The sequence below is a fragment of the Thunnus albacares genome, chromosome 22 (genome assembly GCF_914725855.1).
Source record: "Thunnus albacares chromosome 22, fThuAlb1.1, whole genome shotgun sequence".
Lineage (NCBI taxonomy): Eukaryota > Metazoa > Chordata > Actinopteri > Scombriformes > Scombridae > Thunnus > Thunnus albacares.
The window spans coordinates 17,194,924-17,314,956 of NC_058127.1; the positions used below are offsets into that span (position 1 = coordinate 17,194,924).

General features: G+C 41.0%; 1 protein-coding gene and 1 long non-coding RNA gene across 15 annotated transcripts in view; both read right to left on the reverse strand.

Moving 5' to 3' along the window:
• Positions 1-571: 571 nt before the first annotated feature.
• LOC122974504 lies at positions 572-72,297 on the reverse strand. Of its 4 annotated transcripts, none has more exons than XR_006400387.1 (4): positions 72,206-72,297; positions 71,290-71,507; positions 69,534-69,637; positions 572-794 (listed from the first exon to the last, which is right to left on the reverse strand). It is a non-coding gene; the product is annotated as an uncharacterized LOC122974504 (long non-coding RNA). The 4 variants fall into 4 exon arrangements; XR_006400390.1 differs by having other exon boundaries at positions 71,290-71,553; positions 72,206-72,295; XR_006400388.1 differs by lacking the exon at positions 572-794 and adding an exon at positions 49,359-49,574.
• Positions 72,298-80,219: 7,922 nt separating this feature from the next.
• The window catches only part of ppargc1a (peroxisome proliferator-activated receptor gamma, coactivator 1 alpha), a 277,988-nt gene continuing 238,174 nt past the window's right edge, over positions 80,220-120,033 (reverse strand). For 5 of the 11 annotated variants that reach the window (XM_044340586.1, XM_044340587.1, XM_044340590.1 and 2 more), the window contains exons 3-13: positions 103,066-103,260; positions 101,895-102,020; positions 98,389-99,751; positions 97,429-97,474; positions 97,150-97,223; positions 92,389-93,625; positions 89,599-89,691; positions 88,461-88,581; positions 86,452-86,573; positions 85,923-86,074; positions 80,220-83,324 (exon numbers count right to left, since the gene is read on the reverse strand). In XM_044340586.1, the coding sequence (XP_044196521.1) occupies positions 83,221-83,324; positions 85,923-86,074; positions 86,452-86,573; positions 88,461-88,581; positions 89,599-89,691; positions 92,389-93,625; positions 97,150-97,223; positions 97,429-97,474; positions 98,389-99,751; positions 101,895-102,020; positions 103,066-103,260 (3,633 nt within the window). In that variant the 3' untranslated portion in view covers positions 80,220-83,220. The remainder of the gene's footprint in view (positions 83,325-85,922; positions 86,075-86,451; positions 86,574-88,460; positions 88,582-89,598; positions 89,692-92,388; positions 93,626-97,149; positions 97,224-97,428; positions 97,475-98,388; positions 99,752-101,894; positions 102,021-103,065; positions 103,261-120,033) is intronic. The other 6 variants (XM_044340588.1, XM_044340584.1, XM_044340594.1 and 3 more) reach the window with 3 other exon arrangements.

Consider the following 120,033-nt stretch of genomic DNA (forward strand, 5'->3'; position numbering starts at 1 on the left):
GTCAGTGGAATCACAAAAGCACATACACCTTCTGTTTCTCCTATCCTCTTACTGCCCCTTTGTCTCTGTCACTCTCTCTCCAACACATACACACATCCACATACAAACACACACACACACATAGTATACACATATAGTTTCTGACGGCCATAACTCAAAGGTCATGAGTGCCCTGGAGCGTTTAGTATCTTACCACACCTCAGTGGTCCAACACAGCTCCCAGGTGAAAAGAGATGCTGTGGGCTCAGCATGCTGATGCAAGCATGTCTCCTAAAAGAACAGAGCGGAGCAAAGTAATTTGTTTGTGTGTCATTGTCTTTGATTGTTCGGCAACTCACCGTGTGCATTTGCATGTGTGTTCTGGAAAACTGCAGGCTTCCTATCTACTCTTCCTACTCCATGTACCTTTTCAAGGGGAAGGTGTCATGACGGACAAAAACACAAAGCGCTGCAGTCACTCTAACTGATCACGCTTTCTCCGAATCGCCTGAGTCGCATGACTTCTGTGTTTTGAAAGGTTTCACCTTCGCCCACACAAATGTCGGGTGAGAGACGAGGACTGACGCTGGTGGAGAATTCAGAATTGTCTTACTGAGCATTTAACATCAAACATATTGATTTTATCACAATGTCAATGCATTAAAATTGTAAACACGGATGCGCAGAGATGATGAAATGGTTCAGAACAACATGTCTGGAGCCCCAATTGTGTTTCCACCAATCTTGGATCCAATCTGTGACACAATGGTTTTGTTCCTGTGTCCCCTCGTCTGTTTCTGTAACTGCTTGTCCATCTAAAAATAACGAAAAACAATTTTTTGGTGAGTGGATGTGCAACAATCCTTTTTGGTAACAAAATAGAATTGTAGACAAGGTATATAATAATAATGAAGAAAGCCATTAGGTAATTGACTGTTCACTAAACCTCTCCCCCTGCACAGCAACTGTCCAATCATAGCTTAGCAACCCTAACTAGACAAAGCAGGCCTGCCAAGCTCTGGATTTTCTGCATGTGATATTTCTATACCCTCTCCAAAACCAAATACAAGAGCAAAAGTGGAAGGAATGGATTAAATCATGTGTTCATCTGCATTAATGTCAGCTGCAACCATTTGAACTAGTTTACTACCCACAGTTGTAACCTTAGCTAGTGTAACTTCCAAGGCCTGTGGCAATTTATACAACATTATTTTCTGGGGTTACAGATTGTAGTAAAAAGAAAAAAACCCTGTTTACAATAAGCACACTAGAAAGCTGTTTCACATCCATCTGATGAAAGTGGAAAGTTTCTGAGCTCACTAAAAATCTGAGTTGAAGGGGCGGGCCTATGAGCATGACTTACAACTGACACAAGTGTGATGTGGAAACCTGAAGCCTCTAGTGCACATACACTGAAAATTGACTTTGCAATGAAGTAGGAGACATCTTGTGTCTATCAGTTAAACTTTTAAAATGATCAATATTTGCATATTCATAGATTCTGGTATTTTTAATGAGAGAGAAGGAATAGATACCATTTTAAGGATTTTAACAGGGTAATTATACATTTTTTGTGGGACAAACCTATCAAACACACATTATTATTCCAAACAGAGTATTTGTTTATGTATTAATATACAGTGAATCTACAGTGAATCTTTAACACTAATCCTCATCTAAGAGGCCTTTTCTCTGGTAATGTTAAAAGTAAAACATACTGTTTGAAAATCAACTATAAAGTTTCAATCCAACCTGCCTTATTTATCAAGTATAGGTATATCAGCTTAGTAGTAAACTGGGTTATGTTAGAATGAAATAAGAGTCTGATCTTATATTTTTCCTTATTATATTTATATTACCTCAGACTAACAACAAGAACAATGTTGTTTCTTAATTTCCATGTATTCTACATGGATCATCAGCAGGTGATGCTGACTTTTTGCTTGGGAGATGCAGCTTTAGCCTCCGTCTTTTAGCATGATACCATGTGTGTAGCTAACAAGTGCATATTTAAGACCTCCTTACAAGCTTCTCATTGTAAAACAAGTAAACCTGAAACATTAACAAGGCAGCCAGAGACAACATTTTCGTTTGCTTAATTATCTAGCTATGTTGTCATTTCAGCTGACAAAATTGATGCTTGCCGGCTAGAAATGAGAAGGCTGCTTTTGTCTACCACTGTCTGAAATCAAAGACCCATTGTTTCGAAAATTACCAAGAATTTTGAGAGGTTAATCTGCCGCAATTATCATAGTACACTGCATATGTGGCATGCTAGAATCCAAAGATTGTGTAGCAACAGTAACAAAGGACAAGTCATTTGGGTTGCAACAGACTATTGTAAAGTTTTTCACACCCTTAACTTTTCCCACCTTAATCTCTCCCAGTCTACCTTTTCTTTAGTGTATTGCTGTTTTTTTCTGCATCTTTGTCTACCTAGCTCACTTACCTTACCCTTCCTTGGTTAACTCTTTCTTTGGACCCCTGTCTCTCTCTCTCTCTCTCTCTCTCTCTCTCTCTCACACACACACACACACACACAGTCATAATCACACCTTTTCCTCCATTCACTTCCCCTCACTCCTTCCATCTCTCCTTCAACACCTCTCCTCCCCCCTGTGAGCAGTAAGATGAGAATGTGTGTTTGAGGGGGGAGGGGGTTTAATGTCAGCCCAGGCCATGATCCGCTCTGAGGAGTTGATTTGCTGCGGCTCAGCGTCCCAGAGGCCGATTAGCATTCCGCTGCTAACTCCCCAAGTTCCTCATACTGTACGGCGACACAACCGCATAGATCTACCGCTGCCATCCTCCCCTCGTCACTCCCTTGCTTTTACTCAGACGTTCCCACCACCCCATGCCAATAATGAGCCCTACAACTACCACTGTTGCATTAACTCACAGCTACCCCGAAGCAATTCCTGTTGGATTTAGCAAAGTGTCTTGCCAGTATGGAGTAATTGTCAGCAGGAGGAAATGGTCTTTTTCCCTTCCAACTCTGAGCGTGAGGTTTTCTTATTGTGACTGTTTGTTGGCTCACCCCGGGGACAATAAGCTCAGACAGGGGCTGAACTTGTGGCCATCTTAAAACACTTGCCAAGCTCATTGGCATTGAGCCCTTGTGTGTGGCTCCCGAGGTTTGGTGCTTTTCCTCTCGCTCAATGAGACAGCCTTAATGATAGGTGTGCCAAGGCGGTGCAGAGACATCGATCGGGACGAAATAACCTGATTAGTCCCTCATTGGGTCTGGGAGTACGGATAAGCTGCAGAACTGGGTGTCAAGATGAATTGGACCAGATATCAAAGGATAAATGACAGCTGAGAGTTTCAGATTTTGACTGCCGGTGCCAACAAAAAGCAATGAAATAACATGGAATCTGCAGCAGTAACCTTCGGATAAACACTGTACTTTCAAAGTTTATTGTCCACTGACATCTGGTAAGATTGTTTAGGTTGTAGCCCATTTTCCTTCCTAAAAGAATACAACTAAAATTGGTGCTTAATGGACATTATCCTCCAAATTATGTTGACTGTGAAACTAATGTGAAACTAACTCAGTTTGGCTTGAATAAAGCTTTTTGGATAAAGTCCAAAAAAGTGCATTTGTCTTCTAAGACATCATTGCTTGAGCATGTGGCGATTCACCGTCAGTTACGTGAGACATATATCTCATGGGCAAATTGATACGGATTGCTCCTTTATTGAACTAAAGCAGGAACAAACTTTAGGTTTATTGAATACACCCCAGGTGCTCAATAACCGTCAGACCCCATCAGACGACAGAAGCTCTCTATTGAGCAACAGAGATTAAGTTTCTTGACTTGAGCCTCTCCAGCTGAGAACAAAGATGTATACCTGAATAATGTTGAGGAGAGAGGTTTAATGAAAAATAAGATAAAGAACAATGAAGAGAGAGAATATATTGGCATCTTATTGGCACTCACAGCACCTGGCCATTAATGTACGCTGTGACATGCTGAATAGGATGCACAGGCCCACAGAAATAATCCCAATAAAGAATACACATTTACAAATACCAGATTCAAGCCAAAGTACTCAATCATCTGCATTCTCCTTGCGCAAGTGCAGTATGAGAGTATCCCAGCATTGTGGGCAGACATTAATTCACCTGAGCACTGTTGCTTTATTCTTTCATACATCAAAATAAGAAGCGAGTGTGTCTCTTATGTCTGCAAGTGTATATTTACAAATGAGCGCTTATAATTTAAAAGAATGACTCAATTCTTAGGTGGTGTCAAAGACATGATGACTAATGCTTTGCCTGGAGACTCGCTGCAAGTGATTGGTTTTCTATTGCATCAAAATCAGAGATTCATAGATCACGATAAAGTGGTGCGACCGGGACAATGCTTCATTAATGGTCAGAAAGGGACTCAGGCTTTCTGAAGAAACACCTTTTTCTCATCTGCAGCTCAATAAGACTGTAAAATATGGCCGCTTTTAACGTGGCAGACATGTAAAGCAAACAGAAGGTGAAGGACATATTCAACAAAAATGACTTTTCCTTACTGTGGAGAAATTCAAGTATTTGCAGAGCAACAGTGCTGCTTGGACAGATATAAAAGAGCTTACATGTAGCTGATTTCTACAGGACAGTCTACTGTTTTGTCTTTGTCTTTTTGTGCACATTTTATCTTTCCTGAAACAGCAGCAAGGCTTGAAATCCATAAGGAGAACCCTTTTTGGCTTGATCTGTGCCCCTACTGTCTGTATGTGTCTTTAATAAAGACGCTATCCCCACGTCCTGCCTACTCCCTTCTGATTCACAGCTCTATTTACAGTTCCTGCATGGCCCTGCCAAATCAGGGGCCCTCAAATTGGGTAGTTAAAGGAGCTGCAGGCAGAGAAGCGCATTTTATCACTAGATATGCCCAGAAATCAATGCACCCTCTCAAATGGCTGTCTCTTTATGGACCGTCAGGGAAATATGAGTGGAAATGGAGAAGCGGGAGGGCAGTGATGTGATATGAGTGAAGGCCTTCATTCCTGAGTCTTGCCTCCCAGTTCAAAACAGACATTAACACCAAGGGTCCCATTGGTTAAAACTCCCCTCTCTCCGAGTCCATTGTGTGCAGTCGTGCAAAATTTTGTACCTGATTACTAGACATAAAAGTTCAAAAATATGAGTTGAGCCAGAGTGCTACTTACTATGTATATACTGTTAGCATACTAACACACTGAACTAAGAGGGTGCCAATGGTAAACATTGCAAAGAAAAAAATCAACATGTTCGCATGTTAAAATGTTAGCATGCAGAAGTTAGCATTTAGCACAATCGTCTGCTGTTTCTTGTGTACAGCCACTAGCATTGCTGTAAACTCTAAGTCTTGTTACTCTGCTAATTGATTTATAAAGAATAATCTATGAAATGCATACGTGGCAATGTAAATATGTGTACACACCCACATTTTTAAATGTGGCATTGCTAGTTACATGTCTTGTTTGACAGTTTTGTTAATGACGTGGCGCCTGCTAGCTAGTTCAGAAGCCCAACTCCACGTGCTGCTTCATTCACATGACATACTCCCCTCACTGTAACATATATCCAACAAACCCTTATAATCATGGCAGTGTACTTCAGTTGGCAGTGCTTTGCTCACACTTGTGCTGCACGCCTGCTGCCACCCCACACACACAAGCTATGCTGTTGCTGCTGCTGCTCATAAAGCATTTCAAAAGCCCTCCACCCCAGCATCCACCAGTAGGCTCTTAGTCTATCTTCCCCTGGGGGGGAAGTTAGTATCGTCGTTCCCCACTCCCTGCTGTGTGAGATCAATGTTTTCTTGAGGGGAGTGACAAGGTTGCTGGCCAAACACTAATGCTGTACATATTCTACATTTAAATAACAATCTTCTCCACGTGAGTTGGCTGGCTGAACTGTTTTATGTGTAAACAAGTCTTTTACTGTGGCACTTAGGTGAGTTTTTAAAGTCAAAGCGGTTTAACTCACATCAATCATGCATGCCACCCCTCCACGTGAACACCTGTAACGTGTTGGTTCACTTGATCTGTGTGTTTTCCATTGTTTAAATGTTATGGCTTCAGGCTTTGGGAACAGGCGCTTAGACTCAGTGGCAACCTGCTCTTTATTTAGAGCCCCGTCTCCCTGGTTCAGACCCAAGGTCATTGCATCACACTATGGACGCTGGCTGCCAACAAAGTGGCCTATCAGTCATCAGCCTTAATGAATAGGGTGCAGTGTAAAAATAGATACAAAGACACAGTCAGAATGCAAGCTTTCACAGGCAACAGTGGCATTGGCACTTGGCAACTTGCCCGTCTTATTATCAGTCCACATAACTGTGTCTGCTCACGTCCAAAACAGTTATCTTTAGTTTGTTATTGGTTATTTTAGTAACAATGGGAAACACCAGCTCTACATAAGGACATACATAAGGACATACCAGTCAGCTGGTGAGTTCGAACCCAGTGAGGCAACAGTGCTAACCATTGCGTCAATGTGCTGCCTGTTTTAATTTTAACTCTTGAGTATGTGACAAAGACACATGACATGCACCATACCTCTTCCATTTTAGCAACATGAGATCATATATGAAAGACGCACAGATGACTTCCAATGCATGTATGAATCTTTATGTGTTCTATCATGTATTACATGTGGTTCTGTTCTCGTTTCAGTGCCCTTGTGGGTTCAAGAGTAAACTTTATTGCTTCCCATCAGTACAAATCTTCTTGAGTGAGAGGATAAACTACTCAATTTGATTTTAAAGATCAACTCAACACCACTGATGGGTGTGGTCGGGTGTGGTCAAAAGTGTGCTCTGTTGCACATATAACCACACCCAACAGTGATGTCATGGTGTACTGACACAGCCTGCTGTACACATCTACATCACTGCAGTAAGCTGAGGAGTTATGTCACTGGAGGTCAGCAACAAGATTTTCAGGGTCTGTTAAGTTGCTCTTTTAAAGTTACTGTGGAGTTTGTGAGTGACTTGCTGTGCTTTGGGGCAGTGCTTTTGTGCAGATCTTTGATTTGTTTGAATCTTGTGCACACGCACAAGGGCGCATATGAATGCATGACCGCATGGCAGGGCAATACACTTTCCTGCTGCCAGTATTACGCTATTAACACACCAAAGTAAAGTAGTGTGTGAACAAAAGGCAGGGAAGAAGAAGGTGAGCTAGCAAACATGGATGTAACAATACAAGTTTAAAAAACAAAATTTAAAAAAATGCAAATGTTTTATGAAGAAAGAAATACATGTAACACAATAGCTACGCCTCAAGGACACACACACACACACAAGTGCTTTGGTTAAAAAAACAAAATACTATTGTTAAAAATTTGTTTTCAACAAAAAAAAGAAAAAAACAACTCAACAGGGTGCCTTTAATCAGAATCACTGATACTCACAAATTTAGTTTGCAATTAATGAAAAAGAACAGATATTTGACCTAAAGGAAAAGCCAAGTAATACTGGCCCTGTTCAAAAGTAAGTCAAACAGCAGCAGGGTCATTACATGTCAAATCAGATAAAGTTATTGCACCACCATCTCAGATTTTGTTCAGACCATGTCTATATCATAAATGGATCCCCTAAAACCAGAGCCTGTAAAATATTTCTGTTCAAATCCTATGTTTTCATATTTCTTCAGCCCTTGATATTATTTCATTATAGCCTTAAAAATGCCTTATCTGGGAGGCCATGTTTGGGTATTAATTTCTTGACAAGTATTGTTTCTAGCTTCACCAAACTTTGTAGGATGGAAGACATGTGTTCTGTATACTAAAACCATTAAAAGCCTGTACTGCATGCCATTTTATTTTTTATAAGGCCCTAGATTTGGAAAAAAGAAAAAATTCCTAAATGAGAGTAATATTCAGGGTATTACTAACCCACATTTTTGCACCAATATGATATCAGTCATTATTTTTTCTGCAGATACAATCTTTTATTAATTTTGTGCCAATTCTTGAAGTCTTTACCATCAATGGACATGGAATAAAATAAGGCATGGTAGCATATTTTGGTCATTTTCATAGTATGTGAGGTAGCAAGTAGGAACATAACAATGTACATGGTTGCCAATGCCCTTCTGTTATTCCTTCATACAAAAATAGATAAAGATTTGAGAGATATTTTACCTATGGTAGAAAAACGTCCATTTCAGGATTACATTTTTTTTGCCTCAGTATCCCCATGATTATTGAATTTCTGTGTCATAGGAAATGTAAGAAATAAAGGATAAACATGTTTTCCGGCATTTGAGATGGGATTGTATCTACGGTAAGGTCCTGGATATTGAAAATAAGTGATATATTTGGATAAAACCTCTGGTATAAGGAGGAATAAGTGGTATCCTAAATGGCCCTCTCAAGCTCCAGTGGGAGTATCTAAATGTGTTTCCACATAAAAGGTTGGATGTGTTTATTCATTATTTATTAATGGTCTATAGTTAAGCCTATACAGAAAACATATTTCTTTACTCCAGTCGTTATTAAAAAAGAATAAAATTTATATCCAGTCTGCATATATAAATTTGTTTTTGCTTGTTTTTTGTTGTTGTTTTTTTTACATACATAAACACATGAAAGAAACTGGGACTCACATGTACAGATAATAAGGGAAGACCCCGCTTCTTCATTATGGACATTTTCTTCCCAGAGTTAAACGATGCCTTTACCTATGTGTATTTATCTATGAAGGGAACATGGAAGGACACCGGCACTTTGTACACTAAATGACCATACATTAAGCTATTTCCACATACATTTTCATGTTCCCACTAGCTACCCCACATACCACTTTGGTCCGATGAAAATGACTACCATGCCTTGTTTTATTCATAATATCTTCATGTCCATTAGTGGTAGAGACCTCAAATATTGCCACAAAATTAATTTAAGATTGTATTTGAAGAAAAATTAATGATTGATACCATATGGATGCAAAAAAATGGGTTTATAATATCCTCAATACCACTCTCATTTATGAATTTTGCACTTTTTTTCCAAATCTAGGGCCTTACAGAAAATCAATAGTCATGCAGTGCTGAGAACATGTTTGTCTTCCATCCAAAGTTTGGTGAAGCTACAAATAATACTTTTAAGATATTAATACCCAAACCTGATATAAAAACATTGGAATCGAACAAAAATATTTTTACAGGCCTTAGTTTTGGGACCCAAACATTATGTAGACAAACTTTGAACAAAGTCTGAGATGGTGCTGCAACCACTTTCCTGGATTCTGTCTGATTTGACATAGACTGACGTGAGAAGGATGTAAAGTACAAGTCAAGTTTACAGATTATCTCAATTAAGAAGATAAAACTCAACAAACTGGCACTGGTCTAAAATTACGTGTAAGCACAGGTATGTGAGCAACTACTTTTGATGCCTGAATTAATTATGTGTGCATTACAGACATCATCAGCCTTTCAGCATGATGATCAAACGTGGCCTTGCATTGCACGTCTGCCAGTGACTAGGAGTTTTACAAGGAACTACACATAGGGTCTTTAAAATGCATCATAAACATCCAGGTAAATGCTGGTCATAGTTCTGTACAACTGCATCCTGAATCCAGTAAATAATATTTCCTGTTGCCTGCGTGAGCACTGCAGCCTCCGAGGATTATCCATGTACTGAATCGCTGTCCTTTGACAGTGTTGTTGCTTCCTTTACTAAACCCAAATTGGTCCTTAGGCTTTAGAGGTACAGAGTGGCAGATGGCCGGCCCCCTCGCCGAGAGGCTCCACCAGCTTGGACTACCACACATGTTCCCTCAGTGCAATTAAGTCTACCTGACCCCTCAGAGCCCCCTGCATCAGCGGGGTGTTTCCGTCGCGTTCCTCCATGCAGATGCTAGCACCAGCGTGTTCTATGTGCAAACCCTCACCATGAATGTCACACTGTGCTCATATGGCTTCTCCGTGTTCAGCATGTTTAATAATGCTGACATGTTTTAGGATATAACGTTAAGGCAGCAGGAGTCCCAGACTAAATTGACCATCTGTATGACAAATAAAGCTGTTAGGCTTTGGTGTCAGAGCTTTGCAGTGTGCACGAGAATGCAGGCAGTGGTACTCAAACGGTGCATTGAGAAAAATAATATTAGATTGCAAAGAATATGAGAGATGTTGTACATGTTCAGTCTAGAGTTGTTATTTGTTTGGTTATGCATTGCAAAAAGTGCTTTGTTCACTTACTGCTCTTAAATCAAATTCTCCTTTTTGATTGAAAAAACAAATCACTCACTATTTGCAATCTGACTCCCGGAACAGCATCTCTCTCTCTCTCTCTCTGTCTCTCTTTCTCTCGTCCATATGCACTGTAAATATATCTTTTTATTTGCATGCACAGACTGCACCGAGGCATGACAATAAAAGAAGCAGCTTAATATATCAAAAAATCTGTCTGATTTATTGGCATCTGAAGTGTTTGCTAGCAACAAAAATCATTCCCATGCCAAATAGTCTTTGTAAGGCTTGACTGCTATTTACTGTCATGCGTCTCATTTTAGTGTTATGGGTGATTATGATGGGGAGGCCTGTGCAGCCATATATTAGCATGCACTGAATGAGCTGTGGGACATGATGCCCCGTGACTGCGAGGTAAATGAAAGCCGCTTGCTTATGCAGATGCATTTACAGCCTGACATGAACTGAAAATGGCCTCAAACATTATGCAGAGATGTAGTGCTATGCATATATCCATACATTTGGTATATTTATGATTTATCCATCAATCCTTCCCTCCATCCATCTCATGTAACTGCACATCCTTACCCATCAGTCTGTGCAAGGATATCCTTGAAGTCTTTCTTTGTGTGCCCAAGTCAGTCAATCTTCCTATCTAGCATCCATCCAATTTGGGTTATGCAGAGGAGTTGACCCGCTGTTATCCCGATTCCAGTGAAGGAACCTGAACACATCAGTGTGGCTGTCACTCTGTGGGTAAATTACTGTGGTTCCCACTGTCCTGCTGTAAGGCCCGGGTCAGACTGGGCTGTTTCTGCCCCTTTCATCCAATTAGGAAATGAGTTAAAACCCTTCACTTGTGCTGGAACAAGCTGACACACGCAGACACACATACACACACACATGCCCCCACCCACCCACTCACTCACCCAGGTGCTGGTCACAGCATCTGCCCCATCACACGCGCTATTTCTTAATTTAGATCTCAAGTACGATAACCGGTCAAAACACACATACAAACACACTGAGGGATAAATAGACCGTCTGTCTCCTCACTTCCCCCTCTGTCTGCCACATGGTGCAGACACACATCAATTGATTCGGCATCTCTCTTCCCGTCCCCCCCACCCCCCTCACTCTCTCTCTTTTATACACACAAATACACACACACACACAAGCATGAAGTCCCTCCCTTGGGGATGAAATCACTTACACACACACACACACACACACAAACACAAACACACACAAATATCGGGTGGCTCGTTGCTGGAGTGGACAGGCCTTTGTGAGATAACGGGCAAACGCAGCCTGACAGGCTCGGCTGGGCCATTATTGAATTGCAGTGAAGACTATATTACTTTAGAGTGAGATAAAAGACTACATACAAGACGGATGGGTGGGGGACATCAAACAAGACTGTGTCCGGATTGTGCCAGGAGTAATCCGGCTGAAGGCAGCGCTGATTTCCCCCAGGCCAGGTGCCATTTCTCCTTGAATAATTCTTATGAGGAATTCAACAGCAGCTCCGCCTTTTGTATTGTCTTCTCGATTCCCTCCATCATATCCCTGTTTTGTGTTTTTTTCCATCCTGGCCTTGCACATTCTTCCATCTTGTTTCTTGGATTGCTGTTGCACAAAACTCCAATGTTATGATTGGAATTCTTCAAAATCGTTTAACTTCATGTGGCGCCCCCGCGGCCTAGGGGATGTTTCTCGACTATGAATGGAGAGGGAGGACCCTCAGGGGAAATACTTGTGATGGTGTTCGGGATGTTTGGCCTAGAATGCAATATGGATCGGAGGAGAAGCCATCTGATGTTGAAGAAACATTTGGCACCTTGTGTCATCTGCTGAACTTGTTTGCAGTCAGAGGCGTCTTTGATCTCGAGACAAAAACATTGTAAACAGATGTTTTGTGTTTGCTCACTCTGAACATCTTAGGCTGCAAAAAGGCTGACAGGTATGATGATGATAATGTTGTGAAGTAAGGTGATCATTACTCACTTCAAAAGGGGAAATTAACAACTATAAAAACAATGCTGAAATCACTATATGAAGCACGACTAACAGCTATGCTCTCTCCCTCTATTCTGTTATCTGTTGCAAGGTGATAGCACTCTTTTGTAGCTGGCAGTGCTGAATGGCACTGGACTTGACAGTGATGCTGGCATGTCATTAATCAAATATATATGCATGGAAATCATCTAGGCCCCCCACCATAAGGTTACGCTCAGGTGGCAGGGAATAAAATAACTGGGGTGAAAAGAGGCCTTTTCCACCAAGATCCAATACAGTTCCCACATAATTAAAAAAGAAGGCTTGCTCCAACATAAATCCAGAGTCTACATTAATAAAATATCAATGCTCAGTGATATGGGAAAATCGATCTATTTGAGACGCTTCTCAGAATCACAATGCAGAGTCATGGCAATTTAAGAATCTCACAGTTGCGGACATGTTTGTCTTTTGAAGGATGTTAACATGTTGAGGTTATGTTCCCTGTGGTTGCCATGTCACATTGCATGGAACTTATTTGGTTAGTTAGTTGTGTGTCTGATGGGTCCAAGCACCTCTTTTGTATTAAAGTAAGAGCTGTGACACAAATTCATGTTAAGCTATGTTTAAGAAGATAACATAGACCTTAAGAAAACCACACATGCAGTTTGGTTATAAACAAGAAAGACAAAGACAAATACACCCTAAAACCACATTTTCAGTGCCTTAAACCATGTGGGTCACCAGTGTGACACTCTCAAGGGACCTTTTAAGGGTCAAGCTTAAAGTATGTGTGCAGACTTTATTGTGCATTAAAATTTTCATACAACTTCATATGAGAGATGACCAAATGGGTTTCAAGAGTTTGTGGATTTCGACAAGCACATCCACACATGGTCAGAAAAAGGAAAGTCTAACTCAATTAGTTAGTCAATTCCCCAAAGCCATTTGAAAAGTAAAAATTAAAACATAACAATTTAGTGGTTGCATTCAACAATAAATGGTAAACTTTGCTATCAGGTTCAGAGAAGAGGTTTTTAGGAGTTGGAGTTCACATACTAATCTGGGACCCTTGGACATGAGCAGATGTTGGCAAGAGTCTGTGCAGACCGTCCGTATGCAGGCCAAATTTACGACTGCATGGACAAACATGTGAACACATCCTTGGAGGCATTTGTATGCAGACACCCGATGTAATTCAACCCTTTACCCATTGATGTCAGACACGTGTAAGGCCATATTCACAGCAACAGCAGCCCTGCCTGAAAAAACACCACCCCCTCCAATTTGATGTGACCCCTCTGTTGATAAAGTTGGGATGCCAATGCAGGGGACTTCAGCAAAAAAAACTTTCCAGAGTTGTAAAATCCTGTCTAGTCATATTATAAACCGCTGTGCAATGTTTACGTGTATGATAAGCCTTCAAACTAATGAATCTATTATTAAAACAGAACTTCTTGAATTGTATTTCAGTTGCATACCAGTTCCACCGGTATGCAAAGCAACACATCTCTACCAACACAACGTCTTGCATTTTTATAAAAATGCAGGGCTGTTTTCAGTCTAAACGCCTATTAAAGCAACAAAGTCTGCAGGGGAGGTGCAAGTGGAAGCCAGTACAAGTAAGAGATCAAAGAAATTTAAGATGGTGCATTATTTCTTCTTTGCTTACTGATTAGAGAATATTTACAAGGTTTTGGTCATTTGTGGGTGCATGAAACATTGCAGTCCTCTACAGTTGAACAGATAGCCACATCCCATCTGATTTAACTGTATGCTACAGTTAAAAAAACACTCCTGTAAACACTTGGAGATTCATAGTGCACTATAGACTGAAGAAATTTCTCCGTTCTATAATGAATTGACTTCTCAGTTCATTCAATTGTGCCATTGATTACGAGCCAAATGTATTATGACCACTGTGGTAGGACAAGAGAAATATACATCAGCTGTTCTCCAATTGGAAACTCATCCGGATTGTCAAATAGATAGCCAGACACATTATGTGTTACCCCAATCGCCCCCCCCCCCACCCCTTCCCCACTGTCTTATTTATTTGCTGACGTGATTCACAACACGATAATAATAATTAACTGAGGTTATTAATTTTTAATGAGAGACCTAAATGGTGTGCCCCAAGGGCCTATAACCTCTGGTTTTAATTAATATGCGGTGGGTGCACATTAGGCTTTCAATTAGAGTGGGGGGAATGGCCAGGCAATCACTGAGCGCTTTTAATCCATATGCTCATCAAGGGTCCAAGTCATGCCTTTTTAATCAAGTACTCCAGACCGGAAAAGAGCGAAAACACGTCTATCAGTCATTCAGTGAGAACAGCTAGACTGTTTCTGGACTTCAAGAAAAGTGCTGTCTTTTAATGAGCTTGGCTTAAGACAGTAACGTGGCATGAAACAGCGAGGGAATTCAGAGAGGAGGAGGAAAGAGAAAGTAGAATTCTTCAAGAGGAGCTGGGAGGGGAGGTGGGATTAATGAGATGCAAATTAGTCCCCATTTGTTCAAATGCTGACAGCTGAAGCGTCGCTTTGACAGGGGACACTGTCAGTCCAACAAGCCCAAATAAACACTTCTCTGTTTTACCACCCAAACAAATGGCTTCTCCGCGCCAAGATGTGGCACATTCGGCTGGCTTGCCGCAGGTGACTTGATGACATTCGTGAAAATGAGAATCCTGTGCCGCAAGGAGACACTTTGTAAGCATGTATGTTGGACAAGTGTGTTTGTACATATTGTAAAACAATATCCCTGCTGCCATCTCACCCCAACAACACACACAAACACACACCTTGGCAGAATCATTAAATAACCCAGGTGTTACAGGAAGATGCATGCAATTCTCTCAGGTGGTAGTGTGGAATCTTTGCTCTAGTAAGTAATGTTATTATAAAAAGTGAGCATCCGCAAATCAATCCTGTCAGAGAAAGCCTTAACACTAACCAACAAATCACTTTTAAGAATGAATAAATGGATAAAGTGTTTGTTAAGAGGTTTAACCGCATTAAAATAAAAATTAAACACGCATTTACAGCTACGAACAAAGGCACAGACATCAGCTGTAGACTTCAAGTGCTGTGGGAAGTACCATTTTTAAACTGCATCAGAGAAAATGCGTAAAAAAAAAAAACCCCGCATCAAAGAACATCAAAGTGTTTCACAACTGGAATCACTCGGTGTTTGTCTGAATTAGCGAAGAAAAAGAAAGAAGTTGAGACAGACCGGTGACACAGAGGGGGGGGGGGGGGGGGAAAGTCAGACTTACAGACAGAGAGGAGGTCTGTAGATACATAGACAGGTAGACAGAGAGATCGGGGGGGGTGTCGTGCAGCAGCTAATGCACACCAGCAATTATGGGCCATCATAATCACAGCATCCAGTGACAACATAATCATAGCACAATCAGGTGGCGAATCAGAGGCAATTTGCAGACTATCTCTACAACTTGGAGGGGCTGGCGAAATTCCCCATTTGTGTGCAGCAGGCTGAGAAAGCTTAATTATCCTGATGAGGGGGTGGTGGAGAAGGGACCAGCGACCCAGGCATGCTTCGAGCCACCTATGAGGCAAACGGTGGCTGGCGTTGAGGTCTCAAGACACCTGGTAACTGGATCTGTGAATCCCTCAGTGATGACACGGTGCAACGAGCAGGTGTCAAATTGATCCTGATTGAGAAGACAAGGAAGTAGCAGATGTACAAGGTGTTGTTGGTAATTTGTCCTGTAATTCCCCTTCTTTTCAGACTTTTGTATGTTTTTTTTTTCCTTTTGGTGTCTGTTTGTGTTTGTGTTTTCATACACGGGCACCTAAAGAACTGTGATGATGAACTGCGAAAGAGTCACTTTTTCTTGCCGCAGAGGCTGATTATCTTGTCAAGTTGTGGCTGCTACAGAAGCTGTGATGTAAATATATTGAGATTTTATTATATAATCATGTATAGGGGATGCAAAATTTGAAATCTACAAGGAGAGAAAAAAAAGAACTGCAGAGAAGGCTCACAAAATTGTCTGTGTTCACTGAAAAAAAGAAATACCTTTGGGTTATGTTATTAAACTTAGAAATTAACAACAAGGAAACTGAATTAATCTCCACCAAGAAGGGGAGCCAGATAATTCCAGTTGAGCAAATTGAATTGGAATGTAAATGGTAAAAATGATCCACATGCTGTCCCTGGGTTCCTATGAGTACAGGCTCCGAATTCAGTCGGCGCCTCTCCCTCCGTTGCTTACATATGTGGATAACAACAAAATTAATTATACATATTAATGCTTGCTTGCCAATTTTTCACACGCATCTCCCTGAAAACGGCTTTCTTCAAAAAGCACCCGTCCAGAATTTGAACTAACTAATCTCCAGTTGCCTGGGGAGAGAAAACAAGCGCTTTGAGGGAATAAGTTACATTCTGTTGCGGCGTTTACACGTGTGGCTGAGCACAGAACTTCAGAGCTGGCATTTCAATCAGGAGCCATCAGAGGCATCCTTGGCAGATAAGAGGAGCTGCACAAGCTCCTCTGCTCTAAACTCTAATGGTGTGTTTACGCAGGAGATACACTCTGCATACAGTAGAACAAATCCAGGGCTACACAGAGGCCGTACAGGGAAGCTTTTGCTAAAAAATATTCTGCTCAGAGGAAAACTAGTGTGATATGTTATCTTTATTTAATGACTTTTTAAAAAAAAGATTCAACACTAGGGGAACAGTCACCTACATAAAAAAAGCAGCTATAATTTTTTTGTAGAGGGGACAGTTCATTCAAATTACATTTTCTTACTTACATTTAAAGTTGTAAGTAGTAATTCAGAGAGGCATGCACCCCAGAAGCCTTGTCCTCATTACTCTGGATAATCCATAGAACACACCAACCATTGTTCAGAGAGGTGGGCAAATAAACCATAACTATCTGCATGGCTAGATACACAAGGGGTAAGTGAGAAAATATGTTGTCATATTATTTATATAATTAAATTACTATTTTTATATTTCAATATTATTTTATATTTATAATTTGGGGGAACCTGTTTTTGTCATAGAAAACATTTTTCATCTATAGATATTAGTTCCCATAAGGATGGTTAACATAGAAAATCAATGAGCAGAATTAAAGTTAATAAATTCACACTTTTAGAACCACTTGCAATGACCGCAGAGAGCCGATACAGAAATATCGGATCCTCACAGAAAAACAAGCTAAGTTAAGTGAATAATGTTGCTTCACTTTCATTTATCTTGTCATTAAATTCATTAAAAATCAAGCATCGGTGCCATATTTGGCAAGGATTGACTGTTTCTCTTAAATGATTTTTCTTAATTAATAGTGAACATATTAAAATGCCTACACAAGACTAAAATTACAGTTTGTCTTATGTCAATGTGATAATGTACATCTTAAATTGGGTGATATGTGCACATACAGTACGACTCAATGACTAATGCAAAAAATGCACGAAAAAAGTTACATCTTCAATGCCATCAAAGCCGTTTGCTTTTGCTCTTCAAAACTCCTTTGTTATGTCAGATGTATTTCCTGGATCGCTCCCAATATCCTTAAGGCTTATTGGAGCGCTGCATCCACACAACTCGCAGAGGACACCCAAAGATAACAGGAAAAGTTGGACCTCATCCTACAGTGAGGTATTACAGAGGCTAGCTGTGTGTTGTGCACTGGGGATTCATACCCACAGCATAACAGGTTTATATCACCTGGTGTAAAGATTCATTGGCGTGATCATTGGAATTGACTTTTAAGTGACCTGCTCGCTATAAAAATGAGGCTAATTACGCTGGAATGGGAGAGTGTCACCTTTGTGAAAATATCTCATCTATTGATGCCTTAATTTTAATGACACGCGTGACCTTTGTGAGTCACACCCTTGAGCTAGACAAATACAGAAGAGGGATGTCTCGGCTCATTCCTGTGTGCTCTGGGATGTTGAGTCGTGCTGCAAGCTCGCTTCATCTTTTACATTTGGAAAACCTCCTACGGAACCATCTTTGCTTCCTCACAGGGTTGTTTTTTTGTTTGTTTTTTTGTTTTTTAAATCTAATGCAGTCCGCCTACATTTCAATTTCAGAAAATTTAAATTAAGAGTTAATGTGTGTCAGAGTTAAGACAACATGCAAGCAGTTTTATTTGTGAGGCTTATCCTATGCAGCATCATATATGTTTACCATTACAAGGCTAGCATCCCCCAAAGATATACTGTGTCTTTGCATAAGCATGAGAGGCTTTCAACATGATGGCACCAAAAAACAGACAAATTGAAAGGGATTTAAGGACAGAATGTGTGGCTGAGGACAACAAATTATACTGCTGCCAAAGCTATTATAGGCCTAATTTAATGTTATTACTTAAAATCTCCTTCTTAAAACAAGATTGGAGTGAAATCAACTGAATTTATCTCATTTTGTGAAGTTTTGGCTGTACTCATATTTATTCTACAAACTTCCTGAAAAAATATGTATTGAAAGTGCTACTCATACATACAAATATTTACCCCGAATACATATATATCACACTTTAATGACTGCCATCAGCTCAGCTTACTTGGAGAAGCTCAAGATTTGTCTATTTTCGTGTTACTCAAAGGTCCCCTATATATGTAAATCTGCTGCCACAAGAAATATAGCACGCCTTTACGTGTCTGCTTGACTTATGTATTTCAACACCAGCAGAAATTGTGGTTATTCTAAGTTGGATGCCTTTCTTTATTGTGCACGGACAGGAACCAGAAGCAAAAAGCAGAGGAGAAGAAAATGAACCACGGGGGTTTTTCTAAGTTTGAGCTGACACACATGCAGCACAAACACACACACACACTGTACACTGTGCTACAGCAAACATCTGAACTGTCAGTCAGGGAACTCGACTGACGTTGGCTGTTATCGGCTAAAAAAACAGTGATATCAGAACACTTATCTTCTGTGCACAGGTATATCTTTGTATGCGCAGTGTAATGCATGCTGTTTTTTAAAAAGCTACTTTACAGACTATTATAATAATAATAAACCAGTGGCAGATCAGTGTCTGGGTGCATTTTATTTTTTTTATATAAATGGGACCGCATAAAGGTATCCTGTGTTTTTCTGATTACCACTAATGTGTTCTGCATAGCCACAACACAGTCTCCTAATAAATGTACGAGTCCTCAGTCAGTGGCCACCATCATTTGAATGACACTTCCGTGTTCAGGCAGAAATCACATCTACCCCAACTAAATTGACGTGGACCAGTTTTCCATTTCAGAGGTGCTCTCCAGCAGTCAAGTTTGTGTGTATCTGTTTGTGTATGTGTGTGTGTGTGTGTTGCTCTGTATGTGTGTGTGTGTGTGTATGAGAGATCTCATTTCTGTATCGTTTCGGTGGTCTGATGCGTGCGTGGGACTCAAGCCCACAGCGGAGAGTCAATCTGAGACATCTATTATGCACTTCATCAATCTTTTTGGACTCTTGACATTTCACTAGCTGAACAAATTGTCAGTTATCAAAACTCAATTTCAGAAATGACATGTCGAAATTCACTCCCTTACCCTCCCCCGAACCCTTCCTCCACTCTTGCTCACTCTTCCTCTCTCTTAGCATACACCTCTCTGCATTTACCTACATGCCATCGCTGAGGATTTTTACCCATAATGCATGCACAAACACACACGCACACGGACATAATCATGCACATGTATGCACATACGCTTTCGTGAGGACAAATGAAGTTCAGTGCACGCCCCCTCTACTTCATCCCACCTCTCCCTATCGCTTAAATAGCTTAGCGATGGTGGTTTTGTATGCAAAGAGTTAATGGCTGTTGGAGTTAATCGCTCCTGGGCTACCAGCGTTCCTGTGAGCAGATAAGGCTGTTTATAAATTGATTTGGTTATGCTTCATTGATAATAAAAAGGAGCCAGGCTTTGTTTAGCCCGCCTAACAAAACACACACACACACACACAGCATGCCTTATTTGGATTCCTGCTAAATGCGTATGCGTGGCGTATGTGTGCCAGCTTGTATCGGTGTAAGTGACAGTTAAGAAAGTTGTGTGTTTGAGTGAGTGTGTGAATATGTAAGGAAGGAAGGAAGGAAGGAAGGAAAAGAAAGAGAGGTAGAGTAGGCCATTGGACTGACAGGGTCAACCTTGAAAAAAAGGAAGGGAGAAAATCATTAGAGTAAAGCAAAGGTGAAAGTAGGCGACACTGAAGGGGGCCTAATCCTTGTTCACTCCTGTTAATGAAAGTCATCAGTCACATTCCTATGCATACTAACAACGTGTGCAAGTGCAATGACACATACTCAAAATCTCACACGCACATACATGCCCACATGCGAGCCTGTAACGTAAAAGATCACGAGGACTTTTTTGTATCTCATTCAAACAAACTCTTGATTACTTGAAGCCTGATTCCCTCCCCACATGACAAACTGCGCGGCTGTTTGTTTTTCCAGAGATTAACATTTCAGAAACGCTTAATCTCGCAGACTAATCTGAAAAGCTTGTCACCTGCTTCGTTTGGTGATGTCACCCAGTGTGTGATAAGCTATACCTTTTTTCACTTTGTGAACACAACAAATACAGTATTATTGGTGATGACGAGCCTCAGGGAGGATTTGAATTTAAGTCTCACACCTACCTTCCTATTTGGAGAAAATTCATCAAACAAATCAAGGGTGTGAGACAAACATTTTCAGTTTGATCTCAGTATGGTTATGATTGTTATTGTATCGTTGCATTTAGAAACACTCCTCTGTCTTTAATTGCAGCACAACCGGTAGCTTTTTTTCTGTGATAATGTGAGAATGGTATCAAAGATATGGCAACCTAAGCACAGATCAGATCCTAATTCTTTCTCACCGGTATGTCAGGTGGCTTGCTTCATGTGTTTAGATAAATTAGCTTTTTTGAAACCAATCTAATACCGTTGTTGATTCAGGAATTATTTTTTTAGCTGCCTTTAACGAACACCATTTCCGATAAGCCCTAGATGTTTACAGGTTAAACGTCATGGCTCAACAGTAGGAGGTGCGTCCATGAGCGAGTCGAGGGGTCACGGCTAGCTCAGTTATAACAGCAGGACAGAGAGAACATTGTAGAAGTTTAAGACAGCAGAGATTACAACTAGAGAGGGATTCAATTAGTGTCCTGTAAACCAGGGTTAAAATGTCCTTGCCGACATAAAAAATCCTGAACGTCCTCAGCAGGTGGAGGTGCTGCTGGGCTTTCTTTCAGTTAGTGTGCTGGGAAAAGGACAAGGAGGTATCCATCTCCGTCCCAAGATATTTGAATGATTGTGTTTGTTCCACCAGCTGGTCTTCAACACTGAGGGGTTGGAAATGAGGTGGCTGTTGTGAGTCTGATTTCTCTCTGCTCCTACAGCACAGCTCCTTAGTCTTGGTGGTGTTGAGTTCGAGGGAGCTTTCCCAAAATGTCCAGATCAGGTTGTTTTACTGCCTGAAAGTACTCAGACAGAGCATTGGTGCCAGCCAGTTGGGCCACTAGGGCTGTGCCATCTGCATACTTTAAAAGTGTCATTCCTTCACTGCTGCAGGAGATGTTGCTGGTGTAAACAGAGAGGAGAATGGGGAATAAAACGCAACCTTGGGGGAGTCCTGTGTTTAAAATCAACTTGCTGGATTTAAAACCATTTACAATCACCTGTTGTGGCCTGTCCTGTGAAAAACTCTTAATCCATAAAATCAGTGTCGGGTTGACCTGAAGCTCCACTAGGTGTTTCAGTGGGGTGTTTGTGTGTACAGTATTAAAAGCAGAAGAGAAGTCCATCAATAAAATCCTAGTGTGTGGGGGTGTGGTGAGTCCAGGTGTCTGGCCACAGTGTCTAAAAGGGTAAGATTTGCATCCTATGCCCTGCGTTTTGCCTCATAGGCAAACTGGAGTGGATCCAGTGTCTCTGCTGCAATGCTGAAGAGGTGGTTACACTACTCTCTCCATGCATTTACACAGCACTGATGTCAGGGCAACTGGCCTATGGTCATTCAGGTCCTTAGCATGTGTCTTTTTAGGGATTGGGGTTATGGGGGATTCCTTCCACTGGCTTGGAACCCAGCCAGAATCCAGAAGGCACTGAAACAGCTTGGTGAAGACCCCACTTAGCCGAGTGGAGCAGTTTTTGGGCACCATGCCTCTGAGCTTGTCAGGGCCAGAGGCTTTCTGTGGATTGACTCTGCACAGGATGGAGGTCACCAAGTGTTCGTCTATGGTGAAAGCTTGGAGGGATGGGCTGGGGTTGGGGAGGGTCCAGTTGGTTGGTGTGCTGCAGCTGTTAAACCAGCTGAAGAAGTTGTTAAGCTGCTCTGCAAAGGAGGTGGGGTCCTGGCAGTCAGTCTCTGCAGGTTTCGGGGCTCTACCCATCATGGTGTTTAACCCCTGCAATGCCTCTTTTGCATTTCCAGATATTAGTTTCTGCTCCACCTTGTCCTTGGATCTTGGCCAACTTGGCCTTCCTTCTGAAATCTTATTCCAATTCCCTCACTCTGAACTTTTCTCCATGTAAAAAAGTATTTTTTTAAACCAGGCAGATTTTCATGCCCCTGGTGACCCATTGCTTGTTGTTTCGATGAAGAGCTGTTTGGTGGGAGTGACAGTGTTCTCACAGTATGCAATATAAGCAGTCACTACATCCCTCAGTAAATTAAAATTACCAGCACAATCATTAAAAAACAAATCCCAGTCCCAATCCCAGTGACATATCTGAGGCATTTCAAAAAATGTTTTCTGCACTTCAAAAACTTTCTTTCAGTTAACACATATGAGCTAAAGCTCACCAATTAACCCATTATATCTCATTTTGTTGGAAATAATTTTATGAGGAGCTAAGCTAACCGACTGCTTCTCATCTAATTCTTGGCAAGAAAGCAAATAAGCGTATTTCAAAAACGTTGAACTACTTTTTGTGCGAGTACAGATGGATGATATTGGATAAGGTGTGTGAGAGGAATGTGATGTGTTTTTTGCAGGGATGAACAGAGATGAAATTCCAGCTGCATGTGAGGTGAAGTCTATTTAGTGCTTTTCAATCTTACTTCAAGCAGCCGCAGAGTAAAATTTAATTTAACGTTGCATCTGTCCACGTAACCTTGACAAGTTTTCGGAATCATTTGATTAGTCCCCACCACTTAAAATTGGTCTACTGATTTAATGACATTAGTGTTCCTTTTTTAAAAACCACCCCTACCTACTGTTCTGCCTATCCGATCATGCATATATATATATATATATATATATATATATATATATATATATATATATATATATATATATATATATATATCCTCCTGACTACCAGTAGTTCAATTTTGTCCTCTGTGGAGGACATTCGCAAACCTGAATATCTCCCATCCACAACATACTACTGCTTTAACTCCTTTTGCTGTCTATAGAGGACAGATAGGGCTTTTCAATGATACCAAATGTGAAGGGGTGGGGCTTTGGGACCTTTCACTTCCACATCCAGGAAAATGGCGTCCGTCAGTGCAAGCACATTTTATGGGAAGAGGAAAGGTAAGTGAATAAAGCTTTTTATTGAGCAAATTTTGGCTTGAAATGTTGATGGCATTTTTTATATAAGTCTCTTAAGAACAGATTAAAACAGTTTCTGAATTAATTTAGTTGTATTTTAGCATATTATTGAAGAGTTTAAAAAATGTCCTCCGTAGTGGACGTTTATAGTTAATTACTTAATTTTGTCCTATTTTTTTATTTTTATCCTGATGGCAAAAGGGATGACAGGGACTGGAACCCTCATGACAAACAGGGTGCCAAAGGAGTGCAAGATCATAGGGGATAAACCCTTCAAAAAGAAAGGAAGAGGGGCATCAGAGATGGTAGTCAGAAGAAGCACTCCTGAACTTGCTGTCATAAAGTGGTTGGACAACAAGCCAGTTGCCATGGCATCCTCCGCCTATGGTATTGAACCTCAGGACACACGCAGAAGATGGTCCAAGAAGGACAAAAGGTTTGTCTAGGTGTCAAGGCCACTGGCAATTGCTGAGTACAACACCAACATGGGTGGTGTGGACTTGGTTGACCGAATGTTGAGTTTCTACAGGATGGCCTTTCGCACTCGGAAATGGACAGTGCGTGCAGTTTTTCACTTTTTTGACCTGGCAATCACCAACTCCTGGCTTCAGTATAAGAGTGACAGCCAGTTTCTGGGGAAGAAACCACTGAAGTTCCTTGACTTCAAACTGCTCCTTGGTGAAGACTTGATTACTCGGGCCCAAGCAGGCATCGCAAGTGATAGCGAAGATGACTACACTCCACCACGTCAAAAGTGGAAACCGCAGCCAAATGCAGCTTTCAGACACTATGGCGCCATCCATCTTCCAGAGATGGTGGACGAAACGCATGCATCAAGGTGTCGCAGATCCAGCTGCAAGAGCAAAACATACGTGATGTGCACAAAGTGCAAGGTATTCCTTTGTGTTTCCAAGAAGGGGAATTGCTTTTTGAAGTATCATACCAAATAAGGACTAACTGGTTGCCATCAAGGTTCAGTTTCACATACGGCGTTCCGATGTTCACTGTGGAAACATTATATCTTAAAAGCATAACAAAGCAAAACAAAAAAACAAAAGTGATGATGGACAGTTATGTGGATGTCAAACTCGTTCTTATGATGACTTTTTGAAATTTTCATTGGGACTAACTAGTTGCCATCAAGGTTCCGTTTCACATGTATGGCGTTCTGATGTCCACTGTAGTGGACACATGATATCTTAAAAATAAAAACTTTTTTTTCAAAAAAAATGTTTTCAGCATTCTAATTACTTAACAAGGATTGGGGAATTTAAAAAAAAATGTAATCGGACAATATTTTTTTTCCTGGTAGTCAGGAGGATATATATATATATATATATATATATATATATATATATATATATATATATATATATATATATATATATATATATATATATATGTTATATATATAAAGTTATCCAACAAATGTCATTAGTTATCAGCATTACAATGGGGAAACAGAGGGGAAACCATAGATTGTAATTTCAAGTCAGCTATATTATATGTGCAGCAAAATATATTGTATATATTGTACAAATTATGATGACTTAAGCGAGTTACTGTTTCATGAAATTGCTTGACAAAGCCCTGAAATATTCTGGTGTTCAGATGAACAAAAACTGGAATGGCTGTTTAATTTTGAGGTATTTAAGTTTGCTAACTTTATCTCAAAAGCTTGGAAAAGAAGGCAAGAATAGATTGTTTAATTAGTATTTACTTAGAATTTCCAGTAATATATGGTAAGCTTCTGACAGTAAATTAGAATGTCTGTACAATTTAATGATGGTCTCTAGATTTGAAGGTGAAAGATCTTTTTAAAATATATAAATTGTACTCTGGTCCTGGCTTGTTGGAATTTATGTCTTGTAAGCCCATGGGGGCTGGGCATACATTGTATGCATGACACAATAATAAAAATTTAATTAATTCATTAATTAATTCATTAAGTCATTCAAATATTTAAGTTCCTTTTGTTGTGGCAGATTCAAGTTTCCACTGAAAACATCCTGACCTTTCCCTGGCACTCTTGATAGAAGAATTCCCCCTTTTACACTAAAAACTGGATGCATAGGAGGTACAGTGGCTTACAAGATCTGCAGCTCTGCTCGGGGGACACTACTAGCTAAAGATTTATGATGATCAGGAAGCTCATCAGAGCAAGAGAGGAGAAGGGGAGAGAAAGAAAAAAAAAGGAGATGAAAACATTGACTGAGAGGAAAAGTTCTAATAATCATAAACATCCGGCTCGTATTCCCAGAACAACAAGTCCTGTGCGAATCTCATTAGCATTCAGCGGACCCACCAGATTACTCGGGGCACTCTGTAATTTGCAATAAAAAATAAAGATGACGCCAAAACAAAAACAAATCTGAGCTGATACAAATTAGGAGGAGCGCGCTTGGTTAGTCTGTCAAAGCAGTAAATTTCCCCGCGCCGCGTGAAAAACTCAGGTCGCTAGGCCCGAGTACAGGCGGGGGAAATTAATGAGCTGTCTGTTTGTGTGACTTTATTCCTCTTGTATCTCCACCATTTCGCCTGGACAGTGTATCAATCTGCCTTTATGGTAATGATGCTTCGGTGCTGGAAATTATTGCATTAAAGTGATTGGATTCATTTTGGTTGTGAAAAAGGAAACTTCAGTTCTGCTGGGCACTGCATCCTCCTGGTATATGTGAACAATTTGATTCTTTTTTTTTTGGGTACTACACATAGTCAGCTTCCTCATGACTGTTTTACATATTGAAAACAAAATGTAACGTTTCCTGCATCCCATCCCCTGCCAACAGTCTTAGTTCCCTTTTACTCTTGAGTTGTTATATGGGACATTTATCACTTCTCTACAGTTGGCTTCAGCTGGTTTATCAGCTAAACCAGTGATGTCACCCAATCCTAGGATGTTTTAATGAAGCCAATACTTTTCCCTGATGCCAGTGAGGGTCTCTCTCAGCATGGAGGCTCCAGCTGCTGGCTGACACCCCGATAAGCCAGACCTCTCACTCTAACACCTCATACTTTTCACGCTGACTCATCACTCGGTCTTTCAGATTAAGAGAAAGGTCTGGTGGGTGACGCCGCATGGGGCCTAAATGCCACCTGCCCAAACTCAAAACCTGCCTAACCTCTGTTTACACTGATTGAAACATGTCGATATGGGAGATACCCAGCATTATAAAAAAAAAAAAAAAAGTTGGGATACAGACCAAAATAGGTTAGGGAATGAAACGCTTGCTGATGCTGCACTAACGTGGCAGATGTGAAATGAAATTGTCGGCTCTTTCCACTGTGTCCCTCTATCTGTTCACCCATCCATCCATCTAGTGATCTATCTACCAGCAGCAGGAAAGGCAGGGGTAGGAGAGAAAGTCACCTGAAGCTTTTAGGTCAGCTCTCATGAGATATCACCCTGTGTCCCAGAGGACTGTGACTCGGTTACGAAGTTCTAACCTGGCAGCACGGTTGACCTCACTTCGTCAGCATGCTGCACGCAGTATAACACTGAGGGACTGTCATACGCTGGACAGCCGTGTCCAACCTTTCTGCTTGTGTATGCCGTAAGAAATTTTCTAATACTAGTAACTGTGGGGAAACATGGTTGCTTGTCTCTCAGAGCTGCATGCGAACCCGCTAAGCTTTTGCTCTCATTCCACTTCCTGTGTTTCACTTGAGGTTGATAAAACATTATGTGTCACTGAGGAAGGAACATTATGTGTCACTGAGGAAGTCACAAAATGTTGTAAAAATGAAAATGCTCTTAAAAAAAACTGACAGCAACTGCACAACATCAAGGCATGTTGTGAGACATAATGAGACATATCGTCATTTTGTTCTTATAGAATAGTGTGCACAACAACAAAAACAGAAGTAATGTACATTGATGAAAACACATCTGACATTATTACTTGATAAAAAATGTTACAGTTGAGTGTATTAGCAAATAATTGCAGAGGCAAAATTCACATTCATTTGGTGTTTCTGGCAACATTCACTCTCCTTTCAGTTCTGTTTTGGTCTACAACTCCTGACAATCTGAATCTTTAGCTTTCCACATGCTTGACTTTCTTTATAAGCATGTTTCTAACTTTGTCTCCGTTTGGTGCTAGGCAGGTAGCATACAGTCTGTTTCTCAGAGCCTTTTTGCTGAATCAGCATCCTGCTGTGGCTGAAAACATGGTTGCAAGGTTAAAACCAAAACAATGAGCTAAAGAAGCTAAAAAAAAGTGTTGACAAGTAACGCAATTTGAAAGTGAGGAAAGTTACATTAACACTTTGATACTGATACATTAACACTTGATACTAACACTTTGTTATCAGGAGTTGGATAGGAGGGTTGATTTCAGTTTTGTCTCTGTCTTTGTGGGTCAGTGGAGAGTCTTGTCTGGGATGTATTAGCTTGGTGCAGATAGCCTCAGCAAAAAGAGGAAGATGCCTCGTGACAAAGTTGTCTTATTTACATGTCGAATTTTTATCTGACGAGCTAGCCAAGCCGACATTGAGGAATTACCTGGTTTTGTTAATAGTTTGAAAGGTGTATGGACCCTGCAGCTTCACTGTTAGGACAGGACTTCTGAAGAGCTCCATGTAGTCACTTGGGGACTAGCTGTTGATGGTCAGTAAATATATCCAAACTGTAGGCTAGCCAACTGTCTACAGTATATACAACATGTGGGTGTGGCTGCTTTAGCATTTTGAAAGGCAACTTTGTTAGTTAGCAAAGAAATGTAATTAATTTTTCAGCATAAGTAAGTAATGTGAGTAAGAAAGTGATTACATTTTTCAAGTAACTATGTCACTATTAGCAACACCTTTAACATTACACACAATTGGTAAAACCAATCAATCCTGTACATATAATTGTGAGCAGTAACTGAGGAAGGGGTAAGGAACAAATCAGGAATGACCTGATAGTTGATGAATTGCTAAATTTATTTTTAAGGTATCAGCATCATTAATGCTACAGTATATGACATGTGGATGTGAATATCAATGTATACGTGTTCTGAATATGATTAAAATATTTGAGAGTCCTGCTGTCTCTGGTTTGTTATCAAGGAACTAATTTTGAATTCCCCAGTAAAATTCAATAGTACTTGTTAGTTTAAGTAATTTAAGTCAAAGTTAAAGTAATTAGTAATTAATGAGTGATTGATATTTTGTGCCGCTCAGAGTCTGATTCTGAATTATTCAGGAACAATGCATGAAGAAAGTGGTCAACATGACAATACACAGATATTTATGCACTACTCATTACCTAATGATTCATTAGTATAGTATATCCCTGTCTGTTTTCCAGCAATAAATCACTAACCTATGTAGTTATTCAGAGTAATATTGATCAGTGGTGTTTTAATCAGTAATACTTGACAATGATGACAGCAATGTAACACTGATTTGATTGACAGTATTTGATTAACACGTGTCCAAATGTAATACAACAGTGTGCATGTGTCTTGTTATTCTACTGACAATATGCATGTTTTCAGAATGTGTGTGTCATCCGTTTCATTTATTTCTGCACAGCTCTGACAGGGAGCTGACTGAAACAGTTGGACAGCTAGTTTTGGCATTGTCACCTTCACATAAATCCCTGACATGGCTGTCTGGAGATATTTACAGATAGAGAAGGCGTCAGGGGACGGCAAAGTGCTGAGATAAACCTCCCTCCACCCCCACCCATTTTTATATCTGAACCCATAAATATAAACATATACATTCATATTTGCCAAATCGGTATGGCGGCTGAGATGCATGGCTGGCGACAGGAGGAGGAGATGCAAGAAATAATCCATCATGCCCAGAAACTGAAATAGCAACCCTAAACCTCTGTGGACATCCTAGGCTGTGTCTTCTGGCCTGAGAATGGGCCTGCAAGGATGCTTTCTATAGGACCCTTGAGCAGCTCAAAGATTATGGGATGAGAAAAAACAAAAAATACCCTCTTCCTCTTTTCCCCAAGCTTGGCTGAGGTTCTTATTGCCAACTATGTATCCATTACTGCCTTCCTCTGGTGCCCCCACATCAATACGACCCAGAGAAAATCTGGTGTGGCGGCACCTTCCATTGACAAAGCATGTCTGGGCGGGTCGATAGTGTGTTAATATGGGACAATGGTGTTAGCCACGTGTGGCTCGCACCACTAGGCCATATCGGAGTCTCTAGCACGCCCAGTGGCTGTGTGAATGGCCTTGTGCTCCACTGGGGCAGTGGATGCTTCTTGTCTGTGTGTGTGTGTGTGTGTGTGTGTGTGTGTGCCTGAGCTAGGGCTGTTTTCACCCCCAGAAGTCCCAATAACTGACTACCAGACCAAAGAGAGAGAAAGAACAAGGGAGAGAAACATGTTCCATCGCTAACAATACTACTGTTTGGCTGGGAACACCACAGTAAGGAAATGCAACAAAGACAGTGATGTGCCTTTTCTGCAGTTTGTGGGTGTAGGGACATTTTTGCATCAAAACAAGTTTGAGCCGCCTTGGGTACATGCCAGTATTTTCAGTCTAAATGGCACATGTTAAGGTTATTATACTTAATAAAAACTGCAACAGAAATGAAGAGAAAAATCAAACATGAAACTGGGACGAAACTTGTGAAACTAAAATTAATATCCTGTATTCCAAAATCAAATGAAACACTATTAAAATGGACTAAAATGAAAAACAGTTTTCTTTCTTTAGTAAGCTTAAATGATTTCCTCAGCTAATTAACTGAAAATGCAAAAAGAAATGTCCAGTAGGATGGAAGACATCCACCAAATTAGAGCCAATTTCAAAGACACATCCTTAGAGACAAAACATGACTAAATTCACACACAATTTACACGGGCTTATTTATGGGCCCGTCATACCCAGCTTAATAAAAAAACATGGAGCCACATTTAGTCAACAGCAAGAGCTTGCTTTGGCCTAAATAGGTTTTGTCAGTTCAATCCATTTTGTGTATCTACATTACTGTGTTGCTCTCAGATCAAGACATGTTACTGTGTCACTTTTGTCCTTGCTTAATTTGGTTAAAAGGAAGGGAGTAAATCATTTTTTATCACAAGGTCTGCAAATTCTAAGAAATCTGCATGAGACTTAATATGTGGACACTGATACACAAATATATAAAGCTTTTTCTTCAAGATAGTATTAGGTGAATGCATACAAAATGATCATACAAACCAACAGACAGCCAGACAACTGACACTCTAAACTATAAACACACATGTTCAGCTACACAGTTAAATGTTCTGTCATGTGCATGCTTGCAGACACGCACACATACACACACACACACACACACATGCGGTTTGGTGATTTACTAGTACAGATGAGGCCCTGGGAGTACCTCTGCCACCACAGCACTCAAATCAAAGCTGTCAACAGGGACCCTGGAGGAAGGGAGGAATCAAAAAATATCTCCCTGCTTTTCCTCCTCACCATGACCTGTGTGTGTGTGCTTGGAGACAAGTTGATGTGAATGCATATACCTATATGTGTGTGTAGGTGTGAGAAATGTGTTAAAAGATGGGCGAAACCTTTCAGCTGGCTATGTGGGAGATCGGTAGGATGCCGGCAGAGCCCAATTCACCTTCTCCCCCTCTGCCTGGCCATTATTCCTGGGAAATATACGCCTTTGGATGCATGGTGGCCAGAGGCTTGTTTACTTGCTAAACAACCTTGGTAGCTGAGTGGCATTTTCAGAGATGCAGCGAGGAAGATTGACTGTCTGCCGGCGCTGGGTGGGTGTCCACAGTCCCGATGCATTCTTTACTATCCCTGCCAGCTTGCTCGCCTCCCATTACATACCAGCTCACCTCACAGGCAGAAAGACACAGATGCCATTTGTGTACTCATCTGTGTGCTTACATACAAATATACAAATACGCATGCGCTCCCATACACACCCACACTCCAGCCCATTTTCATCCAGATGAATTGGCTGTTCCACACATGCATGATATCTATCCCACCCCTGGATCCAATTTCCATGTTGATGGAACTGTGAATTTACAGTATAAATGCATCTAAACATACTGGTGTGCGAGGTGTCTATTATAATACAGCTGATGAGTGATTGCACGGGTTTTACCATGCCATTATCATTGTAATCACTGTAATCATTTGACCCTCTTTTGGCCGTTTCAGTAAACGTGCAACCTTCATACCTGGCAGTATCTCTGTGTGAAGCGATGCAGGAATGAGTCGGGGAACGGCGCAAATTGATTTAGGGAGGCAGGGGAGAAACGCCTGCCAGTTCGCTATCAAAGTTCATGCATTGTATTTACCCGAGCCCGATTACATTAACAAGGCACATATATCACATAATTAATCCAGAAGATTACCATCAAAAATCCATAAACCAGTAACATGCTTCCTTGCGCTCTGCCATTAATTATATTTGTGGCGCTGAAAAGAAGAAGAGATTGAATGAAAACAGGGAGACAAAAAAGAGAAAGGGATACACAGATGAGAAGGCGAGGCAGCCACACACCAAAAGGCATATGGCATTTTTAATAAACATACTGATTATACTGTAATTCATTAGATCATCAAAAAAGCTTTGCTTTATTGATATATTTTTATGATCATTACGATATGAACATATGGTCACTGGCATGAAGATTTAAGTCAAATCATATGGTACCATAATCCTATCCTAACGTAAACATTGAAACCTCTAATATGCATGTTACATAGAATAGATTTAAAAAAAACAAAACAAAAAAAAACATCAATGTATGATGAAATCTATACATGCAGTATTTACTATGCTCAGATTCAAAAATCAAGGCTGACCACTCTATTACTGATCAATTTTTGTCAGATTGTATGAATTCTTTCTCTGCTGATTGAGTTTTCAAGGCGCAGGGGTCGATTTCTAAAGCCCATTATTTTCTGACTGATGGATATAGACATTGTCAGCTAGACATGTAGGCCTCCAGGCATAGCTGGAGGATGATGCTGGGACCCATTTCTCGGCTTTGATTCCACTTCAACCAACTCTTCCCAGACATTTTTTGTGCCTATCGACCGACTTTTGTTGCATTTTTGTCTCTCAAGGTAGAGTATTTTAAAATAATCGTGTATCTTTCAGAAAGTGTCTGCCAGTGTGTATAACATCTTTATCACTCTTGGTGTCGGGCCGGTTTTGCTAGCCTTGCCTGTGGCATGTTCGACAAAAGAGAGAGCACCCTGTCAAAAGGTCACAGCCTCGAGCACAAACAAGGACACAAAGCAAGACATACCGTAGAAGTCTTCAACATTGGGTAGTGATTTTTTTCACCCTCTCAAAACATTTCTTATGTTTTAGATGCAACAGACTGAGTTGACCTGTTCAATACAGCAAATGCTAATCTGTATCCTTCTGATTTCTATTTTTGCCTTGCCAAAATGTGAATCTTTACCTCTCTTCACCCTTTTCACCTCGTGTCCCAGTTTCACAATACCTCTCTGTCATCTCCTCCTGTGTTCCTTTCTCCTTGTTTGCGACAGTCTCTATGCATCTCCATTTGTTTCCCTACTCACAGAGTCTTTCTGTTTGATGCCCACATCTGACTTTTCGTCTTTGTGGATCTCTTTTCCTTCTTCTCTTGTCTACACTCATATGTCTACTCCCCTCCCTCTTTATTCTCTCTGCATGATGGTGATGGATGGGGCCTATGGATGAGTGGGCTGTGAGAGGGGCTGTAATGAAGACTGGCCTTGGAGGGGAGAAAGTGAGAGTGAAAGGTGTAAGGCAACAACATGAAAGAAACAGAAAAGTAGGGTATGCAGAGAGAAGGACAGAGATATTGAGAAAAGCAATGAGAGGTGGAAGAGACAAAGAGAGCAAGACAGGGAGAAAATAGGAAGAAGTGGATGTAGATGATTACGGCTGTAGGCCTGAGGGCTTTGCTGTTAAGGTTAGGGGAGTCTACTGACCCTGCCCTGTGCCTGAGGCTGTGCCTTGACAGTAGATCTCATCCTGGCCTGATACAACATCAGGTGATGAGAAAGAATTGGGAAAGCATATCCTGAAAAGGCAAATCTATATAGACTTAAAGCTTGTGCATTGTACAAATCTACAAGTCTTTGACAATCTCAGTGCACTGCTTCCTCTACAACGCATTTTTGTTCAAGACAGTTTGTCATGTTGATATAAGGGTGTGCAACTCACACAACTGATTTCAGAAGAGGTGCACTGATTACAAGATTATAACCAGTTGAGAGATCCATGACTGGTGCGAATCATCACAGTATTCAACAAAAATTACACAAAAAGGCACCGTTTTGTGTGTGTGTGTCCTTTGCCTCCTCCCTCCCCCATTTCCTGTTGGTCTCTTGCTAGATGCAGGAGACTCACGGGGGACCGCAATGGCCTGCAAGGCCATTGTCAAGGTACAGACAGGGACAGGTGACGGCATCAGTATTTTTTGGTAGTTGTGAGCTTGTCTACTTATACTGTAGATAATCAGTGAAAAAGCACATAACACAACTGACCTGAAAAACTTGCAAAAGTCCACCAAGGGAAAAACGCAGAAAAGCATGAAGACAAACTAAGAAGACTTCTAGTAAGCCAACCCCCCCTCCAGTATATGAAGCTATACCTTCATAAATATTCACGCAAACATAACTTGGGGTTAATCAGATCTTGGAAACCACATTTAAGAAATGATCTATGCAATTAAGAAACTATTAAGTTACCTGTTATTTTCTTTTAAACTAAAGTTGATTATAACATAATGCAGTGATAGTGACTCGCACAGTAAACATGCAGTCTTGCTAGCAAGCAGTAGTGCTAGCTTGACTGCACTCGATAATGCTAAACTCGCCTTTCAAGGGATAGTGATCCCCGACAGTCTCCCCTTTAGCTGTTCATCACTCATATAACACTTGTCTCCTAGACTCAAACTACAAGTGTTACCTTGTTATTGGCTATTATAAAAAAAATTAAATGTGTTGCTACTGTGCATGGTAAAGCTCAGGATAATGTCAAGAATTGTGTCTTGAGTAAAAATGGAAATTCAAGTGTTTCTTTCTTAAATTCAAAAAATTGTGTGGGGCATGAAAACTGTAGCTTGTCTTTAGCTGATACATATGGATTTAAATAGAGAAATATTCAAGTAGGAAACACAAATATGCTCAAAAATCTCCCTCACACAATCTCCCTGTTTATCTTTTCATTTGCAGGGCACAGCTTCTAGAAGGACTAGAGAGATCCAACATAATGGATATCATCTGATTTGTACAATGCACAATAACAGAGAAGGATGCTTCAATATTGAATGAGAAAATCTGTTTGACTCAGCCATATATCTTTACATCCCATTGCATCCTACACATAAATGCAGGGATCTTGAGATGATAGCTGAATTGTAAACGTCCGTGATTTTCTACTAGCATCATAAATACGCCACATCCCATTCTGTCATGGACATAGCCCATCCATCCAACTTCCTACTTACATTCTATTACCAGGCAAGGAAATGAAGGATCCCTTGAGAGACCCTAAAGGGGATCCATTTAGAAAGGAGGGAGTGGTGCACTGGGAGATTTTTGACCCCTTTCACCCTTCTTGCTGCCTGTGGGGACTGCTGGGGCTCGCATAGCTCTGTCACTGACAGAGCCCTGGGGTCCTGACACCTGCACAATGTGACAACGGGAGACAGAGGAGGCCAAGAGTAGGTTCCTGATGACAGACCTCTATAATACGCCCTGAGTCCCAGTGCTCCAAGACAGGTGAAAAGGGTCAAAACTAGGTAGATGGGAGGAAAATGCTACTTAAAAATGATTGGAACAATTGGTTTGACACACAGTATCCTTGCTGTTTAGGTATTTCGGGCACATGATAGGCCATGACCTGCATTTATCAAGCATCTCAGAAAACCCTTGTTATGAGTTTGATTGGAATTAGAAGGATTTTCCCTTTCAGAGAAAGACTTGAGTAATTTATGAGTCTACCAACACACACTCTCAGCATAGATAGAAGTTCTGCTTTGAGACATTACTATTTATGACACACAAAACTGCAATATAAAATTAAAGATGACATGTTGTAGATTTTCTCTGTATTAACACTGTTAATGATTCAACACAAATCAAAAGACTGACAGAAAACAAGCTACTTTGATGCAGAAGAAACTGAAGAAAAATTGCTCAAATCACTCTTATGACTTTTATGTAAAACTTAAATTCTTGCCAAAAATATATAACTACTAAAACGGATCAAATTCACTCACACAGATCAGACAATTGGCCAATTTATCACTGTTCATGAAACTGATAATCCTTTAAAAAGTCTAATTAACTTATGTGGCCGTTAGACATAGGCAAGGGTAGGAAAATAGACAATGTAGTAGAAACTAAGCAAAAGATTTCAAAGACAGTGTGTGCTTGTCCATGCAGCCATTTCCATCAGCTCTCACTAAAGTCCATGTATCTGGAACATCTATCAGTGGCGACAGGCCTCTTTCCCCTGGGCTTTCACCCCAGCACCCAACTGGAGCTGACCTGTCCAATCTTATCTGGACCCTAAGAGCTCTGTTTGCCTTCATCTCGGGGTCCCCAACACATTTCACCATCTGCTAACTGCCAACCTTCATCGGTGGATAATCACATCTAGGCCACATGAGTAAAGGCGGGGAGGCTGTTTCAGTGTTTCAAGCCTGTGAGGATCCAGTATACTGACTGTATAGGGCCGCTTAACTACAAAAAGGTAAAAGGTAAAAAGGTAAAGGTAAAACCCAGTTCTTGAAAATGTAGCTCAGTTACTTCTGCAGAGATTGACTTTGATGGTGCCAATGTATTTGCTGGCAATAGGCAACACGGGTTACTTGTTGACATGCATGAGGACCACCAAAAACAACATTATATTTTAATAATTTACTGTGTATTGTTATCACAGTGACAATGTTTCATAGATTGTTTTGTGGATATCCATGGTCCAATTACTACCCAGAATATAAACTCACTTCATGATCCATGTATTGACAGAGGGCTGTAGTATCAATTATGATGTGGGTTAAAAGTGCAAGCTGCTAACACGGTGTATGGTATAAGTTTAGAAGAGAAAAAGAGGAAGAGAAGAATTAATTAGCATTGTAAAGTGCATCTAGAGCTTGTTTGTGGATAACCTTGTAAGGCATTGCATGTCTGTTTGCATACTACACAAATAAATCAACTAATTGAATATGCAAAGAACAGCGGTATATCAGTGGCAAACATAAACACAACAAGAAACAAAGTAGGACGCAACGTGAGTTATTTATTAAAACCAAATGATAAACAATGTCCATCAGGGCTGCCAGTGGGAAGCATTGAGCCAAGATATTACATCAAATGGAACAATCTGCACAAATACCATAAAGATAAGCTGGGGAACAGATATTACACTGTAATAAGCAAATGTATTACATTATTACCATTACTAAATCTTTCAAAAATCTCTTGAGGGTTAAGGAACAATTAGGGATAAATCATATGTTTTAGAGTGTTTGTATTTTATAATATTTGTTGCATTTACAAAACTTGAAATGAACTGAAACCTTCTCTGACAAGGTGATAATTTCCAACTAAGGGAATGAAAGCTATCCAATGTCTTTCCTGGCCAGCTCGCCAGAAATGGAATATAGCAGGTCATTATGGCTTGGCTGCTTTCTGGCTTTTCATAATATACTGCTAAATGAGATGAAAAGGTGGAGCGCTCTGTGACTCAGTGTCAGACCTGTGTTTGTGTGTCTGTGTGTGTGTGTGTGTGTTTGTCTGATCACCTGAGTGTCAGACTGAAATTTGGACGTCTCTTTTAAACGCAATGAGCTGAAATAGCGAATTCGACCCATCCCTTCTCATGCTCCAACATGAGCTAGCACAGGTAAGCCCATTAGCATGGGGAAAAGGTCACTTTGAGAAGTGGAAATCAAATACAGGGATTTGGGCAGGGCCATTAAGCCACTGGGGCTATTAGTATTCATGCGGTGCAGATTAATGGAAAATATGAGCCCTACAGAGGGGCCATAGTATTAAACCCGATAAGAGCTGATTTGCCCAACCTCCGACATCCGTGTTTTCCCACACCCTATTTCTACTCTTTTCTGTATTAATATTGATGATCATATTTTTCTTTTTTCATTTGAAGGCGCAATGCTGTCAGATTACAGAGTTTTGTGACTCACCCAGCTGCCACTGGTATGATTGGCAAAGGTGTGATTAATTGTCATCCAGAGGATGCAGAACACCGTCAGTGAAGCCAATTGTAAATTCATAACTTCATATTTTTAAATGGTGATGATGCTTAATGATAACGTTTTTAAAGTAATATTCCTCCTGCTAATCCACTCCTAGTATGGTAGCTGTTTATTAGTATGGTTTATTAAAGTCTGTAATTAACATATTAGTTATGTTTCCAAATAAAATGTGAGAAAGATTCAAGCACCTGTAACTCTGGTGGATATTCACTGATGCTTCCCAACAAAAATGGCATTTGTGTTTTGAATGATGAACAGCAAGTGGCAATATGACATGAATGCTATGTCTGATAATGACGCAGAAGCTGATACTCCAACAAGGTGTATTTGAATAATCTGTTTACATCAGTCTTTCAGCATGTCCAAGTATTACCAAAAAGTTACAAGTCAATTTGGTGAGTGCAGAATAACATTTAAACGGTCTGGCTGACTTTACTGAATCATCATTGTCATTGACTGAAATGGCTAAGCCATCAAACTTATAGAGTTGGTGAGGTGGACCACGCAGTACCCAATAGGTTCTTGACAGGTGAGCAATACCTAATTAGAGACAAGACTGTAAAACTAGAAAAAAAAGAACGTTTGATCCATTTACATTCACTGACTTGCTACATCAAAAGCGCTCAGTATAGGCACTACTTATTTTGCCAAATAATACAAGCCTAAAAATGCACAAGTTCGGATATAATATTCAACTGTTAGTTATGATTAATCTGGTGCCCTTCATGTGTTTTTCAATCAGTGGAAATGTATTTAGCTTTGTTTGTTGCCCAGATCTGTCAGACAGAACAGGCTTTTATCGGGCGTGACAAAGCTCAGGTCATGCAGACTGTATAAAAAGCTTAGACGGTGCCAGTTGCCACTCCTGGCAGATCCCCACCCAACAGTGGCCATGCCCCCCCCCCCCCCCCCCCCCCCTTCTCTCCTCCAACTCCCACCCCTCCACCCTACGGTCACCCCTGTCCCCCCCTGCACACCCCGCCTTCCGCTCCATCTGTCGGCCAATAACCTGCTGGAGCCTGCCATGCCGTTAGCGCACCTGTGCCTGCCACCTCAAATAGAGCTGTTTGACGCACGCAGGCGGCATGCAACCACACACAAGCGCACACACACAGACTATACCTCTAGACATACGGTATGTGTATATACACTCTCTGGCCAGCATGCATCTTGAAGGGCAGGCCAAAGTTGTCAGCTGAGGACTTTGTCCAGTTACTAAGTCATCCATTTCTTTTAAGATCAGCAGTGAAAAGGTAGTTCATTGTTGTAGATAGAAAGTTGCTCCTTTTTATGTTTCTCTCAGATGCAATTGCTTTCTGGGCTGTGACGACAAGAGTACAATGGGACTGCCTAAGGCCATGGTCCTACTGTGCCATTACCTTACACGGCCCATGCTTCCATCCACGCGGGGCACACATGCCACAGGGAGACAGCCACCTCTTTCCTCATTAGCTATGAAGTAATGGCTATGGTACATAGAGTCTTGCCCTTCATTCCCTCTGCGCAACACCAGTGCCCCCTCACCAATACTTTCCCCCCTCTCCCAGCCACTGCACCGCCACACTGAAGCATCTCATTCAGCCATCTGTTTACCAACAAACACTGCCACCATACTGACTTTTTTCTGGAAGAAAATGTGGCACAAAAAATACTAATTAAAGATGTGGGCTATGTTTTGTGATTTGCTGAGTTTTTAGAGTTGCTTTGTGTTCATAGAAAATTTGAGTAACAAGGTGGCTTCTTCACAGTGTATTAGATTACTTGTCAAGTTGTTGATTCAATACCTAAAGAATGTTAGGATTTACTGCATTTTAAAGAATTGTATTTTAAAGAACTGCACTCAGTTCACAGACTTTTAACAAATTGACTCCAGTTAATACATCCTGCAATGCAACTGTGTCTTGAATGGCACTCCTCCAAAAACAACTGCTTTAATCCAGGAGCATGCCGTTCAAACATCTGTCATGCAGTTCAGATGTGTCTCCAGCATTTTAAATGACACACACACACTGTGTAACAACTCCACTTAACAGTTTGCAGTAAGGGAACATTTAGATATGTATATTGCCACAGACAAAAATATCAATTATCTTAATCTATATGAAAACAACATTATCAAACTCATTATAGTCATCTCTAGAAACAGTAATAAAGATGAAAAGTGACTACCTAAATGGTTATCAGTTCCATTTTCCTTGTTATTGCGTGTAGGATTTGCCAGGATTTGTCTTTCATTTGTGTTAAAGAGAGGATACCCCTGAAAATTCTGAGCACAATGGGTGGCATTTAACTCAATGGGAAGCTGATGCCATAAAAGCCAATTGTTGAGTGACAGGCCATTAGTAAAACACCTGTTCTACCTTTGAGGAAAATGTCAATACTTGAGATCAGCTGATGAACATGAGAGTTAAGATTCTATTCAATTTAAGCCTCACTGTCAGGAACAAAGCACCATAAGCAAAGTTTTACTTGATGGTGAAGCAAATATTGCTGCAATGCAAGTTGATCAGAGACTGACACAGCACTTGGGACAGTTCATTTTGGTGTTCTTGTCCCATTCTTTCACACTTTCTTTCTTAGCGTGAAGGAGGAAAAAGGCCACAATTAGTCAGCATTAGTCATAAATGAATAATTGATTCAGATTTTAAATTCAGATCAGGCCACCAGCATATTCCCGCATGGAAGGCTTGGCACAACAAAAAGCCTGTCAGGGCAAAGATATATATTTAAGTAATACTTCAGGAAGTCCCAACACAATCTCAGTGGTGAGCAATGGCACCACACCATGTCAGCACAACAGCCAAACCCACTGTACCTCTTGGCAGGCTGTATTCATTTTCAATAATCAAAGAGAAATGCTTTTTGGCTGGACCACAACAGTGGGGCCAGCCCTATAACCGCGAATATCTGTCACTGACTGAGTGATGAAGTTACACTTTGGTACACATTGGTTGGCTGAAGCTGGCCATATCTAAGTATCCCAGACTGCACTTTGCACCAACTGACAGCAATGGAGGAGATTAAACTGTTGTAATTTTCACTGTAGGACTATTAATATGTTGCTTTATTAAGTTTTAATATTTTTTCAGATAAGAAAGTAACCATTTAGACTCTCAATATGTAGTCAGTTTAACTAAATAATGCCTATTTGGAATTTTGGAATGTTTTCGGAGATGTGAGGAGCCGCTGGCCAGGTGCCAGCTGGTCATCTCAGTTGCTAGCGACCTATGGCGAGTAGATAGTGCCACAATTACCTACTGAAGGAGACTGTCATGTGACATTTATGTGAAGAGAGGGGATATGTGTGCTGTCACCAACTTACTGTCACTTTCCAGATGTTACATGTGTCTAGGGGCTTTTCTAAATAAAGCGCTTCCCTGTTCATGGTAAATAAAATGATTATATATATATAAATAAAATACATTTACAAATGCAAACTTCACACACAGGAAACACACTGTAGCCTAAATCTTAACTTAACCCTTCTTACAACAGCACCATATAGTCTATACCCCAAATCTGTTGCAATGTATTGTAAGTATTTTTAATGTTTTTCTTATGTGTACAGCACCTTGAGTTACAACTACTGTATGAAAAGTGCTATACAAATAAATAAATTTAACCTTACATAAAAACAAACATCTTAAAAACACTTGCGATGTCCATGACTAATGGTAACCAGGCGAGGTACACATTAAAAGCCCAAACATTGCATACAAGGTCCAGCCATATGCTAAGTTTTCACCTAGTCTTGTTTAAGAACTGAGATCTTGTATTTTGCCAAGGCATCGATGTATTGCAGACATTTATCTTCGTTCTTCCATTTCATTAGGACTAGTGCAGTGCCCTTTCAAAACGTGCCTTTTTGGAACAGGCCGATTGCTTGGCCTCTGGACGCAACTTCAATGCACAGAAAAATGAATACAGTTGATATAAGGTATGAATGAGTACATACACCAACAACATGAAAGAAACTAATATTCTGTTATACACAGATGAAATGACAGGCTAAGTACTCTAATAGTAATTACATGTTCTTTTCTCATTTGAGGTAAAATAAGGGATGCATTTTAAAATAAAATAATGTGCATCCTAAAATAAAGTGGATTGATCATAGTGGGCTCTTAGATCATTTCTATTTTCTGTGAGTTCAGTTTTGAGTGGGTATGTTTGCTCCAAAGATTTGTGCTTTGTAGTGGCGCTTCACATTCACCACGGTCTTGGAACATATGAGACAAACTGGTTTTGAACAGCCCGTGGAAGTATTTGCTCCGTTTTATGTGAGTAACTACAGTCATTGTGTATTGGACTGCGAGCGCTTCCAAAACACGGGTGACCTATGCAAAACAATGTATGTAAAACACCTGCTGCTTATCTGCTAAATGTGCTGCTAACGCTACGCTTTCTGTCTAGACACAGGGTAAGAGTATCCATTCTTGATTAAAAGCTCTGTTTTCACCGTCTACTTTTCTCTTTTAGAGCACTTTTCTCTGACTCGTGACATGCCTCGTCTCTGCTCTCTCCCTGACATGCTCGAGTCAAGAGATTCCTTCCTTTAGTAGATAGATTAGCCTTTGAAAACCATTGGGAGCTGCTTTTATGAAATTGTTGCAGAAACCCTACTCCTCATACACTTTTCTTCAGTGACAGAAAAGAAAATCCCAAAGATTAAATTATCACAGGACAACAAAACTCAATTTAAAGAGATACTGCCTTGTGCACACAATACATCTGTGTATATTAAATACACATCCATACAGGGGCGCCAGATTCATTTCAGAAATGCGGGGGCCAAAAAGTTTTTGTGTGTGTGTGTGTGTGTTAGTGTGCGTGTGTACGTGTAGCTGTATAAAGACCTGAGACTCACTTTTTTTTGCGGAGTGACTATACCTATGTAGCTTGATTGCACCGCAGGGTCGTGGAATAATTCCAAACACAAAGCAGCTAACTGGTGCTTGTGGGATTAGATACAAGCTTTTTCATTCAATTACCCAAAACTATGAGTTTACAGTAACACTTCTGCGGCTGAGTAACAGCAAGCAGGCAAGAGAAATGTTAATGTTTTCCTTGTGTGGTAAGCAGCCATGCCCCAAATCCATATTTAACGATAAATCAGAAGAAAAAAAAACATGGCTTTCCTACCGCTTCACCTTTGCAAATTATCAACATACAATGCTGTTGTGAAAGTGTCATTCATAGCCTACAACAGCCTTAATAAACTTTGGGAGCATTGCAATTGCCTTTACTCAAAAAGGAAATGCTTTGGACCTGTCATTTCAATGCGATATCTTGAATGAACCATTTCACGTGAACTTTCACATGAACAAGTACCAAATTCACATGAATGTAACATACACTGTATGCATTTGATTTGTTTGACAACGTCCTCTTTGATTGGATTAAAATGTAAATATTTACATTTGCCTGCTTTATTTTATGTAATGTCTTAGAGTGGACAGGAATGCTAGAATAATTGTAATTGTTGTTATTTAATGCATCTGCCAAGTCACAAAATGTTGACACAGAAAGGCAAAAGCAAACATGAGACACAATGTGTTTACTGTATTAATATTTCACTGAAACCACCATCTTACCGAGGTTACCCTAACCTTAACAAAAGTGCTTTTGTCACTTTACCTAACCACACATGGGAGTCAGGATGTACGTGTGCAGTATATAAATGTAGCACTTCCCACATTACAAAAAAACAAAAACTTTGCCAGGGCACATAATGTAGGCAGCAGTTATGTTTCCGCTCAAAATATTTAGCAAAACAAATTATTAGTATATAAACATCATTTCTAGGACACAGGGTTAAAAGTTGAAACTGTCAGAAGACTGCAAAACCTGTTTACATAGGCATCGTGAAAATGTATCCATTTGTATACTAAGAGTCTACATGACAAGTGTGAACATATACATGCTGTATATAAACAAACTCACATTTCCCAGTGTCTCCATCATCACACTGGACATCAGCAGTAGCTCCAGATTCCTCCCACTCCCACAAATATATGTGTAACATTAACGTAAACATTAACAGCTAACCCGCTAGCTAACATTAGCTAACAATTAACAGTATGTGAAAAGCACAAACAGCTAAACACTGTACATTTTAAGTACATGCTGTGTTTTAAAGTTTACCAGGTTGCTGCGTAGTGTTTTTTAGCACTATATACTGTTAAAACACACACACACACATATATTTCTCTATAAGCAGACACAGCCACTTCTCGGTTAAGACAGATCAGGAGAGTCTGTTGGCTGTTACATGACTCGCAGTCATCATCCTAGTCTCTCCTTGAGAAGTTTCTCATCAGTGAGTTTAATGTTAAATGTTTTAAGTCATTTTTGTGACTGCTCTAATGATTACAGACTCAAATGCTAATAGTTGTGTGGGTGTTGAAACTTCAGTTCAGATTAATTTTGATCACCCTTAGCCCATTTATAGACTTTTTGTCTTTATTATTTTAACAATTAATATAATAAATTGTTCCATTTAAAAAAAAAAAAAAAAAGACAGCATTTTGCAGACAAGTGAAACATTCAGTGTCAGTTTTAATATTCTCTGTTTTTCAATACACTGACTCCTAATTGTTGATTGTATGCTGTTTTGTCTTCATACAATGTAATTATCACTTATTGTTATTGCACCATTGGTTTTGGCCTTGGTGCCCTACATTTTGGCCATGATGTCCCAATAAATTTGTTTTTATCAAAGGCCAAAGTGGCCTTGCCCTAAAAATGACCTGGTATCACAAACATATTAATGCTCAAAACCAAACAAGCTAGCAATTTTGAGGTTGTGCTCTTAATTTTTGTTGACATTTTTGTCCAATACGCCCATACTGTATGTAGTAACCACACAATCCAGTGATAAGCATGTATAGTATCATTTTCCATTGACTCTATGTAGGTCCTGTGTTTTTTGAATTTCCATGAATTCCATGAATTTGAGTCTCAAATCAAGGTCCAGATTCTTTGAGATTATCTTCTTTTAAAATCTATTTTCATGAAAGTCCCATTTCTATTTGTGTCTCTCTTTGTAACAATGGATTTGTTTATATGACTGAAATACTTTTTTAAATGTCTGCATATTCAAATTATAAACTGAAATGTGTCTATAGTTATTATTTGAAAATGGCTCATAGCCATCATGCTCACTAATCTGTTCATGACTTTGCATTGCTGGTTTTAAAGAAGCCTCTGAAAGAACACTTAAGCAGTGGTATGACAAAGTAATATTTCAGTTTTTCAAAATTGCTGTGCATCCTCAGTTATTTGTGACAATTTTGCCTGCAAAAGATGTCTTCTATTCAAGGACCAAATGTTCCCTGTGTTGGAAGATGACCTCTCGACAGACGAGCAATCACAGTCGTCAGCATTCGTAAGCCCAGTGCTTGGCTGAGCTTGCAGACAGAACCAACAGGTTTTCACTCAGTTTGATAAGACAGTAATACAGAGGAAATAACCTTGCCAGGTTACGCCTCTACACTATCATTGATCCTCCACAACTGCAAATAAGGAAAATGGAGACAACAGGATAGAAACGGGACATTTTCCATCTCTTGTGTCCTTTTAATGGAGAAATAGTACTTTTCCCTCTTTGTTGTCCTCAGGGGAATGCTTTTCTCCTGCTTTTACAATTTAATAACTACCTCTATTCCTTATCGAAAAGGATTCTTTTTAGAGGTTGCTTGTCAGATAAAGACTGGGGTTGTCACAGAACTTCTCTTGCTGCTGCAAGACAAAGTCTGTTTACTTTTTCAGTCATCTCTCTTCTCTGTCAGGGAAAGCAAATGCAAACGCTCTCTATAGAAACCCCCTGGGTATTTTCTTTCCTCATCTCCTTACCCCATTTACTCTCTTTTTCTCTTTCATCCACTTTGGGTTGTTAAGTGCTCATTGATATTCCGTTGGTCAACATGAGGACCAATAGACCTTTTTCCCATCAGGACTGGGGAGTGGCCACTTGCAGATTACTCCTGACACTGGCTGATGATAATTTAACAAAGCATGGCACTGATGAAAAGGCTTATGAGTTGGGATGAGTTTTTCCCCTCCTCTCGCATCATCTTCAACACTAATTGCTTTTGACATCTTGGTTGTTTATTGTGCAAGTGTCATGGCAGCTTGATATCATTTCAAACACCCTTTGCCTCTCAATTATTACAGAGATCTTCTTTTAGATTGACATTTATTAAAATGTAGTGTTAGCATAAATCTGTGTTTGTTAAAAACAACGGTGAATGGTGAAAATTAAAAGGGGCATGCCACCAATTTTACACCTCAATTTCAATTTACTCATGACAAAGTATTTTTCAGCCTGTGAAAACATCTGTGTAATGTCTTCTGTGGCTCAGTAGCAACCTTTCTTGAGTCTGAAAAAATAACCCTGGTGATGTCCTCAGGGTTATCTTGCTTGGCTTGGGCACGACAAATTTTTAGTAGACAACCTCAGTTATGAACTGGGTCATGTAGTTTGAAAAATCTGTGCATTATAATTGCATTATGGGAAATGTAGGATCAAATGTTTTGCAGGCTTGACCTACACTTGAGGTTTTAAATCAGGATATCTTGGCTTCTGATACTTTGATGTTGAAGCTTCTTCTTATAATCTGTATCTTTTAAATCCACCAACTTTATGGTGCCCAATACAAAATTGCTGGAGAGGCCCTTTAATATGACAATTAGCATTTGATAATACACCGTTACAGCACCAGATTGAATGACTGGCAACTCTCAAATATGATCAAATCCACAGCTTTTACAGTTCCACCAGAATGCGTTTTCCAATCTACCTCCACATCTGTACAGTCTTATTTTGCAGAGATGCAAGGAGCTACGCATTAGATGTTGCTGACCTGAATCTCAACAGCAAATCTACTTTTGAAATAGCAGCAACTGTGTAAGTTATAGAGTACACTTTGTCCCAGTTTGCAGAACGCTGCTGAAAAGCTACAGTATCTTAAAATACAGAAAAAAAAATACTGGTAATGTCTGGGCAATCCCCAACCTCCTCACCTCCTCTGTCAATCAATAGTCTCTTTCATCGGCAGGGGTTGAGCTATCATTAATAATAGCTGACACGCTCCTATAGTGGTAATAAACTGGGGGAATCTGGTATGTAATGGTACAGTAATGGCACCTGGGCAGGGTGTTACGCACTCGACAGCTGCTGATGGATAAACCCTAGGTAAATGGATTTGGGCTCATCCAGGGGAGAGGAGCTGCTGTTTTTGGACTGACTCTGCTTCTGTGAGCTGTAGTGGGTGAAAAGGGTTGGTACAATTGCTGTAGAATGGACGGGAGTACATGGAAGTGAGCTTTTAAAATTGGACAGTTGGGCGTCAGTGGGTGCCATGGATGGACATGTAGATTTGACTTCAGCCGCATTGCAAAGAGACATGAGTGAGTGTAAGTGGGGATGAATGAGAACACACTGGATGAGTGTTAACTGGGGCATGTTAAGACAATTGTCATTCCCCCCTCCCTGTTGACACCATGAAGAATGATTTGCTGGTTGGCGTGCCAATTTTATCTCCTCAAAACATAGACAAATGTGGACCCGAGGAGTGTTAAAAAGAACCAAACTTCTATCATTTCAGCAGCCTGAAGAATATAGAATTATATGATTGATTTTTAGAGATGACGAGTTGTCACTTTAGACAGTGGGAATAGGAGGAGAGAAAAAGTTGAGCAAAAGATGAGAGGTATTTTTACTCCTCTAACTGACAAGCTTGAAATATGGTCTATTCTGGTTAACCAAAAGGAACACATACATTTCTACATTAGAAAGAATTCCCATTATTTCTCTCTGAGCCATGAAAATCAATTCTAAAATGATTGCTTTCAGTGACGATGGGGAGAGGGGAGAGAAAATACTTGATGTGCCTTTGGCTGGTCCAATAGATAGAAATAGAGGTTGTTTTTTCCTATTCTATTTTCCCACGAGAAACAGCTGAGATGGGGAGTGTCTTAACTATTTCAGTTGTTCTTTCTTCATTTTCTTGTCATCTTTCAATGCAGCTCTTTGTTTATTTCTCAACACAAGGACCCAAATCTTAGAGAATTACATGATTTCTCTGCATCTCCAAATCCAGGGTTTGTTCCGTTGGCATAAACCTTTTATCACATTATGTTGTTTTTGTAGCAAAACAACAAAAACAGATTCTCTTAATTCATTGGCAATGCTCATCAGCTTGTTTTGCACTGTGCTGTCTCTCCCATTTAATGAAGCATTTAGAAACAGATTAGAAAAGAGCTCATCAAGTGTCAAATTAACAGATTAAGTAACTTCTTAACCATGATAGAAAATAAGAAATTTTAACTCTCAATTGTGTTGCTTCTTACCCCTAACCTACCTTAACATTCACGTTCTAAGTGTATAAAAGCAATCCCTGAATGCACCTTGATTATGTTCCTTGAGTCAACAAGCATAATTTAGAGCCAATGACACAATCTAATTGCAAGATATTGCCCTTCCTGAGCAGCTCAGTCAGAAACAAATGTCAGTGTGGTATGAAAGCTACTACATGTGGCCATGTATGTGTGCCATGTTCTGACCCTTGTCTACTAACTCCAAATGGCCTTGTTGTGATTCATCTTAACCCTTATCCGCTACAGTGCACCAAGTCAAGTGCTTTCTCTGAGGGCAGAATCACTAACCCTTCTAAAGGCCACTTTCAGGCAAAAGAGACAAGAGACCATCAATTCACTTAACTGCATGCTTATTTCATGAGTAAAGGATAGCGTTTCTAGGCTTGGTCCTGCATGTAAAGTGACCCTGCCCTGTACTGTAGAGGCAAGCTGTGTCTAAAATAAGCAATGGCGGAATTGCCCTCAGAACGCCACAGGAGACCTGAGTCCCCTCGGTGATCTCTTCACATTGATACTCTTCTTACAATAGAGAGGCTTTCAAAAAGGTAAGACTGAGTTCACTGAGGGAGATGTGTAGAGGGTAATGGACTGGCTGTCTGCTCTCTGTATTCGTCCGCCTTTGTATGCTGAGTATCTCAGCTCAGTATCGCAGGAATTATGTTCACATTGAAGAATTCAAGAATTACGTTCAATGCCAATCTTCAGTGCCAATGCTAGGAGAAGTGTGCCCTTTTTTAAATTGAGGCAGACTGTAAGGATGTGGAGTGCATGGTGGTGTATAGGTATGAAGCCAGCCTGACTTTCATACAGGAGACCAGAGTTCACACCTCATTGAAGACCTGCAATCAGTTTTCACCTTTTTATTAACTGTAACAATGACTAACCCCAACCCCAACCATACCTTAACCATAGTTTATTTGCCATATCCCCAATCTGTCCCTAACCTTAACCGTACTGTTGTTACCAAGCCATGCGCAGATATAAAGTAAGAATTTTAAAAACATTGGCATTGGATTTAAAAAAAAAAAAAAGACTGAGAATGTAATCTCTGGATTTGCAGAGATTATTAATGTTCTTGTATGGAGACAGGATTAAGTTTATTTGAGATATTTTCGTGTTTTCACACGTCTATGTATGTGCAAGGAGAAGGAGGTGGTGGCAGTGCATTAAAATGCTTAAGCCACATCTGTTGTAGTGGGCCTGGCCCGATAGCTTATGCTGAATATGCTCATCTGTTAAAGTGGTGACAACTGACACCCTCAAGGAGCCACCAATGGGACAGCAAAATAAACAGGGTCCTGCCAATGGATAGAGAAAGAAAAGCAGTCAAAAACAGATATATAAACTCTTCACCTGTGCATTCCTAAAAATACACCTGACATACACTATTGTTTGAGAAAGAAATTTTGTTTATTTGTGCAGCATATGGAGGCCATGGTGCTCATGGACAAGGAAATGTAAAGAAACACAGTTGAAGAGAAGGCAGTTGAACCCACAAACCTGTTTACTCACACATGCATGCACACATACATCAAACATGCATACACTCTGCCACTCTTTCCAAGGTTTTTCTTACAGACTCCAATGCTCAGTGACCTGTCCAAACTGACCCCACATCTCCAATTTGACTCATCCATGGGTGTATTAAACATAAATGAGATGGGCTCAATATCTCACTCATGGCTTCTTTGACACTTAGTCACTTCACTACAATCTGCCTTTCTTAGCCTCCTTAGCCTACTTCAGCCCCGCTTCAGCTTTTTCATTCTTTTCAAAGATTATTCAAGGTTATTACTTTCTGCAAAAGGCCACTTAGGATGCACAGTGGAAATATGTTGACTCTCTTCGATTTTTTGAAGTGGGTTTAAGTGTATTTGTAATTCACTGGTGGCATGGCATGGCATATGAAGCTGCAGTGTGGCTTTCAATGGACCTGAGGGGAACACATTTATAAACTGAATCCTGAACCAGTGGGAATGGGAAGTATTTGCCTTCGAAAGCATTAAAGTGGAGGGAACACCATTTGTGGTACTATATTATACATTAAAAATTGAGATGGGGTTACTTTGCTCTGCTACTGACCTCTATCAATATTTGATCATAGTGAACAGCAACTAGTAAACAATAGAGAGAGAAGGTGACTGAAGTGAAAGGTGAAGGGCAGGGCACATGCATGAAGCTCAAAGAACTGCACCCTTGGAAAATGTTTGTGTTATAGAAACTCCACTGCATGCCAATCAAATGTGATCCACCATTTGAAAGTTTAGAGCTCAGAAAGTACTGGTTGCTATGAAATAAAAATGAGGGGGGCGCCGAAAAGAAAAGCTTCCCCGATAACTCATCTATCCATAAGTCAAATCAATCAGACATATGTCACACTCTTCTTTGTGGTCCTTGTAAGAAGAATCACAAAAGATGTTGGACATGTTTTCAGCTCAGAGAGATGTGCAGTTTGCTTGTTGCTTGAGAGCTTTAAAAACAGCTATTGAAGGCATCATTCCGGGGGAGAGTACAGTGCCTCAAGGCTGCTCTGACCCATGACCTGAGTATAATTGATGATCTCACAATTTTTCATGAGCAAATGCAGAAGCCATTTGCTTGAATGCATGAAACTGCTCAGGCTTACAGTATAGTTAGTTGTAGTTACTTGCAGTTTATTTCATCCACATGTCAAAAAGACGCATCATTACAGGCATGACTCTTAAGGGCAACATACACCAACGGCATATGACGCTGGTCAAAGTACCCTATTGTTTTCTATGTAAACCAATACACTGGCGGCAATAAGACATGCATCATCGCGGGCTGACGTGCGTTTCGACGTCAAGATTCACAATAGTTTATGTTATAGTATCAGTGTGCGTCAACTTTTCTGAAAAGCAACAATTTTATCACGTTTGCACTCCAGATTAACATATTTTTACCGTAAAAGGTTCTTCTGTCTGTACTGTGTCTGTATTGCGCTGCATACGACAGCATGTTTATAAGAATAATCCAATATGTAGACACAGATCAACTGGTGTTTATAGTTTATGACCCTTGAGATCGTCTATGGTATATCAGCCCGCCACATATGAACTAACAAACATGTGTTCGCTTCTATATGTATGGTAAAATTAGAGATCATCTCAGTGGCATGTGGAGAGGAAGAGACATAGGAAATGGGGGGACAAGTTAATCATCTCAGAGTAGCGTCTCCCATCAACTGGCAGCGACTTTAATCAAATTATGACCTTGTAAAGCATGCACTTGTCATTTGGGACCCTAATCTCTTCGTTAATGACTAATTAGCCCCATCACCTGTTCCTCTAAGCTTCCATTACACCCCCAACACAGCTTTAAGATAATGGAATAAACAAAAGGGGAAAAAAAACAATACTTCCCTTGCCACATGCACAAAAAAAGAGAAAAAGTAGACCAGGCAGACATCAATCAAAACTTAGGAGATTGATTAGAGACTGACAAAATAGCGTTTGGATTTTTCCCCCCCTCTCTGACAAGAGACCACTCTTCAGTGCTCTAGAGGACAATAAGGATACACAAATTCATTAGGAGTAATTAACCGAAAATAGCTACTGAACACAGGCGGGAAATAGTGAGAGAATTCAGCACAGAGACACTACCCCAGCATGGGGTTACAGTACACAGACATTAAGGTTGTGGAAATAATCTGGTGGCCTTGTCTCAACAATAACTTCACCTTTCATTGGGACAAAGCCCTTTGGACCGAAAGTTAAAAATGAGTACAGCCCATTTGTTTGTTTTTGTGTTAAGTCTTGTTATGGATTAACTGATTTGCCTCAATCTGAGGCCGCACACGTGCAACATCCTGGCTTTTGCAGGAGGATTTGCAGAAGGGACATGGAGGCTTTTGTTTGTGCCATCCAGCGCCTGTGCAGCTGCACTACTTGGCGGCAGGCACACAAACAGGCGGCTCCCATTCATTAGGCCTTTTTATATCAGAGACACTCTCCTTCTGGGGGCCTGAAGCATCTGCCTCCACATCAGTAAGAGTGAGGGGGGTGGGGGTGGAGACACACTGAGTGGAAGAAGATAGAGATAGAGAGACTATGTGGGGAAACAGAAAAGAGAGAAAACTGACAAATCTGGGAGGGAGATAAGAGGCACAGAGGAGTTACTGAAACAGAAGAGTAGAGTGGCAAACTGTACTGTGGAGTGAGTGTAACAGCAGTAGAAAGGGGCTACTCTGATGCAGCGAACCTAATTAATAAGTTGTCTCTCCTCTTCATCTCTCCTTCCTCATCCTCCAATCACAGGAACATCTGGCTCTAAAGAATAATAAAAAGAGCTCTGGCTGGGCATTCATACGTTTGACACACATATGAGTACACACACCTCTGAGTTATCCAAAGGGACCCATGGGAGCAAGCACACACAGCCGTGCGCAGCTGTAATGCAACATTATTATTTTTAACACACAGCCGTAACGGTTTTTAGTTTTTCTATATCAGTGATGGTGCATTCAACAACACAGTGAAAACATTTTGATGCTGTTTTTGGTCAGTATTAATCAAATCACTGTATGCAGTTTGCTCCAAATTTTTATCAGATGCAGAACTCATGAAGTAATGCAACTTCTGCAACTTAAGGAAATAAAAAGTTGCACGCTGTGAATTGAAGCTGTATTATAGCAGATACTGGAGCCTCTGGTTCCTTATCTTATGGTGATGAATGAGGCATGCCACATTGCAAATGAAGATATCCCACAGGCCACCACCACTGCTGTAATGAAGCACTTCAAAATGATATGGCCAACCCCAATAGAGGTTGTGCTAAATTTCATCTCATTGAATTTCATTAAAGTACACGCCAGCAGGTGCAAGGACATTAACTGTCTTTTTTCTGTTTTTGTTCGGTACGTATAAATCATGACACCCAGAGGGTACCTACGGGTTGTCTCAGAGGGCAGAAATAAATAAAACATCAGCTATATCTTCATACAAATCCAATTTGATGAGAAGTAACAGGGGAATGTGTCGTAGAAACAGTTGAACCTGTCAGCTACTCCCCTCAGCATTTGAAATTATGACACAAGTGAGCACAGTGGTAGATAGATCTATGATTTGGGAAGAAGATATTCAAAATGCATGATTGCAAATGTGAGACATGCTAACGGGGTTTTTTTTTTTTTCTAGCATTGCCATTTAATACAATAAACTGGGCGGAGTATTTATCTTTTGTTCAACAGTATGCATCCTTAGCATTGGGTTAACAAGGCTGCCAGAATGCCTGCCAACCATTATCAACACTGTTTTGAAAGATAGTGGGACATTATGGAACTTGGATGGCAAATCAGCTTCATTATATCCACAATCTGTGGAAATTAACATCCACAATTAAACCTTATTTATTGCGGACAATGCACCTCCGGCCAGGTCAGACAACCCATTTGCATGGCATTTAATATAAAGCATCCTCGAATGCAGAGCAGGGACCTGTTATACGTTAAAAACACAGCCTCAAATCTAAATGGAAATCGTGCCGGCCACAGACCCAAGAGGAGGAAAATAACCTTGCTTTGTTGAACCGGGCCCAAAGAATACAGATACATGAAAGAAAAGGGAGGCTGTGGATACACCAAACAAAATGATTACACATTTTAGAGCAATTTCTGGGTCCTGGAGTCATAATCATTTTGTCGATAGCCTTCCAGTGTGCAGGTGCGCTGATACAGATGGTTTTATGAAGATCCATTAAAAATAATTTCGCTCATCGCCAGGCCCAGGAGGGGCCCAACCCAGCAACTGGGAGACAAGCCCAGATGCCTGTTTAGGCTACAACTCTAACCCACCCTGCACTCCTGATGTGGACCACCCTGTCACCATGGGAACGCAGCAAAATAATAAAACCTGTGGAGGTAGAAAGCAAGAGTCTATTTGTCTACACATGCACAAATGTGTGCGCCCAAGCTCATAAACACACACAATGTGTAAACACATATATCTTAAGGGGAGAAGCTTCACTGGAGATAGCAAAAAGCAGCCGTCTGCAACAACTCGTGCAGTTTCTCTTGAGAATGATGGCAGCTATAAGAAAGTTTTGCAGAGGTGCAAATGCTTTCAAAAACACAAGATTTGCTGATTTGATTGTCACTTTTGGCTATTCCAATTAGTAAAATGCTTTTTCACATTATTCCTCATACGCATTGACGTGCGCTGCAGTGAAGCACAGTGCAAAACAAGGCAGCCAGGATGCGAGGAATTTTTTTGACATGGTTGTCCTTGGTGGCAAACATTTGATGTGTTTTGATTAGACTCCGGTGGGGGGGATTATCAAAGGCTAAGAGAAATCAATGTTCTTTTAATAAAGAGGACTTGGGTGGGAGGGAGACAGACAGTTCTGTTCATGACAGGGCCTGTCTCTGCCTTATCTCCTGCCTCTCAGATCCCTAGACAGGCAAATATTTTAACTGTAAACACCCGTGGCTCGACAGCCTGCGTGGGCCTCCTGTCAGGCTTTTTTCCACTTGCTACTTACTCACCTACTCTCTCACATGACCAAAAACGTGTTTGCATGAATACAAAACCTCACATACAAAAATAAACATGCACACACCACTAATATACTGTACAATGCCTGCTACAATTATCCTAAAAAGCTTCAACGGCATACACACTCTTGAGTTCAGAATGGCACTGCATTTACCAAGTGATACCTGCATCCTCCAGCTGCCATCCAAATCCACTGTCATCCAGATTAGCCTGGACAACACCAGATGCCTCAGAGCCGCCAGGAGAAGAGAGGAGCGGTGCGGTGCAGTGAATTCCAGTAATTAATCCCAGATTACATCCTGTGCCTCTCCATCAAGTGAGTTAGCCATAGTGTGCAGAGTGGCTCACTAGGTTCTCAGACATACAGAAATACCAAGACCAATTTGGGCACACATGAGTAGTCTTGGGTATTGAAAATAATGGTTCATGAGAGCACCTCTGTCCAACAAAAAAGATACTGGAATCTTGGTAAACTTTTTTGAGAGACAATAAATCACATAAAAAAGAGGTGAGGGTTAAGTGTATGCAGAAAATTATAACATTCGGAAGGAAGGAAATGATTATTTTCTTTCTTAGAGTTAAACAAGAAGATCAATATCAATAACATGTCTCTACACTTTACATAAGGTTAAGACTGTTTCCTTTGAAAGATGCTGTTTTGTTTAGTGTTGTTTTTTGGTGCTGCATGGTGAAGCCAAAGATAATTTTCCACAGTGTGGACAATAAAATTCTATTGTTACAGTTGAAGATGTAAGCAATGAGTGTGAAGAATAAATGTGCATCTTTCATGTCTAAAGAAATGTAGATACTTTGTTTCACAGGGACTCACGACACAAAAGGCTGAACCTAAGGGCCACCTTAGTTTCCCCCTGCTTCCAACCTTTATGCTAAGCTACGACAATTGCATCCAAGCTCTGCCTGCATACTTAACATACAGACATGATATTGATCTTTTCATTTCACAAATAAATTGAATACATGTATTTCTTGATATGTTAAACTATTCGAGAAAGCAACTTGCACACTGAACAACTTGATTTGTCAAATGATGAGCACAAAAACAGTCGAAGCATTTGCTTAACTTCGTCAGTGACTGACCTATGACCACTTCACTTTAAACCTTTTTCAGGGACACCTTAATGATTTCGCTCTGAGATGAATGAAGTCACTTCCTATTCACACCATTTATGACATTTATGATAAACTGACACTCTGCTCCATGTATTATCTCACTTTTTAACATTCCCACTGCCACAAAGAACACACTCCAGTGATCCATGCTAATCAACGTGCGTCGTGCAAATGACTAGCAAAAGTGTTGTAAAGAACGGGTGAGGATTGTGTTGAGGATTGACAGTAAAACAATGATTTACATTTGCTGATAACTGCATATGGCACATATAAAGAAAATGTAGGGTCTCAGCTGCAAGGAGAGAGATAAAAGCATCCCTTCAACAGTACGCTGTGTCCCCCGCATACTGAACAGCAGCCTCTTTATCCATCAACTGAGGTTTTTACTCTATCATCAATAAAACTTTGAGGCAATTTGCAGCTGCCTAAAAAAGTTCACGCCACATTTTCATCGTCTGTGAAGGTAGATTTATTTGGAAAAACTAATAGAGCTGGTGTGCTCTGGAATGCTCATATTTTGTCTGACCTTTCCAGCTCAATTCCTTTTCTGTGGCTATCAAGTCTAAATTAAATAAATGAACTACATTATACGTTAAAAGGCATTTCAATTAAAAATGGTGATCCCTTTGATGCTGAGGCCTGCGTGGTTGATGTGCTTGAGAAGCCACAACGCCCCCCAAAGAGGCCTTGAGAGCCTGTTTACTTCAGATTAGGCCCACAGTCATTTCTCACTGGGGAGGGAAAATGGATCTTGCTTTCTTTGTCGGTCTTTGGAATAAACAGGACTTGTTTTCTGAATTTTCCACTATATTTTTCTTCGTAAGGCTCCATCTTACAAAAAAAAAAAAGAGCAATTAAACAAAACTAATGAGGAAGTGCTTCTTGGATCTGACAGCGACAAAACAGGTGCTCCTGATGCACAATTAGGTAAACAGTGTTCACAAAAAAGGGGAATGAATCCCAACAAAAGTCAAGGCACACTTCTTAGTCAAGGTACAAAAGTTGAAAAGTCCTTCTGATAGTTTACATTATAAAAACAAGACCAACTGCATACTCCTCAGGGTCAAACAATCGCACACTCAACTCAGACAAGTACATTAAGTACAAGCTTCAATCACACACGTGAGAATTTTTTACATTCTCCCACGTGTCGACCGACATGTGACCTATTCGTTTTGTTGCCGGAGAAAATATGTGAATGCAAATGTGAATTTGTTGCACTGTCTCCTCTTTTTCTTTCTCTGATTTCTGATATGAAAAGCATCAGTAAGTCATCTGCACAGCCCTATGCCCCCGCCCTCCCTGAAGACAAGCCAAGAGCCCTTAAATTAAGTCAATCATTTAGTCGTAACAAATTAATTAAAAGAATAATTAAATCATTAACACATTAAATACGGCAATTAGAAATCTTGTCCTACATGAGTGAATTTGAGTGAATTTAATGGGGGAAGCAAATGGAGCAATGGGGTGTGCCAAAACATAATTTTTATTTAATGCTTTTTTTTTTTTTTTACAATAACATGCACTTTGAGGTAACCCTCCACTAAAGAAATGGTTGAATAATGTCATCTCCTAATGATACTATAAAAATATTAAAAAGAGAATTTAAAGAATTACAACTTTAGAATTCTCAGAAGTAATAATGTGGACTGGACTTTATGGGCTTAAGCATATTTATATCATGTATATAGCTTTTATAATAACTGGGCACAACACAGCTGGCCTCTATAATGGCTCCAGCCCCTCCCCTCCTTGTTGCCTAGTAACTGCAGCATTCCCTAACGGAGGCAGAATGAGGGGGGAGAAGGGGGTCAGGAGGGCAGGAATGAAAAAGGCTTTTCTGCCCAAACTGCCTGTTGGCTTATGGAGCTCCACGGGAAGGATGGCTCGGCCAGAGCAGTGTCCTCTGATAGCAAGCCAAGTCATAAGCAATGTTGTGGAGCTGGTTAATTCCATACTGTAATACCCTCCATACATCCCCTGTCAACAGACATGATCTTTAAGTTCCCAACCTGCTGATGAGAGCACATTTAAGTAATATTGCAATGTACTGCCGGACAAATCCGGTTACAGGGACACGAGTGATGGGATGAATTTGAGATGATGAAGATGAAAGGGATCAATGGAGCCCCGTCGTAGTTCAGGCAAGCATGGAAGTTTTATAGTCACGTGTTCCATATACTGTTAAATCATATATGACCATGACCTATCTCGCACAACCAACCCTATAAACAATTTGGCACTCTTTCTATATGCAAAATGCAAACTCAAATGCTCAGCACTGCATCCTTCCTGCATCAGCATTTAGATTTATGTTAAGTTCAAATGTTTCTATGTTTTCATGTACATTCAAATGTTGTGCATCTCAGGCTCTGTCGAGGAGTACAAGAGCTCAGGAACAGCCTGTATTAATCTTGTTCATATTTGTCTATGAGCAGAGGCACACCACCAAACCTAAAATGCATATTATTGCTGAAAATAGTTAAATCTTAGCAGATGCACACATTATTTTTGCACAATGTACGGTGAGCTAGCCAGCATTCCAATATGAGTCGCATAAAAAGGAGGTATTCACTACCCACTGAATCCATTAAAGTTCAGCATCTAGGAGATGAACACGGTAGCAAAGTTAGAAGGTTCTACTCGTGTTCATGGAAGTAGAATTACAATTTGTGATCATCATTCTTCTTCTAAACTGGGCTGGAATTCTATTGAGCAAAGGCCAATGCTTGCATCCTATACCCTGATGCCGACATTACACACGAAAGGTAGTATTTGAATTGTTGAGGGTTTGCTACTAGAGATGATCAAACCCTGACATATAGTGTTGTGTCCAGTAAACTGGATCCTGGAAAAGAATGTGTGCTGTTATAAATATCATTGCCTCTATTCCCTACTGAAAAACATTCACCGTCCACGCTGCTTGGACATGCAATACAGACAAAAGAATTAATAAAAGGTACAGTAATCGGGATATATTGATCAAGGGAGTGAAGGTGACAAAATTTCTGCTAAACTGGAGCACCGGTTGGAAAATAGGACCAGTGACGTATCTTGACATGGTGGCGCATGTCAACTGGCAATGACGCATGTCTTTATGCCGTCAGTGTGTTGGCTTACTTAACAAACAATGGGAGTGGGTGCTTAGATCAGTTTTATGCCGCTGGTTTTTTGGCCTTTAATTAGTTACTATGCCAATCCTCAGTGGATAAACAACTGGCCAATCCTTAACCCTGACTACACTTATTGTTGCCAACTTTGCAACCTTAGATAACTACAAAGGAACCCTGTGTGTTTTCGGCCAACATGTCACACAAACACACACATACAATATGTGTATGCTTAAAGGTGCAGTGTGTAGAATTTAATTTATTTATATTAATTAATTTAATTAATTTTTAATTGGTGTATAATCACCTGAAACTAAAAATTGTTGTGTTTTCACTACCTTAGAATGAGCCTTTTATATCTACATAGGGAGCAGGTCCTCTTAAACAGAACCCACCATGTTGCATTGCCATGTTTCTACAGTAGCCCAGAACGGACAAACCAAACACTGGCTCTAGAGATTGGGAATCATGCAACACAAATGCTAATGGTGCAGATGTGTGTCTTTATGTTTGTGCTTGTAAAAAATATGGGGACAAATACATGAAAATGTTATTCTACAACTCCACTAGTTGTAAGAAACTCCACAGTTCACCGGAAATGACAATGAACATGTTGCCACCCATTTCTTTAAGCCACCCATCGCAATGATAAGCTGACAGCTAGAGCTTCAACATTGGGGCAAGCAGGCAGGCGACTGGCTGTTAGTTCAATTTCTATCATAGTTTCCAGGTTAAGGCCACACTGTGCTGGAGTGAAATTGACCAATTATAGTTGCCCGTTTATCTTTGCTGGAAGATGCATAGTAGCCAGTTCAACACATTCATTTACAAAGACATGCTCTTCATGGTTATTTAATACATCATTGATGGAATAATGAGTTCTGGGGGGAATGCTGGTGTGTTAGTGGATATGTTACACAGGTAGTGATTGCACACTAATGTGTGCATGCGTGACAGAGAGAGAGAGAAAGTTGAAAGTCAGACACAAAAATATTGATAGAGACACAAGGGCTCGCCATTATCTTATTAAATCCATTAAGCAACATTTTAACTTTCCTCAAGGATTTGAAGCCACAGAAGCAGCACCAACAGATCTTTCTCTAAAAGTACAAGTGGAAATCAGGTAATTTTCTGTGCTACAGTTGACACTTACAGACTGCTTTAACATCCCTGTGTGCAGCAATAGTCAGATAGCGATCACAGGGCTTTACAAGAAATCCTAATGCAAACAACTTGACAACGGCTGTGTTAGAAAGTTTGGCACGAGAGAGGAGATAGAAAATTTGTTCACTCTTGAAAATTGCTGCAGAGAAAAATCTCCAAACATAATCACATTCCAAAGAAAAGTGTCTCTGACAGGGCACGCGCCGCCTTTCACTGGCATTATTGTAAGCCTGAGGTTTTATATTCTGTGAGTCAAGCTCAACCTTGCATTATGATATGTAAAAAGCTCTGTGTGCAACAGGGAAGAGGAGCTAGATATAGTAGTAGTGGCTATATGCACCGACTCCGGCAATGCTGTCACCTCGACAGCAAGGCAACATAACCATTGTGCACTCAATACCATCAATGGTCTATTTGTGTATACATATTGGAGTAGAATGGGAATCGATCCTCTCTAGTATAAATATTTTTAGAAAGCCATCGATTGTATTGGCCGCTATGTTCTGGGAAGCATTACCAGACAAATGTGACAGTGTTTGTGTTTATACATTAGAGAAAATATACAAATATCTGAGAGTCAGACTGCATTATAGGTGAGACACAGCTTTCTTTTCAGTATGATAATGCCTGCTCCAGAGAGCGGGTTTAACAAACTATGAACTTCACTAACCAAGAGATGGGAAACTCAAAAAGACTTTTTGGTTTGATCATCAATGGAGCTATAATATTGGAATCCACTATGGCAATGGGTAAATAAAAGGCAGAGCCCCCATTTTAATCCAGTGGAGTTAGAAATATTAATGCGTTTGTATGCAAACTACGCGCATTTATCTTTATCTAAAACACAGCAGCAGCAGCAGCAGCAGCAATAAAGCCTCAGTTGGAGTGGAGAGAAGAGTCAATAAGTTAACGCTATTAACTTTTATTTAGCATAGTCCACTCATTCATCATTAACTTGAATTTCCTTCATAGATGAGAAAGTGGTGGAATCTTACTGTATATTATACAATAAATACAAAATAAAATACGATTTTACATATAAACCTTTCATGGTAACCTCATAGTCCGATTCAGTAATAATAATTTTAGTGAAAAGGCGTCTATAGTTTAAATTGAGTGTACATTTTTAGATACCCATTTTACATAGATATAAATGACTCAACAGCATTCAAATTTAAACAGTCACTGAGATGCTGTTCAAGACTATACAAGCAATATATTTATAAAAACTTTTCAACTATATTTAGACCAGTTTTAAAATCTTCTAGTCTTTTCAGCTGCACCACAATCATGCTCAGTCAGAAATAATCACATAATCTCCAATATATAATAAGATAACTGTGATAGGAACGTTCCATTAGCGCAACCAATCATATCAAGAGAAATATGACATGGTTATTAACTGATCAGTGTCTTGCAGTATGTGCCTAAAGCTTCATACAGATTTTTTTAAAATCTAAACTGAGATTATCCTGCTACAGTGATAGATCACAATGTTATTTAATATATAAAAAAAAACTTGCAAGAAAAGGACAATGCCTAGATTTCATTCTGAGCTGAGGCTGAATCCACAATGTTGTAATAGCCTATTTGAATGTAAGGGCAGAGAAATGACTGATTACGCATAAAAGCGGCAAGGTTGGTAAAGATAGTCCTAATGCATTTTGATATATGCTGTGATACCAACTGTATCAATGAGGAAATGAAACTGTGTGTCTGACAGCTCCTTCAGGCTCTGCAGGAGGGTGGTACAGCTAGGAGCTCAAGGTTTGTTGAAGAAAATCTGCCAGTGAGCAGGTTTGGTTCAAAGCATTAGTTACCACAGTGACTGACCCAGTATTAAAGTGATCTCTCCATATTTGCGGAACAGAAAACCCAGAATTTCCGTCATCTAAGGGTTAGAAAAAGTTTTCACTTTTCACCTGCTTTCTGGAATGGACTTCTCGTTGAATTAAATGAGTGCTTGCTACATCAAATACTGTTAAAGCTAAATACTGTCTGTTTTGAGATGCCTCCTGTGCATGCATTCTCATCAATATTTTAAAAATCTAACTGCTCCTGAACCCTAAAGTCACTTGTTCCTCTCTTATTAGCAGTGCAGTGGTGCTCGCTATTGTCTCTTAACTGCTGTTTGTCTCAAAGGATGAGGCCCACTGGTCCTATAGGTGGTGTCACAGCAACAAGCCAAATCAAAAAGCCAGCACACACTATGTCCATTTAAAAGAAAAAAAATGTATATACACTATAAGGGCTGGCCAACACTGGAAATAGACAAAAACAGCAGGTTTAAAGAATCTTTCTTACATTCATGTGCACACAAATGAGAATGCACACATAGAGCATCAACAACACCCTCCAGGTTTTCTAAATAGTACAAATGGATGCTTTGAGAAATTGATCTCTCTGTGTGGTTAATCTATTGTTGCCTTCTTAATGAAACTATTGCAAATTAGCACTCCCCAACATTAAAAATGCTTAAATAATGGATTCACTTCTGGAATTTACCAAAGAGGCAATGCTCAGGTTCTAATTGCACAGATTTAACTGATAGCATAGCATGTGTTGTGTGTAATCTTTCTGGAAAATTGCTGGGTGCCGATTTAGCAGATATCCTAGGAGATATGCACCGCCACGGCTAATCGTACTGCAGGCAAGTTTTGTGCCTAAAATCAAAGTGGTTCATATTGAATGAAACATCAAAGTATTTACTTAAAAAAAAAAACACAAGATAGTTCTTTTTTATCACAAGAACTCTTATGTAAAGCTAATGTGCCAAGTGGTAATACAAAAGAAAAAATAAATCATTTTGTAAGACAGAATGCATATATCTCACAAATGAAGGACTTAAGACTTTCATTAACAGCCACAGTTATGCATTTATAAACTAGAAACACTAAAAACCAAGCATATAGTTCAATGTAATACAGAACAATGGCTCTAACACATAAATATTACAGTGTTTTGTCCTGGCTTTAAACCGTTTATGGCGGCACACTGAAATTCATTGTCTGATTATGCCTCAATGACTAGAAGCCATTTGTGTGACAAAATACTATCAATATGCTTATGAAGGCCCAAAAGGGATCAACACATTTGAATAACACCCCCTAAAACTAATGTATTCAGCATCTTTGAAGTGTGCTAGCTATACAAAGCGGGTTAGATAAGGATTTTTCCAAGTCCAGCACAGAGTATTTCTAATGTCCTTTGTTGCTTCTTCTGAGTCTAGTAACTCCATCAATATACCAATTAGACAATGCTTTGCTTACACTTCAGTCCTAACAAAAATATGACATTGACATGACACAACTGTAAAATGGTTTACTCAATAGGGAAAGAATAATATTTAATATTTTGATGGGAAATTAGCCTCTGTATAGCTGTATGTATAGAAAATTAGCAAAGCAGTAACAGCAGTAACAAAATTATTGGTCGAGATACATGTGACTATCACTTAGTTGTTGTTTCAGAGCAATGGACACTGCTATTGTGTATAGAGGGTGTGTTCACTGCATGTGACATGATAAAAAAAAAAAGAAAAAACAGAGCGGAGGAGATAGACAGACCACGTCACTTAGGTATGTTTCTTAGCCTGCTTGCTTTTTGTGGTTGTAAATAGAACTTGTGGCCCTTATTGCATTATCTCCCCATTGTAGCAATCCCCAGACAGAAGGGAAACAACAGGGGAGTGAAGGGACTGCAAACAGCAAGCTGCAAACAGCTGTTTCTATGCGCTGATTTTGACAGAGAATCATTATTTTATGAATTCAAAAAGTGTTTAGTGCTCTGCTGGTCCTATGTTCTTATGTGAGTGCTCTGATTGATAAATGTATCCTTTGATTTTGAAACAGTACCCTTATGTTGTTGTTATTTAGCCTTTCTGAGGCTACTGCATGGTTAAATCAATGTTTTTTATGAAAAAAATTGCCCCCTCGCAATTTTTAACAGCCCCCCTCAGTCACTTCATCCTGGCCCATGGCCTCCACTTCTCTCCAGTGCCTTTGTTTACATTCAAAACAAGAGAAAGAGGAAGGAGTAGATCAGTAACTGTTGCCCATTGTGAAATGTTGTGAAGACCATATAGCCTCTGGTCTTGTTTGGTATATCCACAAGAAGTTCTCTACATGGCTTCACATGATGAAGACAAGATAATGAAACATTTAGTGCCGCACCTTTATATTCAGCCCAATATCATAGCAGTTTGTGGAATAGTCACGAAATTTAGGCCATAGATTTGTATGCATGGACACAAATTTTTCATTTTTTTCGTGACACTCAGCACAACTTTCAAAGAGCCTGTCAGGTGGTGCAGTTCAGATGACATACAGGGTTTCTGGATACTGGGTACTGGGTTGTTATATCAGAGATACCATGAACTATCTATAAACTAAACAGCTTAGAGGGGAACTGATTGTACTTACCATGAACCTTAGCTAGTTAGCCTAACACCAATTATAACTCTATTAGGGCTAAGTCACAATTATTTATGCCAGCAAAACCTCTGACCTAAATTTGGTCATTTGAATGGACTTGCTGCAATCTGTGGATTTGCTTGCAAAGTAACACAAATTCATCTTGTGGTGACCTTTGACACACGAATTTGTCCAAATGTGAATCATTTTAAAGGGTACATATCATGCACATTGGCCGGTCTTTATTTATATTCTGGGGCTCTACTGGAATATCTTTGCATGATAAACTCTGTATTTATCATATACTGGTCCTTCACACAGCCCCTCAGTTCAGCCTCTGTTTGAAACAGGCTGTTTTAGCTTTTGTCTCTTTAAGGCTCCCCTCCTGATGAGCTCACTCTGCTCTGATTGGCTGAGGCCTGAGGCTATGTAAACAAACAGTAGCAATAGTAGTAGTAGTAGTAATAGTAGTAGTAGTACTTCACTTCTTTTTCTTGTTATTTAGTTGAAATGGAAACTTATCAAATACATCTGTGCCAGCGTAATACTGCAAATGAAATGTTCAGAGCAGGCTGAAGTCCTGGCTTTTGACTTTCAGGGAGAATTTTACATACGTTCACCTCAAATCGGTCAAAAAACTTTGACCATGTTTAAGATAATCTGACATCACAGTATACAAATAACAGAAAATCACAAAAAGCATGATATGTCCCCTTTAAAAGTGCTGACCTTTGAGGGAATGCAGAAAACTGAAGTGCACCAAATAGAAGAAGCTATCGTATTAGCCGTGTTGCACCATCCAGTTTTATAGAACCTTGCACTGCTGAATTAGAAGAAACGCCAGTACAACTTTCTTCTAAATATTCATTTTGCCACCAACATTCACAAATACTTCACAAACCTCAAGAAGTCGCTACATCACCAATCTTCCAGAACCATATTTCATGAGGATGCATTAATGAATTTTACTGTGCCACTTTCTGGGAGTGTCCGAGCCCAAACACGTATGAGAGGGTGTTGTCCAAACATTTATTTGTAAAATGATGTTTGATGTAGCTCCAAAATACGAACAACCCCAATATTTTGAACTTCGATTCAAGAAGTGATAGTTTTCATATCAAAATAACTTTTCAAATAACTGTAAAATACAGAAAGTGAGCAATATATACAAAGATGCTACACAAGATACAGTCCAGGCATTTGTCAATAACTTTGAATTAGCTCCTACAGTGCTGCCTGGTTATGGCTGCAAAACTCATCTCAGATCTGTGTCAGAGGAATCACTTCACCGCCTTTTCTCATGCACTTGCGTCAGTTCTCCCTCGTTGGTTTGTTGATGGACTGCACCCTCACCATGCCAGGCACGCACGCTTGTGCAGACACACCTACACACACACCCACAACAAAACATCATGCGACGCTCGGATGTGACACGATTAAGGTGCACATTCACACGGAACCTCACGCACGCAACCGCATGACATCCTCTTAATTTGAACGTGGCAAAATTTTAGTGTGGGGTCATGATTTCATCACGCCATCGTAGCAGCTCATTGGAATGCCTGTCAGATCCCAATCGATTTGCAGTGATGAACCCCAAAAGCACGCAGTCTTGCACGTACATATGTGCACACTTGCACGCACTTTTCGGTATTTATCAAGCATATCATTTGTGAAGAGTATCGTGTGAGAGGAAGTCTGGCAGCCTGATTTATGGCTAGATATTCATGGGGATGGTTTTAGTAGACAGCCACGGGTCTGATCCCCCCCTCACCCAAACCCACACACACATACACACACCCAAGAGAGGCACAATGTACATCTCTGAGTAGACCATCAGTGGTTGTAAAACTGTAGAGTCGTAATGTTCCCCAGCCTTGGGGGCTTATTAGGAGGCATAAAAGCTGCATGCTACCTTCATTCATATTCTCCATAAACACCCTGCCACATCTCAGGTTTTTTTTTTTTTTTTGCTGCTTTCCGACTCTGGGCAGTTGGAAAATATAAGCCTCTGTGCCACTATTTTGTGCTGCATGATTGATTTGCAAAATAGGCCTGTACTGGAAATGTATCTGAATAAGGCTAGGATTTGCCTCTGTGTGTAAGTGCAAATTGCAGTGTCAGATCTCCACGTGGATGTTGTTTGTCAGGCGTAAACTCAGCATGGCAGCAATTTTTATTCCTCTCTTTACACCGATGTCTGTATAATCTGCAAAAATAGGAGCTGTCGTTGATTATAGTCGAGGAGAGAGAAAGGACGGGGCAAATTGACATTTCCAACTCGGAAATTCTGGTGAATAAAAAAAGCACAGCGTGCCTGAGATAGTTTTCAGTTATAAGAATAGAATTATTCATTCCCCTACACTGTGCAAAAGTTCAGTACAGGAGAAATCCACTGCAGCTCAAGTGCAGACAATTACAGGGGCCAGTGTGCCGTTGTGGGAATCTGATTTTGAGAGAGTATTATCTGGGTTTGAAAACAGGGCCAGGCCACTGAGATCACACCTCTTATCTCCTGCGTGCGGCAGAGCAGTATTGAAGACAGCCTGAATCACAGCTACAGCCTCTTACCCAATTCAAATCAAACTGTTGGTCCAACTTAGAACTAGGTCGCTTGCATTATATGACAGAGGGGAGGGAGAGAAAGTTAGTTTTGTATGTGGGTGTGTTGCAAGTTTATAATGCGAGTGAGATCCTGGGAAAGAAATAGGAAAAATAAAATGGAGGACATGAAAAATGGAGATATGGAGTGAAAAAAAAATAGGAAGAGGGTTTAGAGAGAAAGTGAGTCTATTGTGTGGGGAATGAGCTACTCTGAAGCTACAAGTCATTTGGTTGCCCCTCCCCTTCGCCACTGTACCCCCCACCCCCCACCCCCCTCCATTCTCCCTCCTCACCCTCGCAGCACAGGAACATCTGGCTTTAAAGCAGCCCAATAAAAGAGCCACTGGGAGGCGAGGAGTGAGCGAGAGAAAAGGTGTGAGAGAATGTGTGAAGGATAGATAGATAGCGGAGAGATGCAGCGATACAGAGAGGCAGGGGTAAAGACAGTGCGACTGTGTAAGAGAGTGCTTGGGGGCTGTCAGAACTGCAGTACTGGGCCCCTTCAAATGACATCCTTCACCAAATCATATTTCACACGTGGCTACAAAGGCCACACCACATTTAGAGCACTCCATCCCCTGCAGGGATGGCGACGGCACTTCTGATTCTTCTTCCTACCAAAAAATGGCCACTTGATACAATTACAGTGTGTAATAAAATATAGTGACAGCACCCACATACGGAAATACTTGCAGCTTGACAATAATTCAAAAGGAACAGGATTTGCATGTATATAAAAAGGTGATAGAAAAGGTTTTAAAAAGTCAGTAAAGTCCGTGTTATACATACTGTGGGGGGGATAAACCCACCTGAACTTTAAGTTTTACATACTTTTCCCTTTGCAGAACGCAGTGTACTTCAGTGTCAAACATAAATTAAAGTACTTTTTATGTAAATATAGGAAATTTTAAAGAAAGACGAATGCTTTCTCGAGTGTATTTGTAAATTGTGCCCGGCTAATATTTATCACTACAACTGTACTACATTATCTCACAATATGTCCCATCAAAATGTCAAATCATAAGAGAAAAAGTATCCTCATTTTCCATTGCCGCAGTACAAGTGTGTGTAAGAGAAAAAAAAAGCCTTGTAAAAAAAGACAGAGTTGATGGTAGTGGGTAGGCTGTGCAGTTGACAGGATGACAGGTATTTTTGACAGCTTCCTGTCAAGCAGGTGTCGCGCTCAAGTCACAGTGTGATCACTGTCATTTGCAATGCTGAGCAGGTTTATATAAGGTTTTGTAGGTAAACCAAGCAGGCTGCTGTCAAAAAATTCAAACTGATGTAAGGCCACTGATTCAATAATCTTTCCAAGAAAACAAGCAACATAGAAAATATAGAATAGTGATGAGTCCAGATAAGCTTTGAAATGGCAGATAAAACGATGACAGTATGCATGAAACTGCAATACATGTGACATCTAGTCTTTTTTTTTTTTCCCCAGTTGCATCATGTGCCTGGAAATCCTTGAAATCCAACAGGCAGGAAGCAACAGATTTCATTTGCATTGGTGCTCTGCGCCTCAACAATCCCTGCTCCCAAAGTAGGTCAGCACGAATCGGCGCCTCCGAAAATAATAACAAAAGGTGAGCCCCCTCACTCTCTCAGGGGTGAACGCTCTGCTTTCGTGCGACTCAGATGCTTCCACTGCGAAATGTGCCATATCAGCACTCTCCAAATCTGTAAGCATTATACTAGGCCATATTAAGACACAATATTGCATTCAGTATGCAAAGGCGCTCAGCTCAGCAGCCATTGTAAAAATTTAACAAGACAATAGTGGATACACACACACATTGTAAATATGCAGAGTTTTGTTAGAAGGCATTGGAGCTGAAATTGTAATGATGTTAGTGTGTGACGGGGGCTGCCGCGAAGAGTGAGTGTGCCGCTATAGCCTCATCCTTTTTCATCTGTGTGTTTTCCCAACCCGAAAAGTGAGTTGGAAGACACAGTCTATTCCTTTGGGGGTGTGTAGCTTTGAGTAAAGTGCACTTCATCTACAAGAGTAAGTCAGGGCACTGTATATCACCTCAGCAAAAGCACACTGTTCCAAAAACACACACACACACACATAATTACACTAGGCCTATGTCCTCTCACTCCCAGATTCACTCACTTGCGCACAAAAACACACCATGCCCTTCCTCTTTTTGCCTCTGATTCTCACACATACACACGCCCTCTGTCAGTATTTGAACAGTACATGCAATGTCCAGAGACCAAGCTTCATGCACAGTTAATGTCTCTGCTGTCCAGATGATTAACGTTACCCGATTCCCTTTCCCAAACGTTGCCCAAATTCCACTCTCCTCCCGCTTCACCTTCTGTGTTGCGCTGACTCCTGGGCTTCAGGTAAAAATAGCCGCTCCACCCTGTTCCTCTCTGCCGTTACACAACCTGCTGTGCCTCCACTGGGATATCAGACCTAGATGAAATTGATTTTATTGAGAGAAAGGCTTGCATGTGTCAGAAAATACCATGCACAAGAGAATTTTGGATTTTAGGACTACGCATATCTGTAGATAAGGACTGTCACTAATATTAACTTGAACTACAGTTTGAACATGAAAAAAGGAACATTCAATCTGCAATTATCAGTTCAAATTAAAAATACACAATGTGCAAGAGCAGGACGGGCCTTAATCCAGCTACTATTGTTTTTTTTTTTGCTAATGCAAAGTGGAGAAAACTTGTGAGCTGTGCTAAAGAACAGATAGTGGTTACAGTGAGCCATCTGAGAGGTAATGTGAGGAAGTGTTGTGGATTCTTATATAGATTGGAAAATTGTACATAAAGGTAAGACTGTTCATCAACTTTGTAAAATGCAACTGCTTTATAACGTTAGCTTGCCACTAGCTTGTTAGCTTGCCACAAATGAAAGGAACAACTTCAGTCCTTCAATGTAGTTTAGGATAAGACCACGTGAGTTGCCTTCAATTAAATCAGACAGTTGTTCTAAGTTGTAATTTTTTTAATCAAAAAATTGTTTTGACTTGAATTTTTGAAAAAAGCAAAGACACGTTTCTGCCAAGTTCAACGGGCTAATTAAATTTAGACACCTCAAAACAGACAGCTGTAGCTTTATAGAGTCCCATTTTTTCAAGGCTTTCTTAAAACAATACTCACATATCCATATGTTCATTGAAAAAGTTATTGGGAGCAGCAAATGCTCCTCCCGGCCATACTGGCCCTGAAGGGATTCCTTCTGAATGCAATTTCAGTACAGTTTAAGTACATTAACAGATAGGGGTAAACAATGCCAAAGCGAGTTCATCCAAAGCTAATATAAGGCTTCAGCAGTCTGAGCTAGACAAATTAAGCAATTATCTTCCTAAGTTTGAGTCTTGTTAGAATGAAATTCCCTCTTTGTGCAACTAGTTTTACACTGCAGCTTAGTATGAAAACATTGTCCAAGGGTAACACAAAGAGGGAATTTTATACTAAAAAGACTTGGGACTTTGGAAGATACCCACTTGATTTGATTGAAGCATCATATCAACTTCAGCTGAATGTTTGAATTTATTTTTCCACAGAACGATGAATATAAATCTCATAAATTGACATAATGTAGGGAAGATATCCTTCACAGCCAGTATGGTGAAAAGGAATGATTACAGCAAACATTAAAATGAACTTGAAATAATATGAACCTATCCTTTAACAATGCTACGGGCAATGCATAATATACACAGTGACACAGTCCCACTCTGATATTGATCACTGATTCTAGATCGTGGCCCTGGATTTGTTGGGCCACCAACTGGAAATTCACACTACTGAACTCAAAGCTCACAAAGCTGCATTGAGCTGCAGACTGGTGGTTTGTCAGATTCTCCGTGGGATCTGCAGTACAAGCAAGCATATTGGATAAATGGAGCCTTAACTCAGAATACAAACTTCAAAAAATCTGACATGCAGTAAGAACATTAAAAGCATCTGCTTGTTAACGTGTTAGCCCTAAGCACCTGATAAGGCGATAAATATCAAAGCTTGTTCCTTTGAGTTTGTTTAGAAGTCTCTCTGCCCCCAGTTGTCAGATTGCTTAATAAAACTTCAAGTAACTCAGTCAGAATTTACCTGTGACAAGTGATGCAAAACAGCTTTGGGATCGCTCCCAGATTGCCGTGTCAGTGATAGGACTGGATGTGAAGTTGTTGCCCGTGGCCAGAATGCACACATTAGGAGTGAGTGGAAGCTCTCCAGCATGGCATATCTCTTTATGTAATGCAATAGCATCTGCTGAAGGCGTTGACATTATCCCAAAACTGAGCCATCCGGTCGGCATGCCAACAAGTCTGCAGACAAGAGATCTAAAATGTGAGTCTGCAACAACCAGACAAACTAGGAAAGAAAGATGAACAATAATTGTTGGTCTAAAGCCATTAGTTCAGAAAGACAGACTATGTTGAAGGTAAGGCTTTGTAAAAGGGGAAAAGCATTTACAGTGTAAATAACAATATCTAATTCAAAATAAAAGATATGTTTATAGGATTGATTCAGTTAGTTTTACATCCTATAGGCTAAAACAAGTTGCCATATGGCACAGACTGTTCCACATTTTATCTCATTGTTCTGTCTAGCTGAAAAATTGCAAGCGAAATGTTTGTACTCTTTTTACAGCTTAGCATTTACAGACTGAGTGTGTAATAATGGAAAAGCAAATACATTAGGAGGGTTTTGAAAATAATAAAAGAAAAACTCTGTGTCAGTGAAATTGGGGAGAGCAGTAAATCAAGACCAAACAAACAACAGGGGACTTGAATAACTGACACACAGTTTCCAATTAAATCACACAAATCTGCAGAAATAGTGTCTGGCTCTCTGTGAGGCTACCCACTGTTGGGGGGAAAAAACATGTAAATGCAGAATTTACTTAAAGGTCTCGATCATCTAAGAGCTTCTTACTTAGCTTTCAAATGATGTATGAGATAAAACATTTAATGCCTCTGGATATTTGCAAGTCAAATGTGAAATTATGAGGAGAAAGCATTACCAGTCGCAAGTTTGGAAGAGCTAAGTTCGATTATTAACTTCTCCTTTGCAGAACTGGATAGTGTATCCTATCAGCTGTGTTGTGTGCATGTGGGCATGTTGCCACTCTCCAATCAACGTTGATTGAGTCCAGGTGCAAGTTTGTCCTTCCAAGTGCTACAGAGCTGAATCGATACCAATTCACCCACCAAATTTGTTCACGCTTGCAACAAAACTCTTGAATTACAGTATGTCGCCTTTTATATCCAAATGGTGTCAAATTCACAATGCAGACATAGCGTCCCAGGCTCACATATCTGTATAGCACATTGAGTGTCCTGCGTTGTCCTTTAGCAGCAACTGGTGTCCTTGTATCATGTGTCAGCATTCAATACAGTGTGTGCCTGGCTGCACCAGTGTTACACAGAAAAAATTCCTGCATGATATTGTACTTCGTGGAACAAGTGATTCTGATGGTCTCCCATGAAATTGTATTAAAAGTAAACTTCAGCCAACCTCTTTCGGCACTTGTTTACAGAATACGCATTTCTTGGAACAATCATGTGACCAGAATTCCTTGAAGTAATCAAACGTTAAAAGCTTTCTTTACTTACACGCATGAGAAATTACTATAATATATGTAGAAATACTATAATACAATTGTTCCTCCTCTAACATGGCCAACCGGCTTGTTACATTTAAAAATAAGCATTCCTGAAAGGTGAAGACGTCCCACAAACTTCCCTTTGTCCTACAACTTATTGCCCTGTCTCTCTTTAACAAGACGCAGGCGTGCTTGAATGGAAGACCAGTTCTGTCCTTCACACTGTCTGATTTGCTTAGGAAAGGCGCTCACGTCTAATACTAATCTGAACGACAGCAGTGGAAATCTTGGCTCAGTTTCAGAGGCTAGATTGGGCCTGGCCCAATGACCTTCTCTGAGAGAACATGGAAAGTTTGCCGGCTCAATATGTCACAGCCAGCATGAGCTTAGAAAGAGAACAAGAAAGGAGTGATTAAATGGGTTAGATCCGTGGCTGGCTTTGGTAGATGTCAGGAGGAGTGCAGCTCCGGTTGTACTATGAGATTATCGCAAATTGTATCAGGCTGGAACTCTCTCATCATGGATGCATCCAACTTTTCAGAGCAATGTTTCAAAGAAAAAAAAGAATAGGAGACAATTTTCTAATTCCAGAAATATTTCACTCCTTATTCTCGAGGTGATTGAGTATTTTTTTTTTCTGAATATCGCACTGCAGCAGTTCAGTTCACTTTGTATCAGTGCAACAAGTCTAACACATCAATAGCGTTCAATAAAGTCAGCCTGACATTATAATAAATGACAAAGCTATCATTTTGTTAGGAGTGAGAGTAAAGAAATCCCCTTTCAGGCATCCCGCTGGATCAGAGCAGAACCCATCCACTGAAAATCAGTGCTTCGCTGACATAAACAACTGATAATTCTGAAATTGGACATTTCTTAAGGCATAATTATAGCAGCTGTAGTAAGTTTAAAGCAAATTAGCATCACAGGAAGTTGAAACAAAGTGTTAAAACAGGGTTAATTGAATTGTAAGCCTTGTCACAGAAGATTACCAAGTCCAAGAAACACCACTTTAATTGCGTTATTACCATGTGGATTAAGGCATGGGGTATTTTTGCCCAGTAATTATAGCTTAACTGTCCGTGCATTTTAATGCACTTTAGTCAGGACGATTTGGGTTGAAATTTTTGACAGTCCGAACACAGAGAAAAGTTCCATTACAAAATGTATCAGTAATGCTTTGGGATAAGTCTGGCATTTCAGCTGTAATTGTGCCCACAAAACAAGGATTAAAAGGATATTTGGTGATAATGAGTAAGTCATTTGACAAGACATTGCCTTGATTTGATGCTATTTATATATCAGAGGAGAGAATCAGGGGAGCTGAAATGAAAGAGACTCAGTACACTGTGGTCATTTTTTCCATTTTCAGGTTGTATGTCAGCCATGGAATCTTTGCAACATTTAGCCTGTGTTCTCCTATCTACCTAACAACTTTCGACCTAAAAATTTTCATCCAGCCCCCACATCCAAATATTAGTTAAATTACAAAGCATAATTGGCAACAGAGTACTTTATTAGCCATGCTAGCGGCTACATGGATGGAAATGTTGGTGTGTCAGTTGGTCAGTCCACTACTATGGTGAAGTCTGAAACTCAACAACTATTGAATGGATTTCGATAAAATGTTTTGAAATATCCATGGACCTCAGAATGTTTCCTGAGTTTTCATCCAGTGCCACCAGCTGGTCATAGTTTTCCCTTTGTGTAATATCTCAATATCTAAATAGATTGGTACAGAATTTTGTGTACACATTCATTGTTTGATGATGAATCCTACTCACTTTGGAGATCCTTGACTTTTTCTCTAGTGCAACTATGAGGTTCACATTTAGGTTTTTGAATGAAATATCTTGACAACCATTGGATTAATTGCCATGGAATGCCATTTGCCATCGGGTCAACATTTATCAAAGTAAAAAAATATTTCTGTTTTTGACCAAATACCTGCAAAACTAATGATATTCCCATTAGCCTCAGATACAAATGTTAGCATACTGACACTCTAAAATAAGTTGGTAAACATGATAAACATTATACCAGCAAAACATAGCATTTTCAATGTAAGTATGTTAGCATACTGGTGTTAGCATTAGCTCAAAGCTTTGTGCCTAGTAGCTACAGCCTCACAGAGCAGCTAGCGTGGCTGTAGACTCTTGTTAATGGACAAAAACACATCTCTGTCCTGTTTGTGCTGCTGAACCTTGTTTTGCTGCTGTTGTGACTGTGGTGAAGTGAAGGTATTATTTTGTGAGATGGACTGTATTCAGAGAACTTGAGGTCTTAAATGGAGTGTTAATGTCACTGAAGGACATGGGCATATGCCTTCTTTCGATACTGTGATTCCCTGCTTCTGTCCACTTTCTATACTCCATATGTTGGTGAGGTCACAAGAACACTTATACAGCAGCCTTTTTGGAGCTGCCGGGAACTCCGTGTGTTGTGTTGCTCAAGGACACGACAGCAGGGCAGATGCTTCCAGACACAAGAATTTGATCATGGGCCCTCCAATTAAACTGTGGCCTCCCTACTTCTCACATTCATGATTTCAACAGCCAGGGAACCCAGAATGGTTACAGAATATCATTAGCCTAATGGACGGGAGCGCAGGATGGCAGGAATGAATGATTGCATTACGGTGCCATTTGCCGCAGACTCTACATTGACATAGTGCAAACAAACAATAACTGTCCATGTGCCCATTCTACTGTATTGTGATGGCTTGCTGTGTGATACATGAGTTCATGCTGGGGTCTGAGAGAGAGGGGGAGATGCTCTCATGCGCCCTTGTGTCAGAGTGAGTGGAGTGGGTGGGGGCTAAGTAGCTGGGAACTGGATTTAGACACAACTCTGCAATCCACCAGGACCACTGCAAAAAATACAAGGAGCAGATAAGAGACAGAGGGAGAGAGACACAGATAGAGAATACATAGAGAGGGAGAGAGCACTCAGCTTTTTTCTCTTTCCAAGCCATCTTGTCAAGAATGCTTGAATGGAGCCATTATGAAGCCTGGATCCAACCAGTATGGGATATTTTAAATAACAAGAATAAAAACTACACAGCTAGATTTACACTTTCAAAAGCAGTGGTTTCCAACTGGAGATTGGGGTCCCCAGAAGTGATCCTGAGCTGTTTCCAATCCAACTGAAATTAAATTGTCTTTTTTAGTCTACTTCATCATAAAAAAATTCTTTGGTTTCATGATTGTACCCCCAAGTTCTACATTATTTTGATTAAATACCTTTCCATCATCCGCTTGCATAAGCTGGAGACCTTATTTCGATACAGCAAATCAAATCTACTATAAAACGATAATGTGGCATTCCGTTATTGGCAAAGCAGATGGTCACACTGAGCCTGATAGCATCCTGCTACACAACACAAGAACCACAGACTCCAAACAAACTCACATAGCTTTCCTGCTAAAGTCTCCTTCTTATTTAACTTACGAACACACGTTTTGTCCGAGCCACCACACAAACATTAAGTTAGCAGGCCACATAGCTAATTATAGCTGCAGGACATAAAACAGCTGTAAACATACTTGAAAATGTCACTTTGCTCTGGTTAGATAGTGGTTTGGTCATTGCTCTTCAGACTCCCTGTTAGCAACACACTGTCTGCCCACACGACTTTGAGCTACAGCAATTTGTTTATTTTGTCTCCGTCTTGTATAGTGTAACACTGGTATCCTGCCAGCTAATGTCAATCAAACAAGCCCCCCACCTCTCCCCGGCTGGCTGAGACAAAAAGGAGCATTTCTGTTTTCCAAAGACCTTTTTTATTCAGTCTCATAATACAAAATTATTAACAGCATGTTTAAAAAAAACATGTTAACATTAATTTTGACTGCAAAGAAGTTGATTCAGTTGGACTTTAAGCACAAAACTGTGTGTTCACACATTTGATAAATGAGGCCTGCAGTGTTTACTTCTGTGTGTAATGAAGCTAAAGTCATTTTGTAATTCAGGTCTCATACTATTTTTTATATGCAGTACTTGATGTTCTTAATCCAGTCTTTAACAGACTGTAAATGACCTATTTGTATGAAGGAAATAAGCATATTTGATTTGTCAGTATTTTAATGAAGTCATTAAGTACTTAAGTCATGGAAATTATGTTAATTGTTATTGATGCTACTTGATGATTGCCAAATAATTAGCGATGATATGCTGCTCACATCATCACATTTACATGTAGCTCTCTACATCGTCTCGTTAGCGACGGCGCCGTGACGCCGGGCCTATCAGGATCCACTCTCACCAACCGCACTCTCTTGAGTCTGGGAGCAAGGGGACGGAGTGTCTGCAGGGTGCCATCACAGCTTTGGCCCAAAGAGCGCCATCGCAGCCTTGTCATGTTGAGTCAGTCCCACTTCGCCTCTTTCCCTCTCTCACTCTTTCTTTTTCGGTCAGGTGATGCACACACAGAAAAAGCCCGGCTGTCTACATCCGGAGCCCTAACGCTCTCTGTCAGCTGGCTGTCCCTGCGGTCATCTTTCTGCTGACGTCCCTTCTGTGTGGCAGAGAGTTGCCAGCCCCAGCATTCTTAAAGGCCTGCCATGGCCTCGAGGCACAGGAAGCAGGTAAACGGAAGTGCGTCAAGGCGACACTGATCTTTTAGTAGATGATCAAATGGCCAAATTACCAAATGATTGCCCTCTGGATCTGATTCCTATGCTAATCCATCAACAAAATCTATATGAACACACAAAAAACGCACACATCATTACAGACACTAAAACACTGGAATCTTTTAGGTTTCCCTTTTTTGTTGTTCTAATTAATACGCCACGTCTTGGGCACACTCGAGGTAATTAACATTGTTTTTGCCAGCAACACACAGCAGATGGTGATTGAAAATAGAGGGATGAGTCGCTCAATCAACCACCATTTGTCTGTAGCCATTAATTATCTAGCGAAGAATACATTCAGTCCCCAAAGTTGATAGTTTGGGGGGAAGAAGAATACTGTCCTTCTGTTCCTCATTACTCTTTAACAGCAGAAACTGCTGAAACTAGAATGCTGGATAGGGAGATTGCGATTTTAATAGCACTGTCATTATCTTCTCCCATAAGGTGGCATACGATAGAAGGCTTGTAGGAAAAAAGAAAAAAATTGCGCTAACAAAGAAGCGTTTCAGTAAGTGGATGCCAAGCAACATCTAGTGGTTCATTCTGTTCAGATTCATCAAAGACCACTTTCAGAGATGATAGGAACAAAATACACAGTTTCATTCAAGATGAGGGGTCTAGAAACCGCCAGAGGAAATGTTTATTTTTCCTATAATCAAATAAAAGCCATCGTGTCACATGACCATTGCAACAGAACACTACAGGCCATGTGACTTAACCAATCGTCCCCAGTTTGTGCGTGCAATCTGATTATAATAACAGCCTCTGGCCTGCAGCTATGGCAGTTATGATATCATGATGTTTCAGATTTAGCGTCTTCCTCTAGTTTCAGTGAAAGTCTTGTTGGTTTTGCTTCATTAGAGTACTACAGGAGCATCAAGTTCTGCCTGGTAACATATTATTATTACACACTCAGCTTATATGAAATCTTCTAAAAATAAAAAGGCGACAGGAGGGACAGAGAGAAAGAGGGCAAGAGAGAGACACAGCGAAGAGGAGTTCGGGGGATTGAGCAATGAGAAACCTTGAAGGGACACTAGAGGCAAGAACTTAGCGACGCAGCGTCACATTTTGGCATAGCTTCTTTGATGTTATTTTGTCATCGCCAACAGCTCCCTAATCCTACGTCTTTGGCACATTATAATCTTGTTTTTATTCTTTCTGCCAGCCTCGTAGTCAGAGATAATCAGTGTCACCTAACTTTAATTATTGAGATACAATCTGAGACAAATGTTGTTGCTTCAATGTCAGTTGTTCTCTATTGATACAGAAGGGAAATTTGTCCTCTTGATATATCTTGTGCTAGGCTGAGAATCTAAAAAAAAAAGAGTTCTTGATAGTAAATTACCGGTAGAATTGCTCATGTTCCACCCCACAGGCTTTAATTAACTAGTCTCAGGTAGTCTAATCTTATTATCGATGACTGCTTTTTCCACACCCTGACCTGCTTACATGATACTGAGAGAGACAGGAACATGAGAAAAATATAGTAGAAGGATGATATTCTCACAAAAGAGTCGAAGGTTTTCATTTTCAAGTTGTGCTTGGCTACCAAAATTCACAAAACACAAACCATTTACACATTCTTGTCACATTGCTGGAAACAAAGGCTGAATAGTCGGTGCCATTTTCAGGATTTTAACAGCATCCGACACAGCAGCCTCAGCTAGATGCCAAATAAAATACAGAGCTACACAACTCAGCGGCAACATCTCAGTGTTTGTCCCACAGAGAGCCCAGCCCCATCAAACCCCATTATCTCCAAGGCTACCACTTACTTCCAACTGGAGTAGAGATAGCTGCTTATCTACTGGTTAATAATAAAAAAGACACATAACAGATAGAAAGAAAAAAAAAAGCCATTCTATCGTGATGGAAAGAGAGAGGTGGGGAAAAAAGCCGACAGGGAGCAGAGAGATTTCCAGGGACAGTTTCATTCTGTGGAAAGGGCAAGCAGAAGGAGACCTCCCGCTGTAATGCGGCAGCCAAGCCGAAATGAAAGCCAGCCGCTCTCTTCTCCGGGGCTAAACAGCGGCCTTAATAAAAAACACAATCAGACCCCCAACCTTAAAGTTTAATGCACATTCTTGCCATATTTCTCTTTGCACCAGTAAAAAAAGGACATGGTAGAAGCTCCTGGTGTGATCCCAGCTCCTAGGCAAAGATGTGTGTGTGTGTGTGTGTGTGTGTGTGTGTTAAGAAAAAAAACGGGGTTGTTATAGTCATAATGAAGCCCCATTGAATATCAAGCACACCATCAACTCACTATAGCTCTCCATCCTGTTAATGAAATTGTTCCCCCCAACTTTTTAATTAACTTGCAGACTCATGGTGTGGAGTCAAGTTGTGGACACAGACAAAGACTACAATGTTCTCTCCCAGGTGATATGAATATCAAAGAGGGAAGTTGCTCTGAATTAAGCTGAGTTTCTTTATCAGGGAGGAAACTTCAGAGAGAGACAGATGTGCCGAGGATGGGCTCGTGTCATTTCTCCTGCGTCAGTCAGCTTTCATTCAACACTTTGATATATCAGCGCAGGAGGGAGGGATGATGGATTTATTGTGAATCCGCATTTACAACATGAAGTGTTTTCATAACTTTTTTTTTTTTTTAAATCTGCCATTTAAAAACTTAAAGGATGTCTCCTTGGTACAGTAGTAATCAGAGAGAGCACAAATCATAATCACTCCAGAGCGCTAAGTGAAAGTGGTACAACAGCGCTTGATGACGGGACATTCATCACAGGAAAGAGAAGATAATAAGGAAAGAAAGATCCTTTTTTTTTTTTTCAAACACATTTCCCTTTATTGGCATGGTGAGGCTGATGAGAATTGCACATAAAAAATAAAATTCACAAGAAAGTTGTACAATAGGTAGAACCACAAAGGCATTGGTAAGGACTTGGCAGAAGGCAACGTGGATAGGACACAAACAGGTAACAACCCATAGCGATCCCCCCTCCCCCCAAACACCCACACACACACCCACATATACACACACGCACGCGCACGCACACACACGCACGCACGCTCACACACACTCACCTAAAATCACAAACTCACTCATACATACATAGGCTCATACACATATTGTCCTTCCAAAAGAAACATGATTACCGAACAAACGTTTAAGCAGTGGCAAAGTCCTCAATAGGTCACATTATTAAAAAGTCTGCCACAGTTGAAATTTGAACCATAAGGTGTTATAATATATTGCTACTCTAGGCAATTTACAAAGCATTTTTTTATTACAATGATTAAAGCCACATCTATCAAATGGGACACGACACCATTACCCAAACGCTATACAGACAGCAAAAAAGTAAAACAATGTCATAAAACACAGGTAAAGGGTTTTTTTTTTTTAATCCTTCCCTCGACCAATTTTTGCCTCTTTGCATCATAAAAATTTGCCGTTTCTTGTCTCCACAGTCAAACTCCATGAAAGAAAGCCTGTGATCAGCAAAGCTTTCATACAAAAGATTTTTCCTTCCCGTGATGGAAGCTGGTTCTCTCATTACTTGGCTCTCGCTAGAAACGGGATATTAATTGAACCAGAAACCGCAAGGTTACCTTTTATGTCATGTCGACGGTGCTGTGATATCTGGACTGTGAGTGGGGGTGGAGGGGCGGGTGGTAATGGAAAGTGGTGCGGCATGCGATACATTGTTGAGTAGTTTTCTCTAGGCTTATAGAATGTCATTTAAAATCTGCCAGTTAAGACAGCTGAGGGGCAGATATCCAAAGTGGTATATACTGTACCGACTGCCATCCTGTAATAGCCATGCACTACACAACAAACAGTTTCAACTCGACACATTTTACACACAGGTTGAAGTTAAGAGTCAGTCACGTTTTGCACAGATGTCACAAGGTAATGCGTGCATTACAAATTACATAGACTCAATTACATCTTAAAGGGAAGAGCAGGTGGGAGAGGGGACATTCAAGTATTTACCGCACAGGGTAATGTCACGGTGATGAAATGCCAAGATACTGGAATGGAGTCATCCTAGCTACCAGCGACTGGGTAATGGGTCAAGTCCAAAAATCACACAACAATAGGAGCTAAAATACAACTCTGAAAAATAATTTATTGCTTTTTATATAGTTTTTTCTTTCATTTATATTATTATCATTGTTATTATTATTAATCATCTTGTAATTATTGTGAAGAATATTAGTAGTATCATCATTGTATATATATATTTTGTACATCAAATACAAGATCTTTAAAAAATTCAGGAAAGGAAATTGTAAACTTTTGTTTGGCATTCACATAATCAAGCGTGAGTGGAGCAATGACAAAAGTGTTTACAGTGGTACAAGAAAATTCCTGCAAAATCATTTTATTGCTTCATGTTCTGCTTTTGTGAGGAAAAAAGAAAAACCAGCGACGTGCTGCCGATCTGACTGATAGTGGAGACAGAAATCACTAAAATGATGAGCGGCACATCTGAAGAGGGGGCTGACTGCTGGAGTGATTAGCTGAATGTTCTGATTGTTTCAGAAAGGCATAGAAGGTAATATTATCCCCACCAAACCATTTATTGTACACCCTGTCTAGTGATTGTAAGTTAAATAACAAAAAAAAAAAATCAAATAACAACATAAATAGCAAATAAATTTCATGAGGTACGCCATGTAAAATGGAGCCCATAAATATTTTTGATTCAAATATTAAAATAAATAGATAAATATGTGTTTGTACTGATTGAAAAGATTTGAATGCATTATTATCTCTCACTGAAGGTAATCAAAACGAGAACCATACAAAGCAATAAAATCAAACCGTGTTGTATTTATATACTGATTGCTTCAGAAATCATTAATAAAAAATGGGGTACCTTTTTTTACAATCATGAAAAACACGTTAAAAATGCATTTTACACTGGTTGTATAAGCAAAAACACTGATTGAGAAACTTTATAAACAGAGAAAACTATACATGGTTGACTGTTTTTTCCCAAACAAAATAACTTAAAAACGTTTCTTCACATGCTCCCTCAAAATGAGCAATCGCACACATCTTTTTTCTTTTTTTACAATCATAGCATGTCTTCAAAACATCATGTAGGTGTACAATATGTTTTACAGTATTGTAATTACTACAGATCGACATTCTGAATTAAGAAATTTTCTCCTCATTTTTAAAAAAGGCTGCGTTTTACAGTGCATAGCTGTAACAAATAAAGAACTTTATCCGATATGTACATAAAATAAAAATATTCCTTTTTATAGTATTTGTAAATACACAGCTACATTTCTCCTTAAAATGTAGACAACAATGTTACCTTGAGAATTTTACTTCCAAGATACAATTCCCTATACTCTTGTTTGTAATGTAACACCAGATCCAAACACCAGATTTAAAAGAAAGAAGAAAGAAAATCAACAGCAAAAGAAAAACAAATCTGGCTGAACAAGCTGCATGTCTTCACCCCCAAAGAATTGTGGGCATTGTAGTGCTTGGAGAAAAAAAAATATGAAAGTTTTTTTTTCTTCTTTCACTGATGGTTGTACAGCAGTAGAGTGCACCAAACCTGTGCACCAGGTTCTGAGGGTTCACTGGCTTTTCCAGAATGCAAAGTCTCTTCCCAGCTCTTCAGCAGCTATGTTCATGTAAACTTTATTTTTGATATATTCATTTATATTGATATAGGTCTATAGACTTATTCTTATATACTCTATGACATAGAGTGTAAAACTTCTTGTAGTCTCGTCGTCAAAGGAGCGAGAAACAACAGTGAGGTATAAGAAGTCCCTCTTTGTGACAGACGGCAGGTGCCATTGAACTGGTTACCTTCTCAGGCTGCGCTGGGCCTCCCTCAGCAAGCTGTCAAAATCCATGGAGTCATACTTGCTTTTTGTGGAGGCTGGATCAAAGTCGTCAGAATGGGAGTCTGAAAGGGGGGCAAGTTGAATTGTGGTCAGATTTGTGCAAAGCATGATTTCTTTAAAAATGTTCATAAAGGACGACGTTCACCTTTGTATTCTTAGAAAACGAATGGTCAGAGCTCACAGAATATTCTGCCTTTTCACCATTATTGCTCAGTCATGTGTGTTAAATAAGCTTTTAAATGAATTTTTTTTTTTTTTCGCTTTCTTGCCAAGAGTGAGATAAGATTGATACCACACTAACATCTGTATGGTAAATGAAGCTCTAGCCAGATGACAGCTGTAGCTTCTCACTAGCTGCTAGCATAGTTTAGCACAAAGACTGTAAACACCAAGAAACATCTAACCTGTGACAAAAGGCTTTATATGAGAGAACACAAATATGAGAGTGGTATCAATCTCCTTGTCTAAATAAGCATGTAAGCGTATTTCCCAAAATGTTGTACTATTGCTTGAAGTTTGGGCGTGTTTAGAACTGCATCTTCCCTAAAACCAAATGATGTGTTCCCCGTCAAAGTTGACTTTTTGGCGTGTAGGGCATTGTACATAGAGAATATTGCACTACATATTGTATGTCCTGGGCCAAACCAATTAATTACTACCAACAATTTCAGTTATTGAAGGATGACAAACGTACAAAAGTACAAAGAGACCATAGATGTGAAAGCGTATCCTTCTGTCTCTCCGTCTCTTGTGTCCTATTTTTCCTGATCAACCTGATAATACATAAAGAGTATCTTATCTCTGCCAACAGACAGCTTCACAAATGGGGCCCCCAAAGGGCCCAGCAGCACACTCCAAGAGCTTTGAGAAATGGGAATGACCATGGCAGCTAGGAGATGCCAGTCGTGATCTAATGCAATGGCCAAGGGCTGGATTTTGTCACACTGCGCACCTTGAGGGATGAAAAATACCCCGGCGCTCTACTTAAAACTAATGGACAGTGTCTCCGAAAACAAAAAAAAAGAAGTGAGAGCCAACAAGATTGAGAAGACAGAGAGAGGTTTGGATACCACACTATTATAAGAATCTCCCTTCCTCTCAATCTCTTTATCCTGTGCTATCAGTATGGGGACGACCAAAATAGCCTGATCCTGACAAAGAGGCGGTCGAATGAAGGCCTTTCCATTTCAGTAGACTGATTAGTCAATCTTGGTATAATGTCTATCCTCAAGGCTTTAGGATTAGCAACTGTTTCTGTGTGTCAATTTCTCATCATGTCCTCTTTTAAAAAGCTCATGGCTTCCAGCATGTGCTTTGAAAATGTATAGTAACCGCTTCATTTATTGAGGAAAGTGCTCTTCTTCTCTCAAGTGACCCATTGACCCTCTTGTAGTGGTGCATTATACATTTTTGACCTCCCATATTGCTGGTAAATAAATGTCAGAGGAAAACTAGCTGCAGAGGCAACAGTCAATACCTATCTTATATGTCATCATTAAATGGAAAAAATGCTCTTTTGTGGCTGTGCAACACTTAACATAATGGAGCATTTGTCCCTTAAGTTTGAATGTGGCTGCTCAATTATCGACACTTTTATTATTGTGCTACTAACAGAAGAGAAGAAAGAACCTTTTTATTTTTGCATGTCAAAAGTGGGGCATCATGCCAGATGGAAAAAGCCTTGATTTCATTGATAGCTTGCATTATTTATCAAATGCGTCATTCAACACTCAGCTACATCCATTTGAGTTCAGATATGTCTCAGATTCATGCGTCAGACCGATATAGGAGCTATACACATACCTATCCTACATATATGCACTTTCACTCAGAGAAATCACTTAGATTATATGAATTCTGCTATACTGTACAGTCTACCACGACCCCCAGACTTCCAACAAAGGCAGTAGGCATGCATAAGTAGGTATGCTCCTACAGTGGCCCATCCCTCTATTTAAATGACTGGCCCCTACGTGACACATGGAAGCTCTGCCTAGATCAACGCTGCAACAGCTGGCAACAGATGGAACCTCACTCTGGAGACTCTGGAGGGATGGGGGAGGTTGCTGGGACTTAACCTTGCTCCCACCTTCCTCTTCCTCACCTCATCTCCTCTTGTTCTCCTACCACGTCTTTCTCCTTGTAATTTCATCTCTACTCCTCCCTCCTCTATGCACTTAAAATGATTCTCACACCCACGCACGCATATATCGAGCAAAGAGAACATGAAAACACACCTTGTGTACAGCGGCACACACGCTTTTAAGTGCTATCTTTCTCCCTAATGCCTTGCTTTTCATATCAACAAAGTAGAAACAAGCATCCAATGTCCACGTGAGTAATGGGGTCTGTCTTGTTTTCCTGGAGATACTACAGCTACTAGCAGGGAAGAAATGGAGCTCTATTCTCAGCATGTTCACGGGCTGACCTCTGAACTCTGTTTGCCCTTTTGAGCCACAAATGCCTGATGGACACATTCATGGCTGTAGGAATGGTTACTAGCACTGAGATGGGTCTCTTTTGATCTGGAAGCATCACTCAAGCTGTATTATTCCCCCTCCTTTTCCCTTTCCCTCTTTTCACTGTCAGTCCTTCCAGCCACGCAAATATACTGCATGACTGCAGGGGGCTGATGGAGAGAACAACAAAGCTGCACTTACCCAAGTCTGTGTAATGTGATTTGCAGAACTGCTTTTGTCCGCCAAAGCACAGCTCGAACTGAGGCTCGTTTGACCTGCGTAAGGTGTGTCCGTTCTCAAGGGCGGCAAAGGCGTCACAAGTGTAGCGGTACGTGATGAAGCCAAAATTGTCCCTGGTCAAGAATAGAAAATGATATGTCAGAGTGGTGCTGTGGGGTAACAATAACTGAACAGAGGGCCTTGTCTTAGATGAAGATCATGCTATTTATATGCAAAAGAGAATCAATAAAAGTGTATCTGTGGGGCTCCTTAGGCCTAGAAATAGATGGATCAAGAGATGCTCTGAGACTGCAAAAGCTCTGTCTTTGTCTTAAACCTTAACACTTGCCTTTGCTCAAAATTCCACAGTTACAGCAGAAGATTTTTGTCTATTACATCAAAACCAGAGAGAAAAAATGCTTAAAATGTTTCCTATCCCTCTACACTAATACCCAGCTGCTATATAGAAGCACACACACGCACACATGCACAGAAAGTCCTGGGGCCTTACCCATCGTCCCTCAAGTTCACTGCACATTCTTCAATTTCGCCAAAGACTTCAAAGCGGCGCTTCAACTCTGTCCGGGTGCAGTCGGACCTCAGTCGCCCCACGTACACCACCCGTCTCTCCTCCTGCTCGTTAAGAGGAAAGACAGAGTGGAGGAAGGAGATTAAAAGGGGGAGTCTGTTTTTCCTTTTCCCCCCACTCTTTCTTCACCGAGCCCTAATGAATTGGTCTTGATCACTCCTGTGGATACTGGGTCTGACTTTGTGCCCCTGTTTTTGTCCCTCTTCCCTGGCTGTCTGTTGTGTTCCTCTGTGATTGGTTCAGCTGACTTCCTCTTATCTGATAGAGTTGCAGTTTGGAAGTGCCTTCAATCTGTCTTGGCACCACAATTCCTCTTTCTCTCTGCAACTCATCAACCAGAAGGAGAGTGATTTTTATCAAATGATGCCATGTCTTGAGTTTGGGGCTGCTTCTTCTTTCATGAAGTCTAAAAATAAAGCTCTGGGGTGACTCAGCTATATATCAGAAAAGCCTGTTTTTTCCCTAACCTCAAAGTTACATTTACATTACACAGTAAAGTATGCAGAGTTGCTTACTGAGAGGTCTATTAATGTTATAAAGATATACATTATATTCATATACAAGAGGGAGGGAGCATTAGCAGTGAAGCACAGGGCAAAAAAACATAGATTTCCTTGAACCTTAGAGGACAAGGGGGTCACAGCAGAATAATTTAGGAACAAACTGCACCAGGCTGCAATTATAGCTTTTGAGTAGTTTAATTGCATCTGCTAATCATATAATACAGCACAAGCCTGGGGCTGTAGTGTATCACTAGTATTATTTATTTATTCATTCATTTACTTCATCCATTACTGGGGCAAGTCCATTGAGGCCCATTGGAATTTTGAATGCTGTCTTGAGGGTAGTAGTAACATATACTGTATGTAAATCAGTTGCCTGGTGATAAACTCAAAGTTCACCTTTGCCCTGTCAGACTTATAAAGAGAAGCCGGGAAAAATACAAATTAACTACAGATGACTGTTTTTATGCTTTTTCCACTCTCTTTAATGCTTACATACTGTTTGAGACAAAAAAGTATTTGCTGAATTAGCGGTTTAGTTGCTGACAACTGATAAATAGGCGGTCTTTTCTTGATGGCACCCTGAGGGCTGCCTGTGTGTGTGGGTGTGTGAGTGAGTGAGAGAATGAGGCAAAAACAGACCGAGAGAGACAGAAAGACAGAAAGAGATGCTTTCACATCTCTGGCCTCCCAAACCTTGTTTGACAGCTTGAGCTTTACTGCTCGTAATTGTTTGTCTCTCCAGCTCTGAAAATGCATGCACGCCAAACCGCGTTTGCATTACTGCATCATTTAATGTGTGCTTTATCAACGGGTGGTAGTAGTGCTACCCCACTGGAAACCTGAGTAATTTCACACTGAGACAAGGAGAACAGAGATATGGAAGAAATGCGATATTCACTGCATCAGGCTGAATTTTGAAATAGATAAAGAAAAAGAGCTCAAGAGAATCAGGGGCCGTTTCCTTTTTTTGTCCTGTCCCCGTCTTGCTCTCCTAGTTTCTGTTTTCCACTATTTTAACATTTTACCCCTGTGGTGTGATTAATAAGAGTCGACAGTGTTTCCAGACGACAGAGACGTTAAAAATACACAACCCAGAGATAAAGAGGAAGGGCCTGTCGCCTGAATCATTCAGGAACTCACTTTGTATGTATTCTTTCAGTGGAGAGACTATGGCACATGGCACTGGGCTGGAGGCTGTCTCATTCAAAGTAATGTGTGTGTGTGTGTGTGTGTGTGTGTGTGTGTGTGTGTGTGTGTGTGTCTGTGGGAGGTTTATGTGCGTTTGCAGCATTTTGTACATGTGCTATAGCAGTGATTGCATGTGGTCTTTTATCAGTGTCGGCAGGAAAGACGTGAAGTCAAGCACAGAGAGCAAAAAACAGGGCGATAGAGGAAACGAGATGGCAGTTATGTCAGTTGACTCACTATTGCTTTTTGCTTTTGCCTCTCTCTCTGCTCGGCCCTTTCGAACTCCCGCTTCTCGTAGTCCCGGCGGTACTCCTCCCTCTTCAGCCTCTCGTGCTGGTACTCCTCATAGCTGTCATACCTGTGGAGGAAAAGATACGTGTGACATCGCTGTCCTCGCTTGTCCTCTAAATTCACCCTTCCTGTTGACGTCTATGCAGAAATATTGCCAGTATTCACCAAGGAGTAGTCCCCTGTTTTCTCATCACTGATGGTTGAGAAGGGGGTTGCAAAGGAAAGGAAATGGACATGTTAATAAGATGTCTCTTCACCATCGCTATGATTACGGAGCCCGCAGGATAGGCCCGCGGGAGTGCCGGCGAGCAGCGCGGTTGGGGAGCCAGGCAGCTGCAACTGTCAGCACAACTTCACATGTCATTACTTTCTGCTTAGTTAGGGCTTCATCAAGAAGGAAAGTGCAACTTTCTCCCCCACCCCAGACTAGCACAAGATGTGTCCGTTAAGTTTTCGACTGATGAGCGACTCTCTGGCTTGTCGGGTGTCATTAGGCACGTGGGTGCCAAATCAGCTCGGAGCGCTGAGATGGTGTCAGTCTCCCTCTCTCCCTCCCTCTCTCTGTACTGTGCCAATACTTCTCTGCATATGAAATGGTCCCCTCTGCAGTGGTTCATGGAAAACTACACAGGCACTATGTTGAATAAGTGTCATTACACAGCTGGGAGCATCAACTCAAGAGTGAAGTATTAATGCGCATCAGTATGATTCAGGATTCTTCTGTCACTAGTCCAATAAAATATAATCAATTAAACATATTTGCCCTGAATATTTGTCACATGGCCCCCATGTGGAGGGGACAGACCACAAGAAGGCATCTGTCTTGATGTGAAAAGGGAATCGCACAGAAATCGCTGTGAGTGGTGACAGGGAAAAGTTTCTTTTACTTCATTTATCTATGGTGACTGCTTGTTTTTTCTTTTTTTTTTTATAACTATCATCCTTGCATACCATTATGATGTCTTTTGAATTTTGCCACGCAGTTGCTAAGAATAAACATTTGTCCTAACATGCAGTGCGCAACTTAAAAAGGTTAATAGCACACAAAAAACTGTAGGTTAAATAATTCATTTTAAATAATCACCTTGGCCTGCGGCTGAGAGGAGATCGAGACTGAGGGTGGGGGCTCTTATGAGTCCTGGAACGAAAAGTGCTTGAATCTGTGTTGTGACGAGACCTGAGGGAAAAAACAGAAAATGTTAAATATGAAAATATTATTTTTAGCAACACCTAGGAAAACTAGAATTACTGCCTAGTGGTTATATTCCTCCACCAACCAGTAAAGTTGCAGTTTACATCCATGTCTGTCCAGATTCATATAATATTTTGTAGGGAAGACTTTGAAAGAATTTAATAAAATGTATTAAGTTTATTTTCCAAAGTTGTAGCCATGACAGTAGACAACGCTTCAGATATGGATGTTACGGTAAAGAAGCTGCAAATTCTAAAACATGGATGCTTCACACTCATCTTCAACATGGCAGAACAGAAGCACAATCACCACAGTTTCAAGGTGGACAACCAAGATTAGTGTCACCCATTCAGTATCCGACCAAATATGAAATATGGTCATAAGCTCCCCTTCTGTTCCTCAGTTATGGTGTTGAATAACGGCCAGAAAAGTGTTTTTGCAGAACATCATGATGTCACATTGAAGTTGACCTTTCACCTTTTGGAAATAAAATGTCATCATTTCATCATTTTATCTTATTTGATTATATATCTATTATTTATTATATTTATTTATCTTTATTTTATTATTATTATGAAACTTTGTCATAAATAGCATATGAATTCTTGAGTTATGGTAAAAAAAATGTGTTTTGTGAGGCCACAGTCACCTTGACCTTTGACCACCAAATTCTAATCAGTTCATCCTTGAGTCCAAGTGGACGTTTGTGCCAGATGTAATGAAATTCCCTCCAGGCGCTCCTGAGATATTGTGTTCACGAGATTGGGACGGACGTGAGGACACAGTGGCCTTGACCTTTGACCTTTGATCACCAAAATCTAATGAGTTCATCCTCGAGTCCAAGTGGACGTTAGAGCCAAATTTGAAGAAATTCCCTCGAGGCGTTCCTGAGATATTGCGTTCACGAGAGAATGAAACAGACGAACAACCCGAAAACATGGCCACGGCTGTCGCCAGTGCGGAGGCATAAAAAAAGTTCAAGCATCGTACGACATACTTTTAACTTACACTTACATTGTTAACTTGTGACACGTTGGTTAATTTGTTCTTGGCTTTGGGAACCAAATTAACTTTTTCACAAGAGCCACTTAGATGTTAGAAACTGGGTTAATTCCAGATAAAAGCAATTTAAATTCTCCTGGCCTAAACTAACCCATGGCCACAGAAAGTGTGCATGATTTTGTGCAGCGTTTTTTTTACACACCTGAGATTGCGTATACTGTACACGAAGCTGCTATCTATGTTGTATGAGAAAATGGTCAATACTGTAGACCCTAGTGGCCTGACTATAGAGCTTGTTGTACCCCTTCACTCCTTAAGCTATGGATGCTTCATTATTGAAGTGTTGCCGAAGAAAAAGGAAGACCTGAATTATGGAGGGAGAGAAGTTTGGGAAGCTCAGTGAAGCAAAAGAATGCCAGTTTGGTAAGATCAAGGATCTTACACTGTGAAACTTGAAACACAGATGAGGGATTTTCAGAGTTATTTTGCTGAAATTCTGTTTATCTTTTCTTGCATGAAAATATAACAAGCTTCTTGTTCTGTCACTCTCAAAACTCAAATCCCTACCCAGTATTTTCAGAAAGCTTGTCAGTGTCAGATTGTGATCGAATGTCTTGGGACTATTACTGTATAAATGTGTGAACAAGTTGGTGTAGCGCAAAGAACAAGGGACCGAACAGAATAAAGTGATTCTATTGGCTCTGTGGAGTAAACTGACCTTTAAGTAATCAGGCAAACAAACTGAGTCACTGCAGTGGAGTCCGACTCTGCAAGGCACTCAATGAACTACTACTGACAAACTGAATTTACTCAGAACCGTCTCAGTAACTATGGTTTGCCTCTGTTCTTCTACCAAAAAAACCCAAAAGAAACCCCCTTGGCTCTGATCAAAGGGAAGCATGGGAAATGTAGTTCTCACACAGAGCTATGATGATAGGAGTCTCTTCTGAGAGGGGTTTTGAGACTACATTCCCACAGCCTGGATTTGGCTTTCATCTCTGGGGATGTAAAAGAGGAGGGTTTGCCACTCAGTAAAAACAACAGCTGCCGCTTAAAACAATAGCCCCAGCATCAAACAAAAAAAAAAAAAAAAAAAAAAGGAGCTTGCGAGGGAGTGAGTGAGGAGGGGGGTGAATGTTAGGAAGACACTCAAATAAAACTCCCTGCCTAGAGATGAAAACTCATACTGTTCAAAAGTCCAGTGCCTCTGGCACCTTTCATGTTCTTTTTTTTTTCCATCGAGTGTTGTTTTGAGGAGACCACACCATTCAACCAACCAACCAACCAATCTTTTTTTCCATTGTCAGTTCAGAGAAATGGTTTAATCATCAGACTTTGGTTAGTATAACAACTGCAGACAATTTGGTAAGAATCCATTCAACCCCTCTTTCACCTGTTAAATCTCTGTGTAAGACATGACAAATCTATCCTGCTTTTAGTCCACACAAGGCATAGACTAGCAGGAGGTCAAGAACCCATGCTAAGAGTCTCAAGGGTCTATCCTGTCTGATACCAGCTCTGACAACTGATCAGGCCTGTTTTACACTCCTAAGCTAGACCCCCTGCCAGCTCCAAGCCCTGTTTAAACTGCATGGGTGGGGAGCAGCCAAGGTTCAGCCAAAGGAAGCGGGAGTGTGTGTGTGTGTGTGTGTGTATGAGTGGGTCTGTGAGATGACTTACCAGGAGGAGGGGCGTCTGTCAGGTGAGGTGGAGAGGGAGCGCCTCCGGTAGTGTGAAGAGGAGCTGCGGGAGCCAGAGTGGGAACGAGAACGGGAGCGGGACCCGCTGCTGGTCCAGCAGAAAGGCCTGCTGGGCGAGAGAAGGAGGGAAGAAGGTGGGGAGACGGAGCCTCGTGAAGGGGAGCAGCTGGATGGTGGGGAACAGGAGGGAGAGCAGGGGGGGCAGTCAAAGAGTAGGTCCAGAGGGGTGCCCTCCCACGGATAAAGGAAACGACTCTCACGGCCTTCACCCAGCTCTAGCTCATCGTGGAGGGGCAGGAACCCTGGGTGCAGGTAGCTTGATCCAGACAGCCTCTGGGAGTAGTAGTCACCCTCTCCCTCTTCAAGGTACTGAGGGGCTGCAGCCTTGTTTGGTTTGCTGCCTGGTTCTCTCTGCTGGCCATCCTTGCTGTACAGGGCTTTTAAGGGGTGGCCGAAGTGCTTGTTGAGTTCTGCTCTGATTTCCTGGTCGCACAGGGGCTTCCGGCTGATGGCAGAAGGGTGTTGTTGGTCCCTATCAGCAATGGCCTCTTGTGAGGGCATCTGGGTGGTTTGTGTCAGGGTCTGCTTTCCTAACCCCTGGACGTGGGCTGCTTCTCCATCCACAGAGGCAAAATTCTGCTGCTTAGCCAAAGGACCAGATGAAGCTGATGATGGAGAACAAGAAGATGAAGATAATGAAGAGGACAGTGGCATGGCTGAGTCCTTACATTCGACATGCCTGTCCTCCACTGTGCCTGCAGCAGGCACGGGAGCAGCAGTGGCACCTGGGGTGACCGTCATTTCCGCTGCTGTAGTCATGGTAACAGTGGCTGTGCCGCCGTCCTTCTTTGTGCTAGCTGACGCCTGGCAATAGTCATGGTCACTGTAGCCACGGGGCGCCACACGCTTATTGTTGCTAGTGCTGCGATGCTCCTCAAGGCTGCCCTCCACTGTTTGTTGGGTGATGGAGTAAGGGAGGGCGGTGGACGCTTTGCTCAGCTGGGCATATAGCTCAGTCTGTTCGGGACCCTTCCTGGTGGGGCCCCCGCCTGAGGCACCTGGGGCCGGGGCCAGAGCGCCGGGGCCCAACTCGCTCAGCCTGGCTCTTTTGCATGCCAAGGCCGAGGAGGAACATGAAGACAACTTGGTTTTGAGCGATGCTTTGAAAGGATTCTCTTGACTGGCTTTGTGTGGGGGCGTGGTAGGTGGTGTCAGACCTAGAGAGGGAGGGAGAGACAGAAGTTGGTGGTAGGAATGGGGGCAATAAAATGGGAATCATAATTCAAACCTCCCCAAACATCCCCCATTCCCACATACCCCCACTTATCTATAAATTCCCAGGTCAGTTTATGGACAGTGGACACAGATACATGCCTGATTAAAATATTCACTTTCACTTGGACTAATCCTGATCTCTATTTTATTACGATCTTGACAGATTAATGTAATGCTTGATGTAACTTAATATGGTAGTGCTGTAATATGGATGACTTGCCATCCCCTTCCTCCCTGACCTTGGAAAGATCTCTTTTCATGAAAAAAAATAACAACACAAACACATGTATTGCATCTGATGAAAATAATTACAGTGCATGTATAATATCTCTGTTTGCCTCATGCATATGTCGGCACTGGACAGCCTTCTTTTTTGAAAGAACAGTTACTGACATGATGCTCTAACTACTCTTAATGTACACATTGGTGTGTCTGGTGATGTTGCCATTGCGGGATGTATGCTATGTAATGGAAGCACAGGGATTACTGGCAAATGGGTTGTCATTCTTCTCAGATGGCATGTCACTACTGCTTGTGCCCTCCCATCTCTTCCCCCACCTCCTACAGATTTATAACCAGACAGATGGCAGTTATATGGGAAGTCCTGAGATGAGCCCACTTTATAGCATTGTTAATGCACTCACACAAACAGCCGCCACCATTACTCTCATTCTCTCTTTCCCCCCTCTCCTTTAGTCTTGTATCTTGTATCCCTTTCCATTTCTCAGCATCTTTTCCTGTTCCTGTCTTGCACCGAAGAAATGTGCCCACACACACACACACACATACATACACACACACACACGTCACTAACAGTCTCTCACTGGAGTCAAACTCAGGCACTTTGAAATACCTACGCTCTCCCCTCTTCTTTGCCTTTCTTATAATGCACATCATTCTTCCCTTGCTGGTGAATTGCACCAAATGACAGCTATTAGTATCAAATCCAGCATTAGAGTATGCACCGGAAAGACAGCTTGACAAAGAGAGTGCAGGAGCCTGATGCATAAATATGCGAGTTTCTGAAACCACTTGCTGTGTTTGGAATGCCTGATCCAACGACTTATCATCCTATTTATTATCTGGATGTGTCTGTAAGTAGGACTGCAAGCCCATATTCCCCTCTTTCCCTCCTTTTTCTTCCCTCTTTCTCTTCATGATCTCAGTTCTGATAGTGATATAGACATATATATATGCATTATGCCAATGAAATGAGCTATGAAAAGAAGAGAGAGGGGGTGCTACACAATGCCTGAGGAACTTCTGTTTCACCAATGAAGCGCCATGTGTCCAAAACAATGCGCATGTGGGGTCATAAACTAGGAGCCATTAGCGATGGGGGTGAAATAAATCAGAATTAGATAAATATGCGCCTCTCAGTCAAACTTGCTAGTGATGGATGATCCGCAGACGCAAACACCAATTATGTAGCCGCCGGAGAGAAAACGATGGAGCAAGGGAGCAAGACAGAGAGAAAGAGGAGGGCTTTATAATATTTTTTCTAGTCCAGCTGTAAATTGTGAGGAGACCTCGGAGCGAATAACAGCTCCGGGCTTAAAGAGTTGATCCGGCGGTAAGCCATGCAAATAGCAACACACAGACCACCCCAGTGTCATGAGATACAGTAATTAAAGACAACATGGCAGCACAGGGTAAATCTATTAGCCTGGCAGAGATTAGGCCCTGAACAGTCAAATCCCAGGGGGCCTCAGTGCCTGTTGTAGCTTTGCTGTACCTCTCTGGGAAGTGTCAATAGAACATACAGCCAACAGTCTAAAAGTTGACATTAGTTGGTGCTAAACAGTTTTTGACTCAGTACAAATTGTACAGGTCTATGTTCAACTGATAATTAAATTTATCTCTCTATCTATAAAACAGTAATCAGTCCTACTACAACTCATCATAAACGCATAAAATAATTTGTTAGTGGCGCCAGTTCATGGAAAGTTCTGTCAGTAGGTTGTCGACCTGCCTTGAAGGTAAAAGGTGGCACCGCCTACCTGTCTAACCTCTATCTGGATATCAGTTACACCATCATAATCTCCATTGTAGTAGAATGTTACTTTAAATCTGCAAAGGACATGTAACTCTGGACCAAATAGCTTTCACCTCCACTTACTGGGATCTATATCCATCCGTCTCACACAGCACAAGACTGAAAAGCTAATCCCTAAGTCGGAACGGGGCTCAGTAACCTGGAGCTTTCTGGACTAATGACTTTCCTGCTAATATTCAATCTGAAATTTGCGCAGGATGGTGAAGTCAGGTGAAGGCCTTTATTTGAATGTGCTTGTAAAATGGACGCGGTGGAACATAACGGGTGCCCAGATAAGGCCACAGGTCAATAGACTCGTTCACGTGCAGTAAAACAGGAAGAAATATTAACTGTGCTTGATTGCCCCAGAGCTTAAGCAGCCCTGCTCTTTCCCTTCTTTAGGTCTCCACAGGCATCCCCTTTGAACCTGAAAGCTTATCTACACAAAAGGGTTAAACAGCACCTCGACAAGGTCAGAAGGACAGAGGGAACCCTCTTGGGGTCTGATGTGCCACAAATTTCCATCCCTCACAAGTGTGTAGTAAAAGGTGCAGGGGGATGACATGAGGTATGTACATTTGGGACCATTTCCCCTGCTGATAAATGAATACCCAAAGGGACCAGTGCAACATGACAAAGTGTAAGAGGCAAAAGGGCAGCCATTTTGTTTTATTGACCTTAGATGATTCATCTGGTGAATGAATAAAGAGAGGTAATTACTGATATAGTTCGCACGGAGAGAGAAAGAGAAAGTTGACCCCAAGTACTGCAGCTTTTGCTGATGTTCTCTTAATTTTCAGCTTGTAATTACCTTTTCCCTATAGCTTTCTTCTGATGTAGTTACATATAACTCAATAACACAAAAGGATGATGTCAATAACGCTGAAACCCTCACACTGACTCCATTTACAAAACAGCATCCTTTTCATATAAGTCTTAACGTTGGAAAATTAGTCCCATGTCAGCTGATGTAATTGCCGACATGTCTGGAGACTTAAAGAAAAGGAAGAAACAGATCATACAGGCAAAACTGAATTACACAGGAAAACCAATTAAAACAATAACGCTGCCATTTCAATTTTCCTATGATGTGTAGGTTAAGTAAGCTGTCAGTCAGAAAGCATTAGGGTCTGATAGAGGAAGAGGAACAGCATATTAACTCTTAAGTAACAGGAGAGGGGGGTTGGCGGAGTATGGGAGGGGCTTGCTAATAAACCCTGAGGAGATTGGAAAGCGTAATCAATACTCAGGCACATAAAAATGTTCTCCTATGCCTTCACCTTGAACTCTGAACTGTGATGGAACTATCAAGATGTTGGAAAAGCCAGAGTTAACCCATTACTAGCTACAAAATGGAACTGAGAATTTCCATTGAATAGTTTTTTGGGTTTTTTTTTCATAAATGTGTTTTAAATAATCAAGTGTGCTTACCTGGGGTTCCAGCAATCTCCACACTTAATGTGCGTTCAATGGTTTTGTTCTCAAACGGTGATCCCTTGTGGTCACTGGAAGACAAAAAAAAAGTGCAACATTTTACTTCTCAGGTGAAAATAAGAAAAAAAAAGCTTTTGTGATCTAAGAAATGGAAATGAGTCACAAGAATGCCTCAACTTGGATTCTAGTCTATATAGTTTTCTTTGGCTTTGCTTTTTTCTGTAGTTTGTTGTTGCTTTTTGCCTAGAAGAATGTGGAAAAACTTCTCACACTTACTTTGGAGACTCTGGGGTCAAAGGAAGTGGCAAGGTGGTTGGTTTGGCTGCAGAACACAAAGGAGCATGGGTAATTATTGATCTAGGTATAACACTCATGGCAGAAGAGAACAGGTCCACATTCTGCAACAATTAATCTAAAATTGGCTCATTAAATGCAATTATCACTACATAAACACCCATCCCTGGTTAGAAAGTCTTTCTATGGACGCTACCATACAAATCATATCTTTTTAGATTGACCCCGTTTTAACAATTTATTCTCTTAGGATAGACTGTTCACTCTATGAGGCAGGATGAAGTGATGGTACGTGTTTCACAGGTGTCTAGATACAGACATACTCTGCTCAAGACAACAAACAGATCAAAATGGAATAAAGACATACAGAGACGATGCCACAAACAAGACACATGACAGTGGGTGAGCCCCTCCCTGGACAATAAAGTCATAATCGCATGCACCAACAGCAGAGGAGGGGAAAAAAGAAGGAAGAAAGGAGAGTCAAGGAAGCTTGTGCAGTTGCCCGAGGCTCTGGCCGACTTGTGCTCCAGCTAAGGGAACGTGGCTTTAGTAGCACGACGCTAAAGAGCAGCACCCGGGCTCTGAGACTAAATGTACATATTCAGCACACTCAGCTCCACCAGCCAAAGATGGTTCAAGGGTTGACTTTATGAATACAGGACGGACAGTAGCAAGACAAGGCTCGCCCCTTTTCCCACCCCCTCCTTTTTTTTTTTTTAATTTCACTCTATTTAAATTCAAAAGAATGCCTCTGGGACTAGCAAAAAGCATTGGCTAGCAGGCTGTTTGTTGTCATTTTTGTTTATTCCCTCAGAATGACTGTTAGATTCGAATTAGAATAGGGGTTAGTTGTGAAGTCAAACTGGGAAGTGGTTAGAGCAGGAGAGGGAGAAGAGAGAGCAGAGATAAGGCCAGTGGGGGGGATGCAGTCATGATTACCTAACAACGGGTGGCCCTGGTCGTCGGGGTGCTCGCTGAGTGCCTGCCTGTGTGGGTGCCCTTGCCCTTGTATGATGCAGGGAGGGGCGGGCTCTGCAATTCTAGTATCTGGGAAGAGTGGGCTTGGTGGGCCCTGTGAGAGCACCGCTGCGGGGCTGCCCGTGACATGGTCATCATCATCAACACCATCATCATCATCATCATCATCATGGTCAACATCCTCCCCATAGCCCCCCTGGTTTGGCCACCCCAGCTCTAGTCCAAAGCCCATATCTAGCCCTGGATCTGGCTGGTTAACCCAGCTTTCTAGGTCAAAGGCAAGAGGTGACAACAGGGGCTCTGAGTCAGGCTCTTTAGCCTGACTTACCCCTTGGTTTCTAAGATCAGTGATACCTCTGAACTCTTCCTCCTCCACCTTTGAAACAGCCTGAACTGGTCTCTCAGACCTCTTACCTGCTAATTTTCTCTGAGTGCTAGGTAAGGGGGTGATCTTAGGTGGGAGTAGGTGGGCCCGATACCGAGCAGGCCTCTGTTTGGAGGTGAGCAGCTGGCTAAGTAAGGGGTGCCCCGGCTTCTCATCTCTTTTCCTAATAGTCACTGTGACATGCCTATGTGGCGCACGGCTGGCACCATTACTGTTACTACGGCCTTGCCTGCCAAAGCCCTCACTAGCCTGAGTGGCGCCCGCAGCCTCTCGGCAATGCTCACAGCTGTGACTCACCTCTCGGGGAGGGAGGGAATAAGAATGCATATACCTAATAAACCTAGCGGCGGCCAGGCGGCCCACATCGCCTGGCGGCCTTCCTTCTTCACTGGGCGGCCCGTGCTCCAGTTTGGGGCAGGCATGACCGCAGGTGGAGGTTCTGTGGCCGACAGGGATAGAAGCACCCTCCGACTCCTCAACCCCGTCATCGTGAGCGCAACGCTGCCACTTCCCAGCCCCAACACCAGCCACAATACATTCGCCTGCAGCCCGGCTCTCACCTCGCTGGTGATGCTGCTGCGGCGGCTGCTGCTGCTGCTGCTGCTGCTGCTGTTGTTGTTGTTGTTGTTGAGATGGCACAGCTGACTTCTTCTTGGAGGTGGTGGAGGAAGAGGACGAGGAAGTGGAAGAGAGGGAGGAGAACGAGGAGGTGGATGATGAGGATGGCGAGGAGGAGGAGGAAGAGGCGCCAAGACCCAGGCCACTCTTGTCCCTGCTACAGGCTCCACCCCAGGTGCTCTTGGCTTCACTGGCTTTGGTGTGGAGCAGGATGTCATCGGTGGCCGTTAGGTATTTCAGCAGCTCAGTGCAAGGCCGCCTCACCGGGCGGTTCTGTTGGCTGGAGCCCCCTCTTGCTTTGCCATTCCAGGGGCTCTCCGTCTGTTCAACACAGTAAGACAGAGAGAGAGAGACAGAGAGAGAGAGAGAGACTTATTTAGGTTTGCTTAAATAAAAAGTTTTGCTCACTGTTGTTAGTACAGTGCAGTTGATCCATTTGTGAGAAATGTTAAGTGCTTTATTTGGGACAAACACAAAAGTAGAAAGAGATGGAGACTACAAGAGGCTAAAAGACAGACTCAGACAGCCCAAATACAGTGGTTGCCCAACTGTCTGGAAGGCGATGGTGGGAGTGCGGTCCGCCCATCATCTTAATTGCGTGGCCCTCCAAACACCACCGCACCACTCTGTACGCGCACCATGTCCTCCGGGAGTCCTCATTCGCTGTGCTCCAGAAATGGATGACTCAAAGGCACAGTATGAAAATAGACTCTGTAAGGAAGGTTGACGCATTGCATGTGCAAACATAGTACACACAGCACACACATATCTGTGTCTGTGCTGTTTACTACACAATATGATCACATACAGATGCTTTTTACATTTAGAGGATATTAACAGTCGAACCGCCAAAGGGTAAAATTTACCCATGGCAGTTTTTCAACTGTACGTTACTATGTTTTAATAAAATATTCATGTCCTCCAGTCTTTGACTTTTCCTAAAATAATGTTTTGTTAAAAATAGTAAAGATAAATCCAGATTAAAAACATGGGCAGTCATAATTAAATCATAAAAAGTGCAGAGGACTTTTGCCAAGTGCAGGAAGACTTTCTGTGCGCTGAATGTCTGCTCAAAGTGTGTTTGAGGGACAGGTATAATCAGATGTGTTCCAATGAAAATTATTTAGCATACTCATAAACATTCATTTTATATAAAACTTATTTTTAGTTTATTGATTATTCATTCATTTTTGTTTTGCCATGTTACCGTTTATATGTTCACAGGCTATTTAGCCTAATTTGCCCTTTGCCTTACTCTGTTTCATGAATGAACACCAAAAGACAGTACAGTACATTTACGTTATAATGTTATAAATTTAAAAAAAAAAAAAAGCTTTAATGGTTACCTCAAGTTTCTTGGTGATGTTCTCTAATTCACACATTGTTGAAATATCTAAATTAATAATTGATTAGGTGAAACTGTGTGCTTGACTTTGTCATGTTGTTTATTGTTATTATTATGGTTCATTATTGTCTATATGAGTATTTAGGCTACTTTGGTAATTTAAATAATATTGGTTATCTCATTAAGGGATGAATGTCATTTTATAATAATATCACACCACCTAAATATGCAAATATCTCCTCCTTATACCCATTTTCAGTGTCATTTTAGACTGATTTATACTGACAGCCATGCAAAGCAATTAGTGCTTTCAAAGATACTTAGATTATAAAACAAGAGGACCAAAACACAGGTGATGATTACACAAACCAAACAAAGAAATGCAGTAGTAGGTGCACGGGTGAATTTTACCCGTTGGCTGTTTTAGGTATACAGTATTAAGCACTAGGGAAGGCATAAGAAAGAGATTTTCCCAAAACAAGAGCAAATGATCAAGTGCTGTAAGCTGTATATGACACTGAACATACAGTATGTCATGTTCTGACATGAAATGCAAACAAATTACCGAAATCACGTACTTCATTTATTCACATTCATAAACCTATGATACTTAAACTTACTAACATTAATCTTAATCAGCCCCACCCCTTTAGAAAAAAAACTCTTTTAAGAGCCATCTAATGAGAACATCAAGTCTGATATTTTGATCTTGTCGTCTCAAGGCATCAATCTCGCCGCAAGAGCGCCTGTCGCTGTGTTTTTTTGGGGTTTTTTTTTTCCACAGGCACCATACCAAGGCGGATAAGTGGTGGAGCTAATGAGACAATGGTGCCGATGCCTCGCCTGGAAAGCCCAACAGCAATCAGCCTGTTTTCATTACGAGATGGCCCCCTGGGATAGAAGACTAGAGCAGTAGTCTAACATCTTCTAAAGGCGGCCACCAAAACAAGAAAAGTGTGAGAGGGAGGGAGAGAGAGAGCAAGAAACAAGACAGAGCAAGAACAGAGTGAGAAAGATAAACAAACGCTAACAAAAAAATGTGTGTACAGGAGTGAAATAAGCAGCAAGGCAGTGCATGTATATGTGTGTGTGTGTGTCTGTGTGTGTGTGTTTCCCTACCTTGACGACGGCAGGTGGTGGTCTGATCCGGTGGTTGCTGCTGGCTGCATGGTTCTGTGCCTTGCCACCTGTGTATTGATTATAGCTGAGCTGGGAGTTTGCGGGTGCCAGAAGGAGCTTCTTCAGCTGCGAATGGACCCAAACAGAATGAGAGAAAGTAGAGAAGGGGGGGGGGGGTGGGAGAGTTAGTGTGGGTTATGCAAATTACCATTTTCTTTCAATTAGACATCCTGTGCTTTGTAAATGTACAACCAGAAGGGCACTGATACAGCAGTTAAAAAAAAAAGATAAAATCACTGAAATATTTAAAAGATCAGAGATTTTTAAGCAGGTTCCAGTACGTGACAGCACAAGTCAAGTGATTTTTTTTTTTCTTATTCCTGTGCAGGTGTTTTTGTGTACACAAAGTCAGGCTTCTCTAATGTGATTGAATAAACACACTTGGGCATGTGGCTAGAGGTCATTTGGAAGGGACCGGCATGGAATAAACTGGACTATAACTAAACATAACATAACATTTTAGGTCAAAGCCTTTAAGCTAGAGAAATGCCCAGATGGTATGGTTATGTGTAAAAATAACAGCGCAACGGTAAGAATTGAATTCTCATCGAGAGGCCTGTGTTTTTGCCAAAAAAGATGACTTGGGCACAGGGGGATTAGCCGAGACCCACTGAGAGTCGACGAGATGAGATGGATTTCTTTTCCCCCCTTACTTTCATTATGTGCCGGCTTGATTTCAGGACCTGTGGCACTGTGTCAACCATAGTTGGCCCCACCACAGTGTTCATATCATTGAATTGGTGCCGCAATAGCACTGTTATGTAATTAGCAATGAACAGCAAATACGCTGATCCATTGCATTTACTTCTCTCCTCCCTGCATCTGCATGTGTGCACGCTACCACTAACGATACAGTGAACACACTGTGGCAAATGTGGCAGAGTATGGATTGGTCACTGCCAAATGCAGAAGTCTAACAGACAAAAGGCCACATTTGGTGCCCAGCCTTGTGGAAGGGACTTATCTGGTGTCTGCCATAGACTTGCACAAAATAATGTGTGTGTGTGTGTATGCATGGTTGGAGGTCATGTCTCAGGAATAACATATGTTTTGATCCTGGACTGATGGTGATCGGAGAATCACGTAAAAAAGGAAGAGCTGTAGGTCTTACCAGAGAAGGCTCCTCTGGCTCTGGGGTGCGTGGCGAGCCGTCAGGGGAGGAGGGACAGCTCCGGTCACTGGCATTGGTCACGTCCCCATCTGCCAGGGCCTCAAACGAAGGCAATCCGTCCTCATCCACCGGGATGCTGTCCAGGGTCTCTGTAAGCACTGCCAGCAAGTTGGCCTCATTTTCTTCATCTATCTTCTTAGGAGGGGGAAAGGGGGAAGACAGACAGAAAAATAGAGAGACAGGAAAAATAGGACATTTTAGTCAAGAGAAGGAGCATCTCTTTTTTTTCCCCAGGAATGTAAGGGTGATGGGTGGTTGCATGCGGGCTTTCATTGTTAATAAAGTGAGAAGATTTTTTTCTCAATTTTTTTCTCAATTTTTTTTTTTTGCTGCTGCAGAGCTGGCTCTATTTTGGCAGCCTTTTAAAAAACAAAATTCTCTCCCTGTGCAAGTGAGTCAAGCCTGTCACTCATATTTTAAGCATGCAGGTTACTGGACCAAAATAATATCTCCCCCAAGAAACCCTGACAAGTAGCAAGCATCTAGGGAAGACAGGAATGGGTTGGTTGCAGTATGGAGGAGTTTGTGGGGGGAAAGGAAACAATCAGTGGAAGTTGACTCTCCTCTACCCCCACAGAATTGAGAGACAATTGGCTTGCTGACAAGATGTATGCAAGCAATCCTCGGGTAAGGCTAATAACCATCCGCTAATGCTATATAAATGTGATAAATGTAAAATGTTGACATGGCAGTTGATGTCAATAACAGATGGGAAGTTTCTATCTATGAAAAATAAAGCTTGTTCTTGCCACTCAGCTCCTCTTTAATGTACCACAAGAGTTGTTTTCTTTCTGCTGCTGGCTGTGTAGTGTTTGAGATTATAAGCGAGTGTGCGGAATAAAGACAGATAGAAACAGAGAGATGAATACATAGAGATGGATAGTGAGAGTGAGGGAAAGAGAGAGCGTTGTGAGCTGCCAACTATCAACATGGGAGGTTTACAAGGGATAATAACCATGCATATGTGTAGAGACAAAACAAGAATAGAGACAATGTATATAGATAGATATTAAGAGTGAAAGGAATGCAGCTCGCCTGACAAGGTGTGTGTGTTTGTGTGTGTGCACGGCTGTGCCTTCGCGCAGTGACAAGTGACAACAGGAACTGTAAGTTCCAAGGCCATCATCACACCGCGACGGTGTGTGGCCATCATTATGCCGAGGGGGCCACCGACCTTCCAGATACCAACACTGTACCTGTAAGACTCAGAATCCCACATGCATAAAATTTATCCACCCACTTGTTTCTGTCTACCCCACTGATTTTACACAATTGAACACCCATCATAGATGGCACTTTTGAAGCAGATAGTGGCCATTTTAATTCTTTCCCCCTCCAATTTTCATTTATAGATGACACAGATTTCTTGGACGTTCAGTTAGCTAGCTAACAGTGAGGAAAACGTTAATCTGATGCTCATTGAGCAGATTTTCTCCTAACAACATGAGCACTCAGTCATTATTAAAAAATGATAAAGGGGACATATTTCACAGAGATAACACGACGTAGACTGGGGCCATGCCGCATTGGCAAGCAAATGCCTTGCAGGAAATTGCTCTGTATGAGGTGGCATGCTGTTTAATTACTTGTGAGGAGCTTCAAATCCACTGTGCTGGAAACCTGTGCTACTGAAACGTTCACTATTTGCCAGTATCCCAAGTTATTACCTGAGCACTAAGCAGGTAGGTATTAACCGCTGATAAATCCGGAGGCTTTTCTTAACCCAAACATACACCAACTCACATGAGAAATTGAAAGTAGGATCATTTTATATCTATCAAAAAATGAGTCTTTAAAGAGCCAGCCATCTGTTTGGGTCCAACTTCACCAACTATCCAAGCAATGCTGAATTTAGGTGGGGCTTTATTCGCCTCTCCAGAATACGCTCAAACCTATACATTTTGTAGAAATTGCAGTCTATGCCACTGTGTGACACTAGTTGCATTAAAAGTTGAGAGGGCTGTGCAAGCTTCATTATGTCATGGTTTGGAAAGGATTGAGGAATTTCTGAAGCTGTGGCAGGCTCAAATGTAGCAATTTCAATCCTGTTTCAAAAACCTCTACCAATTGGCAAGCTCCCACAGGCACACTGTATCCCCGAAGATAACCCAGAAGGGACTCTCATATTCTGAAAGAGACACTTGTAAAACCCTGAGTCGTGACGATCATGCTGCTACCGCTGCTGAGGCTCTAGTAGAGGCACTCATAGGCCAAGTGGGGATTTGAGAAACTGGGGTAAAGAGCAAACCTCAGTGATCATTTCTACTCTGGAGAGCGCACGATCTAATACCCCTGTCCAGGAGGGCGAGCTCTTCCATACCAGATTAAAGACCACACCTTGTAGAGTGTCAGCGCCAAAGTCAATCTACTACCTCTAACTTATCTGCCCTTTGTATATATATAAACAAAATCTCTGTGCGGGTCGACTTCAGGAGCTATAGCACCCAAAGGGGGTAATTCCAGGATAACCTGGCAACCTGCTGACGGCCGTGTCCACTTATATTGATTACTACAGCAGCTGCTGAGAGGAAAAGAGGGCAGGAAGAACAAAGAGAGAAGAGAAATTGTCTCGGTGGGAGCACTTTCTCGCCCATCCCGCTTAATGGACCTCACCGAATTAAAGAGATCTTAACAATCCTGGGCTAATTGTGGGATCACAATATATTAACCCCGCTCCAATTCTAAAGGGTGCCATTTTGTGGCTGTTTTATTCCAAATGCTTCAATTAGCCATAAAACATGCTGGCAAGTGCTGGCAGAGCTTTTCTCCCCCCTCCTTCACCCCGGCTTTCCTACGCTGGAGAAAAGAAAGCCAACTCCAGTTGTTCATTATTAGGTGAGGCCCTTTTGTTATCAGGCAGGCAGTCGTTGAGATTGTCCTTGCATTTAACTATTTTATTGAGCTCCACACCACAGCATTGTGTTCCAGTAGATACTATTCACACAGCTGATAACAGAAGGTGAAGGTGCTGTTTTAAACAAACACTCACTTTTGAACACCGGGGCAAATAGCCAAATTAAATCTGCTAATTGCTTCTTGAGGATTCCAAGCTCCAGAGCAAATTTGCCAAGGATCAAATTTTAACGAGCTTTTCGGGGCAATGCATCATTTACATGTTAAAGGGAACCAAATGTGTTGTGAAAGTGCCAGAATGATAGACCTGATCTCTGAATAACACCAAGATGAAGTTTCAACAGACTAAACAGCCCCGCCGTTATCTTCAAATGAGAGGCAGAACATGTGACAGACACTCTGGATGTGGGAAGATAAAATATTTCCCATTAAATGGGTCATCTGGTATTTAAAGTACTGTTTATTCTCACTGTCTCTTTTTGCTCACTCTTTCCCTCTCTCCTTCTGCAAATAGACGAATAGCAACCAATTGGTTCAAACAGAAAACATTCTTGATAAATTGGCCCATAAATTGCATAGTGGGGTTAAATCTGCATCTTGACAATTTAATTGCGTTGCTTCATCTCAATCTTTAATTCTTTTTTTCTGTGCTATGCCAGATTTCAAAAGTAACCCCTTGGATGAGGTTAAACGACTAGCCAGACCTTCTAATCATGGCACAATCAGGCATTGTGGGGGGTATATGTGTGTGTGTGGTGAGTGAGGGGGTGGTATCAAGTCGTCACATCTTGACTCTGCCAAGAAAAGCAGCCTTGGATTTGATAAACAAATAATGTCATTCTGTGTTATTACCCCTAGCCCCCAGATTTCAGAGGAAATAAATCAAAGTCAGCCTTGCCGTTAAGGCGTTAGTCAGGCCTGACACGTCGGCCGGTCACACAGGCACAACATATGGCAGCAGAGAAGGAGGGAGGAAAGGGAGGCAGGCAGGGTAAGGTACGGCATGATGCAAGGCCGAGAGACAAATCATGGCAGCCGCCAGAGACATCTGATCATTTAGCATGAGCTTACTGAGATGGAGAGAGGGTGATTATGGCCTATACGGAGTGATGAAACCATACAAAACACTGTTAAGTCCCTCTGCGTGTCTGTGTGTGTGCGGTTGCGGTAGCACAGTCTGACAGTGTTCCAAATCATAAAACTAAGTGTTAAACCTCCATTGCGGTCAGGACTGTGATTGGCTCTGTAACACATAGCAGCGAACTGAAGGCTCTTGTCATTTTCCATCTGACTACAGAGTCAATAGAGTGTCTCGTTATTCAGAAACAATTTCCCAAACAAATGTTCTGGACCCAAATACCACAGTACTGATAGCCAACGGTATATTTCTATATCTATCAACATGATGCTTAGCCCCTCTGTCTCTCCTCTGTTGTCACCACCTTCGGTTCAAGAACATTATGCTTTATCATCACGGTTAGAGCTGTAAGTTGCTAAATTTTGTATCCTATAAATGCAGACAAGATTGTCCGGTCAAAGCACCCGGCAGCTGATTTTAGGCTTCTGCACCCTACTTAGCTATAATACCACAACTGGCGTCGTGCTAATCCCTTCGTCCTGGCAGGAATTCACGATTTTGTGCCTCCATTTAAACAAACATGGCAGCTCTGTGAATGAAGAAGTGCCATTGCAGAAGCATGCTGACTGTTTATATGCCAGATGTCTGTCTCAGTTTAGAAGGCCATGCGAGTAATACATCAGTGAGGAAACAGTTCAACCCATCAATAAGGACCAGGATGTGTGTGTGCAGAGATGATGCATCTCTTGGGAACCATTTCAGACTGTTAGAGCACTATCAGATGAGCTGATGGGGAAAGAGAGAGGAAAAGAGAAAGTGAGAAGAGGAGATATCTCTGTGTGTGTGTACGTGTGTGTGTGTGTGTGTGTGTGTGTGTGTGTGTGTGTGTGTGTGTGAGAGAGAGAGAGTGAGCCAAAGAGAGAAAGAGAACTGTTGTTACACATCCTGACACAGGCCAGATCCGATTGAGAGACCTACCCTAGGGATGTTAGCAGTGCTGTTCTTTCTAGTTCCCTTTTGGAAAAGTCCTTTGACCGTTTATCCTGCTGCTGCTGCTGCTGCTGCTGGTAAAACTAACCACCTGAACTCTGTCACACATTTGCTGAGATCAGCTGAACCTGTCACATGCCTTCAGACTCACCAGACCCTTTTTGTCTAACTTTGGGTCAAAAATCATGCAGTTGGTCATGTACCTTTAAACAAAAAAAGCACACACAACCAGAAAGTTTTCCAGTGGGAAAGTAGGAGATCAAACAGTAGTGTGAGCAATTAAACATATCCCTTATGTTTATTGCAGATGTCAAGATAAAAATAATCTGATCATTTCTGTCCAAACACAGCTTAAAATGCATGCACACTTGTTCATGTCCACGCACACACATTCTCTTACAGCTATTCAAACAAACGTCAGGATCATGAGGGGGCACAGTATGTCCTGGCGGAGCCTCCCCATCTACAGTCCTACCCCAAGCTGCTGTTTTCCTACTCCAGTCGTCCAACAGATGGTCCAAGCAGCCGTTTGCTAACACCACAGAATCACACACCATCATAATGATTGGACACTCACTCTTTTGTTTTGGCAGCTACTTCCCAATCGGCTTGGCACGAGAAAACACTGATTGCTGTGATTGCTCTGACAGTCACAGCAGGAGGGGGAGAAAAACAGAGATTTGGAGCCTCGCATAAGGAATATTCAGCTAGATGCAGAGATGGGATGAGGAATGGTGCTTCCCTCTGCTTTTTTCGCCTAATGGCATGCAAATAGCTATTTGCTTAAGTCGGCAGCTCTGAATGTGCACCATTAAGCAAGGGGCCTTTGAACATACTGTTACACTGTTGATAATGTGATGGAGGAACACAGGGAGGAGGAAAGAGTGAGCACAGAGAGAGAAAGAAAGGGGGTGTAGAGACTGTTTCAATGCCCATCTTGCTAAATGGACACTGCCAAACTTCCTGGCTGAAATGCAAGTCTGCGATAAAACAATTACACATATACAGAAGGCTAGTCACTTTTGTTTTTCCATTTACATAGATTTGCGAGGGAAGCAGAACGGACCACAACTTTCTTGGTTTTCGGACAGAGGACTCAATGTTATTATCAGCTACTGACACCACCTTCACGCAATTACAAGCACACCCACACATACACCTGCACACAAATGCAGCTCATGACCTTTCAGGCCCTGCCAAGCCCATCGAGGGTTTGTGGTGTTTCATTTGTCACAGTAATGTATTCCTCGGAAAGATGCCAATGCAAGGAGAGCCAGGGTACAGTGGACAAGATATAGTGGTCTACAGTGTTTCAAACAATAGGTGTGTCATTGTCCTGTTCTACATCTTTGTGTGCACATGTTTGTGCATACAACAGGGGACGCAATATCACAAATTAATGGTAATTGAAATGGCAGAATCTTTTGGGGAAAACGCGGTCAATTTGATTCTGCAGCAAAAAAGGTCACCCTATTCAATTTGCACTCAATGCCATACGCAGTGTGACAGGGAAACACCTGAAAGCAAACGATCTTATCAAGGCCTCACAGGCTTCACCACTTACCCACTGCATAAAAGCTATTTGCTGATTACTAAATAAACGCATTATCTTTTACCTTGACTTCTGTGTGTGCAAGCGAGTGCCTTGTCGTTCTTGGATCCAGGTAGAAGGCTGCCGCTGCAGTGTGTATGCCTCTTATCCGTGTCATGACTTTGTGAGCATGTTATCTAGGCAGTTTCTTTTTTCTTGCGCACTTTCAAGTGCCGCACAGTATGTGTATGGGCTGCACGTGTAGCAGCAATGGTCAAACACAGAGGACTTCACAAGCCTTTGCACATTCTTTGAGTGGTAACAATGTGGGGATGTACCACTCTTTGCAAGAAATATAAAGACAACAAAGGAATCAGGCACATAAGTCGATACAATTCCAACTCGCTGACGTGAGGCAGGGATACTATGAGAAAGGATGAGGGGGAGCATGAAAGCTCATAGAGGTTTCTTTGTAGCATCAACATCAAATGCTGAGCTGTTTTTCATCTTAATCTAGGATCTATTCTCTGTGGAATACTGATCATGTTGCCTTCAGTTTGGACAGCCTTGCCTTTCACAGCGTACATTTAGCTAAGCATACCCGCCACACCTGCACACAGGTCTTAACTGTCTGCCAAATGCAGAATGATCAATGGTCATTGACCACTTGATGACAAGCATCCAACGCTCGAAATCCCTTCCCAATCTGCCCATCAAGTTATTATACAACACAGCAACCAGCCATATGAAAAGAGGTTTCGCTGGCCACAGTATAGCCTGAAAATGGTCTTCTGGAAACAGCTGATCAACAAGCAGACAATTTTAGAGCTGTTGACTTCCTGGGGTCAACAGCCCCATCATGGCAGATGCTTGGAGCAGATTTATCCTGGATGCATTGCCTCACAATTTCATAATAGACATATTTTATGGTTCACCTAATAAAAACCCATACTTTCTTTAGCTGTACGTATGCCTTATAATCATCTTTACATCTATAATGTGATTCTGTATTAGGTATTTGTAAATGTATTAACTCTTTTCTGTCTTTTTTTAGCGCCAAACTGTGTCCAGTTTCCTTTATCATATATTGCGTGTTTTTTAATCTTACTGTAACTATCTGTACTTTTCTTGTACTGTTATTTCATAGCAAATAATATATTCGTACATGCAAGTTTTTGTTTCACAGAAAGTAGAGAGGGTGGGGAATGTTTTCTATCAGCAATGACCAAATGTCTGTAAAAGCTTCTGCTTTCAGTTTAGACTCAGGAGCTACTGATTGGGCAGCAAGTGAGTCATCCAAGCATCCAGTCACTCATGCATCAGCAGAGCCTCAGAGAGCCTCTTGAACTATTTGAGGCCTGTGCAGACTTAAATGCTTCAGGGGAGAAATAAGCTGGAGCTATAAGCATGCAGTGCACATCATAAAGCTTAGTTAGAATGGGGAGGTTTTTTTCTGCATGGATGACAAAGCTCTTAAAAATAGAATCTCAACCAGGGAAAACTAGTCCTTCACATGTAAAGTACAAGACTGTAGCACATACGGCCAAAGATGTGTTAAAATCAACTTACCTTGGGGGCGCTTGTGAGCAGCAACATGTAAACATGTATTTGACTTGAGCTCTGCATGACAATAACTATTTCGTACATTCAGCCTTTAAACCAAATTTTATGACTGCCCAAAGTACATCCTAACTCCACAAAAACTGGCACAAAACAACTTTTTTTTCATTCTCCTTTTTATTTAAACTACAATTAATGTTCACGCAGATGGCCAGCAAAAACAGGCCGAAACAAGGAGCCAAAGCCTCAGACTCTACTGAGGTGGAACCACCCAAGGACATGTCAGGTCTGGCTGTTGCCACTATAATGGATGCCATCAAAGCCTCTGAGCAATCGGTCATGGCAAAAATAGAAAACACTGCTACTGCATTATCGACGGACCTGCACACGAAAATAGAACGACTCTCCAATGAGCTACGAAGAGAAATAGCCACAGTCTGTTCGGAATTACATGAAGTTCTGCATAGCACTAACCAGAAGGTCAAGCTAGAGGCTACATCAGTGCAAGGCCTAGAGGAGGGAGCTAATCTCTACTCTGACTGGGTCATGGAGCTAGAATGGCAGGTGATGCCGCTAACCTGCCAAGTCAAAAACTGACAGCCAAAGCAGAAGATCTGGAGTTGAGGCAATGCAGAGACAACTGCCGGATAATCAGAGTGGAAGAAAATGGAGATATTCGTATGGAACGGTTGGTGGCTAAGCTACCCCAGAAGTCGCTGGGCTTGGTCTACACTCTGACACTCGACCAAGCCCACAGACGTATACTGCCCAAACAAAAACATGGGGAACCCTTGATACCGATTGTGGTCAAGTTCCAATATTTTCAGGAAAAGATGGACATTCTGAGGAAGGCATCAAGCCAGAACCCCATCCAGGATGATAATATATTAATATATATTTTGTTTACCAGGACTATACAGGCACAGTAAGGAAATGGCAGGCAGCTTTCAAGGAAGCAAGAGAACTGCTAAGCAGCTGCCCAAACACCAGGTTTAGCCTCCTGTTTCCAGTAACATTGAAAATCACATCCCCAAATGGAGAACGGAGATCATTCGACAATCCCCCCTGAGGCAAAGCAGTACATAATCAGACATTTACGAACGAAGGACTCAGGTAACTAAGGTGAATATGTCGACCTTAATCTCAATAGCCTGTTCAAGATGGAAGGCCACAAGGCTAAGCTTATTGCGGGCTGTTACTAGTCTAACAAGCAGTAAACAACTATGACAGCAGTGTAAGCGAAAAGTCAATATAATCATTGCGTTTGTTTTCCTTCTGGCAATGGACGTTATACTGTCATAAGATTGAGGAGTCTCATTAAGAGTGGACTGATAGACCAATATAATTTCATTTACTTTAATATGACTTTCTTTACCCCCTGAATTTTTGTTTCTGCTTACCTGCTAATATTACCACTATGTTGCCACTACTATTGCTATATGCATATGTATGTATGTGTGTGTGTATATATATATATATATATATATATATATATATATATATATATGTGTGTGTGTGTGTGTGTGTGTGTGTGTGTGTGTGTGTTTGTGTGTTTGTGTGTGTGTATTTGTATGTATGTATGTATATATTCTTTTCCTTCTCTTTCCTTTTCTCTTTTTCTCTCATATGAGTCCTAAGCCGAGGCACTAACTTTTAAATGAGAATGTATGGCAACTGTTAGAGGATTGTTTGAATCATGCATATCTCTTATACGGATCTAGTCCGGTACCAGATGTTCTTGTTAGATGGAATACTCAACTGGTGTTGGAGCAACCTACATTTTGGGGCCTCTGGGGGAGGGAACCAAAGCACACTTTTCAATCCTTCTTGGAACATTAGAGGTATGGGCAATGCGATTAAGTGCAACAAAATCTTTTCTCATCTAAAATCATTTAATCCAGACATCATATTTCTACAAGAGACACACTTTAAGATTAATAACCACACTAGACTGAGAAATAACTGGATGAGGTTTATCACTCTAATTTTCACTGTAACTCAAGGGCTGTAGCAAGTCTTTTCAGAAAGGGAGTCCAGTTTGACAAAACCACATGAATTAAAGATCCTAATGGCCGATAAATTATATTAGTAGGCAGGCTATGCAACACTCCTTGTAAACATCTATGGTCCAAACTGGGATGACTCACAATTTTTTACTAAACTAATAGCCTCTATCCCTGATGTCAGCTCATCACAGCAGGAGACCTAAATTGCGCACGGAATCCTCAACTAGACAGATCCGACCCCAAGCCAGACAGCCCACCATCCAAAGCAGTTATTGTTGTTAACTCTTTCATGCAGTCTTATGGTCTTACACATCAATGGAGGAAATTAAACCCCACAACGAAACAATTCTCATTTTTCTCATCAGTTCAAAAAAGTTATTCTAGAATAGATCCTTTATTAATTAACAGTAATCTCTTCCCATCAGTTATCAATTTGAAATATCATAGTAATGTTATATCAGACCACTCTCCAGTGCAATTGGACATAAATTTGCCAAATAATGTACAGCCACAACGGTCATGGTGTCTTGACCCCTCTCTATTATTGTGCACCCAATTTAAATTGGCAAATAGACCTCTTCCTCGACATAAATGACTGTCTAGACATACCACAATGTACATTATGGGAAACACCTACAGCCTACATCAGAGGTCAGATAATTTCATACACAGCCCGCATGAATAAACAACGTAATAAACATCTTTTAGAAATCTATAATAGAGTTGGACAAAAAATATTCAGCATCTCCCACATCAGAACTCCACAAAGAGCATCTCCTTTTACAAATGGACTTTAATAACCTCTCCACCCATCAAGCAGAGAGGAATCACAAATTCCATGAACATGGAGACAAAGCAGGTAGAATACTCACACATCACTTCAGACAAACATCCAGTAATTCCCAAATTACAGATATAAATACTGGCCCAGATGCATCCACATGTGACCCTAACAATCAATTTCAGAAATACTACTTAGATTTGTATCTCTCAGATATAGAAACAATTAGATATAAAATACAATCTTTCCTTGATACACTAGAGATTCCCATTCTCAATCCAGATGAACCATTTACCACGAGTGAGATATAAGCCACAATTCACTCCATGCAGAGTTGAAGGGCTACAGGACCAGATGGGTTTCACGTTGAGTACCACAACGCTTTTTCTTCCAAACTAATACCCATTCTTATAGCCATGTATGATGAAACACTAGAAAATGGCAGTCGAGCACCAACCCTCACACAAGCAACTATATCAGTATTACTAAAAAAGGGTAAAACTCACTTGACTGGTCATCGTACAGACCAATCAGTCTCCAGTGCGACAATCATTCTCCAAAGTGAGGCGACTCCTTAATATATTATATTACATATATTATATATATTATATATTATATTATAACCTTTCGCTATTGCGATCAGAAATGATGGGAGAATTAGGGGCATTTCAAAGGGAGATACAATAGACAAAGTTTTGCTATATGCCAATGACCTGCTCCTTTATGTAGCCAACCTGGTACAATCCATAGCCCACCTCTTAGGTCTGCTACAGGAGCCCTCAAACAGTATTACCAAGTTTTTGCATTTATTTCAAGCACTCCCTGTCTGGCTCCCAAAACAATTCTTTGTTAAATTAGAGTATATAATATAATATAATATATCTCAACTTTTGTATGTACCAATCAACCCCTCAAATGAAGAAGATCCATTTGGAAAGACCTAAATCTGAAGGAGGGCTGCGGTTTCCCTAATTTTCTTTCTTTCTTAATACTGGGCAGCAAATATCTCCAAACTGACACACTGAGTGATGACATACTCTCTTTCTGATAAAGATGGGTATGTCTGGGCAACAATGGACCTCACCTCACATACATCACTCTCCCCAATCTCCCTATTCTCTGCTCCATTGTCAGCATGCACTAATACTAAGATTTTTTCCAACCCTGTAGTGTTTAATTCCATTAAAATCTGGATACAATATTGCAAACATTTCAATTTTAATCAGATGAATGGTTTTTCTCCCCTGTCTCTCAATCATCTCTTCACACCCTCACAAATCAATTCAAGTTTTGCTGGCTGGCACTGACACAGATTAATCTTCTTTGAAGACCTATTTGACGACAAATCATTCATGTCTTTTGAATTTTTACACGAAGAGCATGATATCCCAAAATCAGACTTTTTTGATATCTTTAAGCTCACAGCTTTGCTTACAAACATTTAACTAACTAACCCAAACCCCCAAATAAAGATTCTACATATGAACTATTAAATTGGAATCTATTTGACAGGGGCTTTATTTCCAGGACATATAATATTATCCAAAATATTGATCCACCAACAAGGACTAAAATACTGGAAGTCTGGAAACGCAACCTATAAACGGTAATCCCTGAGGATATCCAAGTAAATTGCATCTCTGCAATACATACTTCCTCTATTTGTATAAGACACAGGTTAATTCAATTCAAGGTGTTCCATGGAATACATTACTCCAATAACAGACTAGCTAAAATATACCCATCTATTAACTCCACCTGCCCTAGCTGCAGTAACCCAGTCTCATTAGGCCACATATTCTGGTCCTGTCCCTCCCTAGTCAATTTCTGGTCCTCCATATTCAACTGCCTTTCAGTACTATGTAAAACTTCTTGAACCCAACCCACCCACCACCATCTTTGCAGTAACACCAGTGGAAACTCATGCTACACATGTGCATAAAAAAGCAAAGATGTTTTTTTTTTCTATTTAGTTTATTGCTACTATACCTAATGTGTATACTTTGGACCTTTTTTTAAATTTACTTACTATCTATAATTATATTTATTTATTTTTATTGTTTTTTATTCTTATTTATTTATTTTTATTACTATTTATGTATTGTCATTTAATTTATTCCTTTACCTTTTTCTTTTCTCCTCTAAAATTTATTGTTTGGTGATTTTCTGAATTCCATTGTTCTTTACTTCTGAGTGCGCTCTTAGTCCCAGGGGAGGTGGGGAGGGATAAGGGGTGCGCACAATGCGGGGTCACGTTTATGCAAGTTCAGTATGTTTGTATGTTTGTATATGTTTATATAAATGCAAAACTCCTTAGATAAAGTTATGAAAAAGCACTAACCACATGAGAATTTTAATCTAATCCAATTGCTACATTCATTCCTAACAAAAAGTCCCCCTCTCTGAACTTTACTTTTTTTTTTTAAATTAGTTTTTAGTCACAAATATGGTTTCTGCCAGAAAAGAGGAGCCAGAGCTAAATTAAAGAGTAAGCTAACAGCAAAATCTTGTTTTTGCTGACCTCCAATGGTTCTCATCTTGCTACAGCGTGTACAAACAGGATACTATATGTCAGTACACCATGACATTAATGCTGGGTGTTATTAAGAGGTGCAACAGAGCACACTTCTGACCCCAAACACACCCAGCATCATTGATAAGTGCAGAGATCCAACACACTTAAAACTTTCAACCAGAGAGGGCAGTGGAACACTTTGATTCAGTCTCATATTAAGTTCCTCTTTAATATCTGCCAGCTCCTCCCATAAGTGCATTACTTTGTTTTTTCACGTGCTAAAATAAATCTTTTGCCTAGCAAATCATTAATTATTGCTCAAGATCTATTAAATTCTTCTGGAAGCTGTGTTACAAATTACACAAAGATTGACAGGACATGGCAAACTACCAGAGCAGAAGAGCTGGCCAAGGCTACTGCCACTGCTGGGCAAGCTGGCACAGCATACACACACACACACCTGGGATCGATTGGCCTTTCCTGGAGAGGGGAAGCAGACTATCGCCCAAGACTGATAGCGCTTCACCATGAATCACAGCACTCACTGATTGAAGGCCTTTCTCCATTGTCCCCTTCCCTCTTTCTGTCTGTCGAGGTTTTTCCCTTTTTTGTCTGTTATTCATACTGTTTTCTCACTGTTGGCTATCAATTTCACTCCTTATTTGGTACCTCGGTCCCTATCACTCTTTGATCAATTCATTTCATCTCTATGCAAACAGAGTCTCTTATCTCATACTTCCTCTGCCTCTCTTCATTGAATAAGGGGAAGAGTATAAAAGAATTCTAGGAATCCACTGTTTACATCATCCTCCCACTGCAAAGTGTACACTATTAAATAATACAGTGAACATTATAACGTCACATGTGGCATTGTTGCAACATGTTGTTGTGTGTGTGTGGGAATATGAGTCTGGGGGGGTTGCATTATTGGTTTGGTGTTTTGGCCATGTTAAAGTGAAACAGTCCTGAAAGGCTCTTAGTGGAGATTACCCCAGGTACTAAAAATAGTCATTCCCACCCAACACATACACACAAAACGGAAAGCAATGAAAGTGTTGTGTCTAGCCAGAAAAGACCACTATCTGATCTTTGTATAGGGTGTCTCAATTACACAGAGAAACACACACAGACACACACACACATGCACCTGTACACATCGGGAGCTCCGATGTGATGAGAGAGATGGGTATCCACTGGGGGCAGGGGATCAGCTGGGGCGGGAACACCAAACCATGCCTCAATCAGCAGTAGCAGTCCACTGGGACTGTGGGTTGAGTGTGTGTGTGTGTGTGTGTGTGTGTGTGTGTGTGTGTGTGTGTGTGTGTGTGTGTGTGTGTGTGTGTGTGTGAGCGAGAGAGAGAGAAAGAGAAAGAGAGAAAGAGAAAGGGAGAGAGTTAGACAGGCAGCCAAGCAGCCACCACCAGACCAAAAGATGGTTCTCCCTTGCTCTTTTTCCAAACATTCCCTGAGGGGGCTATTTTTTTTTTTTTTTTTTTTGGCCATATCCCTCCCCCTCACTCCCTTCCCGCTTCCAGCCTTTCTTTCCAGAAGCGACTGTTGGAGGCCAGAATATATTTGTTTAGCCACTGCAGCTTCAACTTCCCATCAGCCAGGAACAAATGCTTTGCCTTGGGAGCGAAAAAGACAGAGGGAGGAAGGGAGGGAGAAAGGATGGCAGCGAGCAGAGCCCACAGTGTTGCGGGGCGGCGAGTTGAGAGCTCTTGTTGTGGAGTGGATCTGACAGACGCTCCAAGATGACAAGGGCTTGGACAGTCTAAGTCTGCATCTCTCTACTATACATCTGCGCTTACTTGTCTGCGCTGCTTCTAATTTGTGTATCTTGAAACAACATAGCCGCAGGTCTCAAAGCGCGGTTTGCTTTCAGGTCGACAGTGATGGAGGATTTCTTCCATCAGATAGTGCAAACAATGTATCAGCACAGTAAAAACCGAAGAGAACTCAAGATGAGGAAAGTATGGTGTATTCTAATAAGACTCACTTCAGAAAATCATATTATACAGTGGAATATGATAATTCATACACCCATTGCTGGAGCGGTGAACTGGTGCGGGTGGTGTACTCTCAAATGTCAGCATAAATTTGCAAAATAAACGCAACCGGCATTCAGCAGGGAATAGGAACAGGGACAATAAGGGTCTCTGCTGTTTGTGTGTGTTTGTGTGTGTGGGCGTGACAGTTCCTCTCAGAGGGGTCTACAACTTTGTGCACACTCCCTTTTTCAGCTCACAGGAGCGCCTATCTCCAACAAGTGTGTGAACTAATCTATGCTTACTCGTGTTTGCAGGAAATGAAGGGCTGCTTGAGGAAAACATTTTTTATCACAACATGTTCTTTCAAAGCCTGCTAAAGATGACCCAATCAATCTAATCTGCCTTTACTTAAGAGTAAGCGCCTGAGCATCTGTCCAAAAAGGCACAAACAAGCAAGACAAAGCACCATAATGCCTCTCGAAGTCGGACGCTGTCACACACACCGCATCCTGTTGGAGTGATATAAAGCGTTCACATGACTTACATACTATATGTGCACTCCCATGCATACACTCACAGCATGTCCATATACAATATCTGAATAATGCTTTAAGCCTTGGCATCTTATTTTACTACCTGTAAAGCCCACAACCTTTTACTTGCAATCCATGGGCTTTGATTTAGACTGGCATGAGTCCAAACTTCTCCCAGTCTATATGTTTCCTTCTTTCACTACCCATCTGTCCTCATGTCTGTCTTGTCATCTGTTGGCCTTTCGTGTCTGTCTCTGTACCTCCCTTTGTTTTACTTTTCTCTATCTGTCCTTGTCCTTTTGTGCCACCTGTCCATCTATCATCGCCATATCTCACAACAGGACAGCAGCTTTAATGTGTCAGGAGTTCAACTCCTGCCAATTTCCTTGCATAAGTGCGTAGACTAACTCACAACCTGCAACAACTGTAAATGCCTTCATCTGTATACGTTCTCTATATACGTTTGATGTGGCCAGTGCAGCCGCCGCTGGGACGTCCACATCGGAATCCAAATAAGCCAAAACCAGTGAGACACATTTCCATCAATCAAGTGGTTGAAGCTTGACATGAAATCTGAGCTGAGACCTGCGGTTAAAAAGACATTGGGTCACGCTTCTGTGCTGTTATCTTTGGCAGTACATTGGGAACTTATTGGAGTAACCACCCCTTAACAACTGCAGCCCAAAATAGACTGGACGTTCACGGTCGGCCCGTTTTGAAGAGGTGTCAAACACACTGTGCCAGGAGCGATAGCTGTTATGTGTGTGTGGGTGTGTGCGTGTGTGTGTGTGTGTGTGTGTGTGTGTGTATGGTGGGGGGGCGTGTGTGTGTGTTATAAGAGGGGAGGAGGTGTGGTGTATCATTCTTCACATTTCGTGTCAGGGACAGTTGGGACAGTGGCAGGGAATGGAGCAAAAGGCCAGCCAGGGGACAGCTTGTGATCTCAGGCCGTATGCTGCTAACGGAACAGAACACACACATACACAGATAGAAACACGGGGATATTCACATTCATACACACACTTACACCGCTTACACGGGATGTAAACAATTTCCATTATCCCCTTAAT